The sequence below is a fragment of the Callorhinus ursinus genome, unplaced genomic scaffold (assembly GCF_003265705.2).
Source record: "Callorhinus ursinus isolate GAN/ISIS: 27379988/994484 unplaced genomic scaffold, GSC_fseal_2.0 scaffold34, whole genome shotgun sequence".
Lineage (NCBI taxonomy): Eukaryota > Metazoa > Chordata > Mammalia > Carnivora > Otariidae > Callorhinus > Callorhinus ursinus.
In genome coordinates, this window is record NW_027397096.1 from 3,534,330 (window position 1) to 3,648,465 (window position 114,136).

General features: G+C 41.2%; 2 protein-coding genes across 3 annotated transcripts; one reads left to right on the forward strand and one right to left on the reverse strand.

Moving 5' to 3' along the window:
- Window positions 1-54,412: 54,412 nt before the first annotated feature.
- On the forward strand, window positions 54,413-84,988 carry NUFIP2 (nuclear FMR1 interacting protein 2). Of its 2 annotated transcripts, XM_025851599.2 has the most exons (4): window positions 54,413-54,808; window positions 60,347-62,065; window positions 75,039-75,071; window positions 77,940-84,988. In XM_025851599.2, the coding sequence occupies exons 1-4, from the start codon at window positions 54,517-54,519 to the stop codon at window positions 77,990-77,992; spliced, it is 2,097 nt and encodes a 698-aa protein (XP_025707384.1). In that variant the 5' UTR covers window positions 54,413-54,516; the 3' UTR covers window positions 77,993-84,988. The 2 variants fall into 2 exon arrangements, with proteins under 2 accessions (XP_025707384.1, XP_073735452.1); XM_073879351.1 differs by lacking the exons at window positions 75,039-75,071; window positions 77,940-84,988 and adding an exon at window positions 70,308-70,548.
- A 2,830-nt stretch (window positions 84,989-87,818) lies between these two features.
- On the reverse strand, window positions 87,819-94,147 carry CRYBA1 (crystallin beta A1). Its single transcript, XM_025851601.2, has 6 exons — window positions 93,871-94,147; window positions 92,547-92,611; window positions 91,109-91,227; window positions 89,753-89,894; window positions 88,849-88,991; window positions 87,819-88,036 (listed from the first exon to the last, which is right to left on the reverse strand). Exons 1-6 carry the CDS (start codon window positions 93,899-93,901, stop codon window positions 87,889-87,891), a joined length of 648 nt encoding a protein of 215 aa, XP_025707386.1. The 5' UTR covers window positions 93,902-94,147; the 3' UTR covers window positions 87,819-87,888.
- Between the last annotated feature and the right edge of the window lie 19,989 nt (window positions 94,148-114,136).

The window sequence follows — 114,136 nt, forward strand, 5'->3', positions numbered from 1 at the left end:
CCTTTGTTCCTGTGGCTAAGGGGAAATAAGTATTGTTAGTGGTCTACACACCTTTTTCCTTGCTAAACAAATAGACAGTTGTTTAAAGATTCAAACGTGAGTTATAATAAAAAATAAACTTTAAAAAACATATATAGATAGAGATTAGTATTGTCAAGAAAGGCAGTCTTGCTTTGCATGCTCCAAGAAGGGAAAGAGCTAAGAATTAACAAATGGTTGGTTCTGCTTTTTCACAGTGTTTCGTACTAGATGGGTATAGCTAGGACCTTTAATGTTCCAGGGAGCTTTTGTAGATAAGGAAGAACTTTACTGTTTATTCTTTCATTAATGCTAATTTTGAAAAAAAATGTTACATTGATATTAAACAATTTATAAACCCCCCCCCAAAAAAAATCTCTACACCCAACATGGGGCTCAAACTCATGACTCTAAGACCAAGAGTCACATGCTCCACCGACTAAGCCAGCCAGGTGCCCCTGTATTCTTCTTTAAATCCCCACCATCTAGCACAGTTTTTGATGCATGGTATACAGTCACTATGTAATAATCAAATTAATAAAGCCAGAACAGAACATCTGTGAAAGAAATTCAAAGCTTGTCCCAGAAACTAGTAAAAAGAGGGGCGCCTGGGTGGCTCAGATGGTTAAGCATCTGCCTTTGGCTCAGGTCATGATCCCAGGGTCCTGGGATCGAGCCCGGCATTGGGCTCCCTGCTTGGTGGGGAGTCTGCTTCTCCCTCTCTCTCTACTGTTCCCCCTGCTTGTGCTCTCTCACTCTCTCTGTCAAATAAATAAATAAAATCTTCAAAAAAAAAAAAGAAAAGAAACTAGTAAAAAGACACCTGATAGATTCTGAGAAAAGACAGGTACTGTGTTGGCCATATCTAAGACACATCTTTTCTTCAAAAGCCACAGAAAACCTCAAGAAGACTCTTTTTGGATTTTCTTCCCATATGAAAAAAAAAAACAGAGAAATCCAGGAATGAAGTGAAAATTGTATGAAATCAGGGCTCCTGGGCGCCTGGGTGGCTCAGTTGGTTAAGCGACTGCCTTCGGCTCAGGTCATGATCCTGGAGTCCTGGGATCGAGTCCCACATCGGGCTACCTGCTCAGCAGGGAGTCTGCTTCTCCCTCTGACCCTCTTTCCTCTCGTGCTCTCTATCTCTCATTCTCTCTCTCTCAAATAAATAAATTAATTAAAAATCTTAAAAAAAAAAAAGAAATCAGGGCTCCTTGAGCTGACTGCTAGGTCTTTAAGAAACTTAGTTTATTACTTAAGTTCATTACTTAAAAAAAAGTGAATGCTGGGGTGCCTGGGTGGCTCAGTCGTTAAGTCTCTGCTTTCGGCTCAGGTCATGGTCCCAGGGTCCTGGGATTGAGGCCCGCATCGGGCTCCCTGCTCCGCGGGAAGCCTTCTTCTCCCTCTCCCACTCCCCCTGCTTGTGTTCCCTCTCTTGTCTCTCTCTCTCTCTGTCAAATAAATAAATAAAATCTTTAAAAAAAAAATGAATGCCACCTCTTTTTATTTTTTTTTAAAGATTTTATTAATCTCTACACCCAATGTGGGGCTCAAACCCACAACCCCAAGACCAAGAGTCGCACGCTCTACTGACTGAGCCAGCCAGGCACCCCAATGCTACTTCTTTCTAATTCTCCTTTATTCTGTAATGAATACCTACCCCCAGATATTCAGACTTAATTGGTCTAGCATATAACATTGATGTTTTCTAACAGCTCCCTAGATGATTAATGTGCAGCCAGGATGGAGAACCAACTCCTAGGATGATGTTACAGACTGAATGTTTGTATCCTCTCAAAATTCATATCTTGAGCCCTAACCAACAATGTGATGATATTTAGAAATAGGGCCTTTAGGAGATAATTGGGTTTAGACAAAGTCATGAGAGTGGGAAAATAAAAAGCCAATGCCCAGTGAAGGAAGCCATCAAAACAAAAAGGCAACCTCCTGAATGGGAGAATGTGTGCAAGTGATATATCCAATAAGGGGTTAATATCCAAAATATATGAGCAACTTAGCTCAATGCCAAAACCCCCCAAATAATCCAATTAAAAATAGAGGAACTGAATAGACATTTTTTTCCAAGGAAGAATCCAGATGGCCGACAGACACATGAAAAGATGCCTAACATTACTCATCATCAGGAAAATGCAAATTGAAACCACAGTGAGCTATCACCTCACACCTGTCAGGATGGCTAGCATCAAAAGACAAGAAATAACAAGTGTTGAGGATGTGGAGAAAAAGGAACACTTGTGCCCTTTTGGTGGGAATGCAAATTGGTGTAACACTTGTGCCCTTTTGGTGGGAATACAAATTGGTGTAACCCTTGTGCCCTTTTGGTGGGAAGGCAAATTGGTGACACTTGTGCCCTTTTGGTGGGAATACAAATTGGTGTAACACTTGTGCCCTTTTGGTGGGAATGCAAATAGGTGGAAAACAGATTGGAGGTTGCTCAAAAAATTAATACTAGAAATACCATATAATGGAGCACCTGGGTGGCTCAGTCGGTTAAGCCCTGACTTTCGCTCAGGTCATGATCTCAGGGTCCTGGGATTGAGCCCTGCATCAGGCTCCCTGCTCAGCAGGGAGTCTGCTTCTCCCTCTCCTTCTGTCCTTCCCCCACTCGTGCGTGCACACACGCTCTGTCTCTCAGATAAATAAATAAAATCTTAAAAAAAATACCATATGATCCAGTAATTCCACTACTATTTACCCAAAGAAAACAAAAACACTAATTCGAAAAGGTATGCCTTCCCATGTTTATTGAAGCATTATTTATAATAGCCAAGATATGGAAGCAACCCAAGTATCCACTGATAGATGAATGGATAAAGAAGATGTAATATATATACAAAGGGAATATTACTCAGCCATAAAAAGAATAAGACCTTGCCATTTGCAATATTATAGATAGACCTAGAGGGTATTATGCTAAGTGAAATAAGTGAGACAGAGAAAGGTAAATACTATATGATTTCACTTGTATTTGGGCTCTAAAAAAACAAAATAAATAAACAAGCAAGCCAAAAGCAGAAACAGAACCATAAATACAGAGAACAAACTGATGGTTGCCAGAGGGGAGGGCAGCGGGGATAAGCAAAATGGGTGAAGGGGAGTGGGACATATAAACTTCCATAGAATGAATAAGTCAAGAAGATAAAAGATACAACATAGGGAATATAGTCAATGGCATTGTAATAGTGGATTGTATGGTGACAGAGGGGAGCTACTTTGTGGTGGGCATAGCATAACATATAGACTCATCAAATCACTAGTTGTACACTTTATTATTTTTTTAAGATTTTATTTATTTATTTGAGAGAGAGAGACAAATAGTGACAGAGATAGCGAGAGAGAGCACGAGCAGGGGGAGGGGCAGAGGGAGAAGCAGACTCCCCGCTGAGCAGGGAGCCCGATGTGGGACTCGATTCCGGGACTCCAGGATCATGACCTGAGCCGAAGGCAGTCGCTCAACCAACTGAGCCACCCAGGCGCCCCACTAGTTGTACACTTTAAACTAATATAAAATTATGTGCCAACTTTCCTTTAAAATATCATGAGGGTGGGGGAGCCTGGGTGGCTCAGTCGTTAAGCGTCTGCCTTTGGCTCAGGTCATGATCCCAGGGTCCTGGGATCGAGCCCCGCATCGGGCTCCCTGCTGTGGGGGAAGCCTGCTTCTCCCTCTCCCACTCCCCCTGCTTGTGTTCCCTCTCTCGCTGTGTCTCTCTCTGTCAAGTAAATAAATAAAATCTTTAAAAAAGTAAAAATAAAAAAATAAAAAAGAGTAAGACACCCAGTCTACATATTTTGTTGTAACAGCCTGAGCTAAGACAATTGAGAATCCACTGGTATTTCATATGGATGTAGTGTTGAATCGATTTTCAACAAGTAATCATTATCATACAAGGTATTTTGGAACACTGCCTGGCACATAGAAAATGTTCAATAAATGTTAGCTATTAGTAGTAATAGCAATATTAGCATTATCATCATCACCATCATCAAGTAGATAGCCACAGGTTGTTATATACTTCCTTTAATTTTCAATAAAGAATTAAAAGTGCATTATTTTTCTGATAAAGAAATTAAGATTTAGAAGAGTTAAGCGGTTTGACCAAGGTTTCAGAGTGTAGGATTAAAATTATGACTGAAATTTGAATATTTTTAATTACATTGGGTTAATGACAGGAGAAACAGCTTCTTGTTTAGAGTTACTTAAAATAACAGTTCCCAAGATGAATATTATTATTCATGCTTAACTTGATTCCTTGGCCATCATCTACTTTTTTTTTTTTTTTACAGATTAAGCCCTCCAACACTAATATAGATGATCTAGAACCAAATACAGGTGGGCAGAACTTTTAGATCTAAAAACCTAACAGTTTTGGGGCGCCTAGGTGGCTCAGGCGTTCAGCATCTGCCTTTGGCTCAGGTCATTTTCCCAGGGTCCTGGGATCAAGCCCTGCATCAGTCTCCCTGCTCGGTGGGAAGCCTGCTTCTCCCTCTCCCACTCCTCCTGCTTGTGTTCCCTCTCTCGCTGTGTCTCTCTCTGTCAAATAAATAAATAAAATCTTTAAAAAAAATAAGATAAAAACCTAACAGTTTTAAAATTCCGCAAAGAAAACAAAAACACTAATTTGAAAAGGTATATGCCCCCTATGTTCATTGCAGCACTATTTACAATAGCCAAGGATATAAAAACAACCTAAGTGTCCATCAGTAGATGAACGGAGGGCGCCTGGGTGGCTCAGTTGGTTAAGCGACTGCCTTCGGCTCAGGTCATGATCCTGGAGTCCCTGAATCGAGTCCCGCATCGGGCTCCCTGTTCAGCAGGGAGTCTGCTTCTCCCTCTGACCCTCCCCCCTCTCATGTGCTCTCTCTCTCTCTCTCTCACTCTCTCAAATAAATAAATAAAATCTTTTAAAAAAATAGATGAATGGATAAAGAAGATGTGGGGTGTGTGTGTTTGTATATAAATATATACAACTGAATGTTAGTCATAAAAAAGAATGAAATCTTGCCATTTGTGGCAACATGGATGGACCTAGAGGGTATAATGCTAAGTGAAATAAGTCAGATGGAGAAAGGCAAATACTGTATGGTTTCATTTATACGCGGAATCTAAAAAAACAAAACAAAACGAACAACAGGGACAGACCCATAAATACAGAGAACAAACTGGTGATTGCCAGAGGGGAGGTGGGATGGAGAGATGGGTGAATTAGGTGAAGGAGATTAAGAGGTACAAACTTCCAATTATAAAATAACTGATAAGTCCCAGGGATGTAAAGCACAGCATAGAAAATATAGTAAATAATATTTTAATAACTTTGCCTAGTGACAGATAGTAACTACACTTACCATGTGAGAATTCTGAAATAAATATAAATGCTGAATCATTATGTCATATCCTGTAAACTAATATAATATTGTATCTCAACTATACTTCAGTTAAAAAAAAAGAAAAAAACCCTAATGGCTGCACCTGGTAACAATTAACTATTAACCTTATTTACAATACAAAGCCCCCAGCTCTTAGGCTGTCCCTCCAGGCTTGAAGAGATCAGATTGCTAAAGAGCCTTTTTCTAGAGGTTCATTTCTTTTTTTTTTTTTTAAAGATTTTATTTATTTATTTGAGACAGAGAGAATGAGAGAGAGAGAGCACATGAGAGGGGGGAGGGTCAGAGGGAGAAGCAGACTCCCCGCTGAGCGGGGAGCCCGATGCGGGACTCGATCCAGGGACTCCAGGATCATGACCTGAGCCGAAGGCAGTCGCTTAACCAACTGAGCCACCCAGGCGCCCCATCTAGAGGTTCATTTCTTATCTAGTACTCATGTCCTTCTACCCTTGTTGATTTCTACAACTGTTCATTTCCTAAAAGCTCAGAATGCTCAGAAATGGGTCCAGAAGAGGGAAAAGGTGAGGAGAGGTACTATTGTTGACATTATCCCAGTATCCCCAGAAGCCCAGGTCAGTCCGGGACATTTTTTGTGCCCTAATTTTTACTGAGTCCAAAATTGGATCAGGTTTTTGACAGTCTGACTTCCTCGAGATGAGAGAAAAACCCAGAGATGGGCCAGATTCCTACCCGGAAGCCCTACATTTAACTTGGCTAATATTCTTTCATAAAGAACCAAATCAAAGCCATCTCTTCTGTGACATAATAACATTTTCTCTGCGGTCCCACATTAGAGCTACCTTTGTTATAGCACTTACCATTTTATCAAAATTTTTGATTGCCTATTGCTTCCCTTCATCTTGCTATGAACAAACAGAAGGATCATAACGTATTTATCTCTGTTCTCCCTCCAAGACCTGAAGTAAAGATATAATTTCAGAGGATATATTTTTGCCTTAATTGGGCCTGTATCTTTGTATCATACTACATGATTAGCTAGATGATAAACTTTAGTTTGCTCTATTCATCTTTATATCTTCCACAGCATCAGTTTTTAAGAAATATATGCTGAGGACCTGTTCTGCTCAGATACTGAATAAAGTTCGCCTGTTTAAGTGGGGAAAAGTCCATTCATAAACTTAACATTTACTAGATTCTTTTTATTTTTTATTTATTTTTTTTAAGATTTTATTTATTTATTTGAGAGAGAGAGACAAATAGTGACAGAGATAGCGAGAGAGAGCACAAGCGGGGAGGAGAGGGAGAAGCAGGCTCCCACCGAGCAGGGAGCCCGACATGGGGCTCGATCCCAGGACTCCGAGATAACGACCTGAGCTGAAGGCAGACGCCTAACCAACTGAGCCACCCAGGCACCCCATTAGATTCTTTTTTAAATTTTTTTATTTTTTAAAGATTTTATTTATTTGAGAAAGAGAAAATGAGAGAGAGCAAGAGCAGGGGTAGGGGCAAAGACAGAGAGAGAAGTAAACTCCCCTGCTGAGCAGGGAGCTCAAAGTGGGGCTCAGTCCCAGGACCCTGGCATCATGACCTGAGCCAAAGGCAGATGCTTAACGACTGAGCCACCCAGGCACCCCTGGAACTGGATTTTTAAAAATCATAAATTTGGGATCATAAAATAATAGGGCATTTTAGTTTCTAGGAAGAGCATAATCAAAAGCAGAGAGGCGAGAGTGAATATGGCATGTTTGGAAGGCATTGGCTGGGTGGTGGTAACTTTGTAGTCAAGAATCCCAAGCAAAGAAGGTATATAAATGGCTAATAAGTGCAGGAAAAGATACCCAACATCATTAATCATTAAGGAAATGCCAATTAAAATCATAATGAAATGAGATACCACTGCACATCCACTAGGATGATTATAATCAAAAAGACTGGTAATGCCAAGGGTTGATGAGGATGTGGAGAAACTGGATCTTTGTACATTGCTGATGGGGATATAAAATGATATAGCTACTTTGGAAGATAGTTTGAAATTTCCTAAAATGTTAACATAAACTTTATGAGTCAGAAATGTTACTCATAAGAACCACCCAAGAGGAATGACAGTATTTATGTCTACTCAGAAATTTGCACATGAATGTTCATAACAGCATTGTTCATAATGGCCCCAAAGTGGAAACAACCCAAATGTACCTCAGCTGGTAAATGGATAAACAAAACATGGTATATCCATACAACAGATACTGTTCAGCGGTAAGAAGCAACAAATTACTGACATGCTACCTACATGGATGAACTTCAAAAACATGCTAAGTGAAAAAAGCCAGACAACAAAGGATTCTATTTATATGCAATATAGAATTCCATTTATATGAGTTTCATAAAAGGCAACTCTATAGAGAAAGAAAGTTGATTAGTCATTGTCTGGGGCTAGGAGAGGGAGCAAGAATTGACAAGGTAACTTTTTGGGGTGAGGGAAATATTCTAAAAGCAGATCCTAGCAGTGGTTGCAGAACTCTATATATTTAGTAAAAATCAGTGAATTGTACACTTCCAATAGGTTAATCTTATGATATGTAAATTATACCCCAATAAAACTACAGGTGGGGGTGGGGGTGTAGGACACAGGTTTAAATCAAATCCTGACTCTACTAGTTTCTAGCTATGAGGCTTAGACAAGTCTCATAAACTGCATAAACCTTTATTTTCCCATCTCTAAAATAGGAATGATGAAAATAGTACTTACCATAGCTACCCAATGAAGACTAAGTAAGTTCGTGAAGTAAAGCATGTAGCACATAATAATTACTCAGTGAATGTTAGTTCTTGTTATTTTTAGTGTTATCGGAAGATGGGTGAGGTTATCTGCCTGATAGGATGAGCACATGGTCCACACTGGGGGCATGAGGGCTGGAGTGCAGTAAGTGAGGTGGGGCTAATTGATAGACACTGTGGTATTTGTATTTATTTTATTTATTTATTTTTAAGATTTTATTTATGTGACAGAGAGAGAGAGCACAAGCAGGGGGAACGGCAGAGGGAGAGGGAAAAGCAGGCTTCCCGCTGAGCAGGGAGCCCAACATGGGGCTCCATCCCAGGACCCTGAGATCATGACCTGAGCCGAAGGCAGACACTTAACCGACTGAGCCACCCAGGTGCCCCTGTATTTATTTTCAAAAGGTACATGGAGGGGCGCCTGGGTGGCTCAGATGGTTAAGCGTCTGCCTTCGGCTCAGGTCATGATCCCAGGGTTTGGGGATCGAGCCCCACATCGGGCTCCTGGCTTGGCGGGGAGTCTGCTTCTCCCTTTCCCTCTGCCTCTCCCACTGCTCATGCTCTCTCTCTCTCTCTGTATCTCTGTGTCTCAAATGAATAAATAAAATCTTAAAAAAAAAAAAAAAGGTACATGGAGATTTAGAGGGAAGAATAGATCTCCAACCCCAAGAAGGAAAGGAATTAACTGTGGGACTTTTGAGGAGATAAAACAAGAAGCTAGGTGGCAATAAAAACACAGAAGGAAACTGCAGATAGGCAAATCTTGAGTAAAAAAGATAGGAAATGAGCACTAGCTGGATGACAATAGCTGCATTGAAAACCCTTTTCTAAATTGAATTTGTATATAGGTAAAAAAACTTAATTTTAGGGGCACCTGGCTGGCTCAGTCAGTAGAGCATGTGACTCTTGATCTCGGGGGTGTAAATTCGAGCCCCATGTTGGATACAGAGATTATTTAAAAATAAAATCTTAAAAAAAACTTAATTTTATTTACTCATGTATTCGCTCATTCATTTAATCAACAAAATGTACAAACCAGAGATAATAAGAGCACCTACCATATAGAGTTGTCATGAATTAAATGGATTAATTCTTTTTTTTAAAGATTTTATTTATTTATTTGAGAGAGAGAGAATGAGAGATAGAGAGCACATGAGAGGGAAGAGGGTCAGAGGGAGAAGCGGACTCCCTGCTGAGCAGGGAGCCCGATGTGGGACTCGATCCTGGGACTCCAGGATCATGACCTGAGCCGAAGGCAGTCGCTTAACCAACTGAGCCACCCAGGCGCCCAATGGATTAATTCTTGTAAAGCACAGTTCATAATGTTGCTTTGTATATGATATTAGGGAATTAGATCTGAGTTTCTAAGAGTTGTTTTCAACCCGTTTATATTAAAGCTCACTAGTTAATTGGCAGCCCAGAACTGTTGTTGTCCACATTCTTGTTAGAAATATAATCTAGAGTTCACTGCCATTCCATACTTTTCCAAAGCTTAACTGAGAAAAATAACTTTTGTGGAGAATATGCAATAAGTTATCCATTTCTTTTATTAATTAATTAATTTATTTATTTATTTTCATCCATTTCGTTTTATTTTATTTTTTAAAGATTTTATTTATTTGAGAGACAGGGAGTGAGCAAGAGAGAAAGCAAGAGGTGGGGGGGAGGAGCAGAGGAAGAGGGAGAAGCAGACTCCCCACCAACCAGGGAGCCCCCATACAGGACTCAATCTCAGGACCCTGAGATCATGACCTGAGCCAAAGGCAGACGCTTAACCGACTGAGCCACCCAGGCATCCCCTATTGGTTCCTTTTTAAAGGTCTGTGGTTCTTAACCATTTTGAGATCTTTTTGAGGTCTTGGATCTCTTTGAAATTTAATGAAAGCAGCCGTTCTTAATCCAAAAAGCCTTTAAAAATAATGAGCTTTTGTTTATATGGATTATATCTATCAATAATTACAGTTTAGTAATTAAAATAAATAATTATTTTATTTTAAAATAATATACTTATTACAAATTAACATAAGTAGCATATTTTAATGAAATGTAACTATATTTTCCAAAACAACAGAGAATGTAATAAAAAGAATGTCAATGTTTTACATTTTTAGTTTCTTTTTTATTTTATTTATTTATTTATTTATTTTTTAAGATTTTATTTATTTATTTGAGAGAGAGAGAATGAGAGATAGAGAGCACAAGAGGGAAGAGGGTCAGAGGGAGAAGCAGACTCCCCACTGAGCAGGGAGCCCGATGCAGGACTCGATCCTGGGACTCCAGGATCATGACCTGAGCCAAAGGCAGTCACTTAACCAAATGAGCCACCCAGGCGCCCCAAAGTTTCTTTTTTAAAGTAACCTCTACACCCAATGTGGGGCTCGAACTCACAACCCTGAAATCAAGTCTCACACTCTATGGACTAAGCCAGCCAGATGCCCCTACAAAGTTCTTTAATGTCCACTTTAGCTAGATTCTCATACATGCATCCACATTCAGGCTGTTGCAATATGTTGTTTTAGCTGAAGTATATGAAGAAAATCTGGCCTCATATAGATATGCAGTTGGAAAAGGGGGCATTATTTTAGTAGACTTCTCAGAAAATTGTGGTTATTATTTGATACCACATGAAAACTCAACAAATGGTAATTTCTTCTTTTTTTTTAACAAGTGGTAATTTCTTAAAGGTTAGTTGCAGTGTAGAATCTGAGACCATATCAATGAGCTTTTTGTTCTGTTTCATGAAAATCCATTGGTCTTTCTTGCTCTTTGAAAGGATCTTTTACCCATTCATTGGTCATTTGAAAATATTGGTTCACTGAGTTATGCGGATCTTCCAAATGCTGACACATTTCATTATACAATATTTTAAAAATCACATTTATCATCATCAGAAAAGTCTTTTAAGTTTGGGGAAGCTGTCAAGCTCATGGTGGTAGAAATAAGTGTTCTAAAATTCTAATTTTTGTTTGAAAATTCAAATTTTATCATTGGCAACAAATCCTGCCAGTTATTTTCCTGCAAGCACAGGCTCACTTTGTTCATTTTTGAGAAAATTTCAGCCAAATATACCAGTGTGAGTAGCCATAATTTGTTAGTCATTGTTTCAAGTAAAAATGGTAGTCAGTGAGAAAAGCAGCTACCTCAGGTCAGAACTCAATGAATCACATAAATATTTTTCTCAAGATAACCCTCTGCTGTTCTTCCACATGGGGCACCGGTATCATAATTAAAGCACGGGGCGCCTGGGTGGCTCAGTCGGTTGAGCGTCTGCTTGGGTCGTGATCTCGGGGTCCTGGGATCTAGTCCCACATCAGGCTCTCTGCTTGGTGGGGAGCCTGCTTCTCCCTCCCCCTCTGTGTTCTCTCTCTCAAATAAATAAAATCTTTTTTAAAAAAAAGAAATAAAGCACGTTTACTGAGGGGTCAAGATTTAATAAAATTACTAATTTTTACTGCTTCATCAAGGACATTCTTAAGTAAAACAGCATCCTTTAAAAAAAAATTGCAGGGCGCCTGGGTGGCTCAGTCGGGTAAGCATCTGCCTTCAGCTCAGGTCATGATCCCAGAGTCCTGGGATCGAGTCCCGCATTGGGCTCCCTGCTCCTTGGGAGCCTACTTCTCCCTCTGCCTCTCTCTCTCTCTCTCTCTGTCTCTCATGAATAAATAAAAATGAAATCTTAAAAAAAAAAATTGCGAATAAGGGACGCCTGGGTGGCTCCGTCGGTTTAAGCGTCTGCCTTCGGTTCAGGTCATGATCCTAAGGCCCTGGGATCGAGTCCCACATCGCTCCCTGCTCAGCGGGGAGCCTGCTTCTCCCTCTGCCTGCTGCTCTGTGTGCTTGTACTCTCTCTTTCTATACCTTTAAAATAAAAATAAAAAAAAATTTTCAAGTAGGGTGCCTGGGTGGCTCAGTTGGTTAAGCGACTGCATTCAGCTCAGGTCATGATCCTGGAGTCCCAGGATCGAGTCCCATATCGGGCTCCCTGCTCAGCAGAGAGTCTGCTTCTCCCTCTGACCTTCCCTCCCATGCTCTCTCTCTACCATTCTCTCTCTCTCTCTCTCAATAAATAAATAAATAAAAATCTTTATAAAAAAATTTCAAGCAGATGGCAGTAAAGAATACAGTGTGCAGTAGCATGGTTTGGTGCCACCACTTGATTTGTGTTAATGCATTTGCAGTTTTACCCACCAATACTGTTAGTGCAAATGTCAACACAATGGAAAAAGGCAGATAACATCTTCCCATTATTATGCATATAAGCCATTCTCCCCCACTCCAAGGATTCCCAGATCACACTTTGAATAGTACTGCCCCAGAGCCTTTCTACCCAAAATATGTTCTGAAGATTGACAGTGGTGGCGTTACCTAGAAGTTTGTCAGAGTTGCAGACTCTCAGGCTAGCCCCAGACATACTGAATCAGTGTCTGCATTTTAACAAAATCCTTAGGTTTCTGGTATTCATATTAACTTTGCACATTAGAATCACCTCGTGAACTTTTTTAAAACAACGCCAGATCCAGGCTCCCCAGTACTGACTAAATCAGGGTGTCTTGAGTCCCTGGCATTGGTATTTTTTTTTCTTTAAAGCTCCTCAGGTGATTCTAATGTGCAGTTAACCTTAAGAACTACTGCTCTAGACTTTTCCTCCAGGAAGATGCATCTACTCATGGACACATTTTTTTTTCCTTTTTAAGAAAGACTTTTTTTTTTTTTTTTTAGAGCGGTTTGAGGTTCACAGCAAAATCGAGAGGAAGATATGGAGATTTCCTGTATACTCCCTGCCCCCACACATGCGTAGCTTCTCCCATTATCAATATCCCCTACCAGAGTGGTACATTTGTTGCAGTTGATGGATAATCCTTCAAAGTGACACGGTATTTTTGCATACAATTTTAGAGAATTTAGAATAACCTGAATGTTGCTTATGAACCCCAGATTAAGAACTTTTACACTAGGTCCTTTAGATAAAAGAAGCATAGATCTAATACAACCAGGAGAGAGCTACTTATCTTCTGGGCCGCATAATAATAATAATAATAATAATTTGCTTTTACTGAACTGTGTATGCTGTTGAAGGTGACATTGCTCACAAGATTTGCAATCAGAGAAAGCACAGGAGAAATTTATGTCAAGTCTTATCTTCAGGAAGAGTAGTGATTTTCCTAAAAACAAAGCTGTTTTTGCCTGTGAACACTGCAAATACTGTTGCCACTGATTACATTCTCATCTTTTTGTTAGTTGTCAGGGAGCTTAAAGTAAATATTGTTCTTTGACCTTATTAGCAAGTATATAGAATTTCATGGTATGCATTTTTTGTGACCCCTCATTCTTGGCTTTATTTTAGTTGCCTCCCCTTATATTCCCTTTGCTTCACCTTTCTTATATATATTATATTTTGTCTTGCTATTTGTTTTCACAACTTTCTAAGCCACCTTAAGTTCTTCTTCTTTGCAAGAAGACAAACTATAGATGAATGAATGAATGAGTTCAATTAAAATAAGGTGATTCCGGAAAGCCCCATCCTGGAATCTCTACTAAAGACAGAACTAGTCATTTTTCTTAGATGGGCTTTTAGATCAGATACTCTAAATGTATTTAATGGTCATGAAAGAAATATTTATTAAGCATTTACTATCAGGCTGTAGGCTGGGCAGCTCATCAAGAAATGGAGGAGCCCACTTTTCTTTTTTTACCCCAGAAAACAAGTTTTTCTGCTTTGTAAGCACCCCACTTTTCTTTTTTTAATAGAAAAGCTAAATATAGGGCCCCTGGGTGGCTCAGTTCGTTAAGCGACTGCCTTCGGCTCAGGTCATGATTCCAGAGTGCCGGGATCGAGTCCCACATCGGGCTCCCTGCTCAGCAGGGAGTCTGCTTCTCCCTCTGACCCTCTTCCCTCTTGTGCTCTCTATCTCTCATTCTCTCTCTCTCAAATAAATAAATAAAATCTTTAAAAAAAAAAAAGAAAAGCTAAATATAAAGAAAGGGAGTAGACAAGTCCTCCAAGGGAGAATAGAAAAAAGTTACTGATAATTTTATTTTATTTATATTTTTTAAAGATTTTATTTATTTATTTGACATAGCGAGAGAGAGCACAAGCAGGAAGAGCAGCAGAGGGTGAAGTAGGCTCCCTGCTGAGCAAGGAGCCCGATGCGGGACTCGATCCCAGGACTCTGGGATCATGACCTGAGCGGAAGGCAGACGCTTAACCGACTGAGCCACCCAGGCATCTTGTTACTGACAATTTTAAAATCTTTATATTCCTTGACCCAGTAATTCTGCTTCTGAAACTTATCCTAAGAAAACAATTTAACAGAAGAATAAGAAAATATATATGTGAAGATGGCTTATCTTTACAATAGTGAAAAATAGGTTTTTAAGCAAGGGTGTTAGATGGGCAATAGTAACAGCTACTTCTTAGGAAGGTGTGATAATAAATAACACAACACATGCGAATTACTTGGTGTACTGCAAGGCAAAAGTAAATGCTTAATAAAAGGTGCCCGGCATGGGGCGCCTGGGGGCTCAGTCGGTTAAGCAACCAGCTCTTGATTTAGGCTCAGGTCATGATCTCAATGTTGTGGCATAGAGCCCCACATTGGGCTCCGCCGACAGTGCAGAGTAGGCTTGAGATTCTCTCCTGCCCTCTTCCTCTGCCCCTCGCCCCCAATAAATAAATAAATAAAATCTTTTTTTTAAAGATTTTATTTATTTATTTGACAGAGAGAGCACAAGCAGCGGGAGTGGGAGAGGGAGAAGCAGGCTTCCTGCGGAGCAGGGAGCCCGGCGCGGGGCTCGATCCCAGGACCCTGGGATCATGACCTGAGCCGAAAGCAGACGCCTAACAACTGAGCCACCTAGGCACCCCTGTTCTTTTTTTTTAAAGTAAGCTCTACGCCCAGTGTGGGGCTCAAACTCACAACCTTGAGATCAAGAGTTGCATGCTCCATGGACTGAACCAGCCAGGAGGCCCAAGGCAAGACTGTTTTTGAATAGATTTTTGAATAGTTTTTTAAAATCTATATTTATGACATGGAAAATTTTTTGATGGTTTTCCAATAAAGTATGGAGTGATGGCATCTTAAAAAAGTATTAAGAATTCTGAGTTAACGTTTAAAATTATATCTTTCTAGGGGCACCTGGCTGACTCAGCCAGTTAAGCATTGGCTTTTGGCTGGGGTCATGATCCCAGCGTCCTGGGGTTGAACCCTTCATCGGGCTCCCTGCTCAGTGGGGAGTCTGCTTCTCCCCCCTCCCTCGGCACCCCCCCTCGCTTGTGTTCTCTCTCTCTCTCAAATAAATAAATAAAATCTCTTAAAAAAATTGTATCTTTCGGGGGCGCCTGGGTGGCTCAGTTGTTAAGCGTCTGCCTTCGGCTCAGGTCATGATCCCAGGGTCCTGGAATCAAGCCCCACATCGGGCTCCTTGCTCCATGGGAAGCCTGCTTCTCCCTCTCTCGCTCCCCCTGCCTGTGTTCCCTCTCTCGCTGTGTCTTTCTCTGTCAAATAAATAAATAAAATCTTTAAAAAAAAAATTGTATCTTTCGGGGCACCTGGGTGGCCAGTTGGTTAAGTGACTGCCTTCGGCTCAGGTCCATGATCCCAGAGTCCTGGGATCGAGTCCCACATTGGGCTCCCATCTCAGCCGGGAGCCTGCTACTCCCTCTGACCTTCTCCCCTCTCATGTTGTTTCTCTCTCTCTCTCTCAAATAAATAAATAAATGAAATCTTTTTTAAAAACTGTATCTTTCTGTACCAAGTTGCCAAATAGGCTTTTAGATTAAAAAAACATGGTTACTGTAGTTTCATATGCTAGAATTTGTCTGTATCAAATAGGACTCTCTGTTGTAAACGGTAGAAAATCCAAATTTTTTGTTTTTTCCAAACAAAAATACAAAACAAAACAAAAGCTTATTGGCTCACATACCACTCAAAACAGTTTCTTGCTTCGATGGAGTTTGATCCAGAACTCAAACAGTGTCTACTTCCTTAGTAATGACTCCCTTCTCAGGTAGGCTCTCCTTTTTGGGGGCCAACCTGGCTGCTAACAGATTCTGGAGTTATATACACCCATCTGGTAGAAAAGATTTCCGTGATAGAACAAGGGTCCCAAAACTTAGTCTTATTATCCCTGAATATCCTGTCTTGGGACATATGCCCATTCCTGAACCAATTCAGGCATTAGGGGAGTTAAAGGGATATGAGATGTGGTAATTGGCTTGAGTTGTTATCCAAGAGTTGCATATGCACAGAAAGAGGGAAGTGAAAGGGAAAATATTGGAGCAGCCATTATTTTAAAATATGCTTTCCATAGGAGAAATGCCATAGTCATCAACCACAATATTTATGGAGCTTCTAATTTTAGAAACAGCTTGAAGGTCATTAGACTGATTTTTATTGCCTCTGTTTGCTTGCTACAGGAAATTTATTAAGGAGAAAAAGACAATAATTGTCTTGATATTTCTTGGTAAAATTTAAGTTTATTTTTCTTTATAAAATACTTTGTTCTCATCATTTTCTCCAATATTTCTGTTTTTCATAGTTTGGAATTTTCATTTCTGCAAGAGAAATTTCATCTGGTCGAATACTGGGAGAGCTGTTAGTAGATTTCAGCGCAGCAACCTGAGCTTGGTTGGATTATAGAATAAAGATGGCTTCATCAGCTCTGGCATAGAGAGACTCAGGATACTTGAGCATATAAAGAATTTTAGCATTGGGGGCACCTGGGTGGCTCATTCAGTTGGGCATCTACCTTCAGCTTGGGTCGTGATCCCAGAGTCCTGGGATCGAGTCCCCCACATTCCAGGACCCTGGAAGTCTGTTTCTCCCTCTGCCCTTACCCACCTCCCCCCGCTAGTGCTTGCTCACTCGCCGTCTCTTGTAAAAATAAATAAAATCTTTAAGAAAAAAAAAGAATTTCAGCATTATCCATCTCCAACAGTAGGCCAGAGATTTCTCCAGCCAGAGTTGGGTGAATGGATTGAACCAGAAGAACCAGCTTTTCACCCAAGATCTTCTGAGTAATAGCTGATGCCAACACAGATACATTCAACATGTCATGACCTTGCATACAAACAGGGTTAGGCTTCTGGATGGATGCTGGTCTTTCTACTTTAAATTTTAGAGGGCTATGAACACCTGCAACTTTTTTGAATCATTGAGTCAGACATGGTCTTGAGGCAGAAGTTAGAAGGTGAATAGCCAAGGTCTGGGTTGTTGTATTGGTGATCTGATAGGCTGACTTGACAGCTGGAAATCGCAGTGGTCTGAAGGTGCTCAATGATGGTTTAGGTGCTGCTGCTGAGGGGATAACACTACATATATTGAGACAGATGAGGTGTGGTCCTGACCACAGGCTTGCAAAGTTGTACACTTCCATGTTGAGGCTGAAGAAGAATTGGCATGAAATTAGTTGATGATGTTGCTCCTGCCTATGAGAGTGGATTATAGCATTACCTCCAGTTCTCATAGTCTCCATTGTCTCCATTTAGTGCTTGGTGAGGAGAGCCCCGTGTTCCTCCTGGCTTTGTGCAATAGTCAATGATCACAATGATCACAGTTCTTCCATTCATTGTCATGATGGCCTTGCTAGCTTCCTGAGGAGATGTAAAGCAAGTGAAGCCAAAGCCTTTGCTGCAACCAGCCTCCTTTATGACCCTGATTGTGCCCAAGTGGGAGAATTCTCTTCTCAGACATTTATCATCAATATCATCTTCAACATTTTTCACATAAAGATTAGCACTCTTGCACCTGGTGAGTTTACTCTGTTTTATTTGATCAAATTTGTGCTTTAATTCAGACTCTCTTTCCTTTGTTCTGTGCCCCACCAACGTAAACTGGGTATCCATGAAGGACTTTTCAGTTTGTTCCTTCGATGGCTTTCTGAGCATTTTCAAAATTCTCAAAACTTACAAACCCCAAATCTCTGGATTTTCCACTTTCATCAGTCATTTGGTGTCAAATTATATGATAATTATATATTGAAAACCCTGAAGGCTTCACACACACAAAACCTGTCAGAACTAAAAAATGAATCTGGTAAAGTTGTAGGATACAAAATTGATGTATGAAAATCAGTTACATTTCTTTTTTTTAAACCTTTACTTTTTTTTAAAGATTTTATTTATTTATTTGAGAGAGAGAGAGAGCATGAGCAGAGGGCGGAGGCGGAGGGAGAAAGACTCACTGACGAGCAGGGAGCCTGATGCAGGACTCAATCCCAGGACCCTGAGAACATGACCTGAGCTGAAGGCAGACACTTAACCCACTGAGCCACCCAGGCACCCCCACATTTCTATACACTAATAACAAACTATCAGAAAAGAAACTAAGAAAACAATCGCACTTACAAATGTATCAAAAAGAGGGGTGCCTGGGTGGTGCAGTTGGTTGAGCGTCTGACTCTTGGTTTTGGCTCAGATCTGATCTCAGTGTTCTGGGATCAAGCCCCACGTCAGGCTCTGCACTGAGTGGGGAGTCTGCTTGAGATTCTCTCTCCCCCTCCCTCTTCCCGTCTCCCCTGAGTGCTCTCGCTCACTGAAATAAATGAATAAATATTAAAAAAAAACCAAAAACAAATGTGTCAAAAAGAATTAAATACCTAGGAATAAGTTTAATCAAGAAAGTAAAAGACCTGGGCGCCTGGGTGGCTCAGTCGTTAGGCGTCTGCCTTCGGCTCAGGTCATGGTCCCGGGGTCCTGGGATCGGGCCCCGCATCGGGCTCCCTGCTCTGCGGGAAGCCTGCTTCTTGCTCTCCCACTCCCCCTGCTTGTGTTCCCTCTCTCGCTGTGTCGCTGTCAAATAAATAAATTTAACAAAACAAAACAAAACAAAACAAAAAAAGTAAAAGACCTCATGATCCTGGAGTGCCGGGATCCAGCCCCGCATCAGGCTCCCGGCTCAGCAGGGAGTCTGCTTCTCCCTCTGACCCTCCCCCCTCTCATGTGCTCTCTCTCTCTCTCATTCTCGCTCTCTCAAATAAATAAATAAAATATTAAAAAAAAAGAAAGTGAAAGACCTGTCCACTGAAAACTCTGAAACACCGATGAATGAAATGAAGAAGACACAAATAAATGGAAAGATATTCCCTGCTCACAGATAGGAAGAATTAATATAGCTAAAATGTCCATATTACCCAAAGCAATCTGCAGATTCAATGCAATTACTATCAAAATTCCAATGTCATTTTTCACAGAAATAGAACAAACAATCCTAAAATTTGTATGGAACTACAAAAGATCATGAATAGCCAAAGCAATCTTGAGGAAGAAAAATAAAGTTGAAGGCATCACAGTTCCTGATGTGAAACTATATTACAAAACTATAGTAATCAAAATAGTAAGCTGTTGGCATAAAAAACACATAGATCAATGGATCAGAATAGCAAGCCTAGAAATAAACCCACACATATACAGTCAATCAATTTATGACAGAGGAGCCAGGAATATTAGGTGGGGAAAGGACAGTTTCTTCAATAAATGGTGTTGGGAAAACTGGACAGCCACACACAAAAGAATGAAACTGGACCACTATCTTATACCATACACAAAAATCAACTCAAAATGGATTAAGACTTGAAAGTAAGACCTGAAACTATAAAATCCCCTGAAGAAAATGTAGATGGTAAGTGACATTGGTCTCGGTGATGATTTTCTGAATTTGACACCCAAAAGCAAAGGCAAGAACAGCAAAAATAAACAAATGGAACTGCATTAAACTAAAAAGCTTCTGCATAGCAAAGAAAACCATCAACAAAACAAAAAGGCAATCTGTGAAATGGAAGAAAATATTTGCAAACCATATATCTGATAAAGGGTGCATACCCAAACTATATCAAAACTCATAAAACTGAATAGCCACAGAACAAAACAAAAAACCGATTACAAAATGAGCAGAGGATTGGAATAAACATTTTTCCAAAGAAATACAGATGACCAACAGGTACGTGAAAAGGTGTCAACATCTCTAATACCTGGGAACTGCAAATCAAAACCACAATGAGATATCGCCCCACACCTGTTAGAAAGGCTAAAATAAAAAAGACAGGAAATAACAAGTGTTGGCAAGGATGTGGAGAAAAGGGAACCCATATGTGCACTGTTGGTGGGAATGTAAATTGGTGCAGCCACTGTGGAAAACAGAATGGAAGTTCCTCAAAAAATTAAAAATAGATCTACATGTGGACCCAGCAATTCCATTTCTGGATATTCAGCCAAAAGAAATGAAAACACTACTTCAAAAAGACATCTAGACCCCCATGTTCATTGCAGCATTATTTACAATAGCCAAGAGATGGAAGCAACCTCAGTGTCTGTTAATGCATTTTTTTAAAGATTTTATTTATTTATTTGACACACAGAGACTGATAGCGAGAGAGAGAGAGAGGGAGAGAGCACAAGCAGGGGGAGCGGCAGGCAGAGGGAGAAGCAGGCTTCCTGCATGAGCAGGGAGCCCGATGTGGGGCTCGATCCCAGGACCCTGGGATCATGACCTGAGCTGAAGGCAGCGGTTTAACCAACTGAGCCACCCAGGCACCCCTCCGTTAATGTATTAATAGATAAAGAAAACGTGGCATACACACACACACACACACACACGCACACACAATGGGATATCATTTAGCCATAGAACAGGAAATCTTGCCATTTGCAATAACATGGAAGGACCTTGACAGTACCATGCTAAGTAAAATAAGTTAGAGACAAGACAAATACTGTATGATCTCATGTATATGTGGAATCCAAAGCAAACAAACAAAACCAAACTTAGTTATAAAATAAGTCCTGGGGTTGTAATGTGTGCACTATGGTGACTATGGTTAATAATACTGTACTGTATATTAGAAAGTTGCTAAGAGAGTAGATCTCAAACATTCTTATCAGAAGAAAAAAATTGTAAGGTGTTAACTAGACTTATTGTGGTGATCATTTTGCAATATATACAACTATCGAATCATGTTGCACACCTGAAATATGTCAATTACATCTCATTTTTTTAAAAAAAAAGCAGGCAAAATAATACTTCAGAAATACAATTAAGATCTTCACAAATTAGGAGTGAGAATTTTTTGACCATTTGCCATCCACTCCTTCCACTTAGTGGCTACTCCAAGCTATTTTATAGTTTCTGATCCCATGTTCTAGGTTGAACTTAGACTTCTACCCCTTTTTCTGTTTAAACTTACTTCTAGTTAAAATATGGTTTTCATATCCTTCTGGAAATTATCTTTTTACCAACCACTGGTCTCTCTAAGATGACTTTAGCCTCATTTTTTTCTCAGTTTAAATTATTTGCTCTGTTCAGATACATACATTTCTGAGACTTTTTCTTCCTCTGATTTTTTTTTTTAAGATTTTATTTATTTGAAAGAGAGAGAGAGAGCAAGAGCGGGGAGGGGGTAGTGGGGAGTGGCAGAGGGAGAGGGAGAAGTAGACTCCCCGCTGAGCAGGGAGCCCTTGATATGGGGCTTGATCCCAGGACCCCAGGATCATGACCTGAGCCAAAGGCAGAGGCTTAATGGACTGAGCCACCCAGGTGCCCCATCTCCCTCTGATCTTTTAAGAAACTCCCAAGTGCCTTAGTAGTGAAAAGCCTATGACAGCTCGGTTTTTCTACCCTCTTATCTAAAAGCAAATATGCCAGGAACTAGAAATTTGGGAGGCCATATTAGAATTCTGTTAAGAATTTTTTATAAATTATGTAGTATAACTATGTCTTGAAAAATTATTTTAAATTTCATAATTTTCTCTTTCCTGTCATAATATGTGGTCAGTCAAATGTTTTTAAATTTGATATCAAATACTCAGGAATTCAAACTGTTGCTGCTTTTATGAGAAAATCTAGACTACTTCATAATAATCTGCTATAAAAATAGGAAGCTAATCAAACAGTAAGTTAATTAACAACAATTTATTGAGCATTTACTATGTAAAGGCTGATGTGCTAGGTGTTGACTAGAGTACTGGTTTTAAATCTACCATCAAGAAACTTGTAGACAAATTGAGGAAATAAGATGTAGAATAATCCAGAGTAGCCTGTGATAAGAATAAGACAGTCTTCTATTTCTAGCCTTACCTTGATGCTCTCATTCATGGCTTCTTGTGTCTAGATTCTCTGATCCTCAAAAGAGGAAAAGAAAATATTTGGGGCAAATCTGAAACACAACCAGATTCTCAGGGAATTCTCTGGACTAGATATGAACTTGTTTTAAGCCACTGTGCAGTTTCACCTTGACCCAGACTTTAGGAGCAAGCTGCAACAAGACTAGAGCTGGTTTGGGAAAATTTTTAATTTTTAAAATTAATTTTAAAAATGGCAAATTTTGTGTTGTATATTCTACCACCACAATAAGAAATATGTGTAAAAAAATAGCAGTTTGGGCGCCTGGGTGGCTCAGTTGGTTGGGCGACTGCCTTTGGCTCAGGTCATGATCCTGGAGTCCCGGGATCGAGTCCCACATCGGGCTCCCTGCTCGGCAGGGAGTCTGCTTCTCCCTCTGACCCTCTTCCCTCTCGTGCTCTCTATCTCTCATTCTCTCTCTCTCTCAAATAAATAAATAAAATCTTTAAAAAAAATAGCAGTTTATTTATTTATTAAAATATTTTATTTTTAGGTAATCTCTACACCCAATGTGGGGGGCCAAGTTTAAACCCTGAAATCAAGAGTTACATGCTCTACTGACTGAGCCAGCCAGGTGCCCCCCAAATTAGCACAGTTTAAAAAGAAAAAAAAAACCTGCCATGTTCAGTAGATGTTCAATCATTGTCTTCTCACTCAGATCCATTTTTTTAATAAATTTTTTATTGTTATGTTAATCACCATACATTACATCATTACTTTTTGACGTAGTGTTCCATGATTCATTGTTTGTGCATAACACCCAGTGCTCCAGGCAGAATGTGCCCTCTTTAATATCCATCACCAGGCTAACCCATCCCCCCACCCCCCTCCCCTCTAGAACCCTCAGTTTGTTTTTCAGAGTCCATCGTCTCTCATGGTTCGTCTCCTCCTCCGACTTACTCCCCTTCATTCTTCCCCTCCTGCTATCTTCTTCTTCTTTTTTTTTTCTTAACATATATTGCATTATTTGTTTCAAAAGTACACATCTGTGATTCATCTGTCTTGTACAATTCACAGCGCTCACCATAGCCATACCCTCCCCAATGTCTATCACCCGGCCACCCCAACCCTCCCACCGCCGACCACTCCAGCAACCCTCAGTTTGTTTCCTGAGATTAAGAATTCCTCCTATCAGTGAGGTCATATGATACCTGTCTTTCTCTGATTGACTTATTTCACTCCGCATAACACCCTCCAGTTCCATCCACGTTGTTGCAAATGGCAAGATCTCATTCCTTTTGATGGCTGCATAATATTCCATTGTGTATATATACCACTTTTTCTTTATCCATTCATCTGTCGATGGACACCTTGGCTCTTTCCACAGTTTGGCTATTGTGGACATTGCTGCTATAAGCATTGGGGTGCACATACCCCTTCGGATCCCTACATTTGTATCTTTGTGGTAAATACCCAGTAGTGCAATTGCTGGATCATATGGTAGCTCTATTTTCAACTGTTTGAGGAACCTCCATACTGTTTTCCAGAGAGGTTGCACCAGCTTGCATTCCCACCAACAGTGTAGGAGGGTTCCCCTTTCTCCGCATCCCTGCCAACATCGGATCCATTTTTTAGTGAACTTGTCCTTCCCACATTCCCTAGGAGAGGGGGTAACCTGAAGCAAACTGGACTAATCAGATTCCCTCTCCCAGGAATTTGGAATTGAGAAGCTGAGAGACTGTGGCAATTGGTGGATGGCGTGTGCTTAAACAAAAAGGGAGTGTAGAGGCGAGGCCATGGCAGACCAAAGCCATGTGCAGGCTAAAGTTTGGTGATGCATAGAAGCTAAACTGCAGAGAAAAAGGAGACAATAGACCAAGTATGGCTAGGAGAGGTGGAGCAAGAAGCCTCGGTTACCACTTCATAGCTTGTCTTGTTCTGAGCTGGTAGCATTTAACTTCATGGGGGTAGTCTTTGCCTTAGGCTTCTTTAATATCAGGAATCTGTTAACTTGTCTCCATTTTGACTGCTGCTCCCCTGGACTAAAGCTTCATCATCTTGCACTTGGATTGTTCCAATTAGCCTGTTCATTAGTCTCCTTGCTCTACTCTTGTCCAATCCATTTGACATATTCTAATCAGAGTGAGCTTTAAAAACATAAATTAGGTCATGTATCATCTCTGTTTAAAATTCTTTTTTTTAAAGATTTTATTTATTTATTTGTCAGAGAGAGAGCACAAGCAGGGGGAGTGCCAGGCAGAGGGAGAAGCAGACTTCCCGAGGAACAGGGAGCCCGATGCAGGACTCGATCCCAGGACCCCAGGATCATAACCCGAGTCAAAGGCAGATGCTTAACTGACTGAGCCACCCAGGCATCCCTCTGTTTAAAATTCTTCATGGCCTCTATTGCTTTAAAATGAAATCTAAGCTTCCTTATATGACTTCAAGCAACTATATGATTGGGCTCTTGCCTCCCTTTCCAATCGCATCATAATATATCACTTTCCCCCCCACACTTCATTATCTTTAACCACTATGGTGTATTTGTGAGAGAGAGAGAGAGAGAGAGAGTGTGTGTGTGTGTGTGTGTGTGTGTGGGTGCGCGCGCGCGTGCCATGGTCTACTTTCCTAACTGGAATACACTTCACTAGTTTTGAAGGTTTATTTTTGTCTTGTCTTTCAGGTCTCAGCTCATGTCACAAGCTCAAAGAGTCGTTTACTTTAATACAGTGGTTCTCAACTGGGGGTAATTTTGCACACCTCCCCAATGGATTTGTCAATGTCTAGAGACATAGTTGATTGTCACAACTGGAGGGGTTGTATGTTACTGGCATCTAATGGGTACAGGCCAAGGATGCTACTAAACATTCTAGTATGTACAGGACAGCCCCCTGCAAAAAAGAATTATCCAGTCCAAAATGACAATAAGTACAGAGACTGAGAAACCCTACAAATAACACCCTATTTAAAGTGGCTTTATTTCAGTGCCATGTTTATTTCCTTCGCAGCACTTATCATAATATGAATTTATCTTATTTCTTTGTTTGTTGTTTGTTAATTCTCTGCATGTCCCATTAAAACATGAGCTCCATGAAGTCCAGATTCTCACTTGCCTTGTTCACTGCTGATTAAATGAATGAATGAATTCCATGAACCTGTAACTACTCAATTTCCCCACTAATTTCTTTTTTTTTTTGAGAGAGAGAGAGAGTGTATGCACACAGTGTGCAAGTGGGGTGGGGGTTAGGCAGGGGGAGGGGACAAGGGAGAGAGAGAATTTTAAGCAGGCTCCATGCCCAATACGGAGCCCGATGTGGGGCTCAATCTCATACCCCTGAGATCATGACCTGAACTGAAATCAAGAATTCGACGCTTACCTGACTGAGCCACCTAGGCGCCCCTCCCCACTAATTTAAAGTTTTATTTTACAAATTAATCTAATTCACTTCCAAACCAGTATCTACTTTTAGTCATTAATTCAACCATTATTTTGTTTTGAATACCAACGTTGTGCCAAGCAACGAGCTAGGTGCTGGGTGTATAATAGGAAGTAAGACATGGTCCTTGGTATTAAAGAGCTTATAAGTCAAGCATTGGTTGGGGAAGGATACACAGAAGTAAAAAGGCCATGTATAGTTTGGGATGCTATGGGGAATTAAGGAGAATATATGGTCTCTGCCCTCAACAGGCTTTATCTCTTCCAGGGGTGGAGGTGTGGAATGAAAGATGCACACAAACAACTACAAATACCAGAAAAGAACACAAGAAAAGCAAGATCTGCACCAGCTATGGAAATCAGAGAAGGCTTTGCAGAAGAGGTGTTACTTGACTTGAGACATATAAGAAGACAGATGAGAGTTTGATAAAATGGGAGGAGGAAATGGAGAGAAGGGGAAAGGGCATTCCAGGCAGAGAGAATGGCAAGAGCCAAGGCACAAAAGTGTGTGTGCCAGGAACAAGTAGACATGTTTGGCTAAAACACAGGAGACCAGTGAGAGCTTAGGCTGGAAAGGGAGTCTGGATCCAAACTGGGTCAGTTGAATATGAATACAAATGACCCAGATCTTGCCCACATTTCCTATAATTTAGAGCAGCGTTTCCTTCATGCACACTGGGAAAGGGAAGCCTGGAGAAATCTGGTGACTCACGAGTCATTAGTAGACCTTTATTGTTTTGACTGTCAGGATTTGGGGGAGGTTCCTGGCTTACCAAACCTCCCAGGACCTTGGTATGATGACACACGTGAAGGGACAGAGCTCCTGGTTTATAATAGGAACACTTCCTGTCTCAGTGTATAAACAGTGTGTTGCCAGATTTAATTTTTGGGGTGGGGGATTAAAAGGCTCAAAAAGGAGTACTTTTCCTTTTATTCTGAGGTATGATAGGAATGGGTGTACACTAATGAAGGAGGACAAGAAACAGGAGGGGGACCAAATAACGGAAAGAATAGGTATGTTTGTTCGAGAAACAAGCTATGCTGAAGTATTTATTTGCAAAATTCCAGTTGCCGTAGCAATTAGATGCTGTTCTTTCCACTGTTCCTCCTCTTATCCTTTACATGGTCCTCAAAGAAGTCATTTCCTAGACAGTTGTAGTCCTTACCGTTTATCTTAAAGATTTTGGAACATTTATTTCCACCTGCTTTCCCTCTTCCCTTTTAACAGTCCAAATCCAGCTACTCACCTGGGAAGAACTGGATGGTGCTGGCTATTTCAGGAGCAGGATCTTAGGAACCCCAGGATCTTTACCCAGCCAGATCCTAGTGGAAATGCCCAACTGCTGCCTTCTGAAGCAGTGTATAAATAAGTGATAAGTATAGGGACTAAGTAAAATGTAGAATGACTAGGGGAAAAAAAAACTTGCAGGTTATAGACAGAATAGTCAAAATTCTTTAAAACCCAGAATAAGAATTATCCCTTATCGAGAAGAAATCTTATCATTATGGTTATGAGTTTCATATTGCCTTATTCCACTCAACCCTCCCAACAACCCTGTGAGCCAATTTAGCTAATATTTACTGAGCACTTATTTTGGACCACTCTTCAGACCCTGTGTTATCTCATCTAAACTATCACAACAACCTTTGTTGCAGATGATAATCATTATTTCAAAATTGAGAAAAGAACACAGGCTTAATTATTGGATACAGATGATGTGCCAAGGTACTCAGTAAGCACTTGGCATGCACTTTCCTGTGGCAAACCCTGGAAGTGATTCTGTATTTTACTGAGGACCAAGGGGGTTAAATAGCTTGTCCAAGTCTATATAGCGAAGAATAGGAAGAAGCACGATTCAAAGCTAGGCTTTCTTATTCCAAAGTCCATTAACTTAAGCACTCCAAAAATAGAAATGAAAGTTCAGAGAGTTTAAAAGTCTTGCCCAAATTTACCCAGCCAGCAAGTCGTAGACTGATAATCTCCATCCAGGTTTGTTTGACTCCACAGGTGAAATGCTGACATTTCACAATAAGGAAGGTAATCGAAAATAATTCAATTTAGGGCGCCTGGGTGGCTCAGTCGTTAAGCGTCTGCCTTCGGCTCGGGTCATGATCCCAGGGTCCTGGGATGGAACCCCGCATCGGGCTCCTTGCTCAGCGGGGAGCCTGCTTCTCCCTCTCCCACTCCCCCTGCTTGTGTTCCTTCTCTCACTGTGTCTCTCTCTGTCAAATAAATAAATAAAATCTTTAAAAAAAATAACTCAATTCTTTCATTTGAAGCTAACTCTGAAAGCAGAGCCATCGAACTAGGTTGTATTTCCCTATATGCTTTATTTTTTAAAAATTTTAAAGGATTTTATTTATTTGACAGAGAGAGCGAAAGAGCACAAGTAGGGGGAGCGGCAGGCAGAGGGAGAGGAAGAAGCAGGCTCCCTGCTGAGCAGGAAGCCCAAGATTCCAGGACCCTGGGATAATGACCTGAGCCAAGGCAGATGCTCAACTGACTGAGCCAGCCAGGCGCCCCTCACCGTACTCTTTAAATATAGTTCCTTTAGAAGTTAGTTTGTGAATCACAGGCCAGACTTTTTGGTGTCTTGCTACTAAACTGTAAACTTATGGGTCAAATGGTTCCTATTCCAAAAGTGTTTTTACCACCTGTTTAGGGGAACTAGACATTTAAAAAGGAGAGAAGGAAGGGAGCAGACAGGCAGATAGGCAGGGAAAAGGAAGTGAGGGAATAAAAATAATAGTATAGTAGGGGAGATAGATGGAGTATTTATTTTTTTAATGGTGGCCTTTTTTTTTTTAAGATTGTATTTATTTATTTATTTGACAGAGAGAGACAGCGAGAGAGGGAACATAAGCAGGGGGAGCAGGAGAGGGAGAAGCAGGCTTCCCGCTGAGCAGGGAGCCCGACTCGGGGCTTGATCTGGGATCATGACCTGAGCCGAAGTCAGACGCTTAACAACTGAGCCACCCAGGCGCCCCTGGAGTATTTATTCTTATCTTTAACTTCTGGACCTAATAAAGATCGACTTTCATTACGTATGTTTTGTAGGTAAGACCAGGATAGATTTTGCTAATTGGTGAATGTTCAAACTCAGTGCTTTTCAAATTTTAATGTACAGATGAATCACCTGGGGGGGTCTTGTTAAATGCAGATGCTGATCAAGTTCTCTAGGGTGGGGTTGAGATTCAGGATGCCAGAAAATGCTGATGCAGCTGGCTGAGGATCACACTGAGTAGCAAGACTCTAGCTTAAGTGATGTGACTCATTTTAATATAAAAATGAACATAAATTTGTAGAAGAAAAAACCGAATTCACATTATACTGTAAGTATTTATACTTACCTTCTTATTTAAAGATCGTCATGATGGGCGCCTGGGTGGCTCAATTGGTTAAGCGACTGCCTTCGGCTCAGGTCATGATCCTGGAGTCCCAGGATGGAGTCCCGCATCGGGCTCCCTGCTCAGCAGTGAGTCTGCTTCTCCCTCGGACCGTCCCCCCTCTCATGCTCTCTCTCTCTATCTCATTCTCTCTCTCAAATAAATAAATAAAATCTTAAAAAAAAAAAATAAAGATCGTCATGAGGATCTGCTTCCTCCAAAATGAAATTTCCACTGGCCTGTCACAGCACCCGACATTTTTCACCCACAGTTCTTTGAGTTAAAATATCTCTCCTAAGGGGCGCCTGGCTGGCTCAGTGGGAAGAGTGTGGGACTCTTGATCTCAGGGTCATGAGTTCGAGCCCTACATTGGGCTCCATGCTGGATGTGGAGTCTACTTAAAAAAAAAAAAAAAGGGAGAGAGATATCCAGGATGCCGAGAGAAATAGCTTATTCCAAGGCTGGGATATGGAAAGTACAAAATAAGCTTGGGCTATGTTATTGTGCCCCCCACAAAAAAAGTAGTACTCAAAAGAATGGGGTATGTCAAAAGGACACAGAAGCCAGCTCAAAGGAGCTAAATCTGGGACAATTAGAGCATCAAAACAAATAATGATAGTAATGGATTATACAACATAGGAATCTATGAATCCATATTAATATAATAAATAAATGAATAAACAAGCAGTAAAGCTAGAAAGATTTTCTTTGTACTTGAATGCTAACTAATAATCGCAGAAAGAAGACTAGAATTAGAAAATCATCATTTGGCAACTAGTAGTCATCGTTGATTCAGCCAAGAAACAGTGAATACTAAAATTAATGGGTGAAAATATGATGAGGAACAGGATATTTACATAGTCTCAAAAAACTTCCCCACAAAATACTTAATTACAAAGTAAAAAAGAGAAACTTTACAGTGGAGAAACCTGGCAAATACAACATTAATCAAGTGATCAAAGTTACCATCACCAGTCATAGCACAAATTGAAATTGTGTACCATTTGATGGGACGCAGTGAGAGAAAAATACAGTATTGCTTCTTTGATAAATCTGCCAAAAATGCATCACCTGAATCTAATCATCAGGAAACATCAGACAGGGGCCTGCCAACCCCGGCCCAGTAAGGAAAAAAAAAAAATCAGACAAACCCAACTTAAGAGATAGTCTAGGGGCACCTGGGTGGCTCAGTTGGTTAAGTGTCTGCCTTTGGCTTAGGTCATGATTCCAGGGTCCTGGGATGGAGCTCCATGTCTGCTTCTCCCTCTCCCTCTGTGTGCTCTCTCTCTCTCAAATAAATAAATAAATTTATAAATTTCTTTTTTTTTTAAGATTTTATTTATTTATTCATGAGAGACGGAGAGAGAGAGGGAGAGAGAGACAGAGAAGCAGAGGGAGAAGCAGGCTCCCAAGGAGCAGGGAGCCCGATGTGGGACTCGATGCCAGGACCCTGGGATCATGACCCGAGCCGAAGGCAGACGCTTAACCATCTGAGCCACCCAGGCGCCCTCAAATAAATAAATAAATTTAAAGAAAAGAGAGAGATAGTCTACAAAATAATTGGCTAGTAGTCTTCAAACATGTAAGGTATTGAAAGTCACAGAAAGATTAAAGAACTAGTATTACAGATTGAAGGTCACAACTAAATGCAACATATATCTTAGAAGGAATCCGTAGTGACAAAGGATGTTATTGGGACGTTATTGAAACGTGAATAGATTCTGAGTATAATATGGCAGTCATGTATCAATTTTGATGGTTGTATTGTGGTTATATAGAAGAATATCCAGGGTGCCTGGGTGGCTCAGTTGGTTAAGCGACTGCCTTCGGCTCAGGTCATGATCCTGGAGTCCCTGGATCGAGTCCCGCATCGGGCTCCCTGCTCAGCAGGGAGTCTGCTTCTCCCTCTGACCCTCCCCCCATCTCATGTGCTTTCTCTCTCATTCTCTCTGTCTCTCAAATAAATAAATAAAATCTTAAAAAAAAAAAAAGAAGAATATCCATGTTTGTAGAAATTACACTCTGATGTATTTGTAGATCATGGGAGGTCATGCTGGCAACTTTCACCCAAATGGATAGGGGTGGGGAGGGGTTATTCATATTATCTTGCCAAAAAAATGTGAACTTATGAGGTTGAAGAAGTGACTCATTAAGGAACTCCATTATCAATTAATAACATCTATTAAGTGTACAGGATCTTAGTATCCAAGCAGTATATTTTCTGACTCTAACCTATGGGGCATGATGACATTAAATAATCACTATTTAGCAATGTGGTTGACCCTGTTTGTTGCCTTCCTAACTGCTGCTCCCTTCTCCCATTTTTTATTGCTAACAGAACCCCAATTTTATTGAGATGGATACCTCGGTCCTTCCTATCCCCTGAAGGTGAATTTTAATTTGGTCTAAGCCAATCATGGTTTCGGCAAGAGCATGTAATATAATTCTTATTAATGATACATGAAACAGGTCTGCTGGGATGGGCAGGAGACCCTTGGGAAAGATTTTTCCTTGCTAATAATAAGACATACAGAATGAAACGGTTCCTCTTGACATGGTCATGTCTACATGAGATACCCTGGAACTGCAGCAGCCATCTTACAACCATGAGGAGATAAGCCTGAGGATACAAGCCAACACGCTAAAGATGACAGAGAAGAAAGATGGGGGGAAAAAAGCAAAACCCCCAAAACCTCCTATATCCGTGATAATGTCATTTGTTGCTGAATTCACTGACTTAGTAACCATCCTATCTCCTGTCCATTATGTGAGAAAATTTTTTCCTTATTTTAGTTTTTTAAATTATTTTATTATTTTTTGTGTGTAAACTCTAAGCCCCAACATGGGGCTTGAACTCATGACCCTGAGATCAAGAGTTGAATTTTTTACCAACTGAGCCAGCCAGGCACCTATAAATTTTCCTTATTTAAGTAATTTGAGCTGGAGTTTTCTGTTACTTGCAACCCAAAGCAGCCTAATTGAGAAAGACAGCCTGGAGAAATTTTTAGTCCACACATTTTCTAAGATAGACCTAGTTCCCCTAAGAGGAATAGACCTCTGCCTAGGTAAACTAACGTGTACCCCATTTCCACAAATGTGGATGGAGTTTGAGCTCATGGAAGAAGACAGTGAGCTGAAAGCTTCTTTAGCTCACACACGAAGCTTGACATGATGTTTCTGGAAACCTAATGGTGTTGCACTGGCTGGCTGGAGTATAAACCTTTGATTTGATACTTCCCACCATCTGGACCATTCTGCTTGATAGATTACAAAATTTTCCTCAAAGATTCATATGGAACATTCCATTCTTTAGCATAATCCCAATGATATATGTTATCATTTATTCTTTCTCATCCCTTTATCTAGTAGCAAAATTTAATGTAAGGGGCAGAAATTAAAATGCTGTGAAAATCTCTGCTAACTGCATACTAAATAGATTCTCATTGAATAAGCATATCCTTCCCCTGCCCTTCCTTCTTAGTCATATACTACAAGTGTTTGAATAAGCTTTGTGTTTCTGTCTTATTTTTAAAATAATCTTTACTTGTTTTATCAGATTTCTCCCAATGTTCAATTTCTGTCATTTTGTTCCTCTTTTGGTCACATGCTCATTCTTGGATTTTGAATAGTATGTTGGTTAAAAACTTGAGATGGGCCTTTCTTATTTGCTATATGATCTTAAACAAGTTATGTAACTTCACTGCACCTCAATTTTCAAATCCATCAAATGGGGATTTGGACAGCACCTACCTCACAGGGTGATTGTTAGAATCAAGTGAGAAAATGAATAGAAAGGTCTTTGTATAGTACCTAAGACTTAATTTGGTAACTCATTAAATAATAGGAATGTAGTACTAAAGTATCATCTACACACCACCTTACATAACTTTCTGTAGAATTTTATTTATTATAAGTTGTTTAATTAGTTCCCTATTTTTTTAAAGATTTTATTTGTTTATTTGACAGAGACACAGCGAGAGAGGGAACACAAGCAGGGGGAGTGGAAGAGGGAGAAGCAGGCTTCCCGTGGAGCAGGGAGCCTGATGCGGGGCTCGATCCCAGGACGCCGAGATCATGACCTGAGCCGAAGGCAGATGCTTAATGACTGAGCCATCCAGGTGCCCCTTAATAGCACCTTCTATTTAGACATAAACTATTGGTTAACACCATTTATTTATTGCTAACATGAATTCATAGCAAGTACGCAATTGCTTTTGTACTCGAGCAAATCAGGAAATCAAGACACAATTGCCATCATCAAATATTAATCTTCAGAGAACAACATCTCCACAAGGTTGGCCTGAAGACACTTGGATTCTACCAGTTTTTGAGGTGTTCCATAGTTAAGGAGTGTAGACACTGCTGTTACTTTCAGGTTTTTTCTGAAGTCATTATTTGGATTTATTTATTTATTTTTAAGATTTTATTTATTTATTTGAGAGAGAGAGTGAGCGAGAGAGAGAGAAACAGAGAGATAGCACAAGTTGGGGGAGAGACAGAGGGAGAGAGAAGCAGGCTCCCCCCTGAGCAGGGAGCCCGATGAGGGGCTCGATGCCAGAACCCTGGGATCATGACCTGAGCTGAAGGCAGACACTTAAACGATTGAGCCATCTAGATGCCCCTATTTATTTATTTTAGATTTTATTTATTTGAGAGAGAGAGAGAACAAGAGAGCTGGGGTAGGGGCAGGGAGAGGGACAAGCAGAGTCAGCACTGAACGTGGAGCCCAATCTGGGGGCTCCATCTCACTACCCAGAGATCACAACCTGAGTCGAAATCAAGAGTCAGCTGCTTAACTGACTGAGCCACCCAGGCACCACTATGATTTTATTTTGAAGTAATCTCTACACCCAACATAGGGCTTGAATTCACAACCCTGAGATCAATAGTCACATGCTCTACTGACAGAGCCAGCTAGGTGCCCCTACCACTTTTTATTAGAATGATCTTGGGGAATGACTTTACCTCTCTGATCTTCAATTTCTTCATAAACCTACTGTAGACCCTCATTATTTACAAATTCTGTATTTGTGAATTTGCCTATTTGCTAAACTTTCTTTGTAATTCCCAAATCAATACTTGTGGTGCTTTTGTGCCTCTTTGTAGACAGGTGCAGAGCAGTGAAAATTTTGAGTTGTCCAACTTGCATGTTCCTAGCTAAGGATGTAAAAAGCAACACTTTGCCGTCTTGTTTCAGCTTTCATATATAAACAAGTGTCCTTTTTATGGTCTATTTGGTGTTACATCTTTTGTATTTTTATGCTTTCTGTTGGTGATTTCACCAATTAAAATGGCCTCCAAGCATATTGCCGAAGCGCGATCTACTGTTCCTAAGTGCAAAAAGGCTGCCATGAAGATGCAGAAAATATGCATGTTAGATAAGCTTCATTCAGGCATGAGTTATAGTGCTGTTGGCTATGAGTTCAAAGTTAAGGAGTCAATATATATTAATATGGTGTCTTGAAACAGAAACACACATAAAACAAGGTTATGTATTGTTGAGCAATTGACAAAAATGTTATGACCAGAGGCTCACGGGAACCTAATCTGGTATTTCCCTTAGGAGCAATGGTTTGTTATTCACTAATTAAGTGTTCAGGGTCATATTATAGAATAACTACTGTAAATAATGAGAATTGACTGGCTCTCATAGGGTTGTTATAGCAAGGCTTAACTGAACTATTGTGTGCACATGTTCAGCATTATGCCTCGCACATGGGGGTTAGGCCCAGTGCAAGGTAGGGATGGGCAGGGGAGAGATTTTGGATATATTCTTGTCAGTTTGATCATGACACTTTTCTAAGCACCACATGGTTTAAAGCAGGATTATATTTGAGTTACAGCCATGAAGATCTAGAAACTTCACAATGAAACTCTCAGGCTAAGCCACTGGATTCCCCTTGATAAAGCACCAAATAGACCATTTCCTTGTAAGTAAGAGTTTACTTCTACAAAAATAGATGACCTAGCTCATGATCATAATTAGCCTTCTGGAATTGAATGACAATTGCAAATGAGCGAATATAGTTCCCTCTTTCACTTTCCTAAACTGGTGGAGAGTTCCTACTCCTTTTCCTTAGAATGGGCATTTTAAGAGTAAAGATACCACATTTTGTTGATTATTCCATTACACATATGCTTAACTAATGCCCTAAAAAGGGCAAGTGTTTTGCAGACGAAATATAATGCATTTTCACAAGAGGTTCCAGAAGGAAACCCACTAATTCTCATTTCAAGGATGTTGAAACAAGGCCCAGCAATAAAGTAAAACAGCTAAGTGACAGACTTGAGTAAGACCTGTGCATTGTATCATGGCGCTGTGCTCTGCAATTAGCGAGATTAGGAACAGTGGAGCCTGGACAAGCCTTTCCATAAGAGACTGCACTGATCTGCTGATTACCCCAAGGCTCCATACTTTTTTTCTACCTTATGGCCTTTGCATATGCCGTTTTCTCTTCCCGGAATACTCTTCTCCATCCTTCCCCTAACTCTTACTCATCTTCTGGGTTCTGGGTGAAATGTCACTTACTCAGAGAGGTCATGTCTAACCACTCTCTTTGCCTACCTTAAAACATCCCCTCCCCCAATTCTCTTTTTTTTTCTTTAAATTTTTTAATTATTATGTTAATCACCATACATTACATCATTAGTTTTGGGGATGTAGTGTTCCATGATTCATTGTTTGTGCGTAACACCCAGTGCTCCATGCAGAATGTGCCCTCTTTAATACCCACCACCAGGCTAACCCATCCCGCCACCCCCCTCCCCCTAGAACCCTCAGTTTGTTTTTCAGAGTCCATCGTCTCTCATGGTTCGTCTCCCCCTCCGATTTACTCCCCTTCATTCTTCCCCTCCTGCTATCTTCTTCTTCTTTTTTTTTCTTAACATATATTGCATTATTTGTTTCAGAGGTACAGATCTGTGATTCAACAGTCTTCCACAATTCACAACGCTCACCATAGCACATACCCTCCCCAATGTCTATCACCCGGCCACCCCATCTCTCCCACCCCCCCACCACTCCAGCAACCCTCAGTTTGTTTCCTGAGATTAAGAATTCCTCCTATCAGTGAGGTCATATGATACATGTCTTTCTCTGATTGACTTATTTCACTCCGCATAACACCCTCCAGTTCCATCCACGTCGTTGCAAATGGCAAGATCTCATTCCTTTTGATGGCTGCATAATATTCCATTGTGTATATATACCACTTCTTCTTTATCCATTCATCTGTCGATGGACATCTTGGCTCTTTCCACAGTTTAGCTATTGTGGACATTGCTGCTATAAACATTGGGGTGCACGTACCCCTTCGGATCCCTACATTTGTATCTTTGTGGTAAATACCCAGTAGTGCAATTGCTGGATCGTAGGGTAGCTCTATTTTCAACTGTTTGAGGAACCTCCATACTGTTTTCCAGAGAGGTTGCACCAGCTTGCATTCCCACCAACAGTGTAGGAGGGTTCCCCTTTCACCGCATCCCCACCAACATCTGTCGTTTCCTGACTTGTTAATTTTAGCCATTCTGACTGGTGTGAGGTGGTATCTCATTGAGGTTTTGATTTGGATTTCCCTGATGCCGAGCGATGTGGAGCACTTTTTCATGTGTCTGTTGGCCATTTGGATGTCTTCTTTGGAAAAATGTCTGTTCATGTCTTCTGCCCATTTCTTGATTGGATTATTTGTTCTTTGGATGTTGAGTTTGAAAAGTTCTTTATAGATTTTGGATACTAGCCCTTTATCTGATATGTCATTTGCAAATATTTTCTCCCATTCTGTCGGTTGTCTTTTGGTTTTATTGACTGTTTCTTTTGCTGTGCAAAAGCTTTTTATCTTGATGAAATCCCAATAGTTCATTTTTTGCCCTTGCTTCCCTTGCCTTTGGCGATGTTTCTAGGAAGAAGTTGCTGTGGCTGAAGACGAAGAGGTTGCTGCCTGTGTTCTCCTTTAGGATTTTGATGGACTCCTGTCTCACATTGAGGTCTTTCAAACATTTGGAGTCTATTTTTGTGTGTGATGTAAGGAAATGGTCCGGTTTCATTCTTCTGCATGTGGCTGTCCAATTTTCCCAACACCATTTGTTGAAGAGACTGTCTTTTTGCCATTGGACATTCTTTCCTGCTTTGTCAAAGATGAGTTGACCATAGAGTTGAGGGTCCATTTCTGGGCTCCCTATTCTGTTCGATTGATCTATGTGTCTGTTTTTGTGCCAGTACCATACTGTCTTGATGATGACAGCTTTGTAATAGAGCTGGAAGTCCGGAATTGTGATGCTGCCAGCTTTGGTTTTCTTTTTCAACATTCCTCTGGCTATTTGGCGTCTCTTCTGGTTCCACACAAATTTTAGGATTATTTGTTCCATTTCTTTGAAAAAAGTGGATGGTATTTTGATGGGGATTGCATTGAATGTGTAGATTGCTCTAGGCAGCATTGACATCTTCACAATGTTTGTTCTTCCAATCCATGAGCATGGAACGTTTCTCCATTTCTTTGTGTCTTCCTCAATTTCTTTCATGAGTATTTTATAGTTTTCTGAGTACAGATCCTTTGCCTCTTTGGTTAGATTTATTCCTAGGTATCTTATGGTTTTGGGTGCAATTGTAAATGGGATTGACTCCTTAATTTCTCTCTTCTGTCTTGTTGTTGGTGTATAGGAATGCCACTGATTTCTGCACATTGATTTTATATCCTGCCACTTTACTGAATTCCTGTATGAGTTCTAGCAGTTTTGGGGTGGAGTCTTTTGGGTTTTCCACATAAAATATCATATCATCTGCAAAGAGTGAGAGTTTGACTCCCTCTTTGCCGATTTGGATGCCTTTGATTTCTTTTTGTTGTCTGATTGCTGTGGCTAGGACTTCTAACACTATGTTGAATAGCAGTGGTGAGAGTGGACATCCCTGCCGCGTTCCTGACCTTAGGGGGAAAGCTCTCAGCTTTTCCCCTTTGAGAATGATATTCGCTGTAGGTTTTTCATAGATGGCTTTTATGATATTGAGGTATGTACCCTCTATCCCTATACTCTGAAGAGTTTTGATCAAGAACGGATGCTGTACTTTGTCAAATGCTTTTTCTGCCCCAATTCTCTTTCATAACATTCTGTACTTTTCTCCATAGTGCTCATCACAATTTGCAATTATATGTCTATTCGTTTTTTTTAAAAAGATTTATTTATTTATTTGAGAGAGAGAGAGGCAGGGGGACAGCACGAGCAGGGTGAGGGGTAGAGGGAGAGGGAGAGAAGCAGACTCCCTGCTGAGCGTGGAGCCCATGCAGGGCTCGATCTCACCATGGGCTCAATGTCACCACCCTGAGATCATGACCTGAGCTGAAATCTAGAGACAGACGCTCAACCGAATGAGCCACCTAGGCACCCCATTGTATGTCTGTTTGTACAAGTACTTGTCTGTCTTCTTCATTAGGCTCTCAGCCCTATGCATGCATGGACCCCATTCTCCACTGTAGATCCACTGTGTAATACAGGGCTGTAGGTATAACAACAGGCTCATAAATAAATATTAGTTGAAAGAATAAATGAATGAATGAAATGTCATGTTTCATACACCATTCTGGTGAAGGATAGCCTGGAGTGGAAATGGATCTTACTAATAATACTTTAATGATTGGTGGTGGGTTTCATCACTCTCTACTCTCACCCTCTCCCCCAAACCTCTAACCTCACCATCAAGTAGTAATTGTCTAGTACATCTTAATCTCCTAGTGCCAGACCTGGTCTCTGTAAATTTAGAGACTGGTTTTTGGAACAGATACATGTACCAGGACTGATTCAATTTGTTGGATTTTAGGCTTAAAAGTCCTTATTGAAATAAAGTTTGATTTCATATTATTTTGGAGTAACTCCAGGCATTCACCATTCAATGTGAATAATTCAATATTATTCTGGAGTAACTCCAAGGCATTCACCATTCAGAGAAAAAGACATTTGTTTTGTTTTGCTAAAACTGAACTCAGGCTATATGAAAGACACTGCTGCATTTACAGATAATTTGGTGCATTTTAGGTATCCAAGAAAGGATATTGCTTTTGGATGGTTATAGTATATTCTCTCTATTTATATTGCTACCTTACAAACTTTTTACTCTATATTTTAATTATAACTAATAACTTCTTTTCTAATTGCAAAAGCAAGCATATTCTCTATAGAAATTTTGGAAAATGCAGAAAAGCAGGAAAGACAAACAAAAAGTATAAACAAACAAATAAACAAAAATCACTCAAAATTCTACCACCTAGAGATAACCATTAACACTTTGGTATAGTTTCTCTCGGGCCAATTTCTATGTGTATGTGTGTGCAGGCACAAACACCCATATTATATATAATATATTATACATAACATATATACACATTATATAATATATTGGTGTATATATACAATACATGTACATACATATATATAATCTATATAATATATAATCTCTCTATTTAACACACACACAAATATAATAGTTATTATTTACTGAGTATGCCAGATATTTTGGTTTTCTTCTTATGCATATTGTCTCTTATAATCTTCTCAATAGTTCTCTGAGAAGATATTATCATTCTCACTTTACAGGTGAGTAAATTGAGGATGAGAGTGTTAATTTGTTGGTCTAAGGTCATTAGTTGGTAAATGGTAGGTCTGAGATACAAATCTAGATCCAATTCTAAAGTTTATAATCAACCATTATGCTACAGGACTGCCTGTCCATTTCTACATCTTCAGTCAAATTGGAATTACTGTAGAAATAATTTTGTAGAATATATAATTCTATAACATTTCATATCCTTTATTAACCTAATTTTAATGGCTTTATGATATTCCATAAGATTATGAAATAATAAATGAATGAATGAAATACTGGTTATCATACACTGCTTTGGTAGAGGACATATTGGGTAAATGCTCTGATGTTTCAGACTCTTTCTGTCATCTTATTTTCTTAATCTTCTTTTTCATATTCTGCATAATTTTCTCTTTTTCTTGTCTCTTACTACATGAACTATGTATTCTTTGCTTTTTTTTAAGACTTTATTTATTTATTTGACAGAGAGAGAGAGAGACAGCGAGAGAGGGAACACAAGCAGGGGGAGTGCGTGAGGGGGAAGCAGGCTTCCTGCAGGGCAGGGAGCCCGGTGCAGGGCTCGATCCCAGGACCCTGGGATCATGACCTGAGCCGAAGGCAGACGCTTAACTGACTGAGCCACCCAGGCGCCCCATATATCCTGTTTTTATTATAAAATTGCCTACCTTGGGGCACCTGGTGGTTCAGTCAGTTAAGCGTCTGCCTTCGGCTCAGGTTATGATCTTGGGGTCCTGGAATCAAGACCTGTGTCGGGCTCTCTGCTCAGCAGGGAGTCTGCTTCTGCCTCTCATCTCCCTGTGTGCTCTCTCTCTCCCTCAATTAAATACATAAAATCTTTAAAAAAAAATAAAAATAAAATTGCCTACCTTTAAATTAAAGAAAAACACCTTCTTTTCAATATCACAATGAAATAATAGCTCTTGATTTCTCCAGTGCAAGTTGTGGTATTTAGCATACTTTTATCTCCCCTCATTCTTTTTTTTTTTTAAAGTAAGGTCTACACTCAACACAGGGCTTGAACTCATGACTCTGAGATCAAGAGTCGCATGCTCTGTCAGAAGTCGCATGTTCTACTGACTGAGACAGCCAGGTGCCCCTCCCCTCATTCTTTACCCTCATTCTTTACCTCCCACTGTCCACCCCTCCCTGCTTGGTTTTAGTTCATGCAATCTGGTCTTTCTTTTTCCTTTTTTTAAGATTTTATTTATTTATTTGACAGAGACACAGCGAGAGAGGGAACACAAGCAGGGGGAGTGGGAGAGGGAGAATTAAGCTTCCCGCTGAGCAGGGAGCCCGATGCGGGGCTCGATCCCAGGACCCCCGGATCATGACCTGAGCCGAAGGCAGACGCTTAATGACTGAGCCACCCAGGCGCCCCTTAACTAGTTCCCTATTAATAGCCTTCAGGAGATAATAGTGGTTTGGCTCATTTGGCTTTGGAGTTGAGCAGAACTGTTTGAATCCCATCTTTATCACTATTTATTTATTTATTTATTTTTGAGGGTCATGAGCATTTTTTTTTAAGTTTTATTTATTTATTTGACAGAGAGACACAGTGAGAGAGGGAACACAAGCAGGGGGAGCAGGAGAGGGAGAAGCAGGCTTCCCGCTGAGCAGGGAGCCCAATGGATGCGGGGCTCGATCCTAGGATCCTGGGATCATGACCTGAGCCGAAGGCAGACGCTTAACGACTGAGCCACACAGGCGCCCCGGGGTGCTAAAATATTTTACAGAAGTGGAATCTTGAACTGGCCCTTCCTTCTAATTGAGTCCTTTTACATTCTAACTAGCAGAAGTTCCTCAAAGTTTCTGGCACGTGGAAGGCTTTACCTCTGTTTATTCCTTGTACTTTTCTATGTAAATTTAGAATGAGGTGACTTAGAAGCCTGTCCTCACAAAGCCATTTTATTAAAAAACCCGCAAAATAACATTTTCCCCCTCTATGTTAAGAGGGTGATAAAAAAAATGCTCAAGACTCATAATTCTATGTGGTTTTGAAATGTTTCATAAAGGGTCTCAAACCCCATGCGGGAGTCAGGAGAATGGAATCTGATTGTGATAGGTAATTTCACTTGTGGCTTTGAACAAACGATTTGAACGTCAGGTTCTCTAATCTCAGATCTTCTTACGTCATAATGTTACAGGGAAAGCACCAGAAAAAAACAAATGTGGAAGCTCTTTGAACTGTTCAAAGACAGACACTAAGGAAATCTGAGGATTTTTGGTTATTGTTTGAATGCTATGATGGCTTTGGGCTTTTCAAACTAGCCCAAAGGGTATCTGCTGGAGGGATAGCAAAAGAGGTCTGGTTGCTGTGAAGCCCAGATATGCAAAGCATTTCTGAATTGTAGCTGGGAAGGAACACTGCTTTGGACCTGTGGCGTTAAGACCCACAAGAGTAGTAAATGTGGACCCATTTTTCTGTTAGGTCAAGTTACGATGCATGGCTTATCTGAAATGAATTTGCCTCTCCTTTTCATGAAAATGAAAGCCTCTGGGTGGGTGAATCATGCCTTAATAAACAACTTTAGTACTTCTGGCCAGCATAGGCAGCACCTGTCTTTGTGAGATGATTTGAAAGTGTGCAAAAATCTGTACAGTTACCTCAGAAGCTTGAAGAAAATATCTTGTTGTCCCAGGGGAAAACTTTCCAGGTTCTACCTCTTCACAACGATTAATTCTTTCTGTATTTTATGATTCAATTTCTTTATGAAATTCCTATAAAATTCAGTATGAAATTTTCTTAATCATGGGAAAAAATATTGTCTTTGCTAAGATCCATGACACTGCAGCTGTTTCTGCACTAAGGAGATAAACGGCTCTCTATGTCATTTGTCTCAGACCAATGACTTCTTTTTTTTAAAGCAATGGACATGAAATGGAGAAATAAGAATTTCTCCCTTCTGTGCAATGTCATGCAAATTGCACTTGTAACACATAGGCTAAAATAGAATAGGGCAGCTTAATCCGTTCAACAATTGATTAATCCCCTGACAGGTATCAGACACTGCACGAGGAGCTAGAGATACATCAGTAAACAAGACATAGTTCCTGCCCTCATGTAGCTTCACATCTAGTGGGGAAGACTAATCAAGTATTTTATTTTACTTTTTAAAGATTTTTATTATTTATTATTTATTTGAGAGAGAGAGCACGAGAAGGGGGTAGGGGTTAAGGAAAAGGTAGAAGCAGACTCCCAACTGAGCAGGGAGCCCGACACGGGGCTCAATCCCAGGACCCTGGGATCATGACCTGAGCCGAAGGCAGACGCTTAACCGACTGAGCCCCCCAGGTGCCCTAATCAAGTATTTTAATTGGGACAGGATGCTATGAAGGAAATGTATGGGATACAGGAAACACAAATAAAAGTGTAAGAGGAAAAATCTGCTTAAATAGGGCAGGAAGGGAGTCTTTGAAGTGAAACTGACATTAAGGTTTAGAATGAGAAGGAACCTTTCCCATTAGCAATGGGAAAGGCTGGAGGAAAAACATTACACCAGAAGAAACAGAATGTGCTAAGGTTCTTGTGCAAAGAAGTGAAAGGCACAGTGGATGGTGTAACATGATGGTTGAGTAGAGAGTGACATTAACATGAGTTTGGAGAGAAATGCCATGATAGGATTTATATTTTAAGGTTACCCCACCTACTTTGCTAAGAACAGAAGTAGAGAGACCGGTAGCTTGGACTAGGAAGTAGCAGAGAAGGAAAGAAGTAAATGCAGTTCAAATACACTTGTAGGTCGAGCTGATAGGACTTGTAAATGAACTAACTGTGGGGGATGAGAGAAAGAGAGAAGTCAAAGAAGACTCCCGGGTCTCTGGATTGAGCCACTGGTGAATGGCAGTGTCCTTACAGATGGAGAAGGCCAGAGAGAAAGGGGTTTGGAGGAAAAAATAAGAGTTTGCTTTTCAGGCATGATAAATTTGAAATGCCTGTACTATAAGGAAGAAGGTATAACAAGTAACAGTTGTGAGTTTGAGCTCAGAGGAGAGGACTGGGGACAGAAAGGAGGAATAACACCTGAGGGATAATGTTTTAGCCTTGGAGATGGGGGAGATCTCCTAGGAAGGCTATAAAGAGAGAAGGAAAGAGAGCTGAAGATTAAGTCTGGAGAACTAGCCAGGTGAATAGTTGGGCTACTAAAAGAAATACTGAAAGAGATTAAGAGGAGCAAGTGGTTTAAAGAGGAAATCGATGCTTTATCTTTCAAACTTGGTAAGTTTGGGGTACTGACTGGATTCTTGTCATTTCTGGTGTGGTGCCAAGACAAAATGTATAGGTCCCCTTCGTAACGTTAATGCTTTATTTGTATTTTATTTTGTGGTTCAGTCTTAGGATAACTCTGTGAATTTTCAGAATGAAACATTCCTAATCATGCCTAAATTAGGATCTGGAAGAGGAGAAAACTCCACTAAGATCCATGACGCTGCAGCTGTTTCTGAATTATGGAGATAAATAGTTCTCTATGTCGCCAGTTTTAGACAAGTGGCCATTTCTTTTTGTGTAATGGACATGAGATGAAGAAAGAATAATTTGTTCAATGTTTAGCAAATGCACTTTACTGGTCGCATACAAGCTCAGGAGAATGCAGTGACGCTACGCATATATTGAGCACCTACCATGTGCCAGGCACTGTGTTAGGCTCTGGGGATAACTCAAAGAATAAGACATACAGGACTTGGAGCTTACAGACTAATAAAGGAGATGAAATAAATTAACTTACAAATAAAATAACTACAAAGTGTGACAACTGCCATGAAAGAAACAAATATGGGAAATAAGTGCGGGGTGCCACTTGGAATCTAGACATTTGGGGAAATGTTCCTTGAATAGGTGACATTTACTTAAATTGACTCCTAAAGGACGAGGAGTCAGTCATACCAAGATTAGGGGGTGTGGCTGGCCATTGATGATCCACCAAATTGTTTTAATCAGTATTTGGTCCTGAAAGATTAAGGCAGGCTGAATAGGTCATATTGGAATATTCAACAGTGGCACACCAAGGGTAGGGGAGGTATTGGGAGTGGTCTGCCCTCATGGGGAGAATTTTATCACTGACATTGTTTAAAATTGCCTGCACATGGTAATAATAAAAAGTAGACTGACATTTAGTCAGGTTTACTATGATTTTAAAATTCTTTACAATGCCCCCATTGTGGGATGAATGGTTGCCCCCCAAAAGATGTGTCCATGTCCTAATCCCTGGAACCTATGAATAGCATCTTATATGGTAAATAGCATCTTATATGGTAAAAGAGTAAATGTTACCTTATGTGGAAAGATAGGATTAAGGATTTTGAAAGTGTATATCAGATTATTTTTTAGTTGAGCTGAATGCAGATATTAGACTGAGAAATTAAGTTACCCTGTTCTTAAGATAAATAGATATGTATTTTGATAGAGCTATAACTGTAGAATTTGATGCTGTGTTGTGAGAAATGTTTCTTACTTCTTTTTTTTTTGTTTTTTATTGTTATGTTAATCACCATATATTACATCATTAGTTTTTGATGTTTCTTACTTCTAAAGTTTGCTTACACCCAAGTAACTCAACCCAACTTAAACTACCTGCCTGGCCCATGTAGACATTTTATATTTCCATTTCTATTGTATAAGGAGGACTCCTGGCAGCTCACATGGGCCCTCTCAAGACAGGACTACAGTCCTGGGCTGGTCACAAGTTTTGGTTCAGTACTGATCAGTGTTAGGGACACTCAAACACACTAAGCAAACTGACAAAATTTGAGTGTTTAAGAATATTTACTAATTTAATGAAGAATGAGAAACTTGTGTATGCTATTAGTCTACTTTCTCACCTTAAAGGCAAGTCATATATAATATGAAATTATATTCAGAATATAGCTAGGTGATGAAATCATAGCAAGCAGAATAGGTCTGAGAATGCTTTTATCTCTGTAGTCGGCAGCCTCCGAGTTGACCTTCAATGAGAGCGTAGTATTCATACCCTCCTGTGATCCTCTCCCCTTCTGTGTAGGTTGAACGAGAAAAAGAGAGAGAGCACAAGCAGGGGGAGCAGCAGGCAGAGGGAGAAGCAGGCTCCCCACTGAGCAAGGAGCCCGATGTGGGGCTTGATCCAGGACCCTGAGATCACAACCTGAGCTGAAGGCAGACACTTAACCAACTGAGCCACCCAGGTGCCCCTTGAGTGCTCCCTCTTGTTCTATTATTGACTCTGAGGGAAGACAATTGCTATGTTGTGTGCTGCCTTTGGAGAGGCCTCCAGTCAACAGCCTGTGAGGAACTGAGGTCCTCAGTCCAGCACACCATAAGGAACTGAATCCTACCAACAGCCACATGAGTGAGCCTAGAAGCAGATGCTCCCAGTAATTTCATGACAGTCAGGGGCACCCAGCTAAGCAGCACCTGGATTCCTGACCCTCAGAAATGATGAGATAATAAATGTTTGTTGTTTTAAGGCACTAGGTTTGGGGTAAATTGTTACACGGCAATACATAACTAAAACAGAAGTAATCATATAACTTTTGAAATGCAAATGCAAATTTTAAAAAACACCAAAAGAGAATGGGGGGGATAAAATTGATATGTTGTCGATTTCATGGCTATACTATTTATTTTCTTATAGCTTTTTAGGCATTCTAATCACACTGACTAGATTCCCTATTAGTGGTTAATTCCATCCAGTTTATGTGGAGTCTTACCAGTTTTATTCTTAGGGAGTGATGTTTTATACAACTTCTGCAGTCAAACGCTCTACCCTGAGCTATACCCCCTTAGGGAGTGATGTTTTATACAACTTCTGATTCCAACAAACTGAGGATACATACTGACAACTAAATATTTATTGATTCATTCAAACATAAATTCATCTACTGGGAACTCAAAAAGGAATCCAAAATGGCAGATTAATTCTCTTGGCCTTTTTTTCTTTTCTTTTTTTTTTTAAATAATTTTATTTATTTATTTGACAGAGAGAGACAAAGCGAGAGAAGGAACACAGCAGGGGAGTGGGAGAGGGAGAAGCAGGCTTCCCGCTGAGCAGGGAGCCCGATGCGGGGCTCGATCCCAGGACCCTAGGACCATGACCTGAGCCGAAGGCAGACGCTTAACGACTGAGCCACCCAGGCACCCCCTTTTTTTTCTTTTAATTAATGTTCACAGGATAGTTGGATATTGACAAACTCATTCATTTTTAAAAAATACTTTCTTTGGGCGCCTGGGTGGCTCAGTTGGTTAAGCGACTGCCTTCGGCTCAGGTCATGATCCTGGAGTCCTGGGATCGAGTCCCGCATCGGGCTCCCTGCTCAGCAGGGAGTCTGCTTCTCCCTCTGACCCTCCCCCCTCATGCTCTCTCTATCTCTCATTCTCTCTCTCAAATAAATAAAATTAAAAAAAAAAGATTCTATTAAAAAAAATACTTTCTTCTTGGGGCACCTGGGTGGCTCAGATGGTTAAGCATCTCCCTTTGGCTCAGGTCATGATCCCGGGGTCCTGGGATTGAGCCCCGCATCGGGCTCCCTGCTCAGCGGGGAGCCTGCTTCTCCCTCTCCCTCTGCCTCTCCCCCTGTTTGCGCTCTCTCTGTCTCTCAAATGAATAAATAAAATCTTTAAAAAAATAAAAAAAAATACTTTCTTCTTTTTATAAAAGGAATAAATGCTCAATGTACAACATTTAGAGAAAACAGAAAAGCAAAAGAGAAGAAAGTAAAAGTCCACTCTGCACGTGCTACTCCAAGAGGACTGCTATTGAGACTGAATGCACTATTGCTTTTAGTTGACATTTTCCTATCTTTTTTTCTTCAACATTACTAATAAGACTTTTGGTCACCATTAAAAGTCTGAATTTTAAACAGCTTCTTGGACCGGTGGCTCATATCTATCAACTTCAGCACCTGTCTCATCCTGTGTCATTTTTTCATAACTACAACCTTCATCATGAAGCCCCATGAGTTTTCCCCATACAAACTCAGGGTTTTCAGCATCTTCACTTTTCAAAGAAAGACATCATGGAGTGGAGAAACAGACTGGCAAGCCTTTTCTATGTCTTTTCCAGTGCTGTCTGGAATCAGTTTATTGACCACTTCTTTCAAGTCATTTGTTTGCACCTGTCAGGTCATGATTTCCATCAACTTCTCCCGGATTTGGCAGACCTGTTGGTGCTTATTGGGAGAGGTCTTCCAAATTTGATTATTGAATTTTTTTTTTCTCAAGTAGGCTCCATGCCCAGCATGGAGCCCAATGTGGGGCTCGAACTCATGACCCTGACTGAGATCAACACCTGAGATGAGATCAAGAGTCCAATGCTTAACTGACTGAGTCACCCAAGCACCTCTGATTATTGAAAGTTTTAGTAAAACCAACAACAAAATAGATAAAATAACCATTGGTAGTCTTGAAATCAAAATGGGCTTCAACTATGGTCTGCCATTTTTGACCACGGAGCACATTTTGTCACTGGTAAAATCCACTGAATTTTTGGAAGTTAGGCAGCTTTTGCCCTGAACATCCTCAGTTAGCTTGGATTTTCTTTCTTTTTTTTTTTTTAAAGATTTTTATTTATTTATTTATTTGAGAGAGCGACAATGAGAAATGGAAAGAGAGCACATTGAGAGCAGGGAGGGTCAGAGGGAGAAGCAGACTCCCCGCTGAGCAGGGAGCCCGATGCGGGACTGGATCCCAGGACTCCAGAATCATGACCTGAGCCGAAGGCAGTCGCTTAACCGACTGAGCCACCCAGGCGCCCCAGTTAACTTGGATTTTCTAAATGCAACTTCATTGTTCTGCAGATCAGCAAGGCTTACTTCAAAAACTCTACCCTTGAGGCCATCAAATGCAATTTTGATTCCTTGAGTGCTCTAGTGTTTTTATTTCTTATATTGAACACAGCTGGTGCTTTCATATCATGCCATATTTCTAGAAAATGGATTAGCCACTTTCTTCTTGGCAACCTTTTTGCTGCCTTTCATAAAGTGCTTGTTCTTGTGTACCACCATGGTTCTGCTCATACAGCCAAAAGGGTTATTTGCCTATCCTTTCAAAAACTGGGAAAACACTCTATTCTTGGTTAACTTGCTAATTGATTTCTCTGAAACAGTTTCTTTAATGAAACATATCTGAGAGTTTACCTTTATATGTCTAATATTTAATAATTTAGTATCACTAACAGTTGGTATTTGGTACCACTTACTAATATTATAAACACTATACTCAACAACTTTGTTTATATTATCTTCTTTAAACTTCACTACACCTTGTGAGTTAGGCACTAATATTACTTCTATTTTTCAGCTGAGTAAACCAAGGCTTAGAGAGGTTAAATGATTTGCCCAAACAAGGTCACTAAGCTAAGCAGTTTCAGAAAAGAAATCCCATCTCATTTCTGTCTGACTACAAAACTTAAACCACTCTGCTGTAGTTTCTCCCTCAAACTTTTCCCCTAATACTTTCATAAAAGCAAAATGTCATTTTTTAAAAACTTTCATATTTAGAGAAGTTGTCATATTCCAGTTATTAAAAGACTAACCTAATTTACCCACACCTCTGTTCAATTCCTTTGAAAGTTTTTTGAAGTTAGTGTCTCTAGGCAAAAATATTAAGATCTAAAGGAAATATACATGAATAAAATTCTTTCCCTGCTGAAATAAAACAGTGGAGGTTACTAGTGATTTGCCTCGTTTTGAAACTGGAACTATCATCAGAAAGCCAGTTTCCATTTATATAAAACTACATAATATTGTTTCTGATTATAATTTCTGTAAAGTTATAATCAATTGTTACAGTTGAAAAACTCAAATTTTATCAGCTAAATTTCCTGCTGTTGTATAGTTTTATTATAATGAATTAAAGGGCTAATCTGGGAAGAAATAGCAGAGCTATATAATCATGACATGTTAGAATGGGAAGAAATTTGGAGGCTTCTTTGCCCATTCTCCATATTTTAGAGAGGAAAAAACTGAGGCCCAGAGACTTAAATATTTCTGTATCTCTCAAGTTGTCATTGTACACAAAGTGTAAGATTAAAGGTGTGTAAAAAGTGATTTCATTTGATAATTAAGGCAGTCTTGCAAGTATATTTAACCAAGTTCCAACTGAATCAATAAGAGAAATGGATTAAAAAAACAAAACAAGGGGTGCCTGGCTGGCTCAGTCGGAAGAGCGTGTGGCTTTTGATCTTGAGGTTCATGAGTTTGAGCCCCACATCAGTTATAGAGATTATTTAAATAAATAAATAAACTTTAAAAAATAAAATGAAACATGGGGTGCCTGGGTGGCTCAGTTGGTTAAGCCGCTGCCTTCGGCCCGGGTCATGATTCCAGAGTCCTGGGATCGAGCCCCACATCGGGCTCCTTGCTCTGTGGGGAGCCTGCTTCTCCCTCTCCCTCTGCCTGCGGCTCCCCCTGCTTGTCATCTCTCTCTCTCACTGTCTCTCTCTCTGTGTCAAATAAATAAATAAAATCTTAAAAAAATAAAAAAATAAAAATAAAAAATAAAATGAAACAAAACAAACACCCAAATAACAAAAAGCATAATACCTGGTACATAAAAAAATGCCTAGTAAATATTTGTGAATGAACAGATGAATAAAAAGATTTTATTGCTTTAATTTTTCAAGTTCCCTCATAGTCCTTGAATTCATATTTTATATGCTATAATGTGTATATGTAATTTGTTACTTTGCTTTTTGCACTTGAGTTATAGTGTCAATATTTTTCCTTATCATTATAAAATATGACTATAACCTTTTAAAGTACCTATTGAGGTTACAACACTTCTGAGATTCCCAAATGACTGCTAACCAGGGTGAACCTCAGTTTGGGAGCCCTCCCTCATTAAGGAATAAAATACAAAAATATATTACTTGAAAAAATATATAGCTCTTTCAAAAGGTCATTTCTAGGGCTTTGGAGGGGTCTGTGCATTGAAGGGCCCTGAATCTTCATTAGCTTCACAGTATACCTGCCTCTGTTAATAACCAGACTCCATCTTGATGGTGGTTATGATACAGCTTGAATGTTTTTCAGAAGTTTACTAAAATTTTAGAAATATACATCACTTTGATAGTGTTAGAAATTCTTTCTATCCAGCCAACCTGGAATCTATTTCAGACCCTGTTATAAACTCGGTGGCTTTTAATTATAAGCAAGTCTCTTAACTTCTTCAGGCCTCAAATTCCTCATCTGTCGAATGGGCTTAGTGTCTATCTCAAAGACTTACAAATGAAAACAAAGATAAAATACTTGGTACAGTTCCTGGCACAGAGTAAATGCTCAATAAATATTAACAACTCTGGTTATAGCAATAGTTAAAACATTAACTTACCACATATAGGAACTTCCTATCTCCATTGTAACTTCCCACTTTGACTGTAGGTAAAATAAGCTGTAAAATGAATTTCAAAGAATTGTGCAGATTCAATTTTTTATTACTTTAATTTTTAAAAATGTCATTGTGAAAAGTAGTAACTACATAACAGAACATTTGGAAAATAGAGGAAAGGAAAAAAAAGCATCCATAATTTTACCAGACGTTATATTTTCTTGTTGTGTTTTTCTCCTTAGTGCAGATGCTATTTTAAAAATGCTTGAAATGAGTATACCCAATTATTCTCTTTTCACAGAGGTTTGATATTATGGCATCATTGTTTTCAAATACATGGCAGATCTCAAATATCTTTTACATAAAACTTTTAGGAAAATCAGAATGAAGAAAAGGTACATATTCTACTGCAGTATTTCTACACTTATCTTTAAATATTCATGTTTTGGGGCACCTGGGTGGCTCAGTCTAGGCGTCTGCCTTCGGCTCAGGTCATGATCCCAGGGTCCTGGGATCGGCCCCACATCGGGCTCCCTGCTCCGCGGGAAGCCTGCTTCTCCCTCTCCCACTCCCCCTGCTTGTGTTCCCTCTCTCACTGTGTCTCTCTCTGTCAAATAAATAAAATCTTTAAAAAAATAAATAAATATTCGTGTTTTTACAAGGTTATGATGGTAGCGTACATAGAATTTAATATTCTGCATTTTTTTCTTACATTATATCACAAGCCTTTCTCCATACTTCTACATGCTAAGGCAACATTCATAGTAACCAAAGTACCTGAAGCCAAGGCTTAATTTCCTAAAATTCATACAACTGTATGTGAAGAAAGTAAGGTAGGCTAAGGTGTGGTAAGTCAGAAACTCAGAGTAAATGCTTTTGGTTTGCCTGCAACTATAATGTACAAAATGGAGATAAAGAAGTTAGAACTCAGGAATTCTTGCCTTCCAACTAAATGTCTAAGTCAGGAAAGGAATATATAGCCCTATCAACATAATTCTAACTTGTACATGCACTTTTATTTCTTCTTTAATAGGTGAGAAAGTGGTGGAATACTACTCAGTGGCAAAGACTTGTTACAATGTTATTATTGGGGTTTTAGCTCTCAAAACTGGGTAAATGTACTCCCCACCACACCCTAAAGGGTCTTTCTTCAAAATTTAGCAAAGCGACACAAATCGTCACTATAAAGAACAAGTCAAGATCTGGTCATGGTTGTCTGGATTCAGTGACATGTTGTTGTAAAAAGCCTTTTACCCTTTAATTATGCTTTTGTGTTGATAGTCGTTAATTTCAGAGCACAAATTTTTCCCTTAAAGCTTCTTTATTCCTTTAATGTTGTCCTGCCATAGTAAATCAAGCCACATTTTATTTATTTAACATTTTATTTTACTTTATTATTTTTTTAAAAGATTTTATTTATTTATTTGACAGAGAGAGAGACAGTGAGAGAGGGAACACAAGCAGGGGGAGTGGGGGAGGGAGAAGCAGGCTTCCCACTGAGCAGGGGAGCCCGATGTGGGGCTCGATCCCAGGACCCTGGGATCATGACCTGAACCAAAGGCAGATGCTTAACGACTGAGCCACCCAGGCACCCCTAAGATTTTATTTTTAAATAATCTTCACACCCAACGTGAGGCTCAAACTCACAACCCCAAGGTAAATAGTCACATGTTCCACTGACTGAGCCAGCCAGGTGCTCCTCAAGCCACATTTTAAAAACCGTAAAATATACACTGAGGAAACAATCCATATGTCCATTGCCAAATGAATGGATAAACAAAATGGGGCATATACATACAATGGAATATCATTCAGCATTAAAAAGGAAGGAAAATTTGATACATACCACAATACAATGAACCTTGAAGACGCGTTAAGTGCAATAAGCCAGACACAAAAGAATAGATATTGTATGGTTCGACTTGTATGAGGTATCACAGAGACAGAAAAGAAAATATTGGTTAAAAGGGGATGTGGGGGAGGAGAAAGGGGGAATTATTGTTTAATGGGTGCAGAGTTTCAGTTTGGGATGTAGAAAAAGTCCTGGAGATGGACGGTGGTGATGGCTACACAACAAGGTGAATGTATCTATTGCCGATGAACGATACACTTAAAAATGGTTAAAGTGGTAAATTATATATGTTTTATGGTAAATTTAAAAAAATCCCCCCAATATAACATAAACATTTTCGGTTTAAGAAGTAATTCTAAAGCAAATACATGTGTCATTACCATCTAGGTCAAGAAATAAAATACTATCAAAAGGTACCCCTGTGCTCCTCCCCAACACAACCTTTCTCTTCCTTCCTGAGTAATCACTCTCACTCATAATGTTTCTGACTAACATTTGCTTTTAAAAAATCAGGTTGTGGGCACCTGGGTGGCTCAGTTGGTTGAGCGACTGCCTTCAGCTCAGGTCATGATCCTGGAGTCCCTGAATCGAGTCCCGCATCCGGCTCCCTACTTGGCAGGGAGTCTGCTTCGCCCTCTGACCCTCCTCCCTCTCATGTGCTCTCTCTCTCTCATTCTCTGTCTCTCAAATAAATAAATAAAATCTTAAAAAAATTAAAAATCAGGTTGTGATGTGATAATGCAGGATAAATTAAACCAACATTACAAAAGCAATAGAGTATTTAAATTCCAATATTTTCCATACATACAAAAATTTTTTTTAACTTAGTAAGTTTTAAAGTGCCTTTTCTCCTGTCTTTTGCTCTTGAAACTTCATATTCTACAACTTATCACGGTTCTATAGTTGACCTCACCTGGAGTTAACAACAACAACAGCAATAACTCAACAACAATACTACTTCACTGTAGATTTTAGATTTTCATTCCTCCCGCTCTCCCTTGCCTCCAACTACAGAGAAACAATGATTTAAACCCTTTGTGCCCTTTTAGAAAATTACACAGATACCCCATTGTGGAACCCTATAATCCCTTCGTGGAAAGGAAGAGATTAGCATATGAATACAAAGCAAAATGAATCCAGAATACAAAATGATCTACTGAATTGTGAGGCTCTTGTATTCTTAAAAAATGTATTTATTTCCTCTTTTTGTATTGCCCCTTTAGTGGTCTCAGGGTTAAGGGAACTGATCTTCTCCTCTGGTTACCCGGAAAAGGATTTAAAAAAAAAAAAAAGCCAACAGATTCTAGGAGGTGCAAAACCAACAGATGGCTCCCAGAGCCAGTGGAATCGCCAGTGGAATCTGCTACACTCGACGTGAGTTTGCTTGCGGGGAGGAGTGTAGAAAGTGCTGTTCGCAGACTGCGCGGTGAAGGAGAGAAAGCGACAGAAGAGCCATAGTGCTGACGTTGAAGGCCCGGCCCTGTGAGGTTGCACAGGGTAAGTGGCGTTGGCCAGGAGGCAGTGGCGAAGGGGAAGGAAAGAGGATTTGGGCTAGGGGCGGGGCCTGCGGCGCAGCGTGCCTCCTGATTGCTGGAGCGCCGCTGCCAATCTCGCAGAATCGCTCGGTTAACCAGTGCGCTGGCTGGACGCGCTCAGATATACTGAGTGAGCCCTGAGAAGCAGTCTCAGATCCTGACGGTGCAGCAGCCCGCAGCCTCAGCCAGGGAGTCCCAGCCGCTTTCAATGGAGGAGAAGCCCGGCCAGCCACAGCCTCAGCACCATCACAGCCACCACCATCCGCACCATCACCCCCAGCAGCAGCAGCAGCAGCAGCAGCAGCAGCAGCCGCACCACCACCACCATTATTATTTCTACAACCACAGCCACAACCACCATCACCACCACCATCACCAGCAGCCTCACCAATACCTGCAGCATGGAGCCGAGGGCAGCCCCAAGGCCCAGCCTAAGGCGCTGAAACATGAGCAGAAACACGCCCTCCAGCAGCACCAGGAAACGCCGAAGAAGAAAACAGGTCTGGGAGGGAGGACGAGTGGGGGAAGGGGAATGGGGGTGGGGGGTAGAGGAGATGGGGGTGGGGCTGGATGTGGAAAGCGCGGACGCGGTCGGAGTGGTTGTGTGTGTGTGTGTGTGTGTTTGTGTGTGTGTGTCTTGCCTGTGTCCTGCGGGTCTGGGGAAGCCCCCTGCCATTCTCCCAAAGCCCGGGCTGGGCCGCGGGCTTTGCAGCGCCCTCTCCTTCCCCTCAGCAAGGGAGAGGCCCAACCAGGCCAGTGTGACCTTCCCGGCCCCCGCCCGGGCTGGAGGGAGACCCGGAGGGTCGGCCTTGGAAGTCCAGCCTCATTATTCCTTTCCCGTTTACCTTCCCGAGGCCCCGGAGGAACCTTAATTTGGTAGCCCTGATTTGGGGTGTCCATAGCTCCCCCCCAAAAGCCTTCGGGGTGTATCTCAAGAAGGCCTAGCGAATCCCGACTTTGGTGGTGTCGCGAGACCCTTTTGCAAGCGGCGAGGCGAGGGTAGGTGGGCAGAGTTGAGGAAGTGTCCTCCCTCACCCGCCACCCCAAGCCCACCTGTGGCCTTGGGGTTCCCCGGCTGGGGGGGCGGCCGGGACCCCTCGTCTCTCGAGTCATTTCCACCTCTAGACGCCCCTTTCGGGCACCAGACCCTGCAGTCTGCCCTCGCGGCTCCTCGCGAGGCCGGCGCCCCGGGCCCGCTCCCCCCAGAGCCGGCGCGGCTGGAATGTTCTCTCCTCCTCGCGGGGCCGCTTCCTGTCCGCCATGTTGGAAGCCGATTCCTGTCACCGACTCCGGCCCACTGAGGAGCGGAGGGGGAAGGGTGTCGAGGGGGCTCGGCGCGGCGGAGCTGGGGGGCTCGGGATCCCCCACCCGCGGCCGCCTTGCCCCCCGCAGTGCGGGGGCGCCGTCGCCCCCGGCCCGTGGCCGCCCCTCCCCCCGTCGCCGGCCGGGTTGTGTAACCCGGTGGCGGCCGCGCGGTCCCGGGCGGGTCCCTGGGGTGAGGGGCGGGGGCGGTTGGGGTGGGGGAGGGAAGCGGCCACGAGGGGAGCGGCCTGCACCGGGCCCCGCGCGCCGGCGGCCGCGTTTCCCGCTCCCGGGTGCGGCGGGAGGCGCGGGCGGTCCGGGCGGGGAGCCGGCCTCGAAGTGGAGCCGGGAGCGGGAGGCCGCGGGCGGCGGCCGCGGCGCTCCTTGGGGCAGGGGGGCTGGGGGGGGGGGTACATTTTGGGTAGAGGCGGTGCCTGAAGGCCGGGTGGGGTACCCAGCGGGAACCAGGCTCCCCGGTCACGAGTTTCTCTGCCACAGGAACCTCGTCTCCTGCCAGGTTCGCTCACGACTCCGCCTCTCAGGCTTTCACTTGGGCCCTTTCCCTCTAGCAGCTCATTTTAACCAAAAAAGCTTGTTTAGCTCCCTCAAGCCCCCCAGCATTTACCTTCTGGGCTTGGGTAGTGATTTCGAGGAGAGAGATTAGAAAAATGATTGGATGGAGGGAGAGGGCGAGTTTTTCTTGACCCCTGTTTCTTGTCCTTAAAGGAGAAACGAGGTGGCTCATCCATGAGGTTGGTTCACTACCATCTTGCCTCGGACGAGGCTTTTTTCCCTGTAAAAGGGAAAGGTGTTTTTCTATTTTCAAATTGATGCCGAGCCCCAAAGTCTTGATTTGAACAAATGTTAAATTGAGAGTAAAAGTCATTTTAGAAGACATTTGAAAAATGAACGTAAAAGTTTGTAACCAGGCAGATTTTTGCAAATTAAAGATTCCTTATAAATTGAAGAGAAATAAAGGGAATGGTAAGAAAATGGATGTTAAACCCAGCATATCAAATGTGATACAAGCAGTTACTAAGAGCTGGAGAAAAATTGCTGTTCTATTGAAGACTTAATGTAATTTGAAGACTGAAATTGGAATGCCAGATTTTTCACTTCTGGGGGTAGGGACATCAGGTGTGCAGTAGAAGTGAACATATATTATTACTTAATCTTAACGGATTTGGAACAGCTTGAAAACTGTTAGAAAGTATACAACACTAAATGTTTTAACCTTAGGTCTTTTTCAACTTAGAGGAAAGAAAATCTTTATTATGGTTGCTTGGAATATAAAGCAGTATTACTGTTCAGATTGGAAAATTGTATTTCGTTGGCCAGGTATTAATGTACCCCTGCAGGCATCGTCTCTGCATATAGAAGCAGCCCCTGAACCCATTCAAGGTGGCGTTCTTCAATCAGTATGTCTTAACTAGGAAGAGGATAAAGAGGGGAAACTGGGCTTAGCAGTTTTGAGAGAATGTAAATAATTTGGGATGAACAGTGTGTGGCCTGGTTACAGTACTGTGACTTCAACAGGTATAATGCTAATTTACTAAGAAAATTATGAGCATTTTTGAAATGTATCTGTAATATGTTGAAGTGGGCTTTTATGACCCATTACCCACAAACCTATAAAGAGGAACCTGTTTTCTTTTCCAGAAGAGGGCGCAAGAGAGGGCCAAATGTGTTCAGTAATTCCGATTTCTAATCCAAAAGCTAGATTTATCAGGACTGAAGTTTTGCAGAGTCCATTTGAGGTAGGGTTAGATGTTTTAGCATGACAAACCTGAATAGTGAAAGTGCAGAGAGCCCTTTGACTTCTCTCAGTGATTCTGTGGTGTTTGCATTTTTCTTAAATACCTAAGTTTCTAAAAGAAAATGTCTCTGGTACACTTTGCATACCAACAAAGTTACTATAGAAAAAAAATTTTTAAGACTTTATTTGAGAGAGGATAGCATGATGGGGGGTGGCGGTGCTGAGGGAGAGGGAGAAGCAGTCTCCCCACGAGACCAGGACCCTGAGATCATAACCTGAACATAAGGCAGACGCTTAACTGACTGAGCCACCCAAGTGCCCCTGGAAAAAACTTTAGTTAAATGAGAAATGCTATTTGTTATTAAAACTTGGGAGTAGAAGTATAGTGGCTTTTGGGCTGTCATTAAATTGTTTGGTGATTGCTGATACTGGAACCACTAAATACTAGTAATTTTAAGGAAAAATTATTCTGGTTCACTTAAAAGTCTTGGCTTTGGTCCAGGTTAGTCTGGATATTGGAATTTTTTTTTTAAGACTGGTTGCTTACCTTTGAGAATGTTATGACTAATGGGCCCAAGAGTAGAGACCTTTGTTTAGCCTGTTGGCATGTTAAATGGTATATGTAGTTTTTCTTTTTAGTCTAGAGTTGTACACAGGTAAACTTGGATCTGTTAAAAATGTTGAGAGCCTCTATTTAGGAATTTTTTTTTTAAGAAAAAAAGAACCGGGCGCCTGGGTGGCTCAGTTAGTTAAGCGACTGCCTTCGGCTCAGGTCATGATCCTGGAGTCCCTGAATCGAGTCCCGCATCGGGCTCTCCCTGATCAGCAGGGAGTCTGCTTCTCCCTCTGACCCTCTTCCCTCTCGTGCTCTCTCTCTAATTCTCTCTCTCAAATAAATAAATAAAAATCTTTAAAAAGAAAAAAAACCTTTCAGAAAACATCTTAAGCAGTGATCTCCTCTTTACTAGTAGTTTCATAGTTAGAATTTTTCCGCTAAGGTTTGATTTGATTGGCTGTCAAAAGAAAAACTCAGTCAAAAAAATAACTCTACAGAAGTTAAGAGCTTTAACAAAACACTTTTTATGGTACAAGTTTTGTGCCATTCAATCTTAGGAACGATTATAGTCTTGAGTTATTTTCTGGAAGTTAATACAGTAGAAGAAAATGCCTTTATTTGTTCATTCTTAGCGTCCTTATCTTTTTCTCTGATATGGAATGAGTGCCTTAAAATCATGGTACATCCTGTCGTGCATCTTCCCAGACTATGTTCTATTCCACATCAAATTCTTTTAAAACAATGGTTCTCGGGCACCTGGGTGGCTCAGTTGGTTAAGCGACTGCCTTCGGCTCAGGTCATGATCCTGGAGTCCCAGAATCGAGTCCCACATCGGGCTTCCTGCTCAGCAGGGAGTCTGCTTCTCCCTCTGACCCTCTTCCCTCTCGTGCTTTCTATCTCTCATTCTCTCTCTCAAATAAATAAATAAAATCTTAAAAAAAAAAAAAGGTTCTCACACTTGTAAAAAAAAAAAAATCCTAGATCCCTTATGTTTTTAAAATTCACAAAGAGCTTTTACTGTGGGTTATATATCTGTTGATTACCATATTGGGAATTAAAACAATTTCAAAACAAGAATATAGCTCACATTCCTTTTAGCCTTCACAGGCTAAAGGCCCACAAGAATGAATGAAAGTGACAAAGGCAAATTACCTGGTATTCTTATCGGACACCCCTCCCCCAATCCCCTGAAAAGCTGCCTTAAATCATTGTGTGTGTATCCTTCTATTATGTATCTGTTTCTAATTATTTCTAATTACTTGACCTCAAAATGCTTTTGGGAACATTTCATAGAAAGGTGGATAACTAATATTACTATTTTACTGGTAAGGAAACAGGAAAAGCTGTTAGCCTAATTGAATAACGTATAGTAGTAAACTCTTTATGGTAGTTGAAGGTCTTAAACTTGAGCACCATAAAACTTTTTAAAATTAGATACCTTTCATTGTAGTTTTGTTTAGTAAATAATACTGCATCACTTGTAGGCAGTATTACATAGTGATAGGATACTATGTTATAGGCAGACAGACTGGAGTTCAGATTTCCAGTTCTCTACGTTGTGACTTGGGCAAGTTAATTTCCCTGAGAGTCTGCTTACCCAGATGTAAAATGAAGAAAATATATTTTAAAAGAGTTAGAAACATTGGTACATAGTTGTTTTGGTTTCATACATTAACAGTATGATCTAATGTCTGGGAAATGTCAAAATAAATTCAAGACCACTGTAGAAAGAGTTCATGAGTATTAGATTTTTGTTCAGCAGAATGCAGTAGAAACTGCTTATAGTGACTACCAGCCATTTATGGTTGCATAGAAAGGGATTTTTTTTTTTTTTAAGATTTTATTTGAGAGAGCTCATGAGAGCATGAACAGAGGAGGGGAGGGGCAGACAGTGGTGGGGAGAAGCAGACTCCCTGCTGAACAAGGAGCCCAATGATATGGGGCTCAATCCCAGGACCCTGAGATCAGGGCCTGAGTTAAGGCAGCTTAACTGACTGAGCCACCCAAGCGCCCCTAGAAAGGGATTCTTTAATTTCCCTGTACAATTAATGTATCAACATAACTTGATTTTTGCCCAGAGGGTAGCTCTGCTCTTAATTGTAAAGGAAATTTTATAACAGCCTTATGAGAACAATGGGGAAGTTGATTCTGTTAGATGAGGGGTATTATGGCCTGCTGTTAAGAGGTCTTGTTCTTTCTGACCTCAGACTTTTTGAATTCCAGCTTGGTTCAGTCTCTTGCTTGGTAGACTTCTGATTACTAATATGGGGCTCACAAGTGTTTTCTCCTCGTAGTTGTGAAATAATAACAGATTGTCAAGCTAATGCTCATAGCATAGTGTCTTTAAATGTTAGGTACTACTGTAATTTGTATGTTATAATTGTAAAAAAAAAAAAAAACACTTTTTTTTTCCCCCCTCTCTAGGCTATGGTGAACTAAATGGTAATGCTGGAGAAAGAGAAATACCTTTAAAGAGCCTGGGTTCTGATGAAGCTACCAACCCTATTTCCAGGGTCCTCAATGGCAACCAACAAATTGTAGACACTAATCTGAAGCAGACTGTAAAGGCCAGCACCTTTGGGAAAGCAGGAATTAAAACCAGGAATTTCATTCAGAAAAACAGTATGGACAAAAAGAATGGGAAATCTTATGAAAATAAATCTGGAGAGAACCAGTCTGTAGACAAGACCGATACAGTAGCAATTCCAAATGGTGTTGTAACAACTAATTCTGGCTATATTACTAATGGTTATATGGGCAAAGGAGCAGATAACGATGGTAGTGGATCTGAGAGCGGATATACCACTCCCAAAAAAAGGAAAGCTAGGCGTAATAGTGCCAAGGGTTGTGAAAACCTTAATTTAGTTCAGGACAAAATAATGCAACAAGAGACCAGTGTCCCAACCTTAAAACAGGGACTTGAAACTTTCAAGCCTGACTACAGTGAACAAAAGGGAAATCGAGTAGATGGTTCGAAGCCCATTTGGAAGTATGAAGCTGGGCCTGGAGGAACAAATCGAGGAAAACCCGCTGTGGGTGATATGCTGCGGAAAAGCTCTGATACTAAACCTGGTGTGAGCAGCAAAAAGTTTGATGATCGGCCCAAAGGAAAGCATGCTTCTGCTGTTACCTCCAAAGAGGACTCATGGACCCTATTTAAACCACCACCAGTTTTTCCAGTGGACAATAGCAGTGCTAAAATAGTTCCTAAAATAAGTTATGCAAGCAAAGTTAAGGAAAACCTCAACAAAACTGTACAGAATTCTTCTGTGTCGCCATCTTCATCCTCTTCATCATCTACCGGGGAAACTCAGACCCAGTCTTCAAGTCGGTTATCCCAGGTCCCTATGTCAGCGCTGAAATCTGTTACTTCGGCCAACTTTTCTAATGGGCCTGTTTTAGCAGGGACTGATGCAAGTGTGTATTCTCCAGGGGGTCAGCCACTGCTAACTACTGCTGCTAATACTCTAACACCCATCTCTTCTGGGACTGATTCAGTTCTCCAGGACATGAGTCTGACTTCAGCAGCTGTTGAACAAATTAAATCTAGCCTTTTTATCTATCCTTCAAATATGCAAACTGTGCTGTTGAGCACGGCACAAGTGGATCTACCCTCTCAGACAGATCAGCAAAACCTGGGGGATATCTTCCAGAATCAGTGGGGTTTATCATTTATAAATGAGCCCAGTGCTGGCCCTGAGACTGTTATTGGGAAGTCATCAGATCATAAAGTGATGGAGGTGACATTTCAAGGGGAATATCCTGCCACTTTGGTTTCACAGGGTGCTGAAATAATCCCCTCAGGAACTGAGCATCCTGTGTTTCCCAAGGCTTATGAGCTGGAAAAACGGACTAGTCCTCAAGTTCTGGGTAGCATTCTAAAATCTGGGACTACTAGTGAGAGTGGAGCCTTATCCTTGGAACCCAGTCATATAGGTGACCTGCAAAAAGCAGACACCAGTAGTCAAGGTGCTTTAGTGTTTCTCTCAAAGGACTATGAGATAGAAAATCAAAATCCTCTGGCGTCTCCTACGAACACTTTGTTAGGCTCCGCCAAAGAACAGAGATACCAGAGAGGCCTAGAAAGAAATGATAGCTGGGGTTCTTTTGACCTGAGGGCTGCTATTGTATATCACACTAAAGGTAACTCATTTGTTCTTCTATAAAGATTCCTACTGGTTGATTTAACTTATATTAGCTGGTGTATTAAGGGTGAATTTTGGAAATTACTATGAGATTCTTTAAGAATTTGGAAACTAAGTTGAGAATAACAGTGGATAAGCAGCTGATAAACTAATTCAGGGTCTTTGGAAATAGTACTATTAAGAAGGAATGTTCACTTTTTCAACTTAAAAGCATTTTTTTTTTTTTAATATGTACAAGTATATTTGACTTCCTACACTTGGTTCAAAGAGTGAAGAGGGGTGGAGTTGTGCCTAAAGGGATGACATATTTTCTCTTGGGTTCTTTTTAAAATTTTTCTTTGAATAGATGTTCGCTCTCCTTTGCTTTTTATGTCGTATGCTTCTTTATTAGTGGGCTCACTTGATGGTTCTAATTTGTGTAAAATGAGTAGGAGCAGCGTTTTTGAGGAGTCCAAAAAGATGGAGTGTCAAACTATGTTTTCTCTCATATGAAGGAATAATGGGTGCTGAATGGTAAATGGAAAATAATTTCGGTAACTGCAATGGCAAGCCCAATTAGCATTGTAGGAACCAGGCTCTTGGAATCTGTAGTTTTCATAGTCCAAAGCCTATGTTAAAAAAAGGAAACCGATATCTTTCAAGTCCATGCTCATTACTTTTTTAGAATGTGGTTTGTGTCTTTTTTTTTTTAAAGTTAAAATTAATTTATTTCAGAGAGAGAGCAAGCGTGGGGAGGGGCAGAGGGAGAATGCGGAGCAGGGAGTCCACTGCAGGGCTTAGTCCTAGGACCCTGAGATCATGACCTGAGTCGGATGCTTAACCGACTGAGCCACCCAGGCACCCCATTTGTGTCTTAAAAATATGCTGTATGGCAGGGCACCTGGGTGGCTCGGTTGGTTAAGTGACTGCCTTCGGCTCAGGTCATGGTCCTGGAGTCCCAGGATCAAGTCCCACATTGGGCTCCCTGCTCAGCGGGGAGTTTGCTTCTCCCTCTGACCCTCCGCCCCTCATGTGTTCTCTCTCTCTCTCTCAAATAAATAAATAAAATCTTTTAAAAAAAATACGCTGTATGGCATAACTTATTATCCCTACAGCAAATAACGAGGCTTAGTGAATGATGTTTACAACCTAGGTACTTTTGAGAACAGTGGTTTTCAGTCTTCCACTTCCCTATTCCCCTCCTCCCCTAACAGAAATCTGTACCCCATGCATGCATACACACACCTAAGATATGCTGCACATTCCCATTTTTAACATTGGCTCATTTAGGCAGTGACTTGGAACTGCAGGGAAGGGGCAGCATATCATAGTGGGGATGAGGTAATTCCCATATTCTCCCTGGAAGAATCACTGCCTCAGAGATGAATAACAAAGCTATTTATGTGACTTTTAAGCAAATTGCCTCCTCTGCATACCTTTCCTTATCTGCAAACTGGAAGACATTAGTAAAATGAACAGATGTCCTTTTTCTATTTTTTTTCCCTTTAAAAAATGGGAGTAAGTAGTAGTATTGCCTTATGGGAGTTTAGGAGTAGAAATCCTGGCAGATAAAATTACCTGTCTTCACTTTTTTCTCCAGCACTGCTATTTGGAAGTAAATGCATTAACCAGGAAGTGGATGTTTTTAAGAAAGTTAGGGCAAAAAAATTGCTTAGTTTCTTAAGACTTGTGGTTAATTACCAGTTAAATTCTGCTGGGGGAGTTGGCATTTTTGGTGGTATCTTCTGTGCCATCTGCCCTCCAGAGACCTTTATTGGGAAAAGCTTTACCTGAGTATTTTGTATTGGTGGTCGTTGTGTGAACCTGAGAGGGTATCTGATTATGTTCTTCCGTAACCTGCGAAAAAGTCCGGGACAAGTTGTTCCGTTAAGTGGTGGTTGGCTGGTGGTTTTATATAGATTTTTATAATGGAGAATTGTAAGCCTTTTTAAATGAGAGTATTAACTCCTATTTATTTCTAGGTATTCTCTATGCATTTTCCGTATAGGTAGGCTAACTAGATAGGAAATCAGTGGTATTTAGATGAGCTAAATGCCCCTACATGGATGCAGTTATATTTAATTTTGCTGATATTACTGAATGATTTGTTTTAGTAAAGTGCATCAATTTGAATTTTGTAGTTGGATATTATTGAGATTAAATTGGTATTGATTGCCCACCCCCCCAGAACAATGGATAGCATTCAGTTCAGTTAGTTCCCAAAGTGGTCAGGTTCTTTGAATTAGTGCCAAATGTGGATTGGTTCATTAGGTCACTAATTTTTCTTTGAATTTGGTTTGAATTACAACCTTTTGAAGATCTGCAGATCTTTCTCATAAGCAAAGGCTGGCTTTTTTTTTCCCCCAAGTTGTCTTAAACTCTAAAGGAGGTAATAATCAGTTGGGCTTATTGGAATATCCTTTAAAAGAGGACCTGTATTTTCTTGGTCCGTTAGTGTAGTCTTCTCTTTAAACTTTCAAAGGCAACCACTTACTGAGTTAAAGTTAGACTCAGGAATAGAAGTTCTTATGCATACCTCTTAACTTCAAAAATAAGCTCTTCAACAACTTTATTTGGAAATAGGTAAGAGGGTGCTTGGTGTCAGTTTAGTAGGAATGGTGCATTTTTTAGTTTAAACATTAATTACTTGCAGCCTTAGACTAATGTTCAGTACATTTTGAGGATATGAAATACAGATATGAGGCATAAAAAGATTGGTGGGAATTCTAGTTCTTGGGATTTTTCTTTTTATGTATTATGCTATTAACTTTTCTTAAGAAACAGGAGGGTTAATCATTATATTATCTGGGAGAATATTGTACCATTACATAGCAGTATTAATATTTATGGTGAGATGTAGGTCCTATTTTCTATTTTTCTGAAGTGACACTTAAGGGGTGAACTTTAAAGTGATATCTTTTTAAACTGACTATGAAAAAATTTATATTCAAAAGTGGAACCTATAATGAACCCCAATGTACCCATCGTTCAGTCTGAACATTTAAAAAGCATGGTCATTCTTACTTCACCTGTCTACCTTCACACTTTCTTTGGTAGCAGTGTCAAGAGCAAATTCCAGGTATCCTAACATTTTGCTAGTTGATACTTCTGTTATGTTAGAGTGATAACTTTTAATGCACATACCCAGGACATATAACTGTTGCCTCCTTTAAAGCATTTACTTTTCAGAGACTTGTAACACTAGACCCTAACTTTTTGAGGTGAATATTTGATTTTGAAATGGTCATTTGAAGTAATTTGATTTAAAAAAAAATCATTTGAAGCCAAATCTGTTGAAATAGGTTGGTGTGAGTTGTGTGTTTGGTCAGTGTTTGTTTAAACCAGGTTGATTTATCTTGCCTAACTAATAATGCACTGAAGGTTATCAAGCATTCAAAATGCTGATATTTTGGAGTATTCATGAAAAAATAATTTGATATGGTAAATTTTACCCAGCATGTAGAGATGCAAGGGGAGATGAATAAAATAAGGTGTAATTCTTGATGGTTGAAGTGAGTCAGCATGACCGTTATCTAGTATAAATGTCCTTGAGGGAACAGTAGGCTATAGTATGAAACTTTAAGAATTTGTTTCTCTGTTACTTCCATAGGTTACTGGCATAAATGATTTGATTCGCTAGATCTAGGCAACACCCTGGAATAAAAATGTGTTTTAACTCACTAGGTGGTTCTCATTGCCAGCTAGGATTGGGAACTCCAAGTCTAGAGAGCTTTCTTCAGCTTAATCCTTTTTTTCTTTCTCTGCCACAGTTGTGGAGTAATATGTATGTGTGTGTGTTTTCCTTTCTCTTACGATGTACTTAGAGGCAAAGTACTTTGCTTAGTTATGGAAGACTTCGAAAGGGTGAGTCTTTTTCTTTGAAGAGCTTAAGTAGAGGTGAAAACAGTACACAAGTTTACTAGGCAAGATTTTAAGTGTCATACAGATATAAATACCTAGAAGACTTTAGTGGAAGGAGAATTTTTAAGGGAGTAAATGTGGGAAGAGTAAATGCAGGTATGTTTTCATGGAGGCAGCAGTATTTAAACTGAGTTTTGATGGATGGGGAAGATTTTTTGACTTACAGAAATGCAGAGAGGAGGAAGATAAAGAATAGATAAGTTGGAGAATCCTGAGTAAATGTAAATATTGGAAGCGTTCTGCTTTGGATGTGGTGAGGGGACATAGAAGGAAGGTAAGTTGCTACCAGATCATCAGATCAGTCTGGAGGCAGGTGGGGAGCCACTGAATATCAGGGAGACGGGCTGGTGGAATGGAAGTGACTTAACTGCACAGAAGACAGGGGTGAATGCTGAAGTAGTCCTAATTTCTGTGTACCTGAAAAAAAAATTGTCATTTCTAAGCTTGGGCTTCTAAATTTATAAAATAGTACATCAGCCTTTGTTTTATTGTACACTTTTAAAAACTGAGTTGGTATTAGTACCTTGCATTCAGGTAGATTAATGGGGCACCAATTTGTAAGATACATTGGAAGTCATTTTTCTTTTTTTTTCTTTTTTTAAAGATTTTATTTATTTGACAGAGAGAGACAGCGAGAGAGAACACAAGCAGGGGGAGTGGGAGAGGGAGAAGCAGGCTTCCTGATGAGCAGGGAGCCCAGTGCAGGCTCAATCCCGGGACTCTCAGATCATGACCTGAGCTGAAGGCAGACGGTTAAAGACTGAGCCACCCAGGCGCCCCTGGAAGCCGTTTTTCTGATGAACTCTTGGAATAGTCTTGGCAGAGGAATAACAAGATTTTACCTTTTGTATTTGCAGTCATATGAATGTATTACTTATCTGAAAATAAACATTATATATTTTTTTAAGATTTTATTTTTTTGACAGAGACACAGCGAGAGAGGGAACACAAGCAGGGGGAGTGGGATAGGAAGAGGGAGAAGCAGGCTTCCCGCTGAGCAGGGAGCCCGATGCAGGGCTCGATCCCAGGACCCTGGGATCATGACCTGAGCTGAAGGCAGACGTTTAACGACTGAGCCACCCAGGCGCCCCAATTTATTTTTAAAAAGGGATTTTAGGTTTGGAAATGCGGAAGCTGATCTACAGGGTGTGAGGAGGCAGGAGACAATTATGGTTAATCCATCAAAGGGAAGGGGGACTATGTATACAGTTTAGACTTTTGTTTACAGAAGGATCTGAATACTAAATTTTCTCCTTTTAACACAATGCTGAAGAAGTATTTTCACCTTTACTGCATTTTATCATTATTGCTTCGTGATTGCTTATGGCATCACAGCTGTCTTTCTCATAATCTTATTAACAGGTGCCTGCAAATTTGACTTTGGTTTCAGCCCTAGTTGAATAAGATTGGGGAAGGATCCTTTTGTACCCCTCTGTAATATGGGACATACAGGAATGTTTGTAACAAGTAATTTAATGTGGTTATGAGATCCTTTTTTTCCCAGTGACTTACCATTTTAGCAATCCATATTAGGATGCTTGATTTTTCATTAAGTCTGCTTTATGAGTACAATAGTAATGAATTTACTTTGGTATTAGTCTGAAAAGTAACTTGTAAGGAATTTATAGAAGGTAAAATTTAACCCCCAGATTTTATTAGCTTACATCCTGAAGGTGAGGGGAGAACCACCCACGCTATAACTATTACTATCTTAGTAGTAGCAGTTTCCTTCCAAGCAACTTGAATTTGATATTTTACCTTAAAAGTAAACTGGATTAGAATAAGCATAGAAGTAGAAATGAACCAAAACCCAAAAGCAAACCCTTAAGCTCCAAGTTTCTAATTTATGTATCTAGAGGTGGTCCAGACAGTTCTATTTAGTTTTGTGTAGCTCCGAATTGGGAATATAAGACTGAAGTTGATGTGATGAAAAGTTATATTAAGTATCTCCTGAAAAGGTGATAACTTTCAACTACTTTAGTCAAATTTACTTGAAAATAAGCTGTTATCAGGGTGCCTGGCTGGCTCAGTCAGTAGAGCATGCAACTCTCAGTCAGTCTAGGGCTTGTGAGTTTGAGCCCCACATTGGGGGTAGAGGTTACTTAAAATTTTTTTCCCAAGATTTTATTTTTAAGTAATCTCTACCCCCAACATGGGGCTGGAACTCACAACCCCAGACCAAGGGTCGTACACTCCACCGACTGAGCCAGGCAGATGCCCCTAAAATTTAAAAAAATTAAATAAGCTGTTAATTCTCTGGTATAGTCAAAGTGGAAAAGAAAAGGGTGGGGAGAAGATTCTGACAGTCTTCTTTGCAAAAGAATAGGGAGGTACTCTGGACTGACTGGTTGGGAAAGGAAATCAGAATAGCAAAACATGGTGCTGAGATAGCCAGTAATGGCTTGATAAGGAATTGGAAGGCAAGATCAGTGGTAGATTGATCTGGGGGTTCTCAGTTGTAGCAGTCCCGTTGTTTGACCTTATATTTGATTTGTTTCCTTTGGGGGGGGCATGCTTTTTATTTTTTATTTTTGTTTAGATTTTTTTTTAAACTTATTATTTAGAGAGAGAGAGTGCATGCGTAGGGGTAAAGGGAGAGGGAGACAGAATCTCAAGGAGACTCTTGTAGCACAGCGCTGGACACAGGGCTCAGTCCCATGACCTAAGCCAAAATCAAGAGTTGGATGCCCAACTGACTGAGTCACCCAGGTGCCCCGAGACATGTGCTTTTTAAAATGTTTAAATGTTTTCAAAGGATTTTTTAAGATACTAAGTTTTGTTTTGTTTTGTTTTGTTTTGTTTTTGAGAGAGAGCTTGAGAGTGTGTATGGGCAGGGGTGGTGGGGAAGGGCAGAGAGGGAATCTTAAGCAGGCTCCTTGCCCAGCACAGAGCCCACTGCGGGGCTCAATCTCACAATCCTGAGATCATGACCTGAGCCAAAATCAAGATTCAGATACTTAACCAACGACCGCCTAGGTGCCCCTTAAATGTACGTTAAACAGGGACAATAGTATCATTCAATTTTAAAAGTAAAAAAAAAATAAGCCTCAAGTTGGCTTAACCTACTCTTAGCTTTAGTCTTTTTCTTTGAAGAATTAAATGCTGAATTTTTGGTTGGGCCATATGCAGTTGGTATTTTTGTAGGTCAAATCAGTTTCAAATGGACCTAATACTACTTTGTTGTATTATTACTTCTTGACTGATTTATGAGTAGTATTTTATTGAAATGTTTACATATTGCACCGAGCTCTGTGCGAAGCAATTGTGATAAGTAGATGAAAAGAGAGGATTTCATGTCTTTAAGGAATTCAATCTAAAAGGGAAACATACATGGAAAGAAATACGTGACTAGTGTGACTGCTCTGTAGAAAAATATATAAAATGTGTTTGGAACATAGAGTAACCCCTAAGGGGGGTGAGAGGGTCAGGAGAGGCTAGTAGGATTCAAAAGAGAAGTGGAAATTGGCTTATTTATTGTACAAGGAAAGTCATAACTATTTTAGGTGGAGGAAATGGAATAGTATTTGAACATGCTGGTCATTTCAGAGTGCTTCAAGGAAGGTGAGTGGTGCAAGTTAAAGAATCTTTAATAGTCATCCAATTTATTTATTGATAATACGGCTATGTCAAATGCTAGAAATTTTATACAAGACAAACAGATCTAGTCTCCCTGTAGGCAGTGAGAATCCATTGAAATGTTTTGGCCCCTTTTAGGTTTATATTTTTAGAGGAAGAGAATGATAACCATGGTGTAGAAGATAGAAAGTGAGACCCAATTAAGGGCAAGAGAGGCCTGTTAAAAGATTACATTGCAAAAATGTTGGTAAGGTACCACTGCACGAACCAGGCAGTGACATCTGGCCAGAGAAAAAGAGAGTGACTAGAAAGTGAACAGTGTCTTAACTTTGAATAAGAATTGCAGTAGTTGAACACTCCCTTCCTAAATTCTCTAATTTGCATTTCCTTAACTACCCACTTTCCTACTTTTTACATCTTCAGCATAATCTTCCTAGTGTTATTCTCTTTTTCTCAAGTGTTGGTATTCTTTCAGTCTCCTTTTCATGCTACTCAAACTCCTCTGAGTAATCTCATCCAATTCTGTCACTGTGTATTAAGCTCAAAACTTCAACTCCTTTTACATTGAGTTCAGACCATGTATATACAACATCACCACTCTAATTCTTTGTATATGAAACTGAATTCATTTTTTCCCAAACCCTAATTATTAGTTAAATGGATCCTGTCTCTAACATACCCATTTTTTCCTTTCTATCTCTAGTACAACTGTCCTAATTTCTTCACTTTTGCAGTAACATTTACTGGGCTCTTTTTCTGTACAGTAGTCCCACCTTATCCGTGGTTTTGCTTTCCGCGGTTTCAGTTCCCCGCGGTCAGCTGTGGTCTGGAAGCAGATGATCCTTCTGAATCGTCAGAAGGTCAGTAGTAGCCTAATGCTACGTCACAATGCCTATTGTCATTCATCTCACTTCATCTCATCATGTAGGCATTTTTTCATCTCACATCATCACAAGAAGAATGGTAAGTACAGTACAATTGAGATACTTGAGAGAGACCACACTCACATAACTTTTTTTTTTACAGTGTGTTATAATGGTTCTATTTTATTGTTAATCTCTTACTGTGCCTAATTTATAAATTAAACTTTCTCATAAGCATGTTATGTATAGGAAAAAACACAGTATACGTAGGGTTTGGTACTGTTTGCGGTTTTAGGCATCCACTGTTGGGGAGAGGGGTCTTGGAACCTATCTCCTGCAGATAAGGGGGACTACTGTATTATCACTTCATCCATACTCTTCAGTTACCTCAATCATTACTAGTATTTAGTACAATAATCTCATATTTCACTGACTTCCCTTCACCTATATGATGTAAATAGTAAACTTTCCTTTGTATGTGCCTTTGTGCTATCCCCTGAATAGCAGAATAGCATTTATCTTTGTGTAAATATTTCCTTCTTAGTGACTTTTAGCTCTCTTCCCTGAATAGTTTTGTTCTTTGTCTAAATCTTTTTGTCTTAGTGACATCCAGCCTTAGTAAATAATTGTGACCACCAAAGCACAGGTTAATAAACTTTTTATATGAATGACCAGATAGTAAATATTTTAGGCTTCGTGAGCCATGGGGTTGGTCTCTTCCTTACAGTTCTAGTTACTTGATTCTGCCTTGTACACAAAAACAGCCATGGGTAATATATAAAATGGGTGTGGCTCTGTTCGAAAAATTGATTTGCAAAAACAGGCAATGGGTAGAAATTCGTTTGCTGACCCCTGCTCTAGCATATCTCATACTTACTAATTAATATCACCAAGCTTTATGTTGATGCTTCTATCTAGAAAAGCTGTGTCTTCTACTAAGCTCACGGAGGCAGAGCCTTTCTGGTTTCACATCTATATCCCTACCCCCTAAATAGTACTTTTTAATCCACTTGGAATTTAGAACTTGTAGGTTATTGGACATCTACTACAGGAAGCATTGTAATAGGGAGCTATGTAGGAGGTAATAGTAGTCTGCTTTAGAAAATTGAATGTTAAATTTTCTTTGATGAGGTGGCATAACTAAATATTTGAAAATTTTTATATAGTAAAATTTAACATTTGGATGGTGGCAGTCTCAATTGCAGGATTTTAACAAAATTGCCTACTTTGGTATATTTTAAAAGCAGAAACCTTCACTTATGTTAGCAAATTTGGTCCTGTGGCCATTTCTCAATAACTATTTGCATAATTGGGTGCTGGGATCCAACTTTAATAGAACTGGGAAGTAAAAGACCTTGTGGGGTAGGGGGGCGAGGGCAGTATTAAAAGTAGAAAGATTGATTACTATGTTAAGATTTTTGTATAGTTGAATGTGCCTTATTTTGTTCAGCTTCTCTTGTGGTAGTTAAAACAATTACACAGACTAACTTGTTTTGTATTTAGAATCTGCATGGAGACTTTTGTGACTTAAAAGAGGGCAAAAATACAATTTTCTCCTTTCCTATATATTCTCTATTACTAGCTTCTTACTAGTCTTAGTATGGTTGTTTAAGCATAGCATGTACTCATGCAAACAATATTTGATTTATTTCCCCTTCTTTCTGATCTTCAGTTAAGTTTCATGGAAACTTGAAATTCTAATCAAGGACATCAAGTTGCTACTAGTTACAGAAGTATTTAATATTAAATAGCTGGAAGGGGAATTGCATTCATTTCTCAGTTCAGCACTTCAGATAATGTTGATGTATTTCTTGGCTAGAAGCTAGGTTGGCCCATGGCTAATTTTTTAGCTAGGTCATACATCCCTTTCCCCTCCTCAAAAAGCATAATCAGTTTCACTACTCCAGAGCCCTTATTTGAGTGTAAAAAGACTTTCTTAGCAGAAATCATTTAAAATCTATGTTTAAAACCTGGGGCGCCTGGGTGGCTCATTGGTTAGGTGTCTGCCTTCGGCTCGGGTCATGATCCCACGTGGGATCAAGCCCCGCATCCATCGGGCTCCCTGCTCAGCGGGAAGCCTGCTTCTCCCTCTCCCCCTGCTTGTGTTCCTCCTCTGGCTGTCTCTGTCAAATAAATAAAATCTTTAAAAAAATAAAATTTATGTTTAAAACCTAAAGCTAAGCTAAGGAAATGTCTTCAATCCAATGAAGACCTTGGGTGGTTGCAAATAGTTATTTTTGTCTTTAAAATTTATATGTTTGCCTTTAAAGTACTCTAGTTTTTATGGATTCTTGAGTGTAGTCCCCCCCTTCCCCCACCAAAAAAGGGTCGGCGGGGACGGGCAGGTTGAGGTTTGTGGTGGGGAGGAGAAAAGGAAATGTTAATAGCATAGGTGGGTCAAAATGAAAAGTTGGTGTTTTTCTCAACATACAACTAAATAACACATTTATCTTTACATTAAACAGACTTAATGAGCATCAAGTAACACATACAGAATTCAGGAATTTATTTGTTGCAAGATGTGAGATTTCTGTACTTTGACTAAAAGAAAAAATGTTTGTGTTGGATTAATGTTTCTGAAGTCAGATCAACCAAGAGAAAAGGCTTATCTTTGGACTTCTTAAAGTACACCATTCTGAAGTACAGAAATGTGTAGGATAACAGCTCTAATGACCATTTCAGCTATTCCTAATTGTCTGAAACTAATAGAATTAGAAGTTAGATTAATAGATATGAGTGCCATGACTAGAATAACCTTCCTGATATATCTTCTTTTTTCCAGATTAGATTGGTCACAATTCTCTCCCCTTCTTAGACCTAAGGAGATGGGATTTTCCTGCCAATCTTTGGATGGGTGTCTGTCCAGTGATTTTTTTTTTTTTTTTTTTTTTTGAGAGAAAGAGTGAGCACAAGCAAGGAGAGGGGCAGAGGGAGAGGGAGAAGCAGACTTTCTGCTGAGCAGGAAGCCCGATGCAGGGCTTGATCTCAGAACCCTGAGATAATGACCTGAGCCAAAGGCAGATACTTAACCAACTGAACCACCCAGGAGCCCCTGTCCAGTGATTTGAAGCCCATAGCATCCATCTAAGCTCTTGGACCAAGTGACAACTAGTGTATTATTTCCCAGTCTTTGTTTAATCAGGCATTTATTATACCTTGAGTGCAATTTTATCTGGATAATTACTTTGATTATTTTGAATAATTAACCTATTGTTCCAAACATCCAATTCTGGCAAATTTTCAAAACTTAGAAGTTTTTTAGGAGTGAATTTGGTGGGGGATAGAAGGGAGCAGGGAGAGTGTGATCTACCAGTCTCTGATTCCAACAGTAAACATAAAACAAAAAAATAATTTGAGATTTATACACTTTTAGCCCTGAGGAGAGATTATGTTTTACCTTAACTATAACCCATGTCCAGATACATCCTATCTTAAGGAGCTCTAGTTTTATTTTTCATTAACTGTAATTGGCCACTGATAAATTATATGGAATACAATTACACAAAATCCAGTTATACAGAAGGAAAATCACCTTTTTGTCTTTCAGAATGGCAGTTGTATGGCCATGGGAAGAGCACTTATTCTCTAGTCATAGTTCATTCCTGTTAACTGTGTAGTCTTTGTTTACATTATAAACCTAGTAGAGTATTTCCTTTCAAGGTATTGTAATTCCTATTTTCCTGTTCTTTGGTTCTTGTGGTATAGTAGTCATCTCTTATTCATCACACCTTCAAATGAGCCCTCTGTGAAGCTTTCTGGAATGCTTACAGATAGAATTTTTCTTGCCTTTTCTCTGTATGTCACTATAGTTCAGTCATGTACATATTTTCTTCACTGTAAGTTATCAAAGTAAGCACATTGTGATCACATTTCAATGGAATTGGAGCAAATGAGGATTGTGTTTACTAATAAATGGGTATGGATTCACATTTTGACCTTATGGGTTAAAAATAAGAGTAGGTGTGATTTGAAGAGCAGAATCACTTGCCTATAGCAAAGAGTTAAGTAAAATTTTAATAAGGCATTTTAAGCATCATGCTTAATCAAATTTGAATGCTTCATTCAGAAGACTTGGGTACCCCATTGGGTTATGATGGGTTGCCAAAAAATACTTCATTTTTTTAATAACAATGAGCTGTTACAAGAAATACCATTTAGATTAAAGCATGCTTCAGCATATCTTTGCTATTTGTATGGATAGAATTGTTCTCTTGGTAGTTTGATTTCAGATGATAATTCATTTTTTTTTTAAAGATTTCATTTATTTATTTGACAGAGATAAAGAAAGCATAAACGGGGAGCAGCAGGGAGAGAGAGAAGCAGGTTCCCTGCTGAGCAAAGAGCCCGATGCAGGGCTTGATCCCAGACCCTGGGATCATGACCTGAGCCGAAAGGCAGACGCTTATAATTCATTTTCTGTAATTAACTTAAGGGAATCTGAAAGACACTATTGAGAATTCCAAGAAAATAAGAGTGTTTTGTCTAAGGTTAGAACTGTGCTATTTCAACCCTACCTCTAGCCCAGCAATAACCAGTCTAGATTTTTTAGGTTTAAAGTGAAAAGCATAGCTTTAAACTTTGCTCTATAAAATTTAGTGTATAAAATAATCTTTTTTTTCTCTTTCTTTGCAGAAATGGAATCTGTTTGGAATTTGCAGAAGCAAGGTAAGAATGGTTAGGTTACTTAAAATGTTAGTACTAATGACTAATTAGTGTATGTTACGTTTGGGTGGGAATAACATAAACAGTGACCAACCAAGTGAATAGGCTTTATATTTTGAATTATTTAATAACTGCAGTTAAAAGACATTGGCTGCCTTACCAGGATTGCTAAACATGGGGTAACACTGAAAAGAGTATATGAAAATACTCTTCACCTACTAGGTGAAGAACATGAATGTTTTTCCCCCCTCTAATTATGAAAGTAAGACAGAACATAAATATTTTTAATCTAGGAAACCAGCATGAATAAGTGTTTCCACTTACAGCCAGTCTTTATCTGTATTTGTATGGTAGACAAGTGGTATCCTAAGAACTGAAATTCATAGTTCAGAAAAATATTAGCTAGCTGTTTTAGAAGCCTTATTTGGGCTGTTATATTCTCTGAAATAATAGATGGTTAAAAATCCTAAAGAATAGCAAATTAGCTTCCTTCGTGAACCACGTGTATAAGATGTGAATAGCAGGAATGCAAAGGGACTGAATAACCCACATCTGGATTGTTTGGAATTTTCAAAAAATTTAAATTGGTTATCCTGATTATTGTGTCTTTTCCAAATATATTAAAATGTGGTAAGATATGGAATACCTGAAATAAAGTAAGTTTCAGTCTGGAGAACTAGTCACTAATAGATTTGGGCTTTTAGAACCCTGTAACTGAATTGCATCCCATTTCCCATCCACTTTGCTAGCTCATATAAGTGAGAGAGGTCACTGTGTAAGCTAAAAAGTGGCAAGATTAAATGTAGGTTTCCCTGGGGGCTCCTGGCTAGCTCAGTTGGAAGAGCATGGGACTCTTGATCTCACGGTTTTGAATTAGAGCCCCACGTTGGGTGTAGAGATTACTTAAAAAATAAAAAATGGGGGCGCCTGGGTGGCTCAGTTGGTTAAGCAACTGCCTTCGGCTCGGGTCATGATCCCAGGGACCTGGGATCGAGCCCTGCATCGGGCTCCCTGCTCGGCGGGAAGCCTGCTTCTCCCTCTCCCACTCCCCCTGCTTGTGTTCCCTCTCTCTCTGTCTCTTTCTCTGTGTCAATTAAATAAATAAAATCTTTAAAAAATAAAATAAATAAATCTTTTTAAAAATGTAGGTTTCCCTGATTTCCGGGCATTGCTTCTCCTTCCATCTCTCTCTTGTACTTAGGCCAGGTCTTACTTGTCTAACACAGCTGTGGCCTGAAGATACTAGCAAGTTCCTAAATTATTTTGAGTTGCTTCTGGGCAAACGAAAAAATAGACTAGAAAATATACTCTGCAAAAGTAGACCTCCTATATTTACTGTAAAATGGCCATTAACTATTAAGAACTAGCATTATCTTAAGAAAAAAAAAAAGAACTAGCATTATCTTCATGGCAAGTTGCTAGAGGATGGCTATTACAGTCCTAGAAAGGGTATTATTTTGTCTCTGCACTAAATTAGATTGACTGTTAGGCTCAAGGTGAGCATGAGATCTTTAATATTATTTTTAGGCCTATACTTTTCCATTAGGCAACAAGTTTAATTGGTTTCCTGTTTTTTATTAAAAGCGTATGTACTTTTAAAAGTTCTTAGATAGGGGGAAATGGTATGTAATAAAATTGCCTCTTCAGAACAGGGGAGCATACAGCTAAATAACTGGAATTTAGAATAGCACCCAAATCTTAGCTTATGCGCAGTGCTGAGAATAAAGACTGGTGGTGCTATGGGAAATTCGGAGGAAGAAAGAAGTAAGTCATGATTAGGACTGAACTGACAGTTTTGCCAAACTTAACCAGAAGTTTTTGGTGCTAGATGTGCCTTGAACAGTTCCTTACTAGACAGCCCCCACAGGTTAAAGTAAATTTTGACTTCATTTTACTGAGAACAAAAATAAATAAATCCAAGTGTTTGTTTTAGTATTGGATTATTGACGATTTAAGCTTTTCTAATTGGGAGAAACACATAAACCCTTATTTTTTTTTTTTAAGATTTTTATTTATTTGACAGAGAGAGACACAGCGAGAGAGGGGACACAAGCAGTGGGAGCGGGAGAGGGAGAAGCAGGCTTCCTGCTGAGCAGGGAGCCCAATGTGGGGCTCGATCCCAGGACTCTGGGATCATAACCTGAGCCAAAGGCAGACACTTAACGACTGAGCCACCCAGGCGCCCCACATAAACCCTTATTAAATGAGCTCAGCCCCTGTCTGATCTGTAGGAGTTGAAGCCCTCGCTGGCTGGAGAACACTGTTGCTGGAAATCCTTTGGGATGCTGAACTATTTATTGGGTTGTGGAAAAGTAGATCATGTGTGTGTTAATACAAAGAAGTGGTCTTTATTTTTTTATTTATTAATTTTTTTTTTTTAGAGGGGGAAAGAGAGAATTTTTTTTCTTTTTTTTTTTTTTTAAGATTTTATTTGAGAGAGCAAGAGCACACGCTGGGCAGAGAGGCAGAGGGAGGGAGAAGCAGGCTTCCGTTGAGCAGCGAGCCCGACATGGGGCTCGATCCCAGGACCCTGGGATCATGACCTGAGCCAAAGGCAGACGCTTAACTGACTGAGCCACCCAGGCCCCCAAGAGAGAATCTTAAGCAGGCTCCACACCCAGCGCAAAGCCCAAGGTGGAGCCCAAAACAGGGCTCGATCTTAACCCTGAGATATGACCTGAGCCAAAATTGAGTCAGACACTTAAATGACTCAGCCAACCAGGTGCCCTAAAGAAGTGGTCTTTAAATTGTGTTTTCATAAAAAAGGCAGCTAAAATGATGGTTATTTGGAATTTGTTATTGGAATATGGGCTTTTTGGCATTCCAGACCTTATTTTTATTTATGTATCTATTTTTTAACCTTCTCTCTAGATCCCAAAAGGATAATCACTTACAATGAAGCCATGGATAGTCCAGATCAATGAAGGACCAGACTGCCTATTTGTAACCTTTCTGCAGCATTAGAGCCACCGTTCATGGGGGACACAAGGCTTTTATGCTCCTAGATCTTCAACGCAGCAGAGGAACCATAAGTAGAATCACAGGATAATATATACAAATATATATATATACATATATATATATAGTTATTTAAAAAAAAAGGCAACTGAAAGTAATTAGACTTCTTAAGGAATCAAATTTATTTCAAGAGACTACACATGGTTATTTAATCTCCGGTACTGAATAGTTTTTTTTTTTCTTTTTTCTTTTGTTAGTTTTTGTTTTTAAGTGTGAATGCAAGTGATTAATGAATACAGACTTATTAACAAGCGTGGTTCTAAAGTTCCTGCTGTCATCAACTTGGGCAACAAATGACCCACTGGAAAGGCAAATCCACTTAAAAGATCTCTGTATCTTGTTCTGTGACTAAAGTGATACACTAATCACGGGGAACCCAGAATGATTCACCATTTTCCCCCACTCCTCCCTTGATCTTTTGGTTATACTTTTGAGCCCTGCGAGAATGCTGGATAAATGCCTTGAAGTTTGCAGGGGTGTATTTTTTTTTTTTTTTTTTTTTTTTTTTAGCGAATATGTTTTGCATGTCTTGCCAGGAGTTAAGCAGCCTCTGTGGGGTGTTGGGGAAATATTTTCTTTCTTTTCCTTTTATTTTTTGTGGGGTGGGAATAGGGGAGGGCATTGAAGTTCTACAATTCTGGAATGGTGGTACATAGTTCACTTGGCTTTGGTTACATACTGGACTTTAACAAGTGAAGAATCCATGAGTGTCATTTAAGGAAAAGTTACAGAACAAACAATTGGCTTTAGATATTTAATATGGAAAAATATTCCTTTGCCCATATTTTAATGTAATTGTATAAGTGGGAGCAAAAATATATTCTGCTTTTCAACTGTAGGTGCTCCAGACTTGCTCTCTGTCACTAACACTAAATGTGCTGTTTTCCTTGTTTTTCATTGAACATCTAAAGAGAAACTTCTGTACCTTTCTGTAAATTCTCTTTTAATTTCTCAGAAATATCTAAAAGGGGAAGAAAATTTTCCATGAAAACTATAAAACTTTTCATGTTTTTAGCCAGTGAGGAGGTAATAAACCCTGCCTATAGAAGGTGTGTTTTCATGCAAACTATACTTCTGAGCTTATTAGCTTCTAATTATATCTTAATAAATATATTTTATTACTAGAGCAAAATGGGTTTTTTAAGGAAAATAATGTGAAATTCTGGAAATTTTCTTTTGGGCAGAGAAGAGCATTAGCCCTGTCTTATCATCACATTGCCATCCTGTTGCACTGCAGCTTGTATATAGCATGCTAAAATAAATTTTTTTGTGTGTGTGCAGAAACTAAGGGTCCAATTTAAGATTGGGTGATGTTAGTGGCATAAAAACAAGTTCTCTGGCCTGACATAGCATCACATCACACACACAGAAATTAGTATATCCATGTATGTCAAATACAGGTTAAAATAGCAGGGCATTATATAGAGAGGTGTAGTCTTCTAATAAAAGTAGACTGGATCCCCTGGGGTGTTTGGGGGAGAAGGTACACCTACTTTTGCTCAAACCCTTTGCTTAAGAAATGTCCAGTTTTGAGCGATTGTAGTATGGATGAGTTTTCTTGTTTTGTTGATTATTTGAGACTTTTAACAAGTAGTTTGTGAACGAAGCTGTTGGACTCAACATAGAGTAGAGAAAATATCTTTAGTCTGGATTTCTGCCCTGCTTAGATTTTAAAAGTATAAGCATGGATTGCCAATTCCACTTGATGTAAACAAAACTTTTTATACATAATATATATATATAATAACTTATTGTATCAGTCCAGGTTCAGAAACTTGTGGTAGGCCAGTTCCAGATAGTTTCATTTCACCTGTAAACTGTATCACTTTTACTGATATTGTAATTTTCAAATGTATAATATGTTTACAGATGTGCCCTGCATTTAGTCTGCCTTGTTCCTATTTTGATTTTTGTTGAGTCTCCTGCCTGCTTGCCAAAAGCTAGGATGCTTCAGGCCCGTGTACAATTGAAAGCAGAGGCATCCTTGAGCTTTAAAGCATTGAACAAACTGGAAAATGCAACATACCACATACTGAAGTGAAAGAAGTCTGTGTTTTTGTGTTTTTTTTTTAAATAAAAATTTTCAAAAAGTTAAAAAAAAAGATATAAGGTGATTAAAGGACAAAAAGACTCCAGTTTGTTTTATAGGTTTTAAAGTTCTGCTGTGTGTTCAATTGCCTTGTGTAACCACTTGTCGCCTTAGGGCCAGATTCCCCCTGCCACCCCCCTTCTTTTTTTAAACGTCCATTTTGCTTGCCTGGAATTTAAAAGCTCTTCTGTCTCACAACTCACAAGAAACTTTCTGGGTTTGTGACATAGAGGTTGAATGAATATATATTTAAAAAAGGAAAAAAATTAAAAAAAAAAAAAACAGTCCCCGTCTGAATTGGGCTTTTTAATTTAGAAGCAACGCTTAAAAAATGTCTTTAGAAATCTCTTGTTGCTTTCCTGCTTCCCTTCCACAGCCCTCAGGCCTCCATGTTTAGAGAAGCCAAAAAAGAGAATGTATCCCTTATCTGTTTGTCCAAAGGTTTTTGAGAATCTCACTTCTAAATGAAACAATGCAACATTTCACCTTGATTTTTCTCCACTGAAATTTCCTTATTATATGGTTAGAGGTATATAGTTAGGAATGTCTCTTTCTGGGAACCCTAGTGCCCCATCATATTAATTGTCAGTATTTTTGGGCATTGGGTTAATGGACTTAATTGCCTAGGTACAAGCAGGACTTTGGGACAAATCTCCTTTGTGCTGTTTGGTAACACTTAACTCTACTTGTCGCAATCTTTCTCCTTAGGTCCTCACACAATTCCTTACAGAGCACTTATTAAAAAAAATCTTAAGAGTTGATCTGTTTTCTGATTATTTTTGTGTAAGCTTCTAAACAAACTTCAGCTGTGATTAATTTAGCACATTTAAATAACATCAATGTGTTATTGTTTGGTATAAAGAATTTTCCTTCAACTCAGAGTATTAGTACTGTAGCATAAACCAAATACAGTCTAGAGGGGATTTTTAACATCCCTCCATTATAAAGACTGAAAAAGGAGTGTGTGTGTGTGTGTGTGTGTGTGTGTGTGTGTGTGTGTGTGTGTGTGTAGTGTATGTATGTGTGAGGGACAGGGAGATAGAAAAAATTAGTAAATGAATGTGTGTAAGACATATTAGTATTCAGAGAATGAACTTGTATTTATTTTGTGCCATTTGTTTTCATTACACAGAATAAAAGTCAGGTGGTTTTAATCCTTAAAAGGGTAGTATTTGAAAAATGGCACTAAGAATGAAATCATGACCTATTTTTTTAATAGCTATGAAGATACTAATTATGGGTGAAGATTTCTTTTTAAAACTGTCTTGATTGTAGGCTTCTGTGTCACATACCACTCTTCTTGTAGATGTCTTGAATAATTCCCTTTCCGCACAAAAGACAGGGTGTATTTATCTTTCTCTTTATTCACCCCCACTTTGCTGAACTGAAGTTAATTGCATAGCCTTTCCTCTGACTTTCTTAGTAATGAACTTTCACATAAAGTATATTTACAGCATCTGTAGTTAGCCCTGCCTCCTCCTTTCTGGGAGGGGATAGACAATAATTAGGAATTTGTTAATGCCAGTTGTTTTTCTTGGAATAAATGGCTGGAGAAGGTATTTCCATTTTAGAATTTTGCTGTTCTCCTTAATCATCTGCTTCCCTAGTCATTGAGAATCTGCAAAAACTTTATAAAGGAAAAAAAGTGCTGCATTGGTTTTTCAAATAACAGTTTCTAGGGAAAATACGGCAAACCTCAGTTATGAGTATTGTTCACAATACAAAATGTTTCTTCACAAAACATTACATAGCAGCGGTAGTTTCGTACTTGGTTGTTAGTCTTGTTGCTAACCCAATTGGAGGCATCTCATGGTTTATCTTCTGAAAACTTTCAAACGCAAAAAGCCATTATAGTGTGAAAGTTTATGTCCTACTCAATGGCCACAGGCAAGGAAAACTGCAAGAGGACTTTGATTTTAGATTGTAAATAAGGAGGGAGTCATTCTGTCAAGGCTTTTTTCAGAGAAATAGGTTTGAAAGTCCCATTTCCAAGGATTAGGAATGTAGTTATGCCACTGGGCCGTATCCTCCACACATGATCCTTGTATACCTATGCTAACTGCAAAATAGACTCGTAGGACAAGTACATATTATGGACAATTTTTATAATCAGGTCTGTTATGATGATGTTGTACTAGTTAGATTCTGACTGGGCAGTGTCCTTTGATAATCCTACCCATAACCAAACTGCTACATTTTGAAAGAGGGTAGGATTTGCTCATCTTTTCCTCCCCAAAGTATTGATAATTTGTTTAAAGGGGAGGGTCAGAGGACAAGATTAGATGTATAATAGCTGCTCTAAGTTTGCAGATGCATAGGTTATCCTTAGTTTTTAATACTGATGTTTTATTAATGTGATTAATCAACAGAGCACCAGGATTTTATGGTGAGGAAGATGGGCTTATGCTTAAAATGTTCTTTTTAAATACACAAATCTTTGCAGATGCGTGAGAGCCAGGACCACCCTCGGTTGGTTTAAAGAATGATAAATAATTGACTCCCCTCAAGTGCACTGTTTTACTGAGTTTTAAATTAAATTTCACACTGTTTTGTTACTCAATAAGAATAAATAGGATTTTAAGTTGTCTGCATAATAGAAACACCCGGTGAAGCATGAATGGTATGTTGCTTTTGCATTTCTGGGAGTGTCAAATAGCAGTTGTGGGCAAGAAACCTATGGAACAGCCATCCTCACTCACATGTGTTGGGATTGCTGATTCAGACTTCCTATTTATCCATAAAATTTTGCTTATGTCCAGAGTTCTAAAGCCATTTTATAATACTGCAGTATCCCTTTTCTACAGCCTTACTAAAATAGCTACAAACATATTCCAATGCAGTATCCCTTTTCTACAGCCTTATTAAAATAGCTACAGACATATTCCAGTTCAGTTTCACTTTCATTGTATATCAGAATTTTACTCTACAGACCAAGAAACCAACTTGAGGTAAATTATATAGCTTTCCATAGGCCCTTTTTTCCTCAGGTGCTAAACAAAGGCTCCAAAAAATGGATACTGCTTTAGTAATGTCTTTTATTCTTAAACATTTCTTTTGCTAGATGTAAAGATTTGGTGTTAAAAATGGTTTTAATATGTAAATATGAATGAATGCCTTTAGTTTGCCCCTGTTTGTCTATTATTAAGTCTATTTCATTTTTCCTCTATAGAGGAGGGATTCATAATCTTGAATACATTTCATAAGGAGTTGTTGCATTTTTAGAGTGAAAATAAAACTGTTTTCTGTCTTGGATTAATCCTGCTGCTGCTATGAGAAACTGAAAATCAAGAATGTGATGCACTTTTTACATTACTATATACCATACCTTTATAAGTTGCTTTGAATACCTTTCCTGTAGCTCAGCCACTAACAAAAGTGAATGAATTAAAAAATTTTCTTCAGGAGGGAATCAGTACAAATAAACTATTTATGGTATTGGCCTATGAAGGGCAATAACTTAGGAAAATAAAAATTGTTAGTATTACACTTTTTGGCCTTAAAATGTCTTCTACTACTGAAAATCTTTTAAATCTTAATTTTATTTCTCTTATTCCCTCTCTCTGCCTCAAAAAGAGGATTTGGGAAGAATGGTTTAAAGAAGTATCATTGGTTGGTTGCTGATTTATCTTAGAGAGAAAACAATTGTCTACTATGTAAGCTGGGGGCTTTTTTGTTTGTATACAGAGGAGAAATAATGCCATCGGAGCCAATCAGATTTAGTGTAATCAAATCAATCAAAACAACTATTTTGCTTCTCTAGTATATTTTTACTAGCAAAGATAAACTTTAGTAAGAATGCTACTTGACGAGAGGAAAAGTCATTTCTCAAGCACATACCCAAACTTGAAGGAGACTGAACCCAAAATAATGGAGGAGAAAACACCAAATGGGGTGGAGGGATATGAGAAAGATATGTGGTCCAAAGCTATCTGGTTATATTTTGATGTTGCCAATATTGCCAAGCCAAAATTTTAATTTGCTTATTTAATATGTTTGTTGGCCAGAGATCTATTTTTATATCAATGTGCCTTGCATGTATATTAAAAAAAGTTTGGAAAGGCCATGTAGTAATGCCTGAGATAGTTGATGGTTCTTACCACCTCACTAATTTTTATGCAGTATGAAATGCTCATTCTATCGCCCAACTGGTGCTCTCTGTTTAAAGTTATAGATCTTGTCACAAACTGGAACTATTTTATAAACTGGGGAAGTGATTTGATTTAGTTTTTTTGTTGTTTCTTTTTTTTGTTCTTAATCTGTTAGTGGCTGTTCTGTAGTGGGAAATAGTAAAAGGATTCTTCACTCCCTTTCCCTACCCCCTCAGCACCTTCTTCAAGTAATGTGATGACACCATTTCTTGTGTGCTTTGAAAAAAGTTTCAGCTTGCGGTCTCCTTTAGTGTTATAAAAAAGTGTTATAAAAAGCATTGTTTGCAAAATCTAGGGAGATAATGGAGTCCACTTTAATTTGGAATTCTTTGTGAGCTATGATCCAAGTTACTGGCTCTTTTCCAACTTAAAAATTTTTATTGTTAAAGCACCTTGGCTTAGAAAATTTTAAGTATTTATGTCTGCAACAATTGTCTCAAAATAATGAACTGTGCAATTCTTGTCATTAAAAAAAAAAAAAAATCTGAACTCTCCCTAATGTGACTTGTTAGTTTCTCTGTATTTCCTGCCAGTGTAAATGTGAAAAGCTTTGCTTGCATTACGTTTTAGAAATGCATTTTGCACACTCGAATTTTGCTGAAGCTCCATGAAAAGGTTAGATCTAAGTAGATGAATAAAGCTATGCACATGTTTTGAAAGTTTAATTTGTGTGTCATTCCCAAAAGTGACCTATCCTTATTACTTTGCTGTTCTTAGCTTTACCATCTTTAGAAACATGGCTCAAAGTAATAGTTCTGGTCTAGCTCATCAGTAGAACTAGAAGAGAGGAAAACTGGCACCTATTTTAATAAACTTTAAATGAGAGCTGGACTTGTATCTACTAAAGGGCTTTTCTTGAAACAGGGCAGTTTTATCAGCTTTACAAACTTTTGGATGCTCTTCCTCGTGGAAACTTTGGTTTATTTGATCAAATAGAAATGGGAGGTAACTCAAATAGGAGGGAAGGACCTTTACCACATGGAGTTCTGTGACAATTCTGTCTCTTAAGCCTGGTTTAAAGGTAGGATAACCTTTTTCCCTTTATTGCTTTACCGTATGGTTTTACTGAATGAATGACTTGAGATTAGGATCATTCAGCTGTTTAAAGATAAAGCACAGGTTGTTTGAAAGATTATGTGTATCTTTTAAAAATTGCCCAAGCTGATTAGAATAAAGTTTAGAAATGGGGCGAATTTGGTTAAATTGCTGCAGTCTGCATGTACTAAGTAGCTTTACTTCACATATATGTGTACTTTAAACGATTGTGTAGATGTACTGGCCAGGTTTGTCAAATCATCTTTTAAAAGATTGTTTTGTAATCTCCTTAGAACTTTTATAGAAGAGGCTAAATAAGTTTAAGTAGAAGATAATGGTATTTTCCCCATGCTCCTAGATAGAAAAGAAATATTTCTGACTTGTAAGTTTTTTCCTATGTTTAAAAGAGGGTTACTCTCTGTCATCAAGTGTGCCCTTGATGTGTGTTGTTGACTTTGAAAACAGCAAAACCCTTCTGAAAGTGACAGTCAAAAACTTAATCTTCTAGTCAAGATTGGAAAGGTAGCCCATCATGCCTGGCCTTAAAAAGCAGAAATGCGGGAGTGTAGCATCATCTTAGATGACTGTGGCTACTCCCCAGCATCTGTCAGTTCACTTATGTTCAGTCTTAGAACATGTTGAATGAAGGAGCAAAGTAATTTCTGTCTTGTGTGCATCAGCACTTAGGAGCTGAGTTACCTCTTCTTGATCTTCCGGGAAAGGATACTTAGTGGACTACAATTATGTTGGAGGATCTTTTTCCTTCCCTCTCCCAATTAAGATTTTTTTGTGTGTGTTTGTTTTGCCCAAAGAGATAGGCCTTTTCTAGGTAAAAGAACAGTGGCCAGAAATTTACCCTTTTGCTAATTGCTTAAGTATTTGCCATAGCTATTTCTGATGTCATGGATTCTGAGGAAGTGTCAGTTACATGATGATCTTCCTTTATTGATGTCTTACTCCATGTTCAGTGTTTTAAAAATATAAATTACACTCTACATCCATACCCAGATTTACTTATTTTATCAGAAAAAAAAACCTTGAGAAATTTGTAGAGCAAAATAAGAGACAATAAGTGTACATTGTTGAATAAAAAATTTTAAAGTTTCTGAGGTGTTTGTGTTATCTTTTGTGTTAAGTTTTTTAAAAATCTGAAATCTAAGATTGTGACATTGATAATGATATTTTTTCAAAGGGTCAAATGTACAAATTAAGTCTTAAATGTACCATGGGTCATATGTCATTGCTTTAAGACAAATACAGGTTATCAAAGTGCTTAGAATTGGCATATTTAAAAATGATCTGTGAGAATAGCTATCCTACCTTTTTGCATGCCCACTGAACCTTATGTTCTTCCAATTGAAATAAGCCAAAACAGCTAAGTAATTAAGCAACTAGAATAAGTTGCCAAGATTCTGGATTTATTTGTAACTTTATGTAGAAATCCATGGCAATGCATATTTTTTTTAAAGATTTTAATCATTTGAGACACAGAGATAGCATGAGCGGGGGGAGAGGCAGAGGGAGGGAGAAGCATGCTCCCCACTGAGCCGGAGCCCAATGTGGGGCTCGATCCCAGGACTCTGGGATCACGACCTGAGCCGAAGTCAACCCACCCAGGCGCCCCTGTGGCAATGCATATTTGAGACACTTCCTAAGTTTGTATATGATTGATTTGTCACAAGATGAAAAAAATCAATGCTAACATCAACATATTAGAGTAAGGAATGAGGGGAAGAGATGTAAAAACACTATATAGATTGATACATTTCATATGCTTTTATGTTCTTTGAGTTAGTAATTGTCCTTGGCCTGGTGAGTGACTTGCAAGGATACAAAAGGGAATTTGGGGTTTTATTGAAGTTTGTCTTTAAAAATTCTCAGCCCCTTGGGGCACCTGGGTGGCTCAGTTGTTAAGCTTCTGTGTTCAGCTCAGGTCATGATCCCAGGGTCCAGGGATTGAGCCCCTCATTGGGCTCCCTGCTTGGCAGGCTTGCTTCTCCCTCTCCCACTCCCCCTGCTTGTGTTCCTTCTCTTGCTGTCTCTCTGTCAAAAAATAAATAAAATCTTAAAAAAAAGTTATCAGCCCTATAGATGTGATTTATATAAAGGTATGGTGGGATGCCTGGGTGGCTCAGTTGGTTAATCGTCTGACTCTTGGCTCAGGATTTGATCAAGCCCCACATTGGGCCTGGGTGTGGAGCCTACTTAAAGAGGCACCTAGAGGCGCGGTTAAGCATCTGTTTCCGCTCAGGTTCTGATCTCAGGGCCCTGATCTCAGAGTTTTGAGATCGAGCCCTGAATTGGGCTTTGCACTCAGATTTAAGTCTGCTTAAGTTTCTCTTTCCTTCTGCCCCTCCCCCACTGCACGCGCACACTCTCAAATAAATCTTTGGGAAAAAAAGTATGGTAGTTAATTCAGTCTACACAGTTGTTTTTTTTTTAATGACATTTATTGTGGATTTCAGCAGCTAACATAAAACTCATTCTAGATTGCTTAGCAAGGTTTCTCTTACTTGGAGCTTTTAATCCACTACTGTTGGATACGGCGAATTGATTGAATCTGGGAAGTCTGGGCGTGAGAACCCCATTCCCTCCAGTGTTTATAGTCTCCTCCGTGATGGTCACATTCCAAGATATATTGATAACCACGGTATCCAGGATACTGGTAGCAGACCCAGCTAGAAAATCCAAAGCACAGTAGATTATTAAAAACAGTCAGGAACGTGGTCAGTACCCTAAAACCTGAGCCTCTTTCCTCAGCACAACTGGTACAGAATGCTTTTAGGCTTAGAAAACAACAGCCATCCTAAATGCCAGGCTCTGAGCATAATATGGCTACAGCTAGTTGAAAATTAATTTTGATTATGAAAAAACTTTTTTTTAAGATTTTATTTATTTGATAGACACACAGCGAGAGAGGGAACACAAGCAGTGGGAGAGGGAGAAGCAGGCTTCCAGCTGAGCAGGGAGCCTGATGCGGGGCTCAATCCCAGAACCCTGGGATCATGACCTGAGCCGAAGGCAGACGCTTAACGACTGAGCCACCCAGGCGCCCCGTGAAAAAACTTTTAAAAGAGGGTGCCTGGGTGGATCAGTTGGTTAAGCGTCTCTTGATTTTAGCTCAGGTCATGATCTCAGGGTCGTGAGATGGAGCAACATGCTCAGTGGGGAATCTGCTTCTCTCCCTCTCCTGCTCCACCCCCTGCTTATGCACATGCACTCTCAAATAAACGAATCTTTTTAAAAAAGGTAAAAGAGTAGTCAACGTAATTCCATAGAGAAATATTTGAGAGGGGAAAAAACTGACCTTAAGTGATAGTTGGTACCAACAACTTGAAATTTGAAAATGAATAACTAGAATGTGCCAGCCAAATCAATATACTAATGTATGAAATCTGATAAGATGTGACCATTGATGTATTAATATTCACAAGGTCTACATTTGCAAGAGTTACTTTGAAATGTGCCCCAACCCTGTTTTTGCACTTACGCCCCACATTGTATCTTCATGGATCCAACTTCGTTGTTGAACCAACCCATGGCTTGCAAGGAGGGGTAGTCATCACAGATCTCCCATTGGCGTCCAATGAAGTTTTCCTTCTCAAAGATGGTAATCTTAGACTCCTTATGATTCTGTAATCCAGAAATATTTAAAAATCATTTGGTACCAGTGTTAATGGCTGTCTTAATTCTTTAATTACCATATTTTTCAAATTCAAGACACTTCTGGTTTACAGAAGGAAGTACATGATCATTGAATGAAAAATATTTCAGGCAATATGGAGGTAAAAACTACTCAAGCCTGTCTGATCCAATGTAATAACCATAACATTTAAAAGGTACAAATAACTGATGTAATACTATGGGACAACAAAAGATCGACAAAGAAAATATAAGAGCAGGAAAAAATACTTGCAGCACACAGCCAATCAAGGAATTAATATTCACTAGTGTGAGAAAAGATCACAGAAATTACTAGAAAAAAGCAAGCCTGTGTGTATGTGTGTGTGTACAGTGTTGGAAATAACCTAAAGTCCACTAGGGGATATGAATACTACACAAGCATTAAGGCAGAGACTAACCCGTATGAAGTACAAAAACGGGCAAAACTATCTCTCACTAGTTATCCTACTGCACTTTTGAAGATCTGGGCTCTTGAGTGTCCACTTCCTGCCACTCCTTTAGCTCAATGAAAATACTTTCTACTAGGGAAAAACCAAATGGCATATTTAGAAACAGAGGGACCAGTGTTTTTCTTTTCTCTTTTTTCACTTTTGTCCTTCCTGCTGCATTTCAGCATAACTGATAAGAAGTAGCAGTAAGTGTCAGGCCATATGCACCCTCTCTTGCCCCATCCCCCCACATGCATGGAAGTGAAAAATTCAGGGACTCACAGCTGAACAGATGGGGCGGAAGGACATGAGGCGCTCAATGTGGTAGGCATTACTCCCGCTCCAGGCGTCCCAGCGAGGGTATTCTCCTCTCTCCAGGATAAACTGTTGCCCGCAGAAGCTGGTGTGCTCATAACCAACCCAGCTGCCAAAGACAAGTGGTGGTGTTTGTTCATGGCGTTCAGAGCCTATGTGGCCTCAGGGAGAAGGCATCTTTTGTTTTAGATGTTAAAAGTCTAGTAAAATATCAAGCCAGTTCCAACAGAGCCATGTCACAAGAGGAGGGGAATGAGCTGGCAGCTACATTAATAGGTTTGTAAATGTAGTATTTGTTTTGGGATTATCCGCTGAAAGGGTCTGCTTCACTGACCTGAGTAATGTGTATGAGCAAAGTCAGTCTAAAATTATATTTCCTTTCTCTCCAAGTTACGTTATTCTCTACTTGGAGCTCCAGGTTCAGGATCACTTAGTGACTGACTATTGCTCTGGCTCCAGCCAAACCTATTGGCTTCTTCCTAAGGAAGCAAACAGGCAGCTGATGGGTTACTAGTCTCTTGTTTCCTTTTAACTTTGTGGGTTCTTGCTCCTGCTGTTACACACCTATTCCTTATTTACTAAAACACCTCAGATCGACTTTTCACAGCCAAGTCTCAGTTTCCAATGACACCTTAAAAAGTATTTTACTCCCTTTAAAGGGTTAGCTCAATTTGATGGCCCACAACCTGTGGAAGCTCCTCCAAGTGCAAAGCCTGTTTTGCTTAGGCCAAAGGAGAGTCCTTTCCTTGTGTTTTCAAGGCCTAAACTATCCTGCCAAAGAGTCAGAAAACAAAACAAGAGTCTAACTCGTCAAAGAAATTAATCATCGACAAGAAACTCCTCAAAGACTAACTGGGACCTAATATGGCTCTTACGTCCTGGGGTTGAGATTCTTTTTACAGAGAAATTAGGGGGTTAGCGGGAAAGAGGTTGCAGCTTGATGGTTTCCTCTATTTTCTGTAGGCAAGACAAACTAAAGGGTCCTGTGGCTGTTCTGAGAGAATCCTAGGTAGCAGCGTGTGGGCTCTAGAGGCCTCAGATCTGATTACTGTCACTGCCCCTCCCCATGGTCTACATTTCTTTAACGCCTCCCCCGCCCAAAGCGAATACTAAGCCACTAGGAACCTCATGTTCCTTCTAGCTTTGAGTTACTAAATTACACATGCAGTGATTTCTTTTGAGATTACTTCCATATGGAGGCCTCTCCCAGAACGGATTAGAATCTGGGGGGACATCTTTCTTCCCTGATCCCCACCTTTATGGCCGCATGTCTACAGAGACCACAAATAAGGGCCCTGAGTTTCTGCTGAGGTGCATACTCACGCGCCACATTCCACCTTGAGGGACCGGACATTATCGAAACTGCGCTCAGAGACATTTGGGCAGGAGCTGGTGAACTCCATCCTCTTGCCCTGGAAATTCTCCTGGTCGTAGATGGTTATCTGAATGGAAGTGAATGGGGAAACCAAGTTAGAATGGGGTACATCAGGAAGAACGGAGGCCCAGGTCAAGAGCTTAACTTTTGTCCGACCCTGTGTTTTTCATCACTAGCTATAGCCTAGGATGTCCGGCAGGGTCTCTTCCAGTATAGACGGGACAGGAAGGGGCTTGGATTAATACCACTGGTTGGTCGTGTTTACATGCTCAGGCTAGGGATGAAGTGTGGGGATGGGTTTATGATAGGAATGGTTTGCCAGGAACAATACCCGGCCCAGTGGACAGACCAAGGACTTGTGGACTCTTATTCCACCATACTTCCTGCAGAAGTGTGGCCCAGAGGCCCGGACTCTGGGACTCCCAGGCCTTCCTGTGGATTATTTCTTATCTTCTCCAGCCACATCCACTATAGAAACGCACAGTATAAATGGAGAATTGTGATAAACCCCTTTCATACCTTAAACCAGAACTTGGCTCTTGAACCTGGCTAGAGGACAAACACCCAAAGCTGTGAACTGTCCTCAGAGTCGACCCAGTGAAGAGGGTGGCGGTGTTGAGGAAAACAGCGAAAAGGTGAGGATCAGCCACTTCAGGCAATGGGTACCATCAACCTCATGTTGGGAGGAAGGAGACCTGGTCTGGGATCTGGTGGCAAACCTGTCTTCATTTCTGGACCCGTTTCTCCACGGCAGCATATTCCACTCTGGGCTGCTCTATATTTTTTCATTCCTTTTGTTATTATTTTATTTTCAAGTAATCTCTACACCCAACGTGGTGCTGCAATCCACAACCCCGAGATCAAGAGGTGCATGACTCCACCTACTAAGCCAGCCAGGTGCCCCTGGGCTGCTCTGTTTTAAGATGATTTTAGGGGCGCCTGGGTGGCTCAGTTGGTAAGCGTCTGCCTTCGGCTCAGATCATGATCACGGGGTCCTGGGATCGAGCCCCGCATTGGGCTCCGTGCTCAGCGGGAAAGCCTGCTTCTCCCTCTCCCACTCCCCCTGCTCGTGCTCTCTCTCTCTCAAATAAATAAATAAAATCTTTTTTTAAAAAAGATGATTTTAGTAGTGTGGAGGAGAGGTGACCTCGAAAACTAGGTACCATCTTCCACCCATCGCGGGCTTCCAGGGTCATCCTTCTGTCCGAATGGGGCATTCTAAAAGATCCTTCCTGAGACAACATCTGGAAGTTGGGTCGACCCTTCCCCTAAAACTGGTATATTATCCGTGGGTCATTGTCCTATGGAAAAGCACAGGCCCCGGGCCTGCACTGTGGCGGCATCTCATGCCCTGCTCAGTATTCCGGGTGATGGGGGTGGGCTTACCTTCCATGGCCCCACGGACCCCGGCATGGGGTTGGTTTGAGCCATCTTGGTGGTTGGAAGGGTTTCTGGAAGACAAGACACCCATCAGTGACATGGCCTCCGGCGTGGAGGATGAGGTGACAGCACAGGAGGAAGCAAAGGGGGCTTCAAGTCCAGTAGACAGACTTTGCTGGGGCCCCGGCGGGGCCTCTCGCGGGCTGAGCCTCCGTTGTTTCCCGCCGACGGAGCTTCTCCGCGCAGTTATCGAGAGCATTCGAAGAGACAACGCAGGTGAGGTGCCGCCTGGGCCGCGCGACCTCTTGATTTATGGGGCCGTCGCCCCTTTGCCTGTCTCCAGGCGCCCCCTGCGGGCGGCAGCACTGCCTCCGTCTCGCCTACCCCAGTGGAAAGTCCTTGGCCTCCATCCAGTCCACCCGCGGCGTGGGGTCCCCTCCCACCCGGCTCCCCACGGCGTCCCGCCGATCGGCGCCCGGCCGCGCGCACCACCCCGCCGCCATTCCCTCCCGGCGACACGCGGCGGCCTTCTCTCCTGGTTCCCAGCACTCGTCAGAGTACCGATCTGTCTGTCCACCCAAGGTGTCCCGGGTGGACCCCTCAGCGGCAGGGCCTGGGTCTCCTGACTGAGGGGTGCGGGCCGTGCTGGGCCCGAGTCCGGGCCGTTCGGGGTGGGGGATGGGTGGCATTGAAAAAGAATGACCGAAAGTGAGCAAGAAAAGTGGGGTGATGATCGCTAACAATGGCTCACTCTACGCCGGGCCCTGTTCGAGATGCTTGATACGCCTTAATACATTTAATCTTGACACCAAGCCTATGAGGGTGGTGGTGTCATCCTCCCTATTTTATAGGTGAGGATGCTGAGGCTCCCAGAGCTCGGGTAGACAGGAAGGATGGTAGCAAGGGTAAAGGAAGGGAGGAGCGGAGGGAGGGAAGGAGGGAAGAAGACAGGCTCAAAACAGCCTGTTGGGAGCCCTTCTTTCCGGCTGGTAACAGGCCCAGGGGCTGATGCATATGTAAACCCTGCGATACATCTTTCCATTCTGCACCTCTCACCTCCCTCTTCCCCCAGACCTTCTCCCTAGGCCCTGGGAGCCTGCTCATTTCCTGGAGCCCCGCGCACCCTCCCAGCCCTTCTGGCGAGGCCAGGGCTCACTGCCATATAAATGACTCTTCTTGGGGCAGCAAGAGAAGGTCTGCCTCCCCCAGAGTTCGCCACTCTTCTCCAGCCAGGCCAGGAGGCTCAGAGAAAAACCGGGCCCCGGTCCTGGGCAGGTGTCTGTAGGGGGAGGAATGGAAGGGCCGGGGCACCCTGCAGGGCTTTACTCACCCAGCTCCTGCTGCACAGTCTGGGTCTCCATCTGGTGCCACTTCCTCTGCCGCCCTGCTCTTTATAGCCCTGCGGCTGAGGGCCTCAGGCCCTGTCAGCACTCTGCTTTCCCTCGGCTTTTGTTCTCCCTGATCCCCAGAGCTTTGGTGGCTCAGCCTGCTGGGCAGGCATCCCTCAGGCTTTTGTTTAAACTGGAGAAACAGAAATCCAAAGGGCGAGGCTGGGGGCTGCAGACCTTGGCGGGCCGTGGTCTTGATCTCAGGAACAGCTGCGAGAGGACGGGTCTCTGTGTGAGTGCTGGTCCCCTACCCTTCTCCGAGCTCCTCGCGCTGCCCCCTGGGACCTTCCTCGGACCCCACGTCACGGCCAACACTTCCCGTCCACGGTAGACATTTTTACTTTGAAAAAATGTGAAAGGGCCGTAAAAATTCTGAACTTTATTTGGACCAAAAAAAAAGAAGTTTCACTGTATTCTCAGGAATCTTTATTATAGTATATTTATATAGAAATCTGATAACACTGACTGGTGACTCACAGACCTGTACCCCTGAAACAAATAATACATTATATGTTAATTGAATTTAAATTAAAAAAAGTAATCTGTAAGGGTTGAATTCAATAATGGTTGACTAGTGCACATGAATCTCTCTGTGGCTATTGTATCAAATATTCATTTTAATTTTGCAGTTTTATTTTAAAATTTGGGGCCAGTGAATCTTTTGGGGTTGTTACTATATGGTTTCAGGACCTTGGAAATCCCACAGTTCCCAAGGTACTCTGCCTCTAGTACCCTAAAGGCTCCGATGATTTCTCCCTGGAGGTTCAGAGGAATGTAGGGGAATCATGGGCTTCCCCAGGAGCCCCGAGGTGTTACTCAATTATCACAGCTACTATGAGAAGCCGGGGTGAGGAGAGCTTTGAGGCAGGCAAACATGGGTTCAGTTCCCAGCTCTCCTGGCTAGGTGATTCTGGGCAAGTCACTCAGCCTCTCTCAACCCTGCAAAAGGAGATCATATCAACCTGACACATTACAGGTTTATTGTTGCTTATTACCCTCCTCTCTTTCTGGTGACAGATAATGTAGAAAATTCCATAGCAGCTTGGAAAGAGGAAGAAACTTTTCCCAGTAAATTTTTCCCAATCCCTCTGCCAGTCGGGTCCAGCCTATGACTCAAGATTTGTTGGAGCGCCCTTTTTGTAGAACCAAAACACAGGGGGCGAGTTCCCATATAGACACAAGTATTTGCGGATGTGAGCAGAACATTCCAAACATCTAGGTCTGATGCTGGTGTGCCACCCGAGATGTTTTTGCTGCTTGATTAATTGGGGATGTCTAGATCGATGGCTGGCAAGGGACAGAGTTGCCTTGGGGATCATGGCAGGCTCTGGCCGGCTGGTGGCCGTGCAAGGGATTAAGGGACCAGCTGTCCGTGGCTAGCGGTTCTTCCTCAACTTTCCTTCTCTTCATGCACAGAATTAGGGTCTTAGGGAAACACCTATCTGGTCATTTGTTCACTCATTCGTTCCCTGGCCCCCTGGACCGGCAATGTGCTCTCAAGGCACCCTGCACTTCTTCAACTATTGCATTGGTGACGCTATAGAAAATACTTTAAAAAATAGAAATATTGGGCTCCAAGGAGGGCAACTGAGGCACTGGGGGCTCAGGTAGAGGATAAAACTTTTCATGGTATATTTGTCTGTAGTGTTTGAGTTTTGAACAACGTGAACACGATTGCTATCAAAATCACTCAAGTTATTTTTGAAAAGAAAAAAGCTGAATTGTTTAATTATCTGCCTCTTCTACTGGACTTCATGCTCTGGGAAGGCAGGGACTTCCTCTGTCTTGTTCATCATTGTATCTTCCGTTCTGGGCATAACTCCTAGCTGGATAAATATGTTTTGAGTGAATGGATGAATAAATGAATGACATCCTCTGATGAGGTTTTGTACTTCGGGGGGCACAGAAGTCACTGTGAGGTAGTCCTTACCCTAGTGACAACTGACCTGCTTGGGTTGTGTTTGTGCTTTGTGTACTCTCAGCGTCTTCATTTGGGAGCTTTACACTCCATTTTTAAAAAAGATTTTATTTATTTATTTGAGAGAGAGAGAGAGTGAGAGAGAGCATGAGTGGAAGGGGAGGGGCAGAGGGAGAAAGAGAGAGAGAAGCAGACTCCCCACTGAGTGCAGAGCCTGACACGGGGCTCGATCCCAGGACCCTGAGATCATGACCTGAGCCGAAGGCAGACGCTTAACTGACTGAGCCACCCAGGTGCCACCCCATTTAAGTGTTAGTACAACAAAGACCGATCAAGCCAATTTTTACTTTTTACAGAAAAGTGGGGCTCTTATGTTGGATCGAAAAGCCCAAACGCACACGCACAAAATTATTGTGCGGGTAGGGGGTGGGGCGGGAGTTGGGATTATTGGGTGAACCATTTACAAATATCCATCCAATACGGCTGGCGTCATGCGCCGCCCTAGCCTGTCTTCCTCCTGCTTTCCTCAATGACCTGAAGCCTGAGGAAGCTGGAGAAGGATTACCAGATCCGCAACTAACCGTTATGCTTTCCGAATATCACCTCCATATGATTTGTAACCAAGTTCTAGAGGTTGGCATTGCCTGGAACTGTTGCTTCCCCTGCCCCTCGATGGTTACAGCCTGGGGGCTTCAGCCACCTCCACCGTCTCTTTCCAGGGAAGTCGGGGCAGAGCCCCTCCAGGAGTGGAAATGAGCGGAACAACCAGCTTGCAATTCCTTCTCCCAAGCAGGATGTCAGTATCTCCTGTTCAGCCTTAACCACGCTGTACGTACAGCATCCTGAGCATTTACTGTGATCTAGACGGGACCTCCTTTGTCCTCACAACAACCCCATGAAGGAGATCATTATAATACCCACTTTACCTACGAGCTTACTGAGGTTCTGAGGGGCCACGTCCTGGCTCAGGGAACCCAGCAGCGACTTGGATGCATGGCTGTCTGACTCCAAACACCACATGCCTTCCTCTGGGCAGCCCTGCATCTCTGGCCTAGAGTAGGATGATACCACCTACCTGAGTCATTGTCATCGGACGGAGGGAGACGAAGTCTTTAGGGCCGCGTTAGGTACTCAGAGCTCAATAAGTGGCAACTAGGTTATCGATCGTCCCAAATTGGATACCGTCTTGTGCCAGATTCTCACGGAGACAAGTGGGAGCAAGCAGCAAAGATCTTAGAAAAATGGAACAGATGAATGTTTTCTTTGAATTTGGAAAAGACCACATTCATTCAGTTTTTCTTTTTCCCCCGATATTTTTGTTTATATGGGTTTTGGTGGTGGTGGTGGTGGTGGTGGTGGTGTGTGTGTTTATTTGATTTTAGCAGTACATTCTGTCAGATTCTCTGAGGGCTCTGCTCTACTGGGGACGTGGATTGTGAACTGTGTTCTCGGCACCCTGGGGCAACTGGCTGTCCAGCGGGATGGGCCATTGATTCGAAGGTGATGCAGACCCTTCAGGGGAACGAGACAGCCCTCCAAATGCCACCTGCTCAGTTTAAACGTCGCGCTCCTCAAGGCTAGGGCGGCAGACGACGCGTGGAAGATGCTCAGTAGAATCTTATGGACGGCTTGGACTGCTGGCCTTGCCTCTGGATGAGGGTGAGGCCCAGCGCAGAAGGGGTGAGGTCATGGGGCCAGGGCAGCCCCTGGACTCAGCACTTTGTGGCAAGAGCATAATGGGGCTGACCAGGCGGCTGAGCAGCACTTCTGTTGTTTGGAATAAGCAGGATGGGTACAAAGCAAAGGGCTCAGTCAGCGTTCAGCCAGCACCTACCTCCCCCACAAGGGGCTGCTTCTGCGGGACCCGTTTTGCCCTAGCCCTAGCGGGAGAGCCAGGGCCTGGCTGGGCCTGAGAAGGCACACGTGCTGGGAGAGAATGTGGGGGCATCCTGAGCCTCCCATTCTTTCTGAGCACTTGCTTTGGGCACCCGTTCCTCTGCGTCCAGGAGCAAAGAATGCCCACCTGCTGGGGATGCTGTTGTCCTGAGGGCCAGCCTCCCTCTCGGGCTCCCTCGGTGTGTAGAATTTCAGTTCGATTCAGTCTCACGAAATCTCATGACCCTGCGGCTTAAGTCCTTCCTCTCAGCTGAAACCCCACAAAACTTAGAAAACAGGTACCAGGACAGGCCTTCTCCTAACGGGGGCCGCCCAGCCCACTCTGTTCCCCACAGCCCAGCAGCCCAACCCGGTCTCACTGAGGGAAGCCAGAGTTAGCAAATCAAAATACAGGACACCCACTTAAATAAGAATTCCGGATAAACAATGAAGATGTTGTCGTATAAATAGGTCCCAAACATTTTTGTATACTAAAAGTTTATTTGCTGTTTATCTGAAATTCCAACTTAACCGGACGTCCTGCCCTTTCTCTGCGAATCCTGGTCTCCCTCCATCTTTATTTTTTTTTAAGATTTTATTTATTTGTTTGACAGAGAGAGAGAGAGAGCATGCAAGCAGGGGGAGTGGAAGGCAGGGGGAGAAGCAGGCTCCCCGCTGAGCAGGGAGCCCGACGCAGGACTCGATCCCAGGACCCCAGGGACCATGACCTGAGCCGAGGGCAGCCACTGAACCGAGCCACCCAGGCGCTCTGAGAATATATTTTTCAGTGTTTTCCCAAATGTTATCTTATATAATCTTCCCAAATAACTATGTGAGATAAGCTTAACTAACTCTTCTTACACTAGGAAAAACAGACTAAGAGAGGTCATGTCCCTTACCCAAGGTCACAACGCTAGGAAGTTGCACAGCCAAATTTCAAACTCATTCCTCTTTGGTGTCAGAATCTATATTCTTGGGGCGCCTGGGTGGCTCAATCATTAAGCATCTGCCTTCGGCTCAGGTCGTGATCCCAGGGTCCTGGGATCGAGCCCCGCATCAGGCTCCATGCTCGGCGGGAAGCCTGCCTCTCCCTCTCCCACTCCCCCTGCTTGTGTTCCTGCTCTTGCTGTCTCTCTGTCAAATAAATAAATAAATGATCTTAAAAAAAAAAGAATGTATATTCTTTACCATGTTGGAGTCCCTTGCCTTTCACTTGTGTGAACAAGCTTGGCTTACACGGAGAGCCATAAAAGCAACTTTACTTTCACCTGCTCTGCTCCTTCCTTTTTTTCTTTCTTTTCTTCTCTTCTTAATTTTTTTGCCCCTCCCCCCCCGCCCCGCTTCCGTCCCCACTCCTCAGTGCACTAGTTTCTCTCCCTTGTCTCAGATGGAAACGTGGGCAGTGTCCTGAGTTCTCCATTTACTTTCGGATCATAAAAACTTGGAGGGTGACTTCCAATCACAAAAAGACAGCCTCGCTTTTCAATTAGAACATTCAGTTGTAACCCAAACCTCAATGTCCTTTCAAAGTTGTGTCTTCTCCCTGCCACCCTAGCTAGGACCCGCCTTAGACAGAAAGCCTGCAACCAGGGAATGCGCACTCTTTTTTCTTCTTGCCCTCACTCACTGGTTTCTGATCCTCCCAGGGCTGGAGGGAATGGGAGAGGAAGGAGAGAGAACCTTTCTCCCCTGATGGTCCTGTGGTAAGATGCTTCACACTCTGTACCTTCTAACGCTTCCAAAATGCCTGTCTTGTGGGCGCTGAGTGGTTCTTGGGAGAGCCCCCACCTGCAGTAGCCTTGACCTCAATCTACACATCTCCACTGGGGGCCTAGACTCATTCCGACGAGGACGCATCAATCCTCCAGGACGTCTATTGGACTAAATCTGCTCCAGCCCCATCCTGGTTCCTTCTGAGGCGCGACCCACCTCCAGTCTCTGGGAGACACTCGAGTGTACTTTGCCAGGGCCAATTCTTTCCCTCATCCCTCAGCAGTTGCCCAGCCCAATGTCTAACCTTTGGATTTCTAACTGGAGGGACACATAGCAGGCGTTCCCCATGGGCCTGGGAGCCTTCTCCTTTTCTTGAGGTGAAACTCTTTCCACTCCTTCCGCTGAAGGGTGGAGGGGTTCACAGCACCAGTTTTGTCCAAAAACTGTCTCCAAGTTCTGCCTCTCATCTCTCCGAGTCTATATATCCTCGGGGTAAGAAGAGAGGGTTAAGAGCCATCAAATCAGTTCTCAAACACCTTCTTTGAAATTTCTGCAGAGTGGTCTCTCTGCTAAGTGTCACATAACAGAAACCCATAGCAGGGTTTCTGGTATCTATTACTTTAACGTCTCAGCCAAAATGTCCATGTTTGTATCTTGTTCTGCGTTCTCGTGTTCACCTTCCCTTTTCTTCCAGCCGGAGACCTTATATCCTGTTTCATCAGCTACGGCCTTCTTTTGCTGCCCACCCCTGGAGCCCACAGTACCTGCAGCCCCAATACTGTTTCTACAGCTAATGCTCACCTCTTCACCGCCAGCCCAGGATGCTCACCGTTTCCTGTCCTGGATAACACCCTTTCCACCTTCTTAAGAACTTCATTTAAGGGGCATCTGAGTGGCTCAGTTGGTTAAGCATCTTTCTTTGGCTCAGGTCATGATCTCAGGGTCCTGGGATCAAGCCCCACATCCACTCTTTGCTCACCGGTGAGTCTGCTTCTCCCTCTCCCTTTCCTTCTGTGACCTCTCTTGCTCTTACTCTCTCTCAAATAAATAAATAAAATCTTTAAAAAATACAAATAAAAAAGTTGCTAAGATTAAAAAAAAAGAACTTCATTTAATCAAGTAGCCCCCTCTTGTCTATAGTATTTAAAAAAGTAACTCCTGGGGCTCCTGGGTGGGGCGCCTGGGTGGCTCAGTCAGTTAGGTGGCTGCCTTCGGCTCAAGTCATGATCTCAGGGTCCTGGGATCGAGTCCTGCATCGGGCTCCCTGCTCAGCGGAGAGCCTGCTTCTCCTTTTCCCTCTGCCCCCTTCCCCTCGCTCCTGCTCTCTCTTTCTCTTTCTGTTTCTCTCTCAAATAGATAAACAAAATCTTAAAAAAAAGTAACTCATCTTTTTTATTACAGCATAGGTTACTTAAATCATATATTAATAAAAGATGTATAATAAATGTTTTTTTACAAACTCAGCAGCCCTTCTCCTTAGAGGCTTGCTCTGTCAACTCTTTTTGTTTTTCTTTTGGTATTCATTGATTTTAGATGTTATACGTTGACTTCCTACCTTGGCAGATAGGATTTCAGCTCTTTTCCCCTCCCCATCCTCCTATAGATATATTATAAATTTTGCTTAAATCAATATTCAGTGAATCTGTTTCTGTGACTTTGTAAGTATTGTTTATTACTGGACCAAATAACACATGATAACATTTCTTCTTTTTTTTTTTTTAAGCAAGCTCCACACCCAGCGTGGAGTCCAATGTGGGGCTTGAACTCACGACCCTGAGAGCAAGACCTGAGCTAAGATCAAGAGTCAGTTGCGTAACTGACTAAGCCACCCAGGCGCCCCACATTTCCTGTTTTGAACCATGTTTTGCTTTTCCTGGAGTTAAAAATAAACTCATTTTTTCGTAGGTTCAGTTTTCCAGTGTTTTTATTAAATACCCCATATACAACATTCTGCATGCTCGACCTTCTCAGATCCTCTGTTGGCTCCATCTTTTCCCCCTGGAAACGTCTGTCTGGAAGCCTCTGTCGTCCTGTTCCAGTCTGAAGAAATTTCTTTCTTCTTCTTCTTCTTCTTTTTTTTTAAAGATTTATTTATTTATTTGAGAGCTGGGGGGAAGGGGCAGAGGGAGAAGGAGAGAGAGAATCTCAAGCAGACTCCCCACTGAGTGTAGAGCCCAACGCGGGGCTGGATCTCACAAACCTGAAATCACAACCTGAGCCAAAACCAAGAGCTGAGCCTTTACTGACTGAGCCACCCAGGCACCCTGGAAAAAACTTCTTTGTATGCTGCTGCACAGGCACTGCCCAGAGACTTCTCCTGGCAAACATCTTGGGAATCCCCTGTGCTGTGCTCCAGGATTGAATTCCATATCTTTCTCTCATAGTTTACTTTTTTGTTGTTATTTTATTTTAATTTTTTTTGAAGTAAGCCCTACACCCAACGTGGGTCTCAAACTCTCAACCCTGAGATCAAGAAGTCACATGCTCTACTGACAGAGCCAGCCAGGTGCCCCTCATCGTTCACCTTTTTGATTTGGTAAAGCACATTTTCTAATAGCATCCTGAGAAATGGTGCATGGAGATGAATGTTTTAAGATCAAAGTGTGTAAAAATGTATTTTTGTATAGTCACATTTGATTGAAGGTTTGGCTGAGTATAGATAACTAATTCTCTACAAACTGAGAGGGCATTTCTCCTTTGTCTTTTATGTGTGGTGCCATTTTGATTCCTGATCCTTTGTAGGAGACTTTTTATTTTCTTTCTACAATCTTTTGGAGTCTTTTTTTTTTTTTTTTTTTTTAATCCCCAGTAAGATGAATTTCTTGAGGCTTTGCCTCGGTGAAAACCTTTTTGCTTTATTTTTCTGGGCATTTGGTAGACTCAACCTTCAGGAAATGTATGTCCTTCAATTATGGGAAATGTTCCTGCGTTAGTTCTCTGATCATTTTCTGACCTCTGTTTAAAATGTCTCTTTGTCTGCAACTTCTATTGGTTGGACGTTGAACCTCCTGAACCGATACCCCGGCTTCCTTATAGTTCTGTTTTATTTTTCTGTCTCTGTCTTTTTGTTCTGACATCGAAGAGATCGCCATGATTTTAGCTTTTGCTCCGAAGTTAGTTTCCCCTCACTGCTATAGCAAATCACCACAAGCACCGTGACTTCCAAGGACACAAATTTCCGATCTCCCAGCTCTGTAGGCAGGGCTGCATTCCTTCTGTAGACTCTGGGGGAGAATCTGGTGCTCAGCCTTTTCCAGCTCCGGGAGCCTGCCTGCATTTCTTGGCTCAGGGTTCCTCCCTCTAACTTCAGAGGCAGCAGCATCACCTCCTCAAATCTCTCTCTCTCTGACTCTCCCTGCCTGCCTCTCTCACAAGGACACGGTGATTACATGCCCAAATAATCCAGCTTACTCTCCCCACCTCAAGTTCCTTTATGATACCTGCAAAGCCCCTTTGCCCTGTGGGATCATGCTCCTATATTCTGGGGGCTAGAGTGTGAACATTTTTGGAGGTCTATTATTGTGTCTACCACAAACTCTTTTATTGCCAAAGCTATTATTTTAACTATCACACTTTTAATGTCCAAGAGCCAATTTTGTTCTCTCTGATTGTTTCATTTTAAAAACCATTCTATTCTTGTTTCATAGCTGTAACATTTTCGTTTATCTCTCTGAGGATATTGTTCCTTCTTTGAAGTTTTCTTCTTCATCCTCCGTTATCTCTATTCCCTTTGGGTTCCTTTACTTCTGTTTGTTTGTTTTGTGGAGGCTTTTTTTTTTTATGTTAGAGGCTTTTTTTTTTTAAGATTTTTTTTACTTTTTGGACACAGAGAGAGCAAGAGACAGAGAAACAGAGAGCTAGCGCAAGCAGGGGGAATGGCAGGCAGGGGAGAAGCAGGCTCCCTGCTGAGCAAGGAGCTCAATGTGAGACTCGATCCCCAGGACCCTGGGCTTCATGACCTGAGCCGAAGGCAGCCGCTCAACCGACTGAGCCACCCAGGCGCCCCTGTGGATGTCCTTTCTTATTCAAGAAAAATCTGGCTGGAAGCTGATTGGGAAAAGCTGATTAGAAGTGCTGGATGCCTGGGTGAATATGGTCAACAGGAAAGTTTCATTATAGGACAAGAGGTGGTCAACCCGTTTTTTTGTTGGGATCAGTATCTGTAGGTATTTTCCCTGGGTTGGTTCAGTCTCTGTTGAGAATGATTATGTCTCTGGCCGTTAGTTTTCTGGAGCTGGGTGGACGGGGACAGATGTAGCCCAGACTCTCACTTCCTCTTCCTGCTCTCAGCTCAGCAGCTCGCCTCCCCCCTCCTCTGTGCCTGGTGTGCTGTCTCCAGCTGCCCTTCTGATCAAAGTCCACACATTCTTATCTCCCAGAGGGTTTTAACCACGCGGTGGGTGGGAAGGTGGGGGAACTGAAAGCTAGAGACTCTTTCTACAGATCTTCACAAAGTCCTGCTTTGAGCCTTCTCGTGTAACCCAGCCTCCCGTGGGTCGTTGGTGCCTACAATTCCAGGCCCTTTTCAAAGTTCCAATGGATGTTCCTCACTGCCCTCTCTTAGATTTGACTGTCCTTTCTGTTGCCCTTGTTGGGATAGTTACAATTCCCCATTCACTTTTTTTTTTTTTAAGTAGGCTCCTTGCCTAACGTGGGGCTCAAACTCAAAACCCTGAGATCAAGGGTGGTGTGCTTTACTGACTGAGCCAGCCAGGCACCCCCATTCCCTTTTTTAAAATTAATTAATTAATTAATTAATTAATTTATTTATTTATTTATTCATTTAGTTAGTGAGTTAGTGAGTGAGTTAGTTAGTAGGCTCCATGCTGGGCGTGAAGCCCAAAGCAGGGCTTAATCTCACAACCCTGAGATTAAGACCTGAGCTGAGATCAAAAGTTGGGCACTTAACCGACTGAATCATCCAAGCATGGCTTCCCTTTTTTTTTAAATAAGCTTTTTAAAATGTAAGAATAGGGGCGCCTGGGGGGCTCAGTCAGTTAAGCGACTAAGTCGGTTAAGCACCTGCCTTCCGCTCAGGTCATGATCCCGGGGTCCTGGGATGGAGCCCCACGTGGGACTCTGCTCAGAGGGGAGCCTGCTTCTCCCTCTCCCTCTGCCCTGCTGCTCCCCCTGCTTGTGCTCTCTCTCTCTCTCTCTCTCTCTGTGTGTCAAATAAAAAAATAAAATCTTTACAAAAAATGTCAGAAGAGTTTTAGATTTACAGAATTACTGTGAGGACAGTACAGAGAATTCTCAGATGCCCCACCCCCGGTTTTCCCTAGTATTAACATCTTACATCAGTTTGGTACATTTGTCACAATTAATGAACCAATAATAGTACATTATTATTAACTAAAGTCATACTTATATAGATTTCCTCAGTTTTTCCCCTAATGTCTTTTTTTCTGTTCCGAGATTCCAGCATGGACACCATAGTACACTTAGTTGTCATGTCTCCTTAGGCTCCTTTTGTCTGTGACAGTTCCTAAGACATTCTTTGCTTTTGATGACCTTGCCAGTTTTTTTTTTAAAGATTTTATTTGTTTATTTGAGAGAGAGAATGAGAGATAGAGAGCATGAGAGGGAAGAGGGTCAAAGGGAGAAGCAGACTCCCCGCTGAGCAGGGAGCCCGATGCGGGACTCGATCCCGGAACTCTAGGATCATGACCTGAGCTGAAGGCAGTCGCTTAACCAACTGAGCCACCCAGGCGCCCTTGATGACTTTGCCAGTTTTGAGGAGTACAGATCAGGTATCTTTATAGAACGACCTTCAGTTAAGATTGGTCTGATGGGAGGTGCCTGGGGGGCTCAGTCGGTTAAGGGACTGCCTTCAGCTCGGGTCATGGTCCCAGGGTCCTGGGATCGAGCCCTGCATCGGGCCCCCTGCTCAGCGGGGAGTCTGCTTCTCCCTTTCCCTCTGCCGCTCCCCCTGCTTGTGCACTCTAGCTCTCTATCAAATAAATAAGTAAACTCTCCAAAAAAAAAAAAAACCTAAGATATATCTGATGTTGTTCTCATGATTAGACTGAAAGTGTTGTGGGGAGGAGGACCCACAGAGGTAAAGGGCCATTCTCATCATATCATGTCAGGGATGTATACCATCAAATGACTCATCACTATTGATGTTAATCTTGATTACTTGGCTCGAGGTAGTGTTTGTCAGGTTTCTCTACTTGTAAGTTACTTCTTTTTTCTTTTCCATACTGTACTGTTTGGAACAATATCACTGTGCACAGCCCACATGTAGGAAGTGGTGACTTTTTTTTTTTTTTAAGATTATTTATTTATTTACTTGCCAGAGAGAGAGTGTGTAGAAGTAGGGGGAGCTGCAGGCAGAGGGAGAAGCAGGCTCCCTGCTGAGCAGGGAGCCCGATGTGGGACTTGATCCCAGGATCCTGGGATCCTGACCTGAGCCGAAGGCAGACGCTTAATCGACTGAGCCACCCAGGCATCTCAGGAGCGATGACTTATGCTCTATCTCCTCAAACGCTCCCACTCACTTTTTGTCTTAAAGGTCTAATTAGATATCCAAAATCTATAAAGAACTTACCAAACTCAACAACCAAAAAACAAAACAAAACAAAAAATCCAGTCAAGAAATGGGCAGAAGATATGAACAGAGAGTTTTCCGAAGAAGATATCGAAGATATCCAACGGCCAACAGACACATGAAAAAATGTTCAACATCACTCAGCATCGGAGAAATACAAATCAAAACCACAATAAGACACCACCTCACACCAGTCAGAATGGCCAAAACGAACAGCTCGGGAAACAACAAATGTTGGCGAAGATGCGGAGAAAGGGGAACCCTCCTACACAGTTGGTGGGAATGCAAACCGGTGCAGCCACTCTGGAAAACAGTATGGAGGTTCCTCAAAAGGTTAAAAATAGAGCTACCCTACGACCCAGCAATTGCACTACTAGGTGTTTGTCCAAAGGATACATAGTGATTTGAAGGGGTACCTTCACCCTAATGTTTTTAGCAGCAATGTCCACAATAGCCAAAACATGGAGAGAGCCCAGATGTCCACTGACAGCCAAATGGATAAAGAAGATGTGGTATACTACAATGGAATACTACTCAGCCATCAAAAAGGACGAAATCTTCCCATTTGCAATGACGTGGATGGAACTAGAGGGTATTATGCTAAGCGAAATAAGTCAGAGAAAGACAAATATCATATGATTTCAGTTATATGTGGGATTTAAGAAACGAAACTGAAGAACATAGGGGAAGGGAAGGAAAAATAAAATAAGATGGAAACAGAGAGCGAGACAAACCATAAGAGACTCTTAACTCTAACAAACTGAGGGTTGCTGGAGGGGAGGTGGGTGGGGGGATGGGGTAACTGGGTGACGGGCATTAAGGAGGGCACCTGATGGAATGAGAACCGGGTATTATATGCAGCTGAGGAATCTCTAAATTCTACCTCTAAAACTAATAATAATACACTATATATTAATCAAATTGAATTTAAATAAAAAAATTTTAAAACGCTCTAATTAGAAATTATATATGTCTTCTAGTTTCATCAGTGATGGAGTTTGGGGCACCTGGGTGGCTCGGTTAAGTAAGCGTCCGACTCTTGATCTTGGCTCAGGTCACGATCTCAGCCTCCTGGGATTGGCTCCATGCTCAGTGGGGAGACTGTTTCTCCCTCTCCCTCTGCCCCTCCCCCTGCTCATGTTCTCTCTCTCTCTCTCTCTCTCAAATAAATAAAATCTTTTTTAAAAAACGACGGATTTTGTGTTTCTGTTTTCCAGTCTCCATGTTCTGTTCCTGTCATTTTTAAACTTTCTCCTACTGATTCTTTTCCTTCAACCTATAAAGAGGCTTAAGGCTTCATCTCAAACAAAACCCCAAACCTGCCCAAGACGCTGCTTCCCCTTCTGGACATCACCCCCTCCGCCCATCATGGCCAGAGGCCTTTAAGAAGTAGTGACTATTTCAACATCTTCACCCCCTCTCACTCTCAATCACAGTCATCTTGTTTATGTCCTTGCCACGCTTCCAAAACTGCTTTGGCCAGGGAGACCAAGGACTTCCATATTGCCACACCCGATGGACTCTTTTTTTCTCTACAGTATCCATCCCACTAAGCCTGTCCTTCTTTAGAAACACTCTTCCCTTGGCTTCCGAGCCACCACTCTCTGCTGCTCCTCCTCAATCTTCTTGGTCCATTCTGTTGCCCCTTCCTGCTCTTCCTTTGATGGCAGTCTTCCTTGCAGCCCATTCTGGACCCTCTTTTCTCATTCTACATGCTCCTTGGCTAATCTCAGCTATTCCCAAGACTTCAACAACCACTTTATGTTGATGACTCTCAAATCTGTATTTCAAATTCAGACATCTCTCTCGGAATTGGTTTCCTAGGGCTACCATACAAGTTCCCATGACCTTGGTTTAACACAACAGAAACTTACTTCCTCTGAGTTCTGTGGGCTAGAAGTCTTAAATCACAGTGTCAGTAGGGTTGGTTCCTTCTAGAGCCTCTGAAGCTGAAACGGTCCCATGCCTCTCTCATGGCTTCTGGTAGTTGCCAGCAGTTCTTAGCATTCCTTGGCATGTAGATGCATCACCCCAGGCCCTGCCTCCGTCTTCGCACAGTGTTCTCCTCCATGTGCCTCTCTGTGTCTTCACATGGCCTTTTGAGAAGGACACCAATCACAGGATTTAGGGTCCATTCTAATCCAATATGATCTCATCTTAATTTATGTAATTTCATCTGCAATGACCCTATTTCCAAATAAGGTCACATTCTGAGATACCAGGTGAACATGCATTTTGGGGAGACACTCTTCATTATTTAACTCCAGTTTTGAGTATTTGGCTACCTCCTGGACACCGCTGGTGAGATGGTTTCCAATCAAGTCCTCAAACCCAAGATAGCCAAGCTGTTCAGATTATCTCTACTGTCACCCCCACCCTCAACCTGATTTTCCTCTGATCTTCCCTATTTCGGAGATGGCATCACCATCCACATTTACACAAGTCAAAAATTGGGAAATCAATCTTGACTTCTCTCTCTTTCTCACCTTCATATCCAGCCTTTGGCTGAATCTTGTTAATTCTACCTCCCCAGTAGTTCTATAAATCCCTGCTTCTGCCTCCCCACTGTATCAGTTACTGATAAGTTCATCTGCAAGTAATAGAAAACCCTAATATGCAAGCTTATGCTGGGACAATAAGAAAATTAATTTAGTTTACTTAACAGACAATAATGCAGTAAGGTAATCTTCAGGCTTGGTTGATCCAGTGATTTTTCAATGACCTGGTTTTTTTCCATCTCTGTTCTACTGATTTTAGTGTTGGCTTCATTCTAAGGCTGGTTGCTTTCATGATTGTTGGATGTTTTCCAGGAGCAGTTGGGGCTGTGTGCTTCATTGTTCACATCCATCAGGAGAGAGAGAGAAAGAGTAGCTTCCTGTGACTTTCTAAAAAGCAAGGAAGAACTTTTCCAGTAGCCTCTAATAGCCAAACCTCATGACTTACCAGCCATAATTAACAAGAGTTAACAGTTTGTCATATTTACTTTAGATCTTTTTTCTTTTTGAAATAAATCTTACAGATAAAATGGAAGATTTCTTTGTACTTTTCCCTAGTCTTATTCTCCCTTCCCCTCCTCAGAGGCAACTGCTATCCTGAAGTTGGTATGTGTACCTTCTGTCTATGTTTGTATATTTTTGCTACATGCTTATAAAACATACGTATAGTTCTTGTGTGTATTTTGTAAAAAAATACGTCAAAAATGTACATGTAGGGGCGCCTGGGTGGCTCAGTTGGTTAAGCGACTGCCTTCGGCTCAGGTCATGATCCTGGAGTCCCTGGATCGAGTCCCACATCGCGCTCCCTGCTCGGCGGGGAGTCTGCTTCTCCCTCTGACCCTCTTCCCTCTCGTGCTCTCTCTCTCTCATTATCTCTCTCTCAAATAAATAAATAAAATCTTTAAAAAAATGTACGTGTAACTTGTATACATATAAATGTACATGACATAAATTCTGTAAATCACTTTCTTCTTTCAACATTATATTTTTGAAATATGTCCGTGTTGATACATGCAGATCACGTTCACTCAGTCTATGGACTGTATAATATCCATAGTACAAAAGTACATTTTGCCATCTTACTTTGTGTCTTGTACTAATCATGATTTTCTGTGCCTCTCCTCGCCACTCCTACCTCCTGACTGAGTTCTTTAAACTCTCTTTCTTTCTCCACTGGTTTGAAAGGTATGCATTATATTTCTGATGTTTTAATAATTAAACTTTCATCCTAAAAGTGTCCAGCTTCTCTATCTTTCTGAAAAAGATAAAGATCTTCATTCTAAACTTTCCATTCCCATCTTCTATGTTACTGTTCAGTTCCTCATTTTATTTTGCTTTCTTAATAATCGATACATGTTTAGATTTACCAATTTATTTACTACCATTCCATCTTGCATTTTACTTCTTCCTTCTGGATTTTTCTTCCTTGTTACTAAAGTAATCCTTTAATAGTTCTTTCAGCACTTTTGATACTTATCTATAAGTAATAAATTCTAAAAATCTCTGTATGTCTAAAAACAACTTATTTTACCCTTACTTTTTTTTTAGATTTTTTAAAGATTTTTTTAGATTTTACTTTTAAGTAATCTCTGTACCCAATGTGGGGTTTGAACTCACAACCCCAAGATCAAGAGTCGCTCCACCCACCAACAATCCAGCCAGTTGCCCCGTTACCCTTACTTTTTTTTTTTTTTAAAGATTTTATTTATTTGACAGAGAGAGACACAGTGAGAGAGGGAACACAAGCAGTGGGAGTGGGAGAGGGAGAAGCAGGCTTCCTACTGAGCAGGGAGCCCGATGTAGGGCTCGATCCCAGGACCCCAGGATCATGACCTGAGCCGAAGGCAGACGCTTAACGACTGAGCCACCCAGGCGCCCCCTGTTACCCCTACTTTTGAATGTAAGGATAGCTGGGAATAAGATTCTTGGTTGACAGTTATTGCCTTCAGTATCTTGATAATTTTATGTCATTTTCTTCTAGAAACAGCAGCAACAATGAGAAATCCACCATCCTTCTGAATATTGTTCCTAAGTAAGTAGTCTGTTCCCTTTTGTAGCTTTTAAGATTTTTTTTTTTTATCTTTGGCACTCTGCAGTTCCACAGGCTGTATTAGATATGGACTTAAAACATCTACTCAGTATTTGTACTTCTTCAGTTGGTGTGAACTCAAGCTTTTCTTCAGTTCGTGAAACTTCTCTACCATTACCAGTTTGTGCACTGCCTCTTTCTTCCACTATTGTCAATTTTTTCCCTTCTGAACTCCTATTTAGAGCTTCTCATTCTATACCCCATGTCTTTTATTCTCTTATTCTTTATCTCCATATCTCTTCATACCATATCCTGAATGATTTCCTCACATTTGTCTTCCAATTTATTAATTCACTCTCTAGCAGGATCTAGTTAGCTGTTTAATCTATTAAATTCTTTTTTAAAAAATATTTTATTTATTTATTTGACAGAGAGAGGGAGAGAGGGAGAGAACAAGCTGGGGCAGTGGCAGGCAGAGGGAGAAGCAGGCTCTCCTTTGAGCAGGGAGCCCAATGTGGGGCTCGATCCCAGGACCCTGGGATCATGACCTGAGCCAAAGGCAGACACTTAACTGACTGAGCCACCCATGTGCCCCGATACATAGTTATTTTAAATTAGCTTTCTTTCATGTTTCATGAACTGAAACATTTTTTTTCAGATTGTCCTTTTACCTGTAAATCCTGGGTTACAAATTTTCTCATTCATTGCATCTGCCATCTCTCTATCATGACATTTACTTCTTTATTTACTTGTTTCCTCATGGGGCAGGGTCTTGTTCATTCTTTAGGCTTTGGAGGAATTCCCGTTGAGGTTATTTTGTGTTTCTTTATGATAGTACTCTGAGTTTCACTACTTCCAGACCAATTTTTTTCTTTAAATTTTTTATTGTTATGTTAATCACCATACATTACATCATTAGTTTTTGATGTAGTGTTCCATGATTCATTGTTTGTGTATAACACCCAGTGCTCCATGCAGAACGTGCCCTCTTTAATACCCACCACCAGGTTAACACATCCCCCCACCCCCTCCCCTCTAGAACCCTCAGTTTGTTTTTCAGAGTCCATCATCTCTCATGGTTCGTTTCCAGACCAATTTTTGCTAATTTCTTGGACTGGGGTTCTCAAACAGCAAGCATGCAGCAGGTGCTCAGGTGCTAGTTCTGTGATGGGCAGTGTTAGAGTTCTGATTTTCCCACCCACGATGAATTCTCCTGCTGTGTTCCATGGCCCAGTGGTGCAGTGTTCCTAGAAACCATTTTATCTATAAGACAGCCCTTTTGTTCTTGCCTCTGAGTGGGAAAACTGGTTCCATCTCATGGACCTGAGGCCGCATCTCCCATCCCCAGAGGGACATTCTATTCCTGATTCTGACACCCTACAGAATGCTGGGCTTCAATTTGTGACAAGCGAGACCTGAGTGTATTCTGTGACTGGTCATGAGGGACCATCAAGAATTTTTTTGGTAAACTTTTTATTGAAATCTAACATACTTATATAGAAAAGTGCATAGAGTAAACTGATGGTTTTTATAAACTATGCACACTTGTATAATTGCCACACAGATCAAGATAAAGAACCTATTGGCAGTCCCCTCCAAAGCCTCTTCATACTCCCTCTGGGCACGACACTACTGTCCTCTGAAACGTAACCACTATTCTAATTTTTAACAGTGTTAGATTCATTTTTTTTAAAGGCCTTTTGGTTTTCAGTGTTTTTTTTAAGATTTTATTTATTTATTTGAGAGAGAGAATGAGATAGAGAGAGAGAGCATGAGAGGGGGGAGGGTCCGAGGGAGAAGCAGACTCCCTGCTGAGCAGGGTGCCCGAGTGGGACTCTATCCTGGGACTCCAGGATCATGACCTGAGCCGAAGGCAGTCGCTTAACCAACTGAGCCACCCAGGCGACCAGTGTTAGATTCATTTTGACCATTTTGTACTCTATATACACAGAATCATACAGTATGTATTCCTCAGTGTCTGGCTTCTTCTTCTTCTTTTTTTTTTTTAAGATTTTGTTTGTTTATTTGAGAGAGAGAGCGCACAAGCAGGGGGAGGGGCAGAGGGAGATGCGGGGCTCGATCCCAGGACCCTGAGATCATGACCTGAGCCAGATCAGATGCATAACCAACTAAGCCACCCAGGCTCCCCTTAACTGCTCAGCGTCTGATTTCTTTCTCTCATCATTATGTTTGTGAGATTCTCCTATGTCATTGCATGTAATTGTAGTTCTCATTGCTGTATGGTGCTCTTTTCTATGAAATACCACTTTTTAAAAAATTCATTCTAGTATTAATAGATATTCGTGTAGTTTCTACTTGGGGGCTATTATAAATAGTATCGCTATGGCCACTCTTGCTTAGGAGCTTAGTTAAGGTATATGCGCATTTCTTTGGGGAATACACTCAGGGTGGAAGTGCTGGGCCATACTATGCTCAGCGCCGGCAGTCATTATCAAACAGTTTCCCCACGTTACCAGCCTAATTTACGTTCGGCCAGCATTCTGAAGCAGCCTTCAGGTCTGTGGACACGTAGCAGAGAATTCAGAATGAGAGTAAAATTTGTTCCTCAACTAGGCAGGATTGAGAATTTTTACTGTTCCCTTTCAAGGAGAATAAATCAAGACTGATATCAGAACTCCTGGTTTGTATCTTTTATACTTCATGATCTCTAACTACTAAGTATGTCAAAACCACTACTATTTCGTGAGCTTGTACCATGTGCCGGGCACTGTTCTAAGAGCGCATTTCATCCTCGTTACAACCCTAGGCGGGAGCGATTACTATTATTTCAGATTTCAGGGGACGCACCTGCTTCCCAGAAAGACGCAGGAACCCTCCCAGGGTACCAGAGCCTGAAGAGAGAAGAGAGGAGAGCCTGCAGCAGCCTGAGCACAAAGCTGGGGGATCTTCGTCTGCCCTGCAAATACGTGCCTGTATTCTCATTCCAGAGCGTGGGCTCAGCCTTTTTCAAAAAATTCTTTTGCAGCCTTCCTAAAGACCTAAACCACAGAGCCACGTATCGTCAAATATGACTACTCGCACCAGATGAAATTTGCCCAACTGTAGCTTGCAATGAATGAATGCCTTCGTACCGGTCACCTTGAAGACTTCTGCTCCTAAAAATCTTGTTTCTTTCGGGTGCACGCTGTGTTCCGCCGGCTCAGTGCTGGCACACAGCGGCTCCTCCGTAACATTGGCTGCACGGAATTGTGGAAAAATTCACCGCTGTGCTGTTGGCCAGGGGCCTCTGGGCTGCAGCTCCGGGCTTCTCATCTCTGACCACCAGGGGGCACACGCCTGTCCCTAGAGCACCCTCACTCTTCATCTCCCAAAGTCAGTTCCTGGGGAGGAGGACGGTTCCTAGGGTCCCAGGGGAGGGAGGGCTCCCTGCCAGAAAACTCTGAATTTAGAAAAAAGATACAAGAGAATTGGGTTTGGGGCGCCTGGGTGGCTCAATCGTTAAGCGTCTGCCTTCGGCTCAGGTCATGATCCCAGGGTCCTGGGATCGAGCCCCACATCGGGCTCGCCGCTCCCCGCTCCGCGGGAAGCTTGCTTCTCCCCCTCCCACTCTCCCTGCTTGCGTTCCCTCTCTTGCTGTGTCTCTCTCTGTCAAATAAATAAAATCTTT

What these genes read in the sequence shown, in the direction of transcription:
- CRYBA1 (XM_025851601.2), bottom strand. Translation starts at nt 93,901, where the DNA reads ATGGAGACCCAGACTGTGCAGCAGGAGCTGG. An exon ending in CTCAAGGTGGAATGTGGCGC is followed by an intron (nt 89,895 to 91,108) that starts GTGAGTATGCAC and finishes TGTCTTTGGCAG; the next exon opens with CTGGGTTGGTTATGAGCACA. An exon ending in TCCGCCCCATCTGTTCAGCT is followed by an intron (nt 88,992 to 89,752) that starts GTGAGTCCCTGA and finishes TCTGGATTACAG; the next exon opens with AATCATAAGGAGTCTAAGAT.
- NUFIP2 (XM_073879351.1), top strand. Translation starts at nt 54,517, where the DNA reads ATGGAGGAGAAGCCCGGCCAGCCACAGCCTCAGCACCATCACAGCCAC. An exon ending in AACGCCGAAGAAGAAAACAG is followed by an intron (nt 54,809 to 60,346) that starts GTCTGGGAGGGA and finishes CCCCCTCTCTAG; the next exon opens with GCTATGGTGAACTAAATGGT. An exon ending in TATTGTATATCACACTAAAG is followed by an intron (nt 62,066 to 70,307) that starts GTAACTCATTTG and finishes TTTTCTGTACAG; the next exon opens with TAGTCCCACCTTATCCGTGG.